The sequence below is a fragment of the Pholis gunnellus genome (assembly GCF_910591455.1).
Source record: "Pholis gunnellus genome assembly, chromosome: 19".
Taxonomy (NCBI): domain Eukaryota; kingdom Metazoa; phylum Chordata; class Actinopteri; order Perciformes; family Pholidae; genus Pholis; species Pholis gunnellus.
Window position 1 is genome coordinate 17822362 of NC_136546.1, and position 126442 is coordinate 17948803.

A 126442-nucleotide genomic window follows, 5' to 3' on the forward strand; every position below is an offset into this window, starting at 1 on the left:
TTCTATCAAATGTAATCAAACTGATGTTGACCTGAGCTTTGTCACTGTATTGTATTTACAGATGTACACACATACAGATACACCATTAGAGGAGCAGATGCAGTTTCCTTGTTGTACCAAACACATGTTAAATAAACTGAGCATGAAGCACGTCCGTCGTCATTTTCTCCCTCGTTGACTACATCAGAACATAATGGAAAACAGCAAGAGAGCGTTACAGTGATTGACATTTCTTCTAAATTGACCCCTCGCTAAGCCCCGCCCCCCCCCCCCCCCCCCCCCCCCCCCCCCCCCGCTGCTACTCCGTCAAGCTGTCAGAGCTATGTTACCATGGAGCCACCCTGTCACTGAATAAAAATCATCTAATTTTGGGAAAAATGAAAAAGCAATTTCAGACAGAAGGGTGTGTGTGTGTGTGTGTGTGTGTGTGTGTGTGAAGGATACAGGATGTCAGACTGATTCAGCAGTGAGAAACAGGTTACAAAGATAAAAGATAGAAACTAAAGCTACAGATCACAGTGTAAAAGTCAACCACCACATCATCTGATGATTGAAATGGAAGAAAATGAAATTAGGAACACTGTTCCTGTACAGCCGGGTAGATCTTTATTCACCGTTACAATCATTACAAATGCATACCTTCAGTAGCTAGCATAGCATAGAAGTGCTAATGCTAGTTAATGATGTGCTAACGTACGCTGATAATGTTAGCTCCACAGGTTTTTACGTAGAAACGTAACGTTTTAGAAAAGTTTATCTCCTTCCAGCCTCTAGGAGTAAAGAGTACGACCACTACACGGTGTTTAACCATCACGAGCTCCAAATCCTCAAATAAAGCCTGAAGAACAGAGCTCTGACGTTTAAAAAGTCATCAGCAGAATCTCAGATTCACAGCACATTTATGTCAGATGAGATCATTTGTGAAATCTGTCGATACGGTCTGTGATGCTTTAGGAAATATTGTATTTTTGCCATTGATGCTTTGCTCTTCATAGACATAGCTGCATGTTAGTGATCTCGCAATTGTAAAAACGTGTGAGTTGGTTACTTGTAGGATTCAAGCGATTAGATTAGACTTATAAACCTTTCTAAAATAAAATCATCTTGTTTTTTAAAACAATAACAGCTCCGCCCGACAGTATTATAGTGGTAGTTTCCTATTCATCATCGTATGTCATACGCTTAAATACTTATAGCAATGAAGCAAATATAATTTGGGATGATGAAAATGTATACCGCTCTCCTAAAATAAAGCTTAGTGCTAAATTAATCAGGCCCAGCTAACAGACAGCCTGCATGCTACACACATTACATTATTAATACAGATCGCGTCATTACAACAGAACATATTGGAGGGAGCAATCACCTCTCAGCCCCGTTACAGCTTCCAGCTTGGCATGAGCGAGCGTGCAGCAGCAGCGGCAGCAGCCATGCAATCTACTTATCAATGAGCGATGTCTGGCTGTCGATCGGCCAAAGCTGCACATCGGTCTCGTATGAAAGATACGGTGAAACTATGGGACTCTTGCTTTCATCATTCATCGCGAGTCCAATAAAATGTCTGTCGTTTCCAGCTCACGATGCAACTCGTTTGCAACGTCGAACACTTTGAATGACTGAGTGGGCAAAGAGGCAAAAATAAGAGCCGGATGGATATCTGAGCCAAATATTATACGGCAGGAAAATCCGAAGCATTCCTCATCTCCTTGAGTCGTTTTTTGGTTTACATAACTTGTCATGGAGGCTTACAGGCAGGATGAAGCCATATGTTTCATACACATTATGCATGCACTAATCAATTACTTTAATGCAGACTAAGTTATAAATATGCAATAATGAACCAGATGCTGTGGAAACAAGAAACTCATATAAAAAGAGGCCGCCTGTGTTATCCAAACTTCTGGGAACGGATCCTTGTGATCAATTGCTACTAGATGGTAGCCAGCTGTGCTGTTAGACAAACAGGGATTGAATAAAAACAAACCCCGAGAAAAATAAATGTGTGTATCGCTGCAGAGACCAATAGCAGCGAGCAACCCCCCCAAAAAACTCACCAGTTCAGCATCAATAACGTTCAGTGGGAGAAGCTCATGTCTTGGCCTGCAGAGACAAAAAAGGACATGCGGTAAGAAGGGGAGAGAATTTCATGATTCCAGAGGCCTGTATCTGGACTTATTTGGACGAGGTCTAAAGCGCTGCCATACAGTAGGAAGAGACGAAAACCACACAGAGAGACGAGCACATACCACGTCCCGCTATACTCTCCTGCCAAGAAAAACATAAAGTAAATCACAATATCGACAAACAGCTTCACAGCAGCCTTCAACAATGAGGGCAGACATGTCGGGGGGCTGTGATTCAACATGTTTTTGACGTACTACCAAACACTTCGCCTGTCAGTTGGTGTGCCAGGCTGCTTCGTCTGTTGGCCTATCAATCCATCTGGCTGGCTCGCAGATCTCTCTGTGTGAGGGCTTCAAACATACGCGAGGGTGACGGACAGCTTCGTCAAGAATGCTGTGATAAAAACCTGATAGTCCCCGTCAAAACAGAAAAGGGATGAAAGGACAGCCGAGCTAATCGAGACCAGAGCCTCCTAGTTATGGAGAAGAAACAGAGGGAAATAAATGAGAGGAAACCAGCCAGCCGTCAGAAAAGGAACAAGCAAATCGAGATGTACAGTAAATTGGCAGGCAGAGCGATGGACTCCAACAAAGCCCCTCTGAGTGCAAACCTTTAACTGCCGAGCAATTCAATGTGAAAGCATACAAAGAGACAACAAGAGATCTTTCTCACTTCATTACTGTTTGAACCAAACCCTACAGCTACAATCAGCCTCCCCGTAGAAACACAAGCCTCCCAAAAGACAACACTGGGCAATGTGTGCCTGAGACAGTTCATAGCCAAATCCACCCAATACTGCATCAATGGCTGCAACACACTCACATGTGTAACACTGTAATAAACTTTCCTCCATCTCAAATCACACGATGTCATTTAATCCAAGATTCAAAAATCCATTTTTGTCGTTAGCCTCTCAGTGACTCAAAGCAAAGATAGTGTTATTCTTTCTGGCTAAATGCACTGAGGTATCGAAGAAAATAATGCAATTTCCCTTCAAGCTCTCCAATTCTGAGCAGTAAATTAAATCCCACTGCCACTGCCTGCATTGCACAGAGTACACGTACAGGCTGTACACTTTAAGCCAGACGCACCAGGATGATTTCACTCCGCTTGGAGCAGAACAGCAGCCACGCAAAACGTTCAAAGTATCAGCAATACCAAAACAACAATCATTTTAAAATGTAATCATTTTCCAGCGTGATACTGCCTCTAATCATTAACACGAATACTAACGGGTGATAATCATGATCATAATACAGTATTAGGTTAAAAAGTACCGGGATTATCATTAAAGCTCTAATAATGCAGCTATCCTATTACCAAAAAAACGTGCAACAGGAAGGCACTGTACTGTGCAGTGCCTCCTGAAAATAACCAAATAATTCTATCAAAGGCACTGAAAACTAAGTGGAGCACAAATGTAACACTTACGTCATCCGGTCCCAAAAACAAATGTAACAATAAAACACCTGCACACCCCTCGGTTTAGCCTTTAAGCTTCTTAGGTCACCGCTCTTCATCAAAATGCTTCACAGTCCATGTTTAAGCCTCAGGTAAGGGATTGTTATTTTTGAGAGGGAGGGTAATGTTTGCTCCTGTAATCACTAGTGAAACGTTTAAGCGGCAGTCAATAAGCCAGAGACGAATTTGTTTCTCTTCACATAATAGTTGTGATCTTTCATGAGCAGCGGCAGACACAGGTTTGAAGGAGAGGTGGGGGGGGACAACCTTCAGTCATTTTTACAATAATGACTCCCTCTGTGGTGCCTGACTAAAAGCCTTGTGAGATTAGATATGGAGGCCAAACAACATTAAAATGAACTGTAACACACCGGTGCGACATTTTACAAGAACAAAACCGGGTTCCTCTGCAAATATGGCTCATAATATATCAGAAGACACACCAGGTCGGTGTGAAGCAGCTCGTTAAGGCACCATCTACTGTACGCACGTTCATTAATTCATTTTAAAAGCAGACAAGTCGACCGAAACCTTGAACAAAATAAAACATGAAGGGCTATTTGCAGAGTAAATAAACTGAGTTACCTGCAGGTTATAACAAATAACCCTCTCTACCTTTTGGGTGCGTGTGATAAAACTGTTTTTTATAAATAGACATCTGCTTTCTGACTCTTAAACTAAGCAACGCTGTCATTTGTACAGTTTTTTATTTTTTTACAAGCATGTCTTCCGCTTAATAAAAAGGAACGGGAAGTCCCAAAAACAATAAACTGATATTGATTTAACAGAGAAACAAAGTCATGATATCAACGGTGAAATGCAATATTCAACCTCTTTCTCACCAATTAATTTGATGCAAATAGACTGAAAACAAATCAAATCTCATACTTTTAACATCCCACTGCTTATTTGTCAAACATTGATATTACCTTAAAGATGGACTTGTATGAATACAATGAACACAGTGAATCATGCATACATGGCAGCTGCAGCTCCCAGATTCACTGCCTGCACGACTACCAGCAGCAGTCTTTGAATGCACCAGTTGTAACAGATTTAATTAAACATTACAGTAAGATTATTTTGCAGGCCAATAGGGTGTGCACGCTACATGTGCAGCAAGCCATAATGCACGCACCATTTGTGTCAATAAAAAGACATTTGTCCGTTGACTTTTTATGGCCACGGTGCAGTTGTGGGCACCGTGGCTGTCATCTCGGCCGGGGCTGGCTGTCTGATCTGTCCCGCTACAGCTAGCTCCACCGGCTAACCCTCCCAGCCCGCTGGAAACACCAGTAACCCCGCTGCGTTTCACAGTCTCTGTTGTGTCGTATTTACCTGGAAGAGAAAGCCGCAGCGACGTGCGAAACGCGAGAGTACATTCGATATCAAATCGCTAAAGGGTCCATTGTAATGCGTCTGGCTAGCTAGCTAGCAATTAAGCTACTGTCCCCAGCTGTGTGTGTGTGTGAGAGATAGAGAGAGAGGGAGACAGAGAGGGAGAGAGGGAGAGAGAGAGAGAGGGGGGCATTGAGAGGATGTCTGAATGATGAGAGCCGGATTTGGAGAGTGAGCCTCTGCAAGAGCTAGCGTGATGGAGTTTAAATAATAAAAAGAAAAAGGGTCCCGTCTCAACACTGCATCCGTGCAGCAGCAAAAACAAACCAATTCTATTCAACAGCGTGCAGCCCACCGTTTAAACTCTGAATATTACGTTATCAGCTGTATGAGAGAGACATTTGCAGAAGGTCTTACGTGATGTCGGTGCTGGAGACGGGGACAGGGTTTAATCCGACGGGGCGGAAAAGAAATGATGCTTTTGCAGGATCCGGGGTTTTCCTCTCAGTGTCTCTTGTCTGTGTGTCTTCCAGCTGCTGCTGCTGCTGCTGCTCTGTCCCGTGTCTCCCTTCTTCCGACTGTCTGCTCTGTTTGTCTCCCTCCCGCTGCCGGAGTGTCCCGGTGCTCTTGTACCACTCGCCCTCCAGTGGAGAATGAACGGCCCTGGTGGTAAACTCTGATTAGGAAGCCCTCTTCAGCTGCTGCAAGCGCATCCCTCCTCCCCCTCCTCCTCCTCCTCCTCCTCTCCCCACACCACCACCACCACCACCACCAAACGTGCCTGCGCGTACGCGTTTGCGTGCGTGTATGTGCGCTATAATGAGTGAATGAGTGTGCGTTGACAGAGTGAGTCATCCAGCAGAACCAGACCCAGCTCCTCCCTGCTTCTCTAACAGCTGACTACCGAAGCCGCCATGCGTTGATCGGGACAAACACCGCCTCCCCCTCCGCCTCCCTTTATAACCGCTTCTCTGTTTTGTTTCTTTGGCGATTACTGTGTGTCTGACTCTCAGCAGTGACTTCATGTCACTTTATTTTATTTCTATCTATGGCATCACCTCATGTATATTAGTCTCCTTATTGTAGTAATGTAGCAGTGGGATCATCAATCACAACATGTTAATCTGAGTCGGAATAAAGTCGGTTATAAGAGGGTAAAGTTGGAAGATTTTTCTATATATATATTTTTAGAATATTATTATTATTATTGACATATGACTTTTGCTTTGATATATTTTTGTGTAAATCAGCAACAGGATGGACACATTAAATACAATACATAATACCACACATATACACTCACCTACATACATACAGTGGGCTATATACATGCCAAGTCGCCCCACAGATGCTTCCAAACACTCTCTATAGCCGGGTTTCTCACACATGTGACCTGCTTTCTTCTAATGCAGTTTTATAATTTTCAACACATTTTCAGCCTCTATATTGTCCTCTTATTCTCTTCCACCAGCATCATTATCCAGTCTACAAAGACTGTGGGTTGACATTGAAGTCTCTATTTCAAGTTAAATAATGGACCATGACGAGACTTGACATGTGACAAATACGATGGCAAACAAAACAAACAAAAAAGGACTGGAGAGGAAAAAAAAGATGAAGACAATGGACCTACTGAGGAGCTGTTTGATGATTGAACACAAGAAGGTCACGGAAAAGCAAAGAAAATAAAAGACAATAAAGTGATGTTTGAATGACAGTAATTAAAAAACATTCCACAAACACAGATTAAGCTAGAATTGAATTCTATTCAATGACAAATCAAAATTCCCCACTTATTATTTACACCGTTTTCATTGACATAAGACTTTTGCTTTAAAATATTTTGGTGTAAATCAGCAACAGGATGGACACATTAAATATAACTGCCAAGTGTTAAAGTGGCAAGAAAGTGCACTATGGGAAGCTATAGTAAAGTAAAAATATATCTTTATCAGTGGAAAGAAATGGTGACGCATTTTCCTTTCAAGGCTATTGCAGCGTTTTAGTGTTGCTCATCTATAAAATTGTGGGACTTAAAAAGAATGGTCAAAACCGATGCAGCAGAGGCAGAGATATCCTAAATTTCCCATTAGGCATTAGAACCTCGTGTCAGGTCGAAGCATACATATTTCAAATTATACTCCTAGTTTGTAGCACCGGCGTTGTGTTAAAAAAATCGTTTTTTCTTCCTCCAGAGCCAGGGAAGAAATGATACAACTAAGTAGTACCCCCCATGACGAGTAAATTGTGTTTATTTGTAAAATGGATGGACCCCTGCAACCACTACCTTATTAATGTATTGTTTTGCAATCCCTGTGCCACAGAATACGATAGTAGACTATCCATCCATCCATTAAATTTAACCGCTTATCTTTGACAGGGTCACGGGGGCGCTGGAGCCGATCCCAGCTGACAATAGAAGGAAAATCCCTCTGATACAGTGCGTGCTCTTGCATTTCTGTGCTTATGAAGATTGTCTGGAAAAGATGTGGCGAACGAATGGCGAGGACAGAAAGGGACACTGTGCTTTCCCTCATCCCTCGAAAGAGGACATTTTTCAGTTTCAGGACATGGTTTTAAAGATCATGTTTGAATAACAATCAGAAGGATTAGATTAGGACATTTAGGGCAAAGTGGAAGGGGCTAGGATTGAAGGCCAAGGACTGAAAGTAGTCAGTGAAGCTCATTTCAAGTAGTACTACAGCATGTTTGTCAATGTCTCCATGCATTTGTGCGTCTATCTGTGTATGTGTGTGTCTGCATAGTGTACCTTCCAAGCAGCACCCCGGGGTCCTCTCCTCTTCTTCTGTCCTGGTGTGTCTCATTAAAGCCCAGTTACTGGACACCTCCTCCTCCTCCTCTTCTTCCTCCTCTTCCCCAGCAGCAGATGGACAGACGCAGGGTGGTAATATTCCTGGGAGTTTGTTTATATAACCCTGGGAATGTTATTAAAAAATCGCTCTCCTTCTATCTTGAACTCAGGGTTAATTAGCTCACTTCCTAGTTGCCGGTATGCATGGAGGCCTCTGAATGGTCACAGAGGTTGTTATGGGCGACCGGGCTTGTCTTATCTCCTGTGTTGCCTTTTGGGATTCGGCTGAGGAGCTGAGACTGAGAAGGACACAGTGTTTATGTAGTCTGGAAAACAGACACACACACACACACACACCACCAACATATGCACTACACACAGCTGAAAAAAATTCCACTCTAAAGCACACGAAGGCGAGCTGTGGGGGCATAGTTTCCAACACTCACACAACGTGTAACAAGCTTTGTGTGAAAATGTGTTGGAGATTAAAAAACGTGTGATCACTGGGCATGCTCAAAGCAAAACAATGGCAGCAGACATACTTGCAGGGATTTTTTTTCCCCCTCCAAAATAAAGTGATTAATTTGACTTTTTTAGGCACAAGATGTATAATACAAACACGCCCACATGCTGTATATTCTCACTTGTTTAGTTATGACACAAATAGTCACGCATTGCCAGACAAAAAGTCCACACTGTGTTGAACATGTGAATGATATCAAGGCAAATTTGCATTACACTATTATGTTGTGGAATAATTACTAACAACCCTGATCTAGTGCTCCCTTACTTAAAGGTGCAGGTGTGAAGGATTGGGCGGCATCTAGTGGCGAGGTTGCAGATTGCAACCAACTGAAACTTCTCCCGTGTGCCGAGTGTGTAGGCTGACGCAAAATTGCGAAAAACGCTGAATGTAGATATAAACGGCTAATTCTAAGGTAATGGAAACGCGACTATTCCTGTGAGGAAAGAATACGTATTGATATGATATTCCATCTCTGCCAATAGATCCTGATGCTCCACACTGTTCCTTTAAAGCGTTGACCAGTGATTCAGTCATGGAAATGTTTGATTTCATGTTCCTCTAGGGTTATTTCAAAGAAACTGTTTCCTAGGAGATGATAGGAAGTAGGTCGTCGAGGCTTGCCCCCGCTTCCCTGAGTGTGACATACATACCGTACATATACACTCACCGGCATACATACAGTACATACTGTTCATGCCAAGTCGCCCCACAGATGCTGCCAAACACACTCTCTATAGCCGTGTTTCTCACACATGTGACCTGCTTTCGTCTAATGTAATTTTATAATTTCTCTATGTTGTCCTCTTATTCTCTTCCACCAGCATCATTATCCAGTCTTCACTGCGTTACAAAGACTGTGGGTTGACATTGAAGTCTCTGTTTCAAGTAAAATAATAAACCATGAGGAGACAATGACATGTGACAAATACGACGGCAAACAAAAATGCAAATGAAGAACTAGAGAAAATGATTGAATAAAACAAGGTGACGGAAAAAGCTGAGAAAATCATGAGATGTATGAATGACAGTAAAAACATACCATAAACACAGACGTAAAAGGTTAAAAGCTGTAAAAATGAAAAATGAAAACACAATTCTATTCAATAACAAATCAAAAGACACACAATTCCACTCCAGAAAAGTACAATAATAGCCACATTTATTTTAATTACAGGCAAATTCCCTTTACACTATATCTTTTTTTTTTTTAATCAACTTCATGTTTTATCCTTTATGTCATACATACATTTACATTTCCAGAGTGCATGGGGGGGGGGGGGGGGGGGGCTTTTAAATAAAGTGGTTCAAGACTAAAAAGAAGGAGGTCTTCGCATTTCTTATGAGACGCATGTCAAATACTGCTCATCACAAGCATGACTCAGTAGTGGTACTGTACTTTAAAAGTGCACACGGCCTATTCAATATCAGACAGCTTCATATTATATAATATGATGGCAATTTAAACAATGATGCATTTCACACATTCAACATCAAACAAGGCAAACCTATTCAAAGGCACAGGACTCTCACATCAATATCGTCTTTTTAAAAAGTAGTTTGTACTTAAATGTCAGGTAATCCTTCACATTCAACTTTTTTTTTTTTTTCTTTTTTCAGCTGAAATATGATTTGATATCAAAGGACCCGTGAGTTAAATGGCACTGGACAGTTAGGGAAGTTAAAAACACTTCCTCTTGGTTACTGAATGGGCACAGTTTCTGACATAAAGAGGAAATAGTGGAGTTACTCATTAGATCAACGCTGGTGCTTCACAGATACAAACGTTTGGGCGTCTGTTTGAACACAACTGAACTATTTCCACCGCTTCAAACTACAGCGACCAACTGCGGGCGAACGTTGTGAGAATAACGCCAGCGGGCGAAACAACTGCTGTAGCCTACTTCCTGTGATCCTCGGGCATCTGCTCTGTTTACTGAGGAACTGAACACACATTCCACTGTAGGTACACAACGAACCAGTTAAGAGGAAGGTTCGCTTCTATAAAACTACAGCAGGATCCTCTTCTTCTGTTTAAATATCTGATTGTTTTAGTTCACGGCGAGGAAGGCGAGGAAGGCCTCTCATGCCCGAGGCGCCAAATACCTCCGCTTTGTCACGACCCCTCAGCGTCTGATACCAACGCACAAGGCGCCCTTTGGCGTCTGTATGAGGGCTTTCTAGTAACTGCAATGTAACCCCACGCTCCGGGAGTAAGATAACGTAGTATAAAGACCGATAAAAACACGCACAGGGGGGACGGGAGGAAGGCGGATTAGTCAAACAAACACTTTCAACCAGGAGATTGGTGTTCGAGACGTTGTTTTAAGTGACGTTAGTGACGTGTTTTCCGTACTTATGTTGCACTGTTTAGTTATTTCAAGCCCGACCATGATGTCTTTCCTCAACCTAACTAAAGTGGTTTCGTTGAGGTCGGTATGTGATGAGTTGCGATGAGAACGTGTTTGTTAACTCGAGTCAGCTTCTGTTGGATCTATGAGAAGGGTGTGTTGTAACTTATTTTAGTGCCGTCCAGCGAACGTCAGTGATGTATCACGCCACACTGGGTCCACACTGTTTTTGCAGGTTTAGTTTAAATGTTTCCGAGAAAATAGATTTACATTTAATACACATCTCTGCTACAGAGCTACTGTAACGTTTACAGTTGTTCAAATACATGCAGATACTGTACAACACGCTTTCTCTTCACTTCCTCACCCACAAACAACGCAAACTTGTTAAAAACTAGCCAAACTAAAAAAAAAAAATTAAAAAAAGAATGACACTGCATAATATTACCATGCCAAATATCATAAAAAAACAAATCATGGTTAAAAAAAGTGATGGGTTTTAAAGTAAAATAGCAGCAACACATAGGCTTTAGTTCTGTGAGAACAAAATCGAGAACCAGCAAGCTACCAGGGCCTCTGGGTTAAAGTAAGAGAGTTACGTAGTTACATCGGGAGTGCAAATAAGTGAGGGGGGATCTAAATCTTATAAAGATGGAAGCTTTAAAGGCTGAATATGCAGTGGTTTCTTTACAGTACAAGTTGACTCCACTTCTATGACAATGTCCACTGTGAATAAATTCAAATCCTTGGCACCACACACCTCACTAACCACCACTACCGTCAATATCATGAGAATAAAAAATAATTAAAAAAAAGAAAACTACTCCCTCTGTGCAATAGTTCAAGTAAGTTATTTCCTGCAAATAGTTAGTGCTTTGTAACACATCCTGTGGCCGTACCGAAAGAGACGACAACATAACGGTAACATATAAATACACAAAAAAGTTACTATTTACATGAAACGGTTTTTCCGGACAAGACTGCAGTCTACGCAGAGAGGACCTCTACTCACCAGTTCAGGCTCAGATTTGATCTAATCCTCCCATTGGTTAAAATTAGGACCAAAGTCGGGGCAGTCTCATCCTAGAGCTGTGGTCACAAACACATCCACCAATCAGTGTCCCAGTGTGAAGCAAAGCGCCGAGGGTTGAATCTCTAAAGGGGCGTGTCGTAGACTCGCTCCGACGAGCCCTCCTCTGTGTCGTCCTCCGAGTGCGTCGCCTTGTGGTTGAGCTTCTCCGTCGTCGAGGAGGCGACGAGGTTTCCATGGACCCCGTCGTCGCTAAGCTTGGCCTTGCTGCTGTCCTGAACAAACTCCTGGATCTCCACGGGTAGCCGGCGAAATTTGTCCTGGTACTCCTGGTCCAGATCGCTCTGTAGCTGCGGAGGACAAAACACGTCAGCCACGAGTTATTACACAAACCCAACCATGAGATCAAAGCTGTCATTTGAAATGTGTTAAATACATTTAATGATGTTCAAGAAGACAGAAAACAGAGCAGATTGTGTCCATATGATCACACACCTAACGTTTCAGTCTGCTGGTCACATTAGCTGAGGACCGGAACACCAAATCCCTGCGGTGGCTGTGAAAGGTTAACAAGCTGCAGTACTGCCAATGTTCCCTTGAGCAAGACTTTTAACTGTCACCTATTTCAGTTGAGCTGCTCAACAGCCAAAAGTAGAAGATAGTGGTTGTACTGGGAAGCACACGGTGCTATTTATCTTTTAATTAAAATAATTTAGGCTCAATTTGTCCCCGACAGTTAGAAAGTATTGTGACAACACTAATATAAAGCCAGATCACTTGACCTTTCCAGTGCACATAACAGCTAAAAAAGCAGATTTGAAAGTTAAACAGCTCATTTCACTTATTTGCATCAACTCCTCTGCAGGCAAAGTAGTTCTCAGAGGATAATAACGTGAACAACCAGCCATGGAAAGCGCTCAGTAACCACCACCTGTCATGGACCTGTTGAAGCCGGGGACATCAGCTACAATCAGGCGGCTTTTATTGCAAGAAAAGTAACAAATATGTTTTCCATTTACAAGATATGCATATGCTAATTGTCTGTCTTCCTCGACAACATTGTTTTTAGCTAAATAGTTTCTGCTTGCAGCTACTTCACCAAGCAACCATAACCTGACTAGATAGACACACATACAGATGGAGGGAGCTAGATGGAGATACAGATTTAAATGCCATGCTAGCATGAATAAAAACGAATAGCTGCCTGGAATTCAGAAGAGCACTACTGGTATTAGAAAACCCACACGGTACCTTTAAGCAACAATTAGACATATCGAATCTAAACAATCTTAAATCATAAGGACTCCCTGCATATATAACAGTTACACAAAAGAGAACCATGAGTCTCATAATAACTCCTGTCATTTAAAATTATGCCCTTTTCAGCTTTTTCAGGTCACTCATCATGACCATATGGAAATTCACCACAATCAACTTATTGTGAGTGTCGCAATAACATCCTACATCGTCCCGTCCCTGTTAACAAAAGCATTCATTTTGAGCTGTGTTTCTTGCCAACAAACGTTAGACCAATATTCACTTTCCTTTTAGCGGATGTTCACCAGCTAGTTGCTAACTTTGTCTGTTTGCTGATTGATGCTAGGGTAGCATACAGTGCTGCTTATCAGAGCGTTTCAGCTGAAAACAGCTGGCTGCTGTGTCTGGAAGTGACGCTGACGAGGAGGGTGAAGCAAGCTGTTGGTTTGGTTGTTGTGAGCCATGAAACCAAAACAGTGAGCTGAGAGACGCTAAAAAAGGAACCGGAGAAAGCGAAATGCATAATATTTTTCCCTATGAGTAACATCTTCCACATTACATGAAGTCACGTGACCCATTGTCCATATAAAAATATTGCTTAGGGAACAAGAACTCCAACACAGTGCACATTGTTTTGCATGTGCTACGGAACAGTTCATCCTGTAAATTACTCCCATGACTGTTAGTTAAAGATTATTTGCATAGGAATTTGGCTTTATTCCATGACTTACAATAATAAATACACCATAATAAGGTCCTTCAGGTACCTCAGGTAGACAAGGATCCTCCCTGCATCCGTGCGGATATGAATACACTCCCCTCCCCTCACTGAGAAATAGAAAGGAGGACCTATTTTCTCCCAGGCATAGACGCCTCCAATGATTACAGATGACAAGATTGTATTCATTTCATTGTAAGCCAATAATTGCTGTAATGCCGATTTCTCTGTTTAACTACTCGGCTGGCTCCCACGGGAGAGCAGTAATTAAAAGAAAAGCCGGTAAGATGAATGGTGTCAGAGTTTCGCAGCTCAATACAGTCGCGTCAGCATTACGAGAGATCGAAAAATACCCGCGAGTTCTGGGAGGACTTTTCTGGGATCCATATTTCATCTTAGAGGCCTTTGTCATTCCAATAAGGGCCCACTTCAGACTCACACCCAACATCCAACTCAGAAGTAAACAAATCATAATAGAAAATGGATCACGGAGGAAAAGACAGGGTTGGATTATCGATGCTGTAAACTCCGGCACGAACGTCAGATAGAGAAAGCTACTAAACTCAAATTCTCATCTACACCCAGCCTCAGATCAATACAGCGGAAGCCTGGAATCGTCCTCGAAATATTCACGAGAACACTCAACAATGAGAGAGAGAGAGAGGAGAGGAGATGGAATGAAGGTCAAGGACTGTCCTCCCGCTCTTAGTCTACTTTCTAATGTTCTGCCCTCTCCACTTCACTTCATGAGATGGCACATCCAATTCGTTTAGGAGTGCTGCTTTGCAAAATGAGAAAACTTGATTGTTACAAAGTACTTGCCTTCACAGCATTTGAATGCAGTGCTGTACTGTGAATTAGATTGATGTTAAACCCTGTGGATTATGTGTGTGTCGATGAGTGTGGGCTGGGTATCCATCGCTCATGTCTGGCATCCAACGTTTGCTCAAAATCAGGATTTTAAAAATGTAACGTTTGTTAATGTTTATACTGTTGACCTGAGCAGTTTGGCATATTTTGCTAAATAGAATAAAACACAAAATAAAGCTTTTAAAAAAGTGTTGTTTTTAGTATATCATGCAGAAAACCTCAGTTAACAGAAGACCTCCCCTAATTAGAGCAGATCTTTATAGAGACTTCAGCCCAAATGGAAAAGGTTGTGAGCAGAATTGCATGCTGAAGTTCACTGATGTGCCTCGTCTGAGTCTGTGTCTGTCAGTAGCTGACTTCTAATTTTAGCAAAGCATTTTCACCTCGTACAATACATATCTACGTGAACATTCACACACAGATAACTCCACAGGGTCCTTCTTCCATTTTGTCTTACCACTCTTACTTGTCTCTAAACTAAAATCTCAGCATTAAACCGTAACTATATTCTCAAGAATGAAAAGTGTGTGTGCATCGACAAGTGAAAATGCCAAACTTTGAGAGAACTCATGGCTACTGACTGTCTTTGTGGGAAATGAAGGAGCTCTTGACTGGAGTCTTCCTCATGCTTTGAGTGGTTACAGCAGAGCCTGATAACGCCCCCACAAACACAGCATCTTAAGGTCACCTTATCTAGAACAAGTCTCTCTCTCTCTCTCTCTGCCTTTCTTTCTTCCCTTCTTTCTCTCATTCTGTCTTTCTTTCTTTCTTTCTCACTCTCTCTGTGGGTCTCACGGAGCGGACATCCAGCACATCACAACCAGATGGCTAAAGATGCACCACAGCTCGTCTCTCTCTCTCTCTCCCAGCTCTGCAGTGCGCATGACCTACTTAGGGGTGGTACAGTCTGCACACCGTGTGTGTGTGTGTGTGTGTGTGTGTGTGTGTGTGTGTGTGAGTGTGTACATGCGGAGCTTGTCTCTACCCTGCCTGCTGAGGCACAAACACCCTCTGATTAAAGCTGTCATCTTTCTCCCATCCGATGACACCCTGGCACATGTGAAGGAGGTGGGAGTGAGATGGAGGGGGCAGGATGAGTCTAAGGGGCACCAGGAAGATCTCAGACGTTCGCATGTGTCTATCTGCATGTAATCAACGGCTCTGAGGCGAACACCGACGGTCCTCTGTTAGAACTTTGGTGCTGAGCGATGAGGACGGCCCTTTACTTTCACCGAGGGGACGGCTGGAGTTATACCAGAAATCTCAAGGAATTAGAGAACAACCAGGGAGGACTTCCCCTAATTTATGACTTTATGATCTTCAACTTCCATCTGACATCTTAAGAGTTTGGCAGTGAGGAGATTGGAATACAGGAAAGCCTCAAGATTTGAAACTGTAATAAGGTTAACTGTGACGCTTTAACACGAGCCAACTAACTGGCAGAAAATAATAGTTGTTTAGAAAGTGAACAGCACCCAACACACAAAAGCAACGGTAGAAATCGAACATTTGCTCATTTATTCAGTGTGTTGCATGCATACAGTATATACATGTGTGTGTGTGTGTGTGTGTGTGTGTGTGTGGTCCAGTTTCTGTTTGGACTCCAACCAGCAGTGGTTATCCAGCCAGCTTTTAAATCTGTCCTTCATCTCTGAAGACCTGTCATCTGTCAACAAACCACACACACACACACACACACACACGCACACAAAACACACACACTTCTGTCTTTCTTAAAATACAGCATTCAGTGACCTTCTTCACCAGCTGTCCTCGTTTTGAGAAGCTATCAAGGGAAGCAGAGAGGGCCTCCAAAGAGCCAAATTAATTCTTTGCTTTGAGTCGTGACATAACGCCTGCTGCAGCGCCACAAAAAAAAAGCTTTCAACCGGCAACGGCTTCAGTGTGCGGCTACATTAGCTCTGCCTCGACGTGCAGTCACATTAAGGAGGTCTAAGGGAAAGGTGCTTTTCTGTCTTTGATACGCATGTTTTATCCGGCTGCTGCTCCTGCTCCTACTCCTGACCTTCAGATACACTGCGTATCCAAACACAGCCCAATTAGGCTAAAACCAAGATCCCATGTCCAAGAGATGAGACAGGGTCACCACCCTGTCAGCACCACATGCTTTTTGAAGAAAAAGGAGCTTCGCCGTGCTATGCATGCAAGATGTGTGTGTGTGTGTGAGAGAGAGAGCTGCAAGGAAAGGAAACGCCATTCCTTCATTTACATTCTTTCCACTGTATTGGTCATAACTATGAAACTGAACTGCGGCAGCCCAATGCAAGAGGAAGAGCGACACAGGTAATGAAAGAGAGACGCAAGAGTAGCTACAATCCCTAAACTATTACTCTTTCTGTGTGTGCGTGTGTGTGTGTGTGTGTGTCAGAGCCCTTTCCTGACTCCTCTCAAATAAATCATCCTTTGCTTTGCAGGAGTTTTTCTTTGATTCCTCACTTAAGATTCAGGAATTTAGAAAAGAAACACTCCTGCATACCTCCACAATGCATGTAGAGTAATGAGTGTTTCCCTTAAAAGGATCGGTTCGAAAGGGAAGGCCGGCTGTGAAATGTGTCGGTGGCGTCTTGATATTTGTATGTGGATGACAACTGAAAGATGCTACATGTTGCATTTGTATGTCATTGTGAATTAATATATAATTACGTGTGGACAAATAGGAGTGATTGGTAGTGTTTAAAGTGAGCTTTTTTTCATTTAAACCTGTTAATTGACTTTTTCTTTACCACTTGGGGGCAGTGGAAAAGGCTGAAAACGCAAGATTGACATATTATGACTTCATCATGTCCTGCAGACACAAAACAACATTAGTATTAATTTGGAGACATGTTTCTGGCAACCTGATGCGTTTATGTCCAATATTCTCGATCTTTTTAAGCTCTGTTTTGGTTTCCACTGGCTCCTGATGGAAATATCTGGCCTTCAGCTGCTAAATGCTCCACTATGTTCACCAGCTGGTAGCTAACTTTGTCTGTCTGTTGTCGGTTTTAGGCGAGCTCTTTTGCAAAAACATTAACCTGGTGCTCCTGTAAACGAGGTTGATGAGAGCACAGTAAAGAGAACAGTACAGGGCTGCTGTAGAGAGGAACTCAAATGCCTCCAACAAACTTTGCGATAAAGTCCAACTTACAGTACGTAGCCCAATATGTACCAGCTGTGCTTCAACACATTTATCTGCAACACTCTTCTCTTTGTCATTTTTCTGGCCTCACCTCTTATAAAAGGCTCAAGCGATAAACCTCAAATGCATCCTATGGAGGGGACAGTTTCCAGGGAATGTTCTGTAGACAGCGGATAACCCTGGAGAGCTTCTTTAGCACGTGTGGGCAATACATAACGATCACTCGAGCACTGATCTAAAACCGCAGCTAGCACAATAGAACAGAAGAGTAACCAAGCGTGCGACATGTACGCGCACTCACACATACAAGATGGATTTTACTTCACTACCTCTGGTTTGTACTCAGTGTTCCCTGTGGGTATCGTGTGTGTGTGTGTGTGTGTGTGTGCGCGCGCGTGTGTGTATGGGCACAAGTACATTATTGATGCAAACCCACCAGGCAGAGATGATGCAGATCAAAGTGTGTGATGAGGGAACATAGTGGGAACATAGTGGCCACCCTTACATCACCCAGTGAGAGGGTGAGACATAGAGAGTGACAGAGGGAGAGAGAGAGAGAGAGAAAGAGAGAGAGAGAGACACACACCTCAGTCCTCCACGTCACCCCCAACCTGTTTGCTCGCCCTCTCTTCATCCCTCCCTCCTCTTCCTGCTGCTTTCTTCCACCTCCAGTGACCATCCCTGGGATTGCGTCACGAGCACTCAGTTCCAAATTAACAGATTGCAGAGAGTCATGAAGGATAGAGGAGCAGAGGAGGGTATGGGCGGTGGGGATGGGGGGGGGACGACGAGTCGGGGACCCGAGTTTCCATGACGACTGCACAGGACTCCTGCTTGTCGAACAAACGAGCCTGTGTGTGTGTGTGTGTGTGTGGTTCAGTGTGTTGGTTCAAGGCTTGCACAGTGGGGAGACACCATCAGATTTATTTTCCCTTATTATCCAAGTAAGGAAGAATCAGGAAGTCTCCCACGTAATAACGTGCAATTACACCACACACACACACACACACACACAGACACACACACACACCAACGCACACTGCTGTGAAACATATGGCCTTATCACTATTTAATATTCTCTTTCACAGCCAAAAATAGTGTGTGTGAGGGGATGACTACTACAGAGGAATTACAATATGGCCCGGTAAGCCTTTAGTCTGGAGGCTGAGACGGAGTCCTTGTCGCTAGACGTCTGTCTTATCCGTCCCTTTTTTGGCTCAAAGAACGTGGGATCTGACCACATTTGGGATGGTTGGAGAAAAAAAAAGCCCAAACAGGTCGGATGTAAAAAGCTTAATAAAGTCAAACCAAAATAGCTCCTGAAAAGTCAAATTGAATGTAATAAATGGTTATGTTATGAGAAGATTTCAAACAGCCCTTATTCTAATCAAGCTGAGTGAACGATCTCAATGACTGGCTTTTCCAATTGATAGAAAGATATTAGCTTTATCCAGCCGGTAAAACATGTTTATTTCTGCGGTAAAGGTCTATGGAGATTGACTGGCGTTTGAAGCCGGCCTCGAGTGGCACAGGAGGTCGCCGCTTGGAAGGAACAGCATTGGTCTCCTGGTGGGCGTTCTGATTGGATGATTAGCACGACAGTGACACCTGAGCGCTCATGCTGGAAGTGACAACAAACCTCTCCACGTCTTTTTTTTTCTTTTTTATTATGTGATCCTCCAACCATCACAAGCTAGGGACTTTAAAATCTTACTAACAAAAGTCCGAGCTAGTTCTTTAGGTTGGTATAACACATGCACATGTACACACACACACACACACACACACACCTCTACCACTGTAATAGGCTGCTCAGCTCTCAGGGTCTCCACCAGGGATAGTTATAGCTGTCCATTAGTGGCTGCTCTGAGCCCAATGGAGAAACTGGGTCAGAACTGTGTGAGAGAAGTATGTTGTATCCTCCTCTCTCTGATCCATGAAGACTAACGCACACACCAAACGTAGGAACTCACAACAAAAGTATTTTAATATTAGCCCCCACCCTGGCTATTTATGCCCCCATTGGAGCGCTGTACATCCTGTTTTTCAGCCCATAATGCTTTCTATGTTTACATGTGAGTTGTTGTTTACGTTCATGCCACGTACTGAATGACCGATAGAGAGCTGGGTTCAACAACCCTTTGCCTCAAATAGAATTGTGAGGAGTTTCGACCATGCTGAATGGACTGCATTCACAAAGAGAGCCAAGTGATTCACAAGGGTTCATATTCATCACACTCACACACACACACACAGATGGTATCGGAGCCGCCACGCAATGTCAATGACCGGCTCAGTGGGAGCAGTTTTGGGTTCAGCGTTCTGCTCAAGGACATTTCCAAATGCTAATAGGCAGAGCTGGAAAACAGACTTAACTCGGCTGTATGTGACCAACATGTACGCAGAGAGCTGAGCTCCTGTTAGCTGACTCTCCAAAAGCTATATCGACTGACCTGACTGGGACATGTTACGAGGGGCATATTGTATTGATGACCTAATGATATTGGTTATGATATTGATGCACTTCACAGTGTTGATAGCAGCTAAGTTAGAGACACATTGGATGTGAATCAATAGGTAAATCTGTCAATTAGTAAGTCAACGTCTTTTCGGCTGCCTTTAGGGCATTCTGGGAGGAGAATCTGACGAGGTTAAAGATTAAAAAACAACTGAAACATAAACCATGACTAGCTGGTAAGGATAGTCATGGCCTTTGTATTCTACAGTAAGAAAACTGTTGACAACAGACACCCCAAGGAGTCGCAGTGATTACATCCTGGTTTCCTTCTTTCCTGAAAGTTTATTTAACATTGTTCCATCACAGGATTTCACTTTAATACTATTTAAAGGGATTTTTTGAAGTGGGTTTGTATGAGGTGCTTATCCAAACTCAGTGTATTACCTACACAGTCGGGGGCGGTCGGCACGCCCCAAGTTTGAAGAAAAAAGGAAGAAGTATCAGCACGCTGTCGACAGGTGGCAACAGCAAAACAAATCATTGTCAATTTAAGTTTCCACTATATTCTGAATATTTCACTGGTTTACTTTGCAGTCAGACTGCTCTATCTGATGGGGAACTGAAGCCGTTATCTATGCTCTTCTCAAAGCCACAAGACTTCTTTGACAAAAACAGCAATTTGACCTTGTAGAACACGGACGTTGCTGGTCTACAGCTGCCTTGATCGGTTAGTTTGTTTGTGTTATTGGGTGACTTTGGTGAATCCGAATGGACCCTTTAAAAAGGCAAAGAAAAAACATCTTGAAGGTTAAAGTAAAATAAAAATCCAAATGATCTCTTTAAGCACAAAATCCCACACAGAAGTGTTATCGCAGCATTGTGGGTAGCTTCCTGAATTTTGTAACGAACATAACCCTGGGCACTCTCAGCTGGCTGTCTCCAGAGTCGTGTTCTCTGACATCTCTTGCATATTTTGCATATAAATGAGAGTCTTTGCATGAGCACACATTTTGCAGAGATGGTTGATTACTATTTAATAGCCTTTCCTCGGGGGAATTCAATTTGCCAATGTCCGCATGTCAATTTAGAGAAGTGATTGCGACAACGGTTGAGTGATGGATAATCAGTTACAATTTTGTGGGAAATGACGGTGGCCGACATCTGATTGGAGGAGAGAACGGCAGCGTCTCTTCCTCTCGTCTGAGGTAAATCCACGCTGATTAGACCCTGATGGCAATCTTTCACACGGCTCATCTCACTTTAAAATCATTGCGATTCTGCTGTTATTGACAAGAATGCTCTTGTAACCAACCAAGAGATGATGAAAGTCCCCACAGGATCACATTACAATGGGTCAGCATGTTAGTCTCACTATTTGGTTCCTCCATATTGAATGCGAGGCGTTGGGCTGGCGGTCTGCACTGCACCTCCCACACTCAACAACAAGTGGTCTGAGATGGAAACAAGGAGCCGTCACTTTGAGAGTGAGCGGTTAGGGGGGGGCTGTCTCCAACAGAACACTTCCGATTCATGTCTTTAATAAAAAGAACTTATGGTTAGTGTGCGCTATGCAAGAGTAAAACATAACGAGGGGATCACACCGGAGCAGAGGTAATCGTGATTAGGCTGGCAGTGTGTTGCAATAAGATTAGTCCCGCATTAGATCATTGAGAGGAGAAAAAATGACTGTTACTGTCTTTGTGTTTAGTAGATGTACTAGTACCACATGAGATTATATTAGCGCTATGACTGTGACACACTACATGTCCATAATTAGAATAATGGTAACATATTACAAGTGAGACAACTATGCATGCTGATAAAGAGTCCAACATTGTGTTACAGCAGTGCCTGAGACATGTATGCTTTCAACAGAACAAACTTTATTTGATATACCTTATTGGTAACCCAAAATGGTGATGTTCTTTCCCTCTGGTTCTTCCTCAAGGACACATCCACACGTGGGATCAAATACGAGCCCTCCGACTGGGGTGTGATCTCACTATTTCCCAGGCCAATCTGCTGTCCCTGTTATATTGTGACGCTGCCATGCTGTGCAGATTACACCCACACTTACAGCCACGCCGTATTTGGCGTTCTTGCAGGAAAAAATCCATAATGCATTTGCAAAGATTCATAACAGTATTCGGCATTGTGGTAATAATGCTGGTCAGGTCTCAGCTGTTACGGAGATGCAATGCGCAGTCACTTGTTGCCAGTCAGCGTCCCAGGTGTGTAGAAGCTTGCATATTAATACGCCGCCGCACTGATGCTATATTAATACCGGGATGCAACGATGGGCTTACCATGCTCCTCAGCTGCACAGTCGTCCTACAATGACAGTCACAATGACAACGTTGGGGAACTGCGCAACTCATAAAAGGAAAAGCAGTCATGCTAAAACTCCCAGCAGAGAGGCAGGATGGTATTACATCCTGCGTCCAGGAAACACATTACAGCCAACCAACCAACTGATGCAGCCACAGCAAGAGAGCTCCAGCTTACACGGTAATTAACCAGTTTTCACTAATATACCACCAAACTACTCTTTCACATAGCGATACTGTTTCTACTGAATGCCACCACGTACAGTTCAGCAGGTATATTTAAACATGTATTCTGATGTTTAAGTGGGAAAAAAACTTTCTTTGATTTTGGAGGTCATCTTGTTGTTTTGCTCAAATGTACCAGAGCCATGTCTCACTAAACCTGGGCCAGGTCGCCCCCCAGTGGTGTGAATCCATAGAGCATAGATCATTTGGTTCCAGGACAATTTAGATTTAACCAAAGTAATGTTTCTAGTCGCAGCTTATGAAACATCCATGTTGTCTGTTGTTCTAAAGAGCAAAACACTGTCCCAAGATCTGTGTCAAATCCATGTATTCATTCTGCACCAACCGACCACATAAAAGGTCTTCACATGTTTAAATTCTTGTAATTTTTTTAAATGTCGGCTGCTGGATTGCCATTTGTAGCCACACCAGTTAAAGGGCAACTAATTCACGCAGGTTATTGGTCTGTGACAGTCCAAACATATTAGTAAACATGAACCACTCTCAAGATCTCAAAACTTTGAGTGGGAAAAAAAACGACAGCCGATTAATCGGCCGATACTAAAGTGGGCGACGTGCTGTTCTGTGGCTTTGGTAAGTCAATTAAAGAAACAGTTACTTTTACTCCCTGTGTGTTTTTAGAGATAACTTTCGAGGGGAGAAATAAACTCAAAATCAGATATGACATGAAAACCACTTGCTGCAAAAGCAGCTGTTAACCAGGACCTCAAAGGGTTAGCCCACGTTTTCTAACCTTATCCCAAGAGAGAATCATGCTATGAAGGTTTTATGACGCGTTTATGGCTGGAGCACACTGAGCACCAGCGCTCCCCTTCACTCCTGGTCTCAGAGCACGAGTGCCTTTTAAAGGTTTTTCAGATTATTATCAGGTGTTAATCACAGAACGCAGATGTTTTAGTCTGAGACTTACTTCTCTGGTTTCTGGCTTTGAGAGGCAGTTCGTCGTGTTCACAAATACTGATTGAACTTTCACAGCCCATATGAATAATATATTGGAATTCTTAATTTAGGTGGTGTTGCCCTTTACATTTCTTTTTTTTTTTTCTCTCTCTCTCTCTTTTGCACATGCAAAGGATTCAAAGACATGCTGGGCCGAGCACCCTGGACGCCCTGACGGTAGATCCTGCCATGCAACGGACCTTAAAAACTTAAAAAATGTGCTATGGTGAGAAAGTGATGGAATCAAAGAAACATATCAAGAGCGTACAGCATCAACAAACACATCAGAAATAAAGAGTTATTTCACATTTGAGTTTGCTTTAAGATTTCTTTTAAATAAATGTCTTACCTTTGGCCTTTCGTCCAAGATTTGCTGGCGGATATCCTTGTGCTTCTCCAGTAGTCTCTCCTGTCTTTTACTCTGAGCGTCTTCCAACTACACACACACACACACACACACACACACACACACACACACACACACACACACACACACACACACACACACACACACACACACAGATACTATCAGGTCTTGGCATATCACCGATAACATATTGCCATGCCCACAGATATTTAGTATTGTAGGCAGAGGTGTATCATGGAATACACATTTGAATTATTATATTACCAGCATATTATATGTCAATGATCATTATGGACTACACATCTCCTCTCTTACCCGTTTGATGTACTGCACCACCTCGTTGACAAACGATCTGTTGATCTCCAATTTCTCTCTGAGGGGGAGAATTTTCATCACCATTAAAACCAAGCAACTCGATCTTTAGTGTTTAGTGACATCTAGTGGTCATACACATATAACAACCTTTCAACAACTGTTGGTTATTAACGTTGAAAACCAGATACTTACTCCTCTGTCACATTCTTGTCTTTAGATTTAGCTTCATTGATCTTCTCTTGCCTTTTCTTGTCCATTTTCTTCTTGATATCCTTCTTTTCTCTGCAGATGGAGAGACGGAGAAAGAGGACGATGTAGAGAATGAAAACGTAGGAGAAAACGTTGCGTTTGTGTGAATGTGTGTGTGTGTGCACGCTGTATGCTGAGCACGGTCTTACTTCTCACAGATGTCTCTGAGCTTTTTAAGCTGAGCACTCTGGCACTCTTCTGCTATAGTGGTCAGCTTCTCAACCAGCTGGAAAAAAGAGAGACAAAGAGGGAATCATAAAGAACGAAGCAGAGTCAAGAACTGCCCCCTTTAAGTCGACTAATCGGCCGTTTTGGTCTTAGTTGACTAAGATTTCTTTAGATGATTAGTCGTTCTTTTTGCTTTTTATCATCAGGATAATAACACAATCTCCGTTAGGCTTGTTGTCTTTTGCTTGAATAAACCTTTCGGACACCTCAGCTGTGCTCACTGTGCAGGTGTGCTGGAGCAGAAGACATTCATTTTTCCACACCATACAACAGAACATGTGCACAGGCAGCAGCAGGATGGCTGTTATATCCTACAGGGGGGTGGCCTGGAGTTTACAGCAGCAGTAACTCATTCATATTAACTCATTCATTAGTTTAGTCATTAGTCTGTGAACGCCTTCGGACAGCAGGAGACAGTCAGCGCTTCATCCCGTCTAACACAAGTCAGGGCAAGTTTGTTTATCCCACTGCTACAATATGGACTTGTCTATATAAGTATATGTTTATGAATGTCAAAACAGTGACATTTGAGCAACATTTGAATGCTATTGCCTATTCATTGTTTTTAAACCAAGTATTTCCGCATAGTTGCAGATAAAGATCAGAAAAATAAACTGTTTTCTCTCCTGCTTGGCGCACACATGGGGAGGCACACGCCTGTATTAAAGGGGCGGCTTAGCAGCAATCTAACAGCACCATCATTTACATTTATATAACCACAAACAAACAAAACCCCAATAGAAGCTCTGACTGCCAAACATTTACATGTGGTACAGCCGTACTAACTGGTGTTATGAAATCTGTGAAAAGGCTTATAAGGATAAAAGTGAACTTTAAGTCCTTCATCCATATAATGTATATGCAGTATATACCTAACATTAACGAAGAAAATACTTTATGGGGCTTTGGGGATCAGCAACTTTTGGATATGATATGAAAAATAAGAGATACATCTTATTGTCTATTCTCCAAAATATCCTAATTATTAGGCCATTTTGCTACTAATTGCAAACGTAGTTGTTAAGGCCCTAAACTGAATTGGAGCTTTACATGTGGATGCAAATAGTAAATAAAATAAATTGTATATTGTCAGTAGTGCCAGTAAAAGAGGACACTAGAATCAGGTGCAAAGATATGAAATCTCTTGAAAGAGAAGGGAAAACAGGCAGTACGAGACAGATTTGTTGCACTGCTGTTACTCACCATTTGCTCCCCCGTCCCACATCTACAAACTCTACGTGACTGTGTGTGGCAACGTGTGTTTTTGCGCGTACCTGCTTGATGTGTTCTCGCTTTTGGTACTTTTCGCTGTAGTACTGTTCCTGGCGAAGCGTGAGGAGCTGTTGCTGCTGCTGCTCCTTCAGCTCTGCAAGCCTCTGGCTGTACTCCTGATCCAGCTCACACAGCTCCTGGTCCAGGGCCGACAGAGAGTGCTCGGACCGGCTAGAGACGCACACGGCCACACACACACACAAACAGAACATCTGCAAGATTAAGATAACAGCTCCACTTTCAGTAGAGTGGTCCTAAATCCTTCTATAACTGGGAATGTAAACTCATGTTTCTGATATGCACCTTTATATAAAATAAAACGTCTTTTATACCGTCTGACGTCAGTCCAGACATCAGGAGGAGCACTTATCTTCTACCTTGAAGTAACTTGGTTGAAATGTGTTATCTGTCTTATGCAGTGGCCCCTCTGCGGTCGGACTGTAATCTTTGCTGTGGGTTCTGATTCGTGAGTATGTGATGGAGTCCTAAGGGTCCTGAACGAGTCCCCGAGGCTCAGAGGAAACCTTATCCGCTCTTTCTAATTCTACACATAGCTCAGCCTTTTCTTTTCTTCCTGAAGAGGGCGATGCCTTGCCCACAGCGGATTTTTAGTCTGTATTCAAAGTGAAGGATGTTTTGTGTATTTCTGTAGATGGAGAAAGAAAGGAATAAAGAAGGAAAGGACGGAAGGAAAATGAATTCACCATGATATATACTAAGTGTTGTGTTTGTTATTTAATTTAAATGTCATTCCACTTTCCCTGAACTTGCCTCATATATTATTGCTTCAGACAGCAATTTACTTCATTTCCCAGAATTACTTTCAAACATCCCCAGGCTGCAGCCTCTGGGGCTGAAGCGTGAAGGCAATGTGGAAGTGCCTTAAACTTACATTCTTTCTCTGGTTGTAGAAAATAAGTCTGGTTGTATAGAAGTCTATGAGAAAATGACTCTACTTCTCACTTGATTTATTACCTCAGTAAACATTGTAAACAAGAGTTTATGGTCTCAATCACTAGTTTAAAGTATTTTTCAAAACAGCATTCATTTAGTAAATTATGGTCTATTTAGAGTCAAATAGACCTTAAAGCAGGGTACGCTTTAGGGCGGGGCTACCTCGTGATTGACAGGTCGCTACCACGGCGTTGTCCGGTCTGGGAGTTGTCTGTCTGTTTTGACTTCATAAAGTTAACTGTAATATTTTGGTCGCCTATCGTGTCACTTCTGAAAATGTCTATTGCTAACAAAAGCCAAAAGCAAATAGCCTCTTTGTTCTTCGTGGTGTTGATGTGTATTTGGGGGGATTTTTCTTTAAAGATAGAATGATCAAAAGGGAAATAAAGAGGTGAAGAGGTAAACCAATAGCAGGACAGTTTAGAAGAGGAGAAGAGGAGGGCTACCTACCTTTTCTTACCATCTCGTTTGTGGCTCTTCTGCAGGGCAGAGCGCCGCCGCTGATGCTGGCTCTGGAGCTCGGCCACGCGGGCTGTGTGCTCCTTGATCAGCTCGCTGGTCTTGCGGTGGTGCTTCCGAACCAGCTCCTTCATCTCCTTGTACTGCTTCCTCTGCTCTCGGACGAAGCCCTTCTGCTGCTTCAGCTCCTCCACTGTCTGAGCCTCGAATTCTAAAGGCAACGAAGGAGGGCGACAAAAGTGAGCGAGAGAAAGGGTTGTTAAAAACAAGTTAAACTGGCAAATGCAAATCATAAATTAATGAAATTGTGGACATGCAGAACATAAGCAGCAGAGATTATCAGCAGTTTTAGAAGTTGCATTGGAGTGATGAATATAACAACAACATCGTCACATTATACCGAGAGAACGTAATAAGCACTATGCAACACATATGACAACATATTGTTAATTTGTTGTTGTGAATCTTTAAAATTACAATTCATTTGCACGATACGAACTTATTGAGCTATTAAAATGATTTTTATGGTTATGAATGCTCTTAATTATTAACTCCAAAAAGTACTTTTGTCATGCAAACTTGACAGCAATAAAATGTTCTGTGATAAATCATGAACACATCTGCAGGGATGGTTCACTCCACAGAAAGCCAATGGGATTTTGGCATAAAATATGCTCCGTGGTAAACACAAGTTAATGATTCTTAAGTGTTTTGTTCAGCAAGATAATCTTCACAAATGAACAACAAGTAAAAAGCAAATGTTAGGCTATAAACAAACTACACCACGGTCACATGGGCGTGAGTATGGACACAACAGGGCTGCAAAGGCAGAATAGTCTGTGATGACGTTTTGTAATCTCATTGAGCAACTTGTTAGCAACCGCCTTTTTAAGACACTTAAGAACAAAACAACATCTCCTAAACTTGTGTTAACCACAGACGTTATTTCAGGCATTTAACCCTAACTCCATTCAAAAAACACCCTGACTTTGAGACAACGGAACCAGAAGTGCAGAAATGCCGAGTCATTTCCAGGTTTTAGGACTCATTCCTGCAGCTCTCTATAGTCACAGATATACGAGTCAATGCTCGAGGGTGAAGTTTGAAAACCAAACCTTACCAGTGAGGACACTGTGAATGATGTCTTCAGTCTTCACTGATGGTTTCAATGAGCCTGGTTACCAAAGACAAGTTCACATGTTGAGTTTCACATATATTAAGAGTAGAACGGTGTTTATCCCCCCAAAAAATACAAAGTTAGAGCCAAACCACATGAGCTATAGGTAAACAAAAAAAAGAAAAACTACATAATGTATCACCTCATAGGATAATATATTAACAATATATTTGAAGTTTCAACATAATTTACATTGTACTTCAGGTGACATTTCATCTATTGAGGGGTTCATACGGTACCTGCAGACTGGGGCTGGTGTCCGACCAGCGAAGGGGGCTTCGGGGCGATGATGGGCGTGTGGCTCAGTCCGTTCTCTGCAGGCAACGTCACCCTCTGGTCCACCTTAGATTCGGAGGGGGCATCACTTCCTGCCTCCACCTGTCCGTCACATGAAAGATTCAACACGCGGATAAATCCAGTCAACACATCGCCACATAACCGCCGTAAAATGAACAGCAACATATATACCTCGTCAGTGTTTATCAGAGACACACACACACACAATCAAACATTGCATAATTTGTCACAAACACCCACAACAAATTCCCTGAATATCTCCTCCGTCTTTGTCACAGAGCCATCAAGAGCCTGCTATAAAGTGTAAAATACATTCACTCCTCGAGCGGGGATTTCTGTTTTCGGAAGTCTCTTGTCGTACCTGTCTCCTGCAGGATAGTTTGTAGATATAGCTTTGGTAACCCACTCTCAACATTGCAGATTTTAATTTCCCTTAGGCTCCGCTGAATCTCGCAGTATAAACTCTTATCTCTGAAGCGTGAACGCAATTATAAATAATCTTTGTTCTAGTCACACTGGCCCAGGTCCTCTCCCTTCTTCTTCCTCCACTCGCTCTACTCTAAATTCATCTCTGCACACTGTGCTCTGCCTTTCCACGCTCGACCACTTTTGGTGACTGTTGCCATGGTCCCAGCATGAAACAGCGCCCCGCGGGCCATCCTCGCGGGTAATCATATCATCTGGCAAATCAGATAAAAGAAGCCCTTCAGGACCAACCCCCCCCCCCACCAGTCCCCTCTCGTTATAACCCGAGATAACCCCGTGTCCTGCCTTGCCTCTCAAATATCACCCTTCTGTCTGCTCCCTGTTGCACTGCGCCTACATTCATCATCGGCTACCTGTGCTCTTCCTCAAGTGCTTTCAAAATGACGCCATGAACAAAGATTGCTGCCACTTCACTGTCAGTGCAGCACTTTACAAGGTTGCCGTCGTCCTGCTAGTGTTGTAGTGTTGACGGCTCATTAGTGTGACGTGTTTTGCAGTGTAATCTCTCCTGAGATATGCCACTTGGAACAAAGCTTTGTGTAAAGCAGCCGGGACTTGAGCTGCTCGGCATTTAGGTGACGTTCAAACTGAAGCCTGTGATAAAAGTTAAAGGTCGCTGCCAACTGTAGTTGAAAGTCATATAGTTGGATAATTTCCAAAAACACAGCCTCAAGAAACGATGTGAATCACGTCCCATCACTTCAGTTAGTCATTGGTTAGTCAGTAGTTTTGAGATTCCTAGTGCTTGGCGGTGTTGTAGTCAAGACTGAGACAAAGTCATGACTGAGACCAGACCAGTACCGGTCCCACACATCAAGACATGTCTTGATAAAATAATCAAAAGGCCTGCAAAGGTGAATTGTATATGTGTGGGAATTTTCCTTTTGTTTTCTAACAGCAATCACAGTAGTGATGTTACCAAATGTTACTAAGTCAGGCAATGCATAGGCAGTTTAGTTGGTCCTGAGACCGAAACAAGACCAAGTGAAAATGTGTTTGAAATCTCCACAGGGTACGTTTAACATCGATGCTAAGCTTAAGTCAGGGTTAGACCTACAACCTCACGGTTACTGACCTATGTCCGTATGCCCAATATGATGTCTAGAGGATTTAGTGGGTTTGTGAATAGGGGAGCAAAGTAAAGGTTGTGCTGGAGTAACCATGTTACAGTCTTATCAGCTATCGTGTCTACTAATTTAGCTTTTCCACAGATTTGTGGAAAACGGTGTTGATTTTTGACATCTAGCATCTAGACTCGTCACTCCCCGTTAAGCAAACACGATAAAGCACACCAGCACACAATGAAACCCCCGAACAGCCTGCGGGTGGACGCTGGGAGGGACTTGATGAAATGCAGCAACCATCCTGCTACAGCTGCTGTGGCTGCAGCGCAGTTTATCGTGGAGCGACTGGGAGTGAAAAATGGCCCAAACAAGAGTTATCTCTGGGGATCTGTGCTGGAAACAAGCTGTGTTTTTAAAGTGTGGTGAAATTTAAAATTGTGTTTCTTTCTAAATTGCATCTTAATAGGGTTTTACTGAAGAAAGGAACTCCACTCTGTCTTCATCTTCTCATTCTCTCCACCATATGGTTTCATTTGTAAACCAGTTAGGTCCTGATGATGAGGCGAGTGGCCAGCTGGCTGAGGGGGCCGCTCATCTCAATCAGCGACTGATCGGTGGCACAAAGCTCTCCACACATAAAAACAAACAAATAAGAGCACACACACATGAGCTATCCAGCATATGTGATGGAGAGAAGCGCACACACACACACACACACACACACCTCTTTGTCACCCTCCTCCTCTCCTCCCTCCTCCAGGGTGAGAGCAGCCAGCTGATTGGCTCTCTGCTCCATCAGGTTGACATAGCGGATGGGATTGGATAAAGCTTCGATGACATCTGAGGAACAGGAAGAGAACAGATCAACTTTTTTGTAACACCGAACATGAACTTTTGTTATTTTTTTATATGTTCACCTGACTTACCTGCAAATGTGTCCGGGACGTAGTCCTTCACTTCCACATACACGAACAGAGTCGGCAAAGTCAGGGACTGGTTCTTCTCGTTCCTCAGACTGATGTAGTGATAGCCTGCAGTCAGATTAAGGGTCATAAATAACAGTAACAGAGCAGCATCCAACTCACCAAATCCTCTGCTAACATTGAAACATGTCACTGTTCTGATGGTGTATTTCAAAGATTGAAAGGCTTGTATGACTTTTCATTTTTCCTCTATTCTTAACCCGTCTAAGAAAAGTGGAACAGGTCATCAAGTTAAACTGTCGAAACAAGTTGAAAGAACACTTTGTCACCTGGACGGATGGCTGACACAGGAATGATGCGGTGGCCGATGAACTTCCCTCCTTCTTCAAACACAGCTATCCTTAGCGAAGCCAGCGTGGGCAGAACAACCTGAGGAGAATGTATAGAATGCACTCATTAGTACCTCAAAACGAAATATCTGATTCAGTTCCTCACAGAAAGGTTCAGGCTTCAGAACATACAACGATTACAAATGTGAGTCTGTATTTGTATTTGCCGTCAAACGTGTTACCGAGCTACTGAGAACGGAGTCTGACCTTCTTGAAGACAATGGCCTCTTCTTCCCACACGGGGTTGATGGCGTTGCCTTGAGATGTCTTGGTCTTAAACGCTTTCCTCTTGGTGTCCACCGGTAAGCCGAACATGTCGATCTCCACGTACGTGCCTACTTTCTTATCCGACAGGAACTGGCCCGAGATGATCTGGAGTGACCGAGCGGGAAACACAAAGTAAAAGAGAGAGAGAGAATAAGGATCAGACACAGAGAGAGAGAGAGAGAGAGAGAGAGAGAGAGCTTTACAGACACAAAAAAACCCAACACACACACACACACACACCTTTACAGAGAGTGTGTTGGCCACGATCCCGTCCACTGTGCTCTCAGTGAAAGGGTCAAAGTGTTTGTCCGGCCGCCTCATAAACTCTGGTTTGAGTCTGAAGCCACATTTCCCATTGTATTCGTACATGCCCAGGTTCAGCTGCATGGACAGATCTGTGGAGTGAGGACAGAATCACAAAAGTTGATTTGGGTGAGTCAACAACACTGAAATAAAACTTTAAATCGCATTATTTATTATCATCTGTCTCATCAATTTATCGTGCATTGAAATAATGAAGGTAAACGTGTGAGGGAATAAAGGATTTTACACGATTAAACTCACCGATGGTTTGGAAGTTGAGAGCCACCAGCTGACAGCCGGCGTTCCAGAAGAGTTGAGGGTTGTAGTTGGATGAATCCACTCGGGTGCCTTTAGGGTAGATCCTGCTCAGCTGCACTTTGTTGTACCTGAACACAGCTGGTTGAGGAAAATGCTGCACGACCTGCGTTAGAAAGCACAGCTGGTACTGTTACTACTACTAACTACTAATTACTTCCGAATAGTCAACTATTTTTCGACTGACGATCTCTCAATAGAATCGTCGCAGTGATGTGAAAATGTGGTAGTGAAACTGCATGGATGTTTCAAATTGAACAGAAGGGGATCAATCAAAGAAGAAGCAAAAAAAGACTTAACCAATCAGATTTGACAGTGTAAATTATTTTTCTTCTTCTGCTTCTACTTGTATTACAACTGTAAAACTAGAATTACGAACACTTTCCTGTTAGGAACGCTCTAATTCATCATTACCCTCAACCATTAAACCCACCACTGTTATGTCATCTGCGTCTCTTTAGGTATGCAGATGACATGGAAATGTTCGAGGGTAATGAAGAATTAGAGCGTTCCTACATTAATCTCATCAGCAATCTATTAACGTGGTGTCACGAGAGAGTTTTCGCAGGACCGAGGAACTCGTTGTCAAATATAAGGGTTGGCAACCAACTGAGGACCCAGCTGTAGAGAGAGAAGGTAGTTTTATATATTTAGAAATGATTTGAGACACCAACCTAAATCTTAATAATGAACACACATTTTTAAGAAACTAAGTAGCTTTGACGTGAGCGAAGAAGTCCTGAGAACAACACATGCGGGTGCAGAAATGTAGGCTCGGAGCAAAAGCAAGCTCACAAAAATAGTTAACCCTGCCAGCAAGACTATACGGAGACAGCTGGTGGAGCTCGACACTAACAGTATATTTGATTAATGAATTTTAAAAAACTTTACATTATCTGTCACCTTACTAAACAAATGGCAAACTAATTGTTAGCATTTTAGCACTTTCATCCCAGCCCTTCGGCACACTTATTACTCATTTATATATTTTTTTATAAATCTCAGGTATTCTAACTCTTGGCAGAGAGTTTGTTAGTGTACGTATGCCTGTGAAGCCAAAGACAAATTTCTCTGCATGTGGACAGTAAAGATGTCTTTTCGGACAAGATGAACTATATGAGTGAAGTGATGAAGCGCAGACTGACATAAGGAATACAATAAGAAGTAATGCAGTACCGTGCACTGCAGAATTCAAACGTGAACGCAGATAACATTCAAACATTGCGAGTATATGTAGTAGCGCAAACCACTGCTTCAGTAAAACCCAGAAGGATACTCCACAAACTCCACAGGAGATTTGGTCAGCTGCTCCAAAGCTTTGGTCTCCACAAAGGACGACATCTGGTAGCTGCGATTGATCTCTGTGGGCAGAGATTGAAGACTTCGTTTCTACGGCGCTGACGTGGTGGAGTTGCCATTTATGTTTCAAAAGGTTGTTTTCCAATATTACTAACAAAGATATTAAGCATGTTCATTTTGCAAACACACGTCTTCAGCTGAGTCTCACATACTTTTGGAAGCCTCGAAGCTGTTGAACTTGACTGGCTGGATGTAGGTGACCAGGTTGGACATCTCCTCTGTGGCAAACGCCTCGCTGCCTGCTGTTCCCTGCACATGAAAAAAACACACAAATATCTAAATGCAAAGCAGCACAATGTTTTAACAAAAGGTTTGGTTATAATGCTTGACAACAATGAAGAAGGGTGTTTCATGTGCTTCTCAAAAACTCAAACTCTCCCATACCATTGTGAAGGGTTCTCGCTTTCACAATTTGTTATTCCTTAAAGTCTCCTTGTAACCTTTAACAAGACATGGAGAACCTTTCTAGATGGTTCCCATGCTTATAAACTTGTGAAAAAATGCAATTAAGAGATTTAAAAAGAGCCCCTATGATTCAAGACTTTGGAGACACATTAGCAGAAATAAAATGCATTACCAAATGTGTACACTAGAGGGCAGCCTCAGCGCATGGGAGGCAAGTTACTGCACACTGAGCTGTAAATCTGCATTATAACTAGTATTTGAACTGACTGCTGAGTGTCACTTTCAAAATACGCACCTCATCCATTGAGCCCTTCTTACAGTCGTCATCATCATCATCCTCATCCTCACTCTCTGCCTCCACCTCACCTGAAACACGAGTCACAAATATGGCCATAGATCAGACACGATAAATAAAGCAATACATACTCAAAGCAAACAATGTTGGACAGACTATTGAGCAAGTCTTCCTTCTGGGATCAGTCGCCTCCATTACATCTACAGCAAGAACACGAACGCATTTTACACGGGCTGGCGCCAAGCCACCGAGCTCAGGGTGACTGAGGAAATTAATTTCAATATTCAATATATTTTGGTTGAGCTGACCCATCCCCCTGCGCATACATAATGAGAGATCTACCAGCTAATCTGAGGTCCCACCGACTGAGGAAATTAATTTTAGCAGAGTAATGGGCCGAACCGACCCACGGCGTCTCTATGAGAGCTCTGCTACAGCTCTCCTGCAGAATCTGAGGTCATGTACTATGTGTGACTCACCGATAGACTTTCTGCCCTGCGGCCTCAGGCTGAGCTCGGCGCACTCCGACTGCTGCGAGGAATCTGCCATCTCCTCTTTGGTTGAGCCTGTGCGGAAGAAACAGAGTCAAACGGCAACAAACACGCACCCTACAACCCTATAGGTCAAACTAAAGCCCCTGATAGCGTTTAGTCTAATGTCACGCAGCACAGTGTGTCATGTGACCCGTGTATGCTGTAATTAATTATAATGAATTACTGTACTTGAATGGTAATTATACAACATGCTTAATAACCAGGAAACATCAAAAGACTGTAAATGAACAAGCGAATGCCCTCCACACTTTTCAAAATTCTATTTATTTTATTAACTTCTAATAAAATCTATTAAAACAATGATCTGTTATTAGCCAGCCGACACAATTCAGATGAGAGGAGGAGAGAGGAGTTCATAAAAACGCTGATACACTCACACGTCCTTCATACTGAAATACCTCACATCATTAAAGTTCAGTGCATTAATAACACAGAACGCTTGTGCTAACACTTGTGCTGCTTATTAACTTACACCAGGGGGCAGTGTGGGTCAGAGTAACAATGACGCTTGCGGCTCAGCTCCCCCCCAAAAAACTAAAGGTGATTTACAACTGCATGAATCAATACTGGGAAATATATAATACAAAAGAAGAAGCATGCATGTACTAACACACACACACACACACACACACACACACACACACACACACACACACACACACAGACACACACTGAAAGGACACATATGAAGTGTAGCCAACAACAATGCAGACATGAACGATTAAGGGAAACTAAAACCAGAGAGCAGCTGCAAAAATATATAGAAATCCATAAATTGAAATGTATAAAAGTTCAACTGGACACTGCTGGCTGGTGTTTAAGACGCCCCAGTGAATGCGGCTGACAGGCAATGTATGCAGCAGCCAATAATACCGTCAGCTGATGGAGAGGGCCATGAAAATGATGAATGATAAACAATAGCAGTGTTTCGCTCCAGCGGTTCGGTTTCTGGACGGGATAGAGGTGCTGGCCCGTATTACGGATGAACCCAGACGGTCAGGCTGCTTTTTTTTTTTACATCTGAAACACCATAACTCAACGGCCCCTGTGAGGCTTGATGGCTCCGTTTGTGGGACTGCGATTGTGCGCGTGCTGTACCTGCGCTGGGGGAGGAGGGCTCACACACACTGGAGGAATCGCTGTAGGTGTTGGAAACCTGCTCCGACAGCTTCTTCTTGGTGCTTCCGTCCGTCTTGTGGTGTTTCTTCTTGTTCTTCACCAGGATCTTGCCCATCAGCTCCATCGGGCTCGGAAGAGGGACGCCGGACTCCAGCTGGTCGGGGGGGGCAGAAAGCGGCGGACACAGAGAGGTCATTCAAAATGATAATATGCTCATCTAAATAAAGAAAGACAGAGGGAGTTCATAGGGATACAATAAAGCTTTGTATGTTTGTATGATCTGGATGGAGGGGCGAGGAAATGTGGGGTTTGTTTTGGTGACAATCGCTCAACGCAAGACAAATTGTGATACAAACGAGGATTGCTCCATTACAGCCCTATATTAGAACAGTTTGGAGACAAATTAGCTAATTACAGGAAGGAAATACTACAGTTGTTTACTGGAATGACTCATTCACAATGTAAATTCATGGCAATTAAAAAAAATATCTCATTCTGCTGAGCAGAGCTTGTTAGTGACCGCGAGGATTGACCCCGAGCGTTACAAACTCTGTTGATGTAACAGCTCCAAAGTTTACACTTTCAACACTAAAACCAGCTTCTTCGGCGGGAAACTGAGCGTTAAACCCAAACATTCGCCCTCTCAAGGGAGCTGGCAAGAAGTAGGAAGATCTCTGATTTATTTATTCACTTCTTTTGGATCACAGTGTTTAGAGATATTAATAATGCATTATGTGATGTTGCATACACACACACACACACACCAGTTCACAGCCAACGGAGTTTACAACTTATCAGCTGTGAACAAAACTAAAAATGTTTTACTTCTCAGTGATCAAACTTAAGCCACTTTCCCAGCAGCCACACACGTCCATCTGCACCTTTCTACTGCGGTGGTTGGAAAGTGATAAAAAAAAATGAAGATAGACGTCCTGTTTGTCTTGGCTTCACTCAAACAGTTCCACTTAAATGGAACCGGTTCAACGCTGGATGTGGCACGTAATCCTGGCTGCACAGCGCTAAACCTGTTTGACTGAACTACAATTTACTTGGATGGATTCAATTAAGCCCCCCAAAGCCCCAGACGTCTTTTCTGCTCAGCTGTACAAAGGGAGCGAACAGAGGGCATCAATAGAGCAGTTTAATCAAGTACTGCACTTCAGAGTATTTTCTACTTTATTTTATGTCAGTCCACTACATTTATCTCACAGCTTTTCTAGATTTGTGTATTCAGATTTTGCAAAGATCAATTTAAACATAATTATGTCATAAATGCAGTAGTTAATTGTTTCCAACTACGGCAGTAAAAGTCACAATGATTTAATAATAAAATATATAATGATATAACGCTCACAGGAGTCATTTTCTGCTAAATTAGTACTTTTACTTTTGATACTACAATTACATCATAATTCTGTATTCCCCTGAAGTTTCATTTTAAATGCAGAACTTTTACTTGTAAACAGGTATTTTTATATTGAGGCCAATAATGCCTATTTATTTACAAGTAATAGTACTTTTATGTAACAGATCTTAATTCTTCTTTCAATTCGACAATGTGTTTCAGCTGTCTGTGCATCCTCTGATTAATAATAATTAATAATAAGGATTGCCTGGAGCGAGTAAAATGCAACGCCGGGCTTGTAAATCTAGCAACTCCAGTGGTGAAAAAAGAATTAAACACATAATTTCTTTCGGAGTTGATGAGTTGAGCATTTCAATTATCCTGTAAACAGGAGTTTAATTGGGTGGCGTGAGAGAATGTGGGCAAAACTAAAGATTCATTTACTTAAATAAAGATTAAACATGGCAATTAACTTTAGTCTTTGCTGTTATTTGATAACCTGGCAAGTAAAAATTGAGATTGAGAAAGTGAAAACCAACATTATTGTTGAACCCTGTAAGTATTGTTAATCTTCTTGTTTGAATAAGTACATGCTATAATGCAAGTAGAAGACTGCAGCCTTTAATTAAAGGTATATCATCCTAAATGTGTGGAAAGTTGTTGTCCTGCTAGCTACGCTAGCTCCAGCATCTCCTGCTTCCTCCACATTGTCCTCAATCCCGCCTGCTTTCTGCGTGCGAGTACATCTCGTCTTGCCAGTTCTGGTACGTCTGCGGCTTAAAACTAAGCCTCAACAAAACTGAATGAAATTGCAAGACTAATAGCTTTATCTCTGAACATATTTCATATCAGTTTTGGCAATACTGCTTCCATCAACATAATGAATGCAGTGATGGTGATGAGATTCATATAGCAAACGAGAAAACATGTTCACGGTGAATCCAATTTTTAAGTCATTTCAGCATTTCTTTTATTTTTGGAAAAGAGCACTGTTCTCAGTTTAATTGAAAAAAAACAAACAAACAGTCTCTCCTATTCACTACGAATGACAGTTTTGTGGAGAGCAGATAAATGGCGGGAGAGTGAATTTCTCAGAAAACTGTAATCCTCTTTATTCTCACCTACGGCTAAGCCGAAACCAATCGAGCTATATTACCCTATCTGCCCCCGTGGACTAACGGAGCTGATATCCCATTCGATACGCTGAACACACGCCTGTCTCAATGCCAGAGGGGAGTGGTTGTCATTGCACTCACCTTTCCCAGTTATTACATGCTCAGTGGTAGAACTCTGATTCCTCAACAGCACTTTCTCTCTCTCTCTCTCTGACTCTCCCTGGTGTCTGTCTCCTCATATCGCTCTCCTTCTTTCCTCAGCCACTCCATTCGAAAGGCTCCCCCCCCCCCAGATAATACTTCAATGTCAAATCCAGTCAGAATGCTGCTGGGATCTTAAGCTGCTCCACGGTGTTATATCAACAGGGACAAGGCATCCCGGGCGAGTAACGTGCAAAAGGGGGGGGGGGTATGTTTAAAGCAACACACGTGTGTGCAAAATTGTCCGTGTGCCGCGTTTTCATGCGTGCTTCTGCAAGATGAGAGTGAGCGCGCTCGAGAGTTTGTGCGACAAGTGTTCTAACATTTGCCTCGCTAAAAAGTGCCTGCGTCATTACACACAAAGACGCCTGTGGGAAGAGTTTTGGCCACAAAGAGACAAAGCAAGCTTTTGACTGGTAGCCATGGCAACAGAGGAGAGACAGATAGGTGGCTGCCAAGAAAAGCCGCGTTAGGATTACGGCGTAAAACACTTCCATTCCATCCTGCACGGCTGTCGTCTGCGGTCTCTCCCGTGATAACAGGCAGGGGAGTAAAAATGACTGCAGGGGTGACGAGCTAAAAGTTGGCTTCCATGGCACGTAAATAGCCACAGGTATGTGTGTGTGTGTGTGACTGAAAGTGAGAATGAAAACTGGAGAGAGAGAGAGAGAGAGAGAGGGAGAGAGAGAGACAACTTGTAGCGTGCCAGCAGTGACAGAACGAGGAAAGACGGCAGCAACACATTGTGCCAGGTGCTGGAGGACATGTCGATATGTTGCTGTCTGTGAGACAGATGCAGAGGGAGAGAGAGAGAGGACACAAATAAAGGGAGAGAGCAGTAGCATGCGAGCAAATGAATGAACATATATGTCGAGGCTCCTGAATGTGCACGTGTGTATGTGTAGCATGCCGGCCAGCAGTGTTCAAGGACACGTCTTTCGGTGCACTCATCTGTGTGATAACATCCGGTGAATATATCCTCACTGCTGGCCGTGTCGCATGCATCCGTGTGTGCGTGTAAGAGGGAGAGAGAGAGGGAGAGAGAGAGAGAGGGAGAGAGAGAGAGAGAGAGAGAGACCCCGCAAGTGTGGATGTATGTGTGAGCAAATGTGTGTTGGAGCATCTTATGTACTTACAGAATATTTCTCCAGGGGTTCAGTCAGTAGTGCGTCTCCGAATATTGACCGGCAGTACTCTGCCATCTTAGCCTGCTGCTTCGGTCTGGGAGTCATCACAGACGGAAACAAACAAACACACACACACACACACACACACACACACACACACACACACAAACACACACACACCATCATGGTTTGTCTACTGAATAACAAAGCACACTGGATGTTACTCCTAAGAAGCCCCTTTGGAGCCATTAGAGGACAGAACAACCAATGAGAGCTTTCTCCCCAAAAAGATGTTTACACAGCTGATGCACACAAAATGGCTGATCGGGGCCTGTCGACGTCGACCCATCCAATGACAGACAGCGCTGGTCAATAAGGTCGACGCTCTCCCTGTGTACTTACGAGTCCACGTGGTTCTCAAAAGACAGGATGATGGGGAAGGGCGAGGTCTTGAAGGCGCATTCTGATATAGCCTCGATCACCTCCTAAAAAAACACAAACAGAAGAAGAAGAAGAATTGATAATATATCTATAAAGCATGTGGAATACACACACTCCTCAGGGCAGAGTGTTGTTATTGTTATTTGAGTAATGTAATGCGCATCAAAAACAATGAATGTCGCTGTTAGTTTATGTGATAATATGATGTGGAGAAAATAAAGCGTTTGTAAAACTCTCCTGAGCTCGTATAGCAGCCAGAATCACATCCTTTTACAGTGATGTGGTTTCCTTTTTATTTCGTAGAATGGCTTTCCCCCCAGAGGACACGCCCCAAACCTTTTGACATCAATAACGACAGAAGACAGCAAGAGTGATAAGATAGCGTTGCACAAAATGAACGACACTCCTCCTTCCTCCAAATGCAACATGTTATCTGGCTGCGTGGTGCGTCGAGGCTGCTGATGCCGGAGGAATCACACGGCCGTGCGTCTCACTGTGTTTCTGGTTAATAACGTGAGAGGAAATCCGGTTCAGTTTATCGCAAAATTTCGATGTGCTCAGTCATTCACGTACAGGCAAAACTTCAGCGTGGATATGTTTAGGGAAGCCGAGCCGTGAAGCGGCGTCACCGCTCGACTCCAGTGGAGACAGCTCAACATCTGATATCGGGTTTCTAAGCCACTGATTGTCTAAGTCAATTACACCGTCATTAACAACGGTGTCAGTTCAGTTAATGCATTCATTTCCATTCGCTCCGTCTCCTCCAATAAAAATCTTTTGACTGTGACTCAGCCCTCTCCATCTGTAGCTCTCTTCCATCGTCTGGGTCTCAGAAGTCTTTTTGCATTTTCACTCTCAGGGTAATCCCATTAAGCTAGTTCTACTTCTTTTGTTACTCTCATTAGAGCATCAATCAATCCACCCACCTCGTTCTTTCTTTTCCCTCCTCACACCTCCTCTGCCCTTAGAGTTTCACACCTTCCCCCCCGCTGTGAATGCATTTTTCTCTCTTTGTCTTCTCATCTCCTGGGACTTCTATTAAGCGCCCCTCGGCACTTTGTTTTAGGGCCCTTCAGTGAGTCCCTGTCCTTTACTATTTGCCATCTGCTGGAAACATGACCCACTTTTGGTTCATCCCAATTTGTATCCAGCTTTGCTTTCCCCCATTCTCACTTTCATCTTCAGTGTCTGCCTCTGAACCGGTCTGCTCTTCTGTTTTTGAAACTAGTTATTCGCATTCACAGATGCTTGCATGTAATCCAGCGCTATGCTATCTTACCGATAACTCTTTTTACATCGTGTCAGAGCTGTGTTAAGTTACTGCTCATGCAAACGGAACACTTCCTACTGCTTCAACAAGCGAAACACGGGTCGGCTTGTTTTAGTGAAGCAGTCACATCAAATGCCATGTGTTTGTCACAGCAGCTAATAAACGTCAACGTGTTTCATTTTCAGCATGTTTTATTTTTGTCAGCTGGGAAAGTCGGCCCCCAATAACAGATGTTTCTCGCTAAAATAATAATAATTACAATATAAATCATTTTTTATGCTGGTAAAAATGCTCTTTAAATATGTAACTATTAATTATTTATCATGAACTGAGCGCGGCAGGCAGACTGACACTTTGTGCAGCAAGTCAGTGTGGCACGAATGAGTTAAGAAGAAAATAGGGAGGCAGAAACAAAAAGGCATTTCAATTAAGTAAACTTAACAACACGACATAGAAGGTGGGCCTGTGGCTCGATCACCATTAAGCTTACGTTTTGGCCACCTTTGAGGGGGAAAGTTTGGGCAGCCCTGCTGGAAGCGGTTACAGATAATAACATTTTCATTTTGGCACAGGAGTAATAGAACAAGAAGGAACAGCCGCTTCAGCTGTTAGACGAAGAGTTGCAGGTGACGGGCTTCACTCTGCCGTGCTGTTACGGGGGAAACTATTTGCCCCGCCTGCAGCATGAAATCAGATCCCTGTTGCAATTATTAATGGTTGATTATTATTATTAAAACAATGTGAGTTTGTTTGGCTGCTCTGTAAACGGATACATCACTGCTGTAATATTTAACTGCACTTGCTGTTATGGTGTCAACAAATAAATAGGATTACAATTTCAATACAGAAAGTTAACCATCTACAGTATAAAGATGCCATGTTTGAAGATGCAGATGTTCACATTGGTGGCTGCCAACACACTTGTATGTAACCTTAAAGTGTGCACTACGAGGAAAGATCATTTATATAAAATGTAATAAAGATGCAGCCTATTTTAATTCTAAAATATCTAAAACCACAAATGAAGTAAAACACAGAAAGCTGTGGGTGTGGGCCCAACACACATATGAATCAGTATTAAAGGCAGGAAGTGGATCATGTGTACAACATGTGGATTACACCATCCGTCCAGGAGGTCTGTTTACCCAGAAGCCCCCTCTCCATCTGTAGCGAAAGACATTAAAATGCGCAGATCGATCCGCTCTCCTTGTGTTACCTTGAAGGAGATTTCAGTTGTCATGGTGAAGCCGTGAGTGATGACCGGCTCTTCTTCTGTGGTGCGACCCTTCCAGCAGTCCAGTTCAATGCAGCGGCACCCGGACAGGAGGACCTGCTTGTACATCTCGACTGAAGAGTTCCCTGCGAGCTGGCCGGCTGCACTCCGCACGCAAGCGAGCAAAACACACATAAAACACAGCACTTCAGGTAAATGTTTATCAATCCCTAAAGAACCAGGACGCCCCCCCCCCCCACATACACATACACACACACCTTTCAAGAGCTCATTAACCGCATCACCTGCTAGCATACAGTAGAATAATACAACTGGAATTATCTGAAGCAGGCAATTCTCATCGTCACCCTGTCACCATTAGCGAAGCAATTATCTCTTCACATTAGCAGCAGGCTCTTCCTGCAACACGGCTGGGACTTCGTCAAAGTGAGAGGCAGATCTGTGTTCTCGCTTCATTTGGCATTTTTCATTCCTTTCCTACATTTTCCCCTCTCACTCCTTCTTTCTCTTCTTTGAAAAGACAACCTTGTCCAACACTTTCTTTACTAAATGAGGTCACGTGTTGTTCACTGCATAACACATTGCTTTAAGTTAGCAGGATGGAAATAACATCAGCACAAGCTGCTGTCTGATTATGTTGTGGGGATCTTTATTATAAAGTTGTACATAAACGTTGCAAGGACAGAAATGGATTCTGCATTGCCGTATGATAATAATAACACAATTTCCCCATCAAAATACATAATGAAAAACTGTGTTTGTGAGGCGAGAATCAAGGACCTGTTGTTTGTTTTTCTCATTTCTTCATTTCGCGGGCCATGAGTCCGCCCGGTTACAAAAATTCAATTTCTTTCCCCCTCGCTGTAGAAATTTGATCCACTTGAAAGATTCAATGCTCTCCAGTTCCCCTCAGAATAGATTTGAATAGATGAATTCTAATATCCATTGAGGGGAAAATGGCCTCTGCATAGAGCCTGCCATGCTTGTGCACTGCCGGGAGCCAGTTACTGTGACTACCAAGTCTAAAGAAATATTTAACTCATGAATATCAATGAATTGAGTATCATGGCATGACTTGATTGGATAACCTCTAGAGGGGTAACACAAGAAAAGGGGGCCTGATGTGCACAGGCGCGTTTGATTGACTGACCTGCGAGGCGTGAAGTCGGGTATTCACTTAAGAAACCAAAATGATGTTTCTAACTGAACAAGTGATCCGTCCACGTGTAGAAGAATAAATGATGCACGAGTGCAATCAGTCAGTGAAAATGGAGATGAGTGTATGTGAGCGTACCTGTGAGGTATGTGTTGTGTGAGGAGTTGATGAAATAGTGGGGGAGGGGAAGGGTCATGTCTTCGCTCTGGTCCAGCTTCTCAGGGGGCATGATGCTGTTCTCCTCCCCGTTCAGGTACCTGGCAAAGCCTTCCACCGAGATCTGACCTGCACGAAGAAAACACAGCACACGAGAGTCAAAATGATGGAGTCCAGACTCCTCTAAATCCTGTAACTAAGGGGTTAAAGGATAAGTCTCATGATATTCTTTGTGTTTCTTATTGATAATAAAAACACCAAAAGCATAAATCATCTAGCCTTCTATTAAATTGGATATTTGTGATCTGTTTTACATTTCTTTCTTTTTATGAATCTTTACACCTTCTGGAGGAATGAATGGGGATGGGGCCAGAGACCGGCTTTGGAAGTCGTAAGTGTATTGACAGACACACTAACACGTTGTTAGTTTTGATCTTTTCATTGAATTTGTTGGCAACACTAATCATATAGAATATTGCCAGCATTAATATTTACACTATACGACCAAAATATGCTGCATGGCATATGGTGGTGCACAACTTTGTGCCATTTTTAAAGGATGGAAAGAAGATTTTCCCTTTGAAATAAAACAAAAATATTATTTTTGAGTGTTTGTGTGTACACATTATACTGCGTACACATACTGCAGGTATATTTAAATGAGCAGTCGGAAGACTGTTTTTCAAGGTTACATTACAATAACGTTCATAAACACTAATTAATATTGAGATTGCATTAGTGGTTTAATTTAGCCGGAACCCTAATTCGCTGTTTGCCGAAAGCCTTTGTGGTTAATCCTTAAAGCCTGCACCTCAGTGTTTCAGTTTCCTACATTCTACTGTGGGTGTACACTGTCAGTTATTAGCCTTCATTAGAAATATTAAAGTCTAGGTGGATAAATGCATAATAAATCTCCTGTTTTCACAGTTCACATTACAAACCGGATCTTCTAAATTTCAGGCTCCACTAAGCTTTCTGCCCATAATTCAGTCGTACAGTACAGGGATCTGAAAACTGCTCTTGACGTTGTTATTCTTCTTGTTCTGACTGTACGTCAAGGTCACTCAAGTTAAGCATGTTGCCTTTATCATCACTGAGCTCATGTCTCCTCTCAACGTGCTTGAGAAAGCAAATAACGCTGAATAAATAAGTAATAAGCAGCAGAAGAAGCGCTCCAGTCATCCAGAAACGAGATAACAAAATTTCCATAGACATTACCATACACGTCACACACACCACACCTGCATGGATTACATTTTGTACAACACATAGCAAGCGCTCAAAGCGAAACCAAAACATTCCTCCACACACACACACACACACACACACACACACACACACACACACACACACACACACACACACACACTTGAGCTAAATATGCTAAGTGATGCAAGCTCGACGGGTGCAGCAGGTCCCTCCGGACGCTTTATGCTAATTAATGCGGTGCCGCCCTCTGCAGAGTTGCTGGACTAATTAACGCTGGCTGCTGTCTTTAACATGTGAGACCAGTCGCACTGAGCGTCTTAACTCCCCGCTGGCTGCCGGGACATCCCGACCACCAGGCGGAGGCTTAACCTCTGTACCGCTCGCACTCACACAGACACAGAGTTTTCAACAGTTACCAAGACATTTGTCGGGCCAATCAGGGAAAATAGGTGTTAACATGGCTGGGATTAAAGGTGCGCTTGAGCGGGAACCTACAGGTTATTCTAACGGTGGAGATTGTTCTCCTCTTGTTTCCTATAACTTCACTTCCTGCCTTTGTGTGTTTTTTACCGCCACTGTGGTTGCTTGCCCCGCCCCTGATTGAATCCAATTTAATCACCGACACCTCCCAGCGTATTTAAACCCTGTGTTCCCCCGTGTCTGTGCCAGTTCCTCTTCGTGCTCTCCTTGTGTTATGCTCCTGGTTTTTGACATCTTATCCTGTGTCTTGGTTGTGCATTTGAGTCCTGTTTTTCCCCTGTGGTTCACCAGTCGTAACACCTACATTATCAGCGTTGCGTGTATATACTGCGTCCGGTAGCTACTATAAATTGTGCTACATTTTTGTCTTAATCAGTTGTCTTGTTACAGGAGCACTTATGGCATATGACAAAATGCACACATCAACATCAGAGAAGGAAGCACGGAGAAGTGCACCAGCCGGACCAAACGCCACTGAAAGTGGAGTCGACGGCCCAGGAGAGGAGGAGGGGAAGCTAAGCTAGCCCAGCTAGGACCAAAGGCTACTCCACTACCCAGCCTGCTCCTGGCTATCTGATGTCCGGTTGCAGGAAAATATGACAGATGAAATAAGACTTCAGGCGAACCCAGCAAAGGGAGGACGGTAACTGTTTGTGCCCACATCTTTACAGAAACCCGGCTCCATTGAGGCATCCCGTATCAAGCTGCACTTAACAGGCAGACGGCAGGACGGAGTGCAAGAGTTTTTACATCGATGATGATTGGTGCTCAAACATATTCAAAGTTGCCATGTCATCTGTGCAGATAATTGGTTTGTTGCTGCTGTTTGCATTTTTCCTGATGCAAATAAAAGAAATGCACGACTGTTTTTGTTTTGTTTTGTGTTTTTGAATGGGCTAAAACGGCATTTTGTTGTGAATGCCTGTGTTGCATGATGACAATTAATGATCATTGAAACCTTTACACGAGAGTTTGTTTCTTTGTCCATAGTAGGTAGTTGTTTGCTGCTATATTAATGCACTGAATCCCTTATATTACACGTTAAATGATAACCTGTCAGACTAAAATGGAAGCAGACTGACAAAGGGCCTCCTCTCTGCAATCAGGGAAGATAAACATAATGATAAGCCACCATCCACTCTTGCAGGCGTCTCGTTTCATTTTGCATTTCCATCTGCATTCAAACAATGACGGAACGTTTGAGCGAGCACAGACTAAAGCGGTGAAAGACAATGATGGTGCGCTAAAGTGACGAACGGAAGGTTTAATATTCACAAAATCAAAGCTGGAAAGGGATAATAAGATAATAAGTGCAACAAATCAAAGCGAGTAGAGAAGAAAAACAAGTTTTTTTTTCCAATTCCTCGTGCTAAATCACACGTAAGGTAAAGGAACCCAATCCATTATCTCTGTGATCTACGAGCACATGCTTAGTATGCACAGGGTGTATTTCTATATGCAAGAGTGTCCTTGAAGAGAGGAAAAAGTGTGCGCGAGTGTTCGCGAAGGTAGCATGTGGAGCCCTGGACCCCTCTGCAGAGCAGATGGCAGCACTTCCTCCGGCTAAATAAATACTTCACACGGGGAAATCTGTCACTGGGACAGGGAAGGGCACGCTTCCAGAGAGCCTGGGACAGGCTGAACTCACAACATCACAGTACGAGCACATCGCTGTGATCAGAGTCAAACGCCCGAATGTCCAACGGGATATTTCAATGCGGTTAAAAGAATGATTTGATCTAATTTAGGCACCCGTGATTAATTGTTGTCCCACTTTAAAACAAGGTAAAGTAGGTACTTTAGGAGGAGAGACTATTAATGCACTCATGCTCTGCTTAAGCCAGTTCAGGGTCAATTTAGTTTCAGCGTAATCAGTAATAAAATGTGCAAATGTGATCGGCATAATAATGATCCACTGAACAGGTCTTTAGATAAACAGCCTCTCTTGGCACCAACGATTAGCATTTTTTAATTTGAAAGCAGAACCTCCATTTAATAATAGCCTCCAGATTATTTGTTTGCTCTCCAAATATTTCGTAAATATATATTAAAACATTTATTAACTACAGACCTGCAGCGTAGTGACAAAGGTTTTTCATGAACAGCTTGTATGCGGGTAAATAATCCAACGATGCTACTATAGAGATAGAGCAGTGCGAACATTTTACAGATCAAGTGGCACAATGTGTATTGATCGGCTGGACACAAATATCATGTAATCAATAAGTCCTATTTATTTAAATGTTTGAGCACACAGATCTAATCTTTCGATAAGAACAACATTAATACGAGAGGTCCTGACTACAACTCTTTAGGACCGTTTTTTGGTGCTTTCTAGGCCATGAAGGGGGGAATAAACTGACACTGGGTAAGTATAAACTAATCAAATACACATAGATTATTTTGTTTCCATTATTTTCAAAATGGTTCGGCTTTACAAAATGGAAAAAGAAACACCCCGATGATTTGCTCGAGACAGACTGTGGTCACCCACTTTGTTTTCCAGCAGAGATCACATTTGAATTGGCACACAGCCGACCTCGGTGCCGGATATCTGGAGTGAGATGTTCTCCAGTTTTGGCAGCGTGACACAGCGCACAACGTGTCCAGGAGTGTTGGATACTCTGCGCTCATCCATCTTAGTTTGTTAGTGAATTATTCCAGGGCACTGGTTGACGCTCCAACACGTGCATCCTTACTTTCACTATCATTGTTTTGATGTTAAGTTTTAACACGTAGACAGACGACACTACCTGCAGACGCGACACATGCAAACGGGGGCCAACATGATTCAACAGTTTAACAACACATACACAGAATAAATCAAATACACAAACACCAAAAGTTGCCAAACTCCTACTGGTTGCCTGGCAACTGCTCCCGGCCGCAAAATAGTTACACCCCCCCCCACGACCGGAAGATTGAAGTACAGCTTAAACTAAAGAGATATAACGTGTTCGTTTTAGAGCTTTAGAGGTGCCAGTAGGCGAGCTTTGTTACTACCTCTGGACAGAGCGAGGCTGGCTGTTTCCACCTGTCTCCAGTCTTTATGCTAAGCTAAGCTAAGCTAACTGGCTGTAGTTTTTTGAGAGCGGTATCAAACTTCTCCTCTAACTCCTAAAACTACAGTTTGGCTTTAAGTTGCAGTGCACGGAGCTCTCTCGGTCACCAAGGCTGCTCTTATTGCCCTCTTACTGCCCTCGACCAAAGAAATTCTGAGTTGACCAACATTCATTCTGACTAATTGATTAGTCAATTTAATCACACCAAAGCACCAAGGGGGCAGCCCCTCTTAGTCTTCCACCAATCAAATCATTGGTCTGTGCGCATTTTATGAATCTAATATGTTGTTGTTTTTTTTGCCAAGATTTGTGAATTACACTATGAACAAAACAGGAGCAGTCAAGAGGAAGATGTATACGACTCCCTAACAGACGTGTTAACACACATGAATCTACACATTTGAGTACAACAGTGCCAATTAGGTTCTCTGCTGCACTCCGTTTGTCACTTGCTCTTTTCTTCAAGTTCTCATGAAGCACACACACACACCAGCATCTCTCTCTCTCTCCCTCCCTCCCTCCCTCTCTCTCTCTCTCTCTCTCTCTCTCTCTTCTGTTTTCACTCTTTTCACACACCCTCTCTTTCCACTCAAGGATTCCACTCTTGTAATACTTTTCTTGTCACTCAAATGGCAGGGAATATCCTCTGTTAAGCTTGACTGTGTTTGGAGTGGGTTAAACATTTTGGTGTGTGTGCGTGTGTGTGTTATTTACAGACTTCTAACATTCCGTTCCTTGGCACCCCGCTACGTCCTCTCTCTCTTTCTGAGGGCTTGGGACACCAGGCAGCAGCATTGCTATGGAAACACCCCTGCCAGATTCATTGTTGGTGGGGCCTGGAGTACGAGGTCAGCGGTAGGGTCGGAAGAGGTTTTGTATATCTAGGTCAAATGTCTTAACATGTCTTAACCTATTCATGAAGTGTAAATAGTGTGTGTTTATGTGTTCGTTGTGTTTGTGTTCTTGTGTTCGTACTGACAGTATCTGAGCCACTGACCATTCTGCGCCAGCGGAGCGTTGTGTTCATACTTGTCCACCAGCACCTGGACCTGTTCTGGTTTCAGAGGAGGGTAGAGTATCTCATTGAGACGAGGGTCTCGCTGTTTGTTGTTGATGAACTCTGTCATCTGCTCCACACTGAGGTACGGACGACTCTTAGCCCCCCTGCGAAGAGAGCAGAGGATAAGCAAAAAGGGAGCAAACAGGGGGGGGAGCACAAGAACAGAATTCAAAAATAGAAATACGAGAAAGTGTAACGAGGAGAAGATGATGGGGGGGGGGGGGGGCGGTAATTAAAGCAGCAAAGAGATCTGGAGAGGGAAAGCAACAGAAGCGCAAAGGAGCAGAGGATTAAATCTTGTGTCGAGTAAATTATGAGATTTGATTAAAACGCCTTTCATATCTCAGCCTGTTCCACTAAATTATAATCTCCATATCCTCCTGGCTCCCATGCCATCTCACTTAACTGAGATTAAAACATAGATTCATGAGTTGGAGTAGGCTTGGCCTGCTGCCTCAGCCGATGGTCTGAGTCCCTCGGGGGCCATCGGTTGCAGCACGGCGCGAGGGGGCCACACCGCCAGGCTCAGCCGGGGCCATTACAACACGGTTCTCTACTAATCAACCGCTCGCGACGACTCTTAACGGTTAAAAACAGGTTGCCCTATGAAGGATGGCAGCCATTGTCACGCTGCTGGTCTGAAACGAGCAACAGATGGCTGTGAAAAAAACAATATTAAATGAATCACTCTCACATTGTTTCGGGTTTTTCAAATAACCTTTTGTCTAAACTAAAGAATTAATGCATTCTTTTGAGGCTGAAAAAGATGATTACTTCCTGACATACTTTTAAAAAAATTGTTAAACTTATTTTTATTAGTTTTCTTTCTATTACTCAAAGAATGCCCTCCCTCCCGCATGCCCGACAGACCTTTTTTTTAAAGGCAAATGCAACTGAGGGAAACATTCTTACACGTCAGAGAAGATGTGGTCCAGCTCGGACCGGGGACAGATGTTGGCCAGGAACATGTTGTAGACCTCTGGAGTGAAGTCCTCCTGGGGGATGGAGTCGTTCTGCAGCAGACAAACAGCAACATGGTCACATACGTACACGGCCTACGCATACACAAACATACTGTACTCACACATCACGGGGCAGAAGCTGTCCTCATGGATAGAATCTATAGCATCGGTAAATTCAGAATCGATCCACTAGTACTGCTACAATTCTATTTTCAATGTAGTGTTAGACCATCACAGGTTGTGCGTATAGGCAGCTGTGACGTTTGCACACAATGGGCCTCATGCAGGAAGATTCTCTTAAGTCTCTTTTACTTTTCTGTGGCTTGGGTGCAAGGATTCAAAGTTGGATGATGGAGCTGCAAGGATGGATCTTTCTATGTGCACAAGTCAAGACATGTCTTTCATCCTATGGGATGTTCTACAGCTGACCCAAACCTTAAAGTCTCCCTCTGGCAGCCATTAAACGCTTATAAACTTCAAAATGCAAATAACTTTGGCCAGGGCTCCCGACATGGAGCTATCAGAGCCAACGGGTCTGATAAAGATACGGTGCAACTCAGCAGCAGGCGACAGCATTGTGCCAGCAAGAAGCAGAGCAGAACCAAATACTGAAAGAGATGAGGAAGGATGCACAGAGGGAGAGAGAGGGAGGGGGGGATAGATGGAGGTCAAGCCCTGCCAAAACTCGAGTCATTCTGAAGGCCTCGGTGCGAGCTCCCTTGTGCGTGTGCTTTTCCCTGAGAGTGTGTGTGTGTGTGTGTGTTTGAGGGATTAACAGCACTACCGTTTAGCTGTAATTAACTTGCGCGTTGCAACAACAGCAAATCCCACCAGACCGTCGTACGGCAACACGTTCTTACCTCCTGCTCTCTCTCCCTCTGCTAATTACTGTACGTATAGCTTGTTCTGTGTGTGTGTGTGTGTGTGTGTGTGTGTGTGTGTGTGTGTGTGTTTCTAATTATCGTGTGTGTATGTATTCATTCTGTTTGTATTCTGGAACCATTCATTACAGCTATGGTGCATCTGCTCTACTGTACGTGCATATGTTTCAGCACCGCATTAAACAGGCATCTTCACACATGTAAACATGCAAATTGCTACTGCTGGAATGTGGAGATTGTTGGCTGTGTGGTGGGGCTGTTTAGACCCCTATGCGTGGCGGGGGCAGCTACTCTCTAGTGATATTGGTGAGAAGTAAAGATAAAACAGCTTTTGTCGTCTCTATTGCTCCCACTGGGTCTATTTGTTCCATTACAACCAAGGATAAATCGGTTCTGAGTGGGAAGTCATGCGGACATCCAGAAAATTAGGCTCCAAACAAATGAGCGAAGCATCAATCGGCGGCTGTTTCGGGAGAAGAAAGAATGAGCTGAATGGTGAGAGGACAGCCTGACGGATGGATGGAGAGGATGAAAGAGCTTGGAGGCTGAGATAAGAGGCAGAGACAGAGGGACGGACAGGAGCCGGTTCAGAGTCATGAGAGGGAGAGATATTCAGTATTTTGGTGTCGTACTCTGACAGAAGGAAGGTTACAGTTTTCCAGGGCCGTCTCCACTCGCTTCCTGTCTGCTGAGAACATCCGGAAGATACTGCGGGGGGACACAAAAAACACACCCGCATGAGTAATCACAGAAAATGCCACACAGACAGCGGAGTTTTCACTCTGATCCTCTGTGTCATACTGGCGAATTCATCGCAAGTTCTGTTGCAGCAAACAGTGAAAAAGATGGAAGGAAAAACAATAAACTAATTAGGAGACAATACAACCGCAAACGTGCAGGGAAAATGACATAAAAAGACAAAGGAAACGCCAAGATGAAAAATAAAACTGTAATATATGCAGAATGCAAAAATAATCGAAATAGAGACAATGTGGGGGAAAACTAAACCAATTCAGTTTAATACAACAGCCCTGCAATAAATGCTTTATTCATGAATGTTTTTGTTATATTCACCCTGTTTTTTTGGAGAGCTGCTGCGTCTCTTTTCTGTGTATTTTGGAGGCTGTAGTTTCTGGTGGTTTCTATTTCATTATACCAAGAGGTGTTTCTATTATATTTACACATACGCTGTAAAGAGTGTACAGTTGCATTTAATGAACTTGTTCTATTGTAAATGGGACAATGAGAAGAACACGCTGATGTGAATACTGCTGTTCACACTGTCTCAACTCCAGATGGCAAAACCATATGTACATCAAAAGTGACGATGTTTGCAATCCTTTATAAAAAGACGATATCAGCCCAGACATGTTTGCAAAGATGAGCACATAAATGTATATTGTGGTCATCGCTTCATATTATTATCGTTACATTGACATTGCAATGACCATTATCATTGTCGTTATCACATTTCTTAGACAGTCCTTATGACTCCACACATCCCATCTCTCCAGTCGCAAAACTACGCTTTTGTCTTGTGTAAATAAACATAACACATACGGATAAGATGTTTCCACAACACAGAAGTGTGTGTGTGTGTGTGTGTGATTGCGAGCCTGTGAAAACATCTCATCATTTCAGTTGTGACACTGTGTATTTTTTAGATATCCCACTGTGTTTTTGATTTTTTTCTATTTATCTTTGGAGATACACGGTTTTCTCTGGACATGCCTCGTCCGTCATTCTGAGTTCAGAGGGAGACTTAAATGAGGTGTACTGCGATGAACGACTGGCTATTTGGCTATCTGGCTATTTGGGTCTGTGTCCGTTGGCCGCAGCCTGTTTTAATTAGATGCAGAGGTATTCCTGTGCAGACCCATGAGAGCGTACTGTAAGCTCAGTGGGAGAGCAGAGTCAAGCTGACATTAGTCAAGCTGACACGTCCTCCCAGCTAGAGGTTAATTCCCTAAACGGCAAGGAGTGCCTCTCTGCGTTGACACCCACTGTTTTACTCTGCGGCTCTGAACGAGGTTATCGCAGGAGTTCACTGTTACTGCCTGAAAAGCTCAACTTGACTAATGGAGACGGAGAGAGCTGGATTTTCAATGAGCCGACGACAAAACTCCCAGATAAGTGAAATTCATGAAAGGAAATTCTCCCACACTTTGGCAGTTTTGAGCTGAAGTTAGTGACAGATATAAATGGGGTTTTCTAAGGGCATCCTACACACACACACACACACACACACGCACACACACACACACACACACACGCACAAACCATAAGTGTGGACTCTTTAAATGTAGAAAAAGCAACAACAGAAGACATAATGGAGCGAATTTTTACTGCAGAGCTGAAGAAGAAAAAGCTGGTGTTGTTACGACAGAATGCAGAGGTAACATATTTCAATAAAAGCAAACATATACACAGAGAATGTGTGTCTACTGAAGCGTGTACATAACCATAGTAATGAGAAAAGGCAGAGGAAGCTACGCATTGATTCAAAAGAGCGGAGAGGCGGCTGGGGAGAGGAGGATGAGTCAGAGAGACTTACTTCTTGACGGGGATTCGCCCCTCAGGGTTGAGCTGCAGCTTCAGCCGAGTGTATCTGCATTGGACAAAAGCACAAACACACCTCACACAACATGAAATCAACAATTTGTCTGTGTGTGAGTAATGTATTTGCTCAGACATTTAATTCATGTGTGTGTGTGTATGTGCTTGCTTGAGCTCACATGTGTGACATACACAGACATTCGTCATGTCTGTCTGCGAGCGAGTGCATGCCAATTCGCTCGTGTCTCCGCAACGCCGAAGCGAGCGACGGGCCTGCATGTGAACGGTTCTCTGAGCACGCCATGAATATTCGGGCTGTGTTTACGTGACATGTTTCGATCGGCTAATGCCTGGAAGTCTGGCATTGGCAGCACAGAGCCGTGCGGCAGCAACACACGGGCAGCGCAGCCTGGGCTATAAATAGCTTCGCTGCAACAGGAGCCGTCATTACAGGCTGGGCTTTAAGTGGCTGCTGGCTAATAATTAATATCCATTACAGTGTCCACTTCATAGGGCAGGCCGGGTGCCACGGGCAAAGTCACCGATGACTGTAATGGTTAACGGGGACAAAACTGGGTTTGAAAAAAATGTTGTCAGGGAAAAGGCAAGTTGACAATATTTGATCACTAAAGCGAGGAAAGAAGGGGGCAGTGTGTTTCTTGATGCCCTCATCACCTTACAACTCCCTGTATTATTCATTAAGACAGGAAAACAGATCTCTTGCATCTGTCTCTGTTTTGCTCACCACTTCTTCTTTCCCTGTCTTTCTCACTTTCTCTCTCCTCACTACTAGGTAATGCTGAGCCAAGGCGAGGTCACTTTTAATTCACCTGCAGTTACACACAAAAGACCTGTTTCTGAACGGCCACTTAATCTTTGCAATGGGATGAAATGCTAAGCATAAAACGACAAAGCACAGACAGGTAAAGTGCTCTTGCCTAGTCACAGGTCATCCCATCGTTAAGCATGCCGTTCTAACACTAAGGCAACCTTTTATCCAAGGAGTGGCCTCAGACGTACGCCATTGATCTCAAAAGAACATCTTGCAGCAAGCAGCCACTGTTTTATTTCCTGTTGCTGGGAACATTGCCCGTGCACCTACACCCCAACATCAGTGGAGATGATGCTGTAGTAGTGGATGCTGTAGTAGTGGTATGACACAGAACTCATTGGTAAGCGAGCGGTGCACAACAACAACTGCTGCTGCTGCGAGCAACCAGCGTGACTGCGAAACCTGCTCTGTTCAGTTCTATTCATCTCTCTGTGTACTTTTGGTCGATGGCAACTTTTATTGTCTCATAAGTCAATTAGACTCCTCAGGGGTGCGAGTTAGTGGCTTCTGTTTACTGATAAACATCAAGACGGCTGGGAGTTGTCACCGAGCACAGCATACGGCATATTCTCTCAATGCAACGCGGCAGATTCATTTTTCTTTGGTTCGCTCGGTCACTCAGCGCTCGCATAAATCAGCTGTGAGCCATAGGTCAGCGTGGGTGTTCCAATTGGATCAATGCGAGCGCGGAGCTGTTGGCCGTTAGACTCGGTTATTGCACTGGATCACAGGTGGTGTGAGGTCGATTGATGACAACTGTCTCACTGGACAAAGAGCCACTGATGAGGGCTCGGGGTGATTTATGAAAGAGTCTGGAGCCAAAGGAACGGTGACTCCTCTTTAACATGTTGACTCCACCTCAATTTCAGGTCAGCGACTCGGCCTCTTTAAGGATCTGTCATCATGTCATCAATGCAGGAGGAATATAGGCTTCCTTATGAAGGCACACTCACGCACGCACACGCTGTCTCACGCTCACTCCTGCACTGAGAAGCCGAGTCGGGTTCACGAACTTATACATATTACCAGCTGTTTTATTTATCCTCCTTCGTCCTTCCTGTCTGTTTTCTCTCTCCATTGATGTGAGGTGAAATGACCTTTATAAACTCAAACCCCCAGGCGGCCTTGTGGGAGCTGTGAAAAGCAACCTCCTGTGTGTGTGTGTGTGTGTGTGTGTGTGAGTGCAGTGCAGCCCACCTTGGTCTGTGCATGAAGGTGTCTGTGTGTTAGCTGCAGGGTTTGTGATGTTCTATTGCATGCTCTGCGCAGCTATGTGCGTGTTATAAATATGTTCTTGCTTGCATTTGTAAGTTAACGTAAGTATTGTATTGTTTCTTTTACACAAGCCTCATATGCTGATGTGACACTTGTGGTGACTGACATTTTTTGTTTTGTTTCTAGCAGACTGAATTTTCACATTATTCTCGGAGGTTTACATTGTTTGTGTGCTTGTGAGTGCGGATGACCTACGTTTTCTCCAGGCAGTCCTCTCTGGACATGTTCTGTACCAAGAGGTTGGATGCCAGGTTGAACAGCTCCTCCGCCCATTCCTGCAGTAACAAAGAAACACACACACACACACATACAGAGTCAAGTGCAAACCAAAGTGCTGAGAGGTTGGAATGTGGTGGTCTGATAGTACTGTTGGGAATAAGTGAAGACGTTAGTTCGCTCATGTGGATATGCTGATAACGTCCACTTGGATTCGGAAACACGCTGTTGCTCGTTTAAAGGAAACATTTCCATAAATGGAACACTCGGCTTATGAATTGTTTTGTTGTTGTTCTTGTGCAGAATATTTACCTTCGCCGTCTCCTCCTGGAAGGCCATGAAGTTCAGGTAGGTGATGTTGACCATGTCGGGGCCGCTCACCACCGTCAGCATCCTGTTCTCCATCTTCCCCGCCAGCGTGCTAATGTCCAGCTGCTCGCGCAGCTTGGCCTCCTGAACAACGACACACAAACGAGACACAACAAGCGCGTTATTGACCAAGATCAAAACGATGAAAGTCAGCAAGTAAAAGTTTCATTTTGTCAAAAATGTCACAACAGCTTCGACAGTAAACCAGCCCAGCTTTACAACAATGGAATACAGTTCAGCTGAACCTGCATCCAAAACCTGGCAGCACAAACAAAAAAAGGCAAATGACATGAAACAGACAAGGTACGCTTTGTTTCAAGGAAGTGAGTGTCATGGGTTTGCAGTTTAATGTTGCTTCACAAGAAGCCCTCTGAATGCACTGAACTGAAAGCGAGACCTGCCAGCATTTGGGAGTTCGCACCTTGTCTGCCAGCTGATTTATGTGATTAATGAGAGGTCAGCTGTCTGAGGCCGGGCGAGGTGAGGAGCGAGGTGAGGCGCTGCAGCCCCAGTAGATTTTGCAGTCTATGAAGGCAGCAAACAAGGTGCAGCGCTATGATAGGAGACATTTCAAGTGTAAGCTAATTAAAGGAGGCTGGAGGTTTGTACTGATGCTAAAGGAACGACACCGGTGAGCTTTCTGGTAGAATATTTAGACTTTTTCAAAGCACAGAACGGCACTAAATATCTGCAGGGGATTTATGGGGATATTTACTATAAATGACCCCAGTACAACTCTACAAATCCTGAGAGATTAGTGGTTTTCAAACATTGCTTTCAAGCTTGTTTTCAGTTTGGAAAACATCCTCCCATTTATATTATAAAATTCACAGTTTGACTGTGGAACACGGCACCAGGAAGAGCAGCCAATGCACGGCGAAGCAGGTATAATCAGTGGATTCACATAACTTAGGAGGATCCCACGAGGATGCTGTGTTCGAGTACTGCAAATTCATTAGAGGATATTATCTTCACCGCGAGCGAAGCACTTTTCATATTGAATACAACTTTAATTCCAGGTAACTGTCTTCATCAAATAAACTCAGCAGGTTAAATGAAACAGACGGTGAAACAGAATTTGCATTCAGCGAAGGTAACTCCCTGAGGAAAACCAAACCAAACAAATTTGAGCAAATACACATTGAAGCAGCTCATCTTTTGGCGCGATTGGTGTAAAAAAAAAAAACTAGCCTCTGAGGCGCAAGAGAGGAATAACAATGATCTGTTTCTCTCCTTTGCGGCCCAGTGCGCAAGCAGCATACAAAACGGGTTTCTTCCGGCTTAATTAACACAACAAAAAAAGCCCTGGAAAGGATTTTGCAGTGAAAGCAAATGAGCTCCCACTAATTTAACCAATCAAACAAAGAGCATTGTGTCCTGTGTCACGCTGATAAATGTCCTCTACACGTCCCTCACGCCCTCCAATCAAATTGTGCGGCTTAGTGGCGCCCGTTATTATCACGCTGAACTTATCTGAGGCAATGCATTTTTCCCCCGAGTGAAGAATCTCTCCCCTCTGGCAAATAGAATGGCAGCATGGAGAGCTACTTTAAAAGAAATATGCCTTACTATAATTTCCAGAAGAGAAGAAGACACAACTCAAATCGCAAAAATGACTCCCAGTGTTTTGGGATTGACGCGTATAAGGTTGGAGTTGCGAGACGCTGGGCTTGACCACCAATCAATTGCACCAAAGTGCTGATTTGAACGGGGATCCATCAGCGTCCATTTACGTAATCTGAATGCCACCAGCCCCATCAATCAAAGCGTAAAAAAGCCACTTTCAATTTGCTAACACACACACACAATGCCCGAGAAACCTTTGAGGGAGGCTTTGGCATGCTGCCGAAGATGAAAGGCTTCTGAGAAGAGACGAGACGACAGCGAGATGCATATTTCATTCATTACAGAGCTTGAACGTCAATATGATTTGGTACTGCCTTGACATTACATGTAGCCATTAGCCGAACATACAGCTCATCTCCTTCTACGCAGCCAGCGCAGGGAGCTGCAGGCGGTCACAGCACATAAACCGGAGAAACATCGGCAGTTATGATGGAGGAAAAGAGCTGATGTTAGGGGGGGGTGGACCCTGCTGGACAGGATGAGGAGGAGGAGGAGGAGAAATGAAAAGGAAAAGAAGCAAAGCCATGAAAAGAGAAGAACGGGAGAGATGAGAGGAGTGGGCTCGGCCATGTGAGTGAAATGCAATTTGTGCTGGTGCATTGTGGGAGCCGTTGGGAGGCATGCCTGAGGACCCAGTCACCACAAAGATGGGAGATTTAGAGCCAAGCAGCCTAAAAGTTGGATGTGATTTGGGATGACGGCGTGGTTGGAGCAAGAGGACACTTCACAGTCTTTGACCACTCGTGTGAACGGCTGCTGTCGTCTGAGCGTGCGTGTGTTCATTCAGGCATACGTGGCGCACGTTAGCAGCTGCAGTGTGTCGGGCGCCGGAGCTCCTCGCAGTCACTTAGCATTCAGGTGAAGCTGCAGCCCGTCGAAATGCACAGAGCTCCTCTTCCTGCCTCAAGTGTGTCACAAGGCCCCACCTGTCATCAGCCGTGCACTCAAACCACACTCACGTTGGGCGCAAGGGAAAAGGATTCAGATTGGCAAAGGCGGGCCGGGCCGCGCCTCAGGTCGTTAAACCTGCAGCACAGCACATGTCTAAACTCAAACGCACGCCAGCTGGGACGCACACGGTCACAAATGCACGGTAGGAATACATCAAGATGCACACATGTATGAATGATGGTGTGTGTGTGGGCATAAACACACACAGAGGGACATCACATCAAAGGAAATGTCAATATGAATGATTGATGTTGGCCCAACTACCCACACACATGCCACTCAACACTTTAACGTGCTGCACCACTGATGTGATGCCAGGAATGAAAAACCTGAGCCGACCCCAACAACAGATTCACTTTAAAGAGAAGACAACGCTTCACAAAGGAAGAAGTGTTTTTTTTGTGAAGCGTTTCCTTAAATAAATATGCTGGTGGCGACAAGTTGAAATAATTGATTAGACGTCAAGGACAGCTGCTTTAATAAGTGAACGGTGCCTCGTTTAAGGCTGGTGTACAAATCGATGTCCCAGATACTGCAGAAGAACTCCCCCCCCCCCCCCCCCCCGTAATGTGCCAACTCTCGCAAGACGTACAGTTCACAGACTAGTGTGTTATAAAAAAGATAAGAAAAGAAAAAGCCATCTTGGTTGGCATCTTGAGGATGGCTGCACTCTCGCTGACCCTGCCAGGCTGTGCAGTTTGTAGCAGTTCACGCTACATTTTCTTTTAAAGCATCTGCACTTGTGAAATGAAGCACAGAGCTTCATCTTCACGGGGTTTGAGATTTTTGGGACTCAAATATTAAATATTGTACGATTTATATAAGCAACATTTAGCAATTGGAGCCTGATGTAAACAGTCAGATACTATCATCATCTGCTGCGCGTCACCTCATGTGACCTCGCACTTTTACTCGCTCCTCATGAATTGCTAATCCCTTCATCCAACAAAACACCCAATTATGGCCGTCTCGACCCCAGAGAACCGCAGGTAGAGATAAACATAACCTCTGGAGGGCTTGAAAGCTACAAAACGACTTTACATCAGTATTCAAAGGAGGGCATGTTAACGCATGGAGCTGTGACACTGCAGAGCAGCACCGCGGGTTACGAGCGGGGCTTTCTCCTGCCGGTGGCTCGCCTTGTTAACTAACAGAGCGGCAAGACGCTGCTGGTGGGTCCAGAAAAGAGCCTCGGGCATTTGGAAGGAAATTATGGGATATCAAGCCGGGGGGGGGGGGGGTGATGTGCTCATTCTGCCACACATATACTGTGCAGACGGGTGTTTTCTCATTTTTACGCACCCGTGTGTGGGCATAGATTTGTAGTGGTGGCTGGATTTAGTCAATTACCTTTATGTCATTTTACTGTTGCGTGAAGGGGTTTGTTCAAGTGTGTTTTGTGTGTGTTTGTGCGCGCCTATTTGCCGTTACATGCGCTTTCTTCTTTAGAAGCCAGTATGAGTCACAGAGTCTATACGGAGCATTTCACCCTCAGCAGAGCTAATCCTAAAACGACTCCCTCTCCAGTCGTTTATTTAAGAGGGTCACGCTGCATCTGCAGAGCATGTTTTAAACATTAGCCACATCGTAACCGACACACACAGAAGGAATTGAAACACTGATTCCATTAGAAGAAAGACGGCCAAGCGCAAATGAGCCTTCCTCATCATCCGCACGCATGCACACGCACGGTCACCGGAATGTAGACATCCTATTCTACAACATACGGATTACCTTGAGTTGCAGTCTCAGTAAACACACACAGGCACTGTGTCTGTGAATATATTTACCCTGCAGATGATGCGCTGCACTGTACATGGAGATATCAGTGACGGTGTCTGCCTTCTCTCCAATATAATGAGAAATCATGGCCGGGTCACTCAAGATGATCCACAGTTTCATGTAAGAACCGTGGTAGAAAGAGAATTGTTAAGAAAAATATGTATTTTGTTGTGAAATCTTGTGAAAGGTCTCAGCATGGTGTGATTATGTACTGTGTATATAACAAATATTTGTTCCTTACACATCTTTGATCAGATCCTCTGTATAGTCCTCTTTGTATCTACAGAAGTTGGTAAAAGAGCTTTTATGTTTCAGGCTCCGTCGGATGGGAATCGATGACCTTTAAATATCTTTTAAAGTGTTTTGTTTGCTCATCTTACCACCGACTGTCAATGTGTTCAGTAATGAAGCTCTAGTGTAAGTCCAGTAAAGAAGACTATACTCTTGCATGCCTTGGCCCGTAGTGTATTTCTCATACGTCTACCATTCACTCCTCACGCATGCTCGCTCATAGTCTCCTTTAGGGCTGCAACTAACGATTGTTTTAATAATCGTCGAATCTGTTGATTTTGTTCGATTAATCGATGAACCGGATAAAAAAAACAAAAAAGCATTCATTTCCAACCCTTTATTCAAAAACAGAACTGAGTGCAAATTCACAGAGCAAAAGATCTTCAGAAAGTGCACAAACAGGTTGCTCAAACATCCCTGAGCTGTTAAAGTAATAATTAAAAAAAAAAAATGGACTAATATCAGGAGTGGGGTTCAGCGGGTTACCCACGCCTCTCGGGCGAAGGGTAGAAACACGCTGTGTAATGAAATTCGTTGCCAACTCTTTTAATAATCGATTTTATCGATTCGTTGTTGCAGCCCTAATCTCCTTGCTGTCATTGCTCAGGGCTGTCAATCAAGATATCAGCTGTTTAGATCAGCTGGTCTCTTCTATCCAATCGACAGCCTGTCATCGTGCTGCTGTCTCTCTTTAAATACGATTGTATCTCTACCTTCAGTACGTCCGTGCTGCTGTTACGCACCCCTCCACCTCCCCTTCACCGCCCGATCTTTGCAGGTTCATCAACTCATGCGTTTGGTTATCTGTTGTTGGTTGTGTTGAATAACATCGAGTCTGATATCGTTCAGCTTTTCATTTGTTTAGTGAGTCCTTGAAAAGCAAATGATGCATCTCACAGAGTTTATTCCAAAGTAACACATTTCTTCATGTACTGTACATTACATCAAATACATATTTTAAAAAAAGAATTCTCCAGAACGGTCAACAAGCAGATACAAAGATTCAGTGTGTGTTAAACCCTGCAGAAGCTGTATGCAAAGACACACAAACAGAAACATACAAACAAAGAAGCCAACAACTTTAGTTCTAAGAAGAAGAAGAAGAAAAAAATGTTACACTTCCCACCCTCACAGTGGGAAGCTACAGCAAGGAGCATCTCTGCTACAGGGGGACACCATGTAGTTCAGCTTTAAAGCTTTTCTGCTGATCAAACGGCCTGTTTGATTCTGCCTCGGCAGCAGCAGCCTTTCATTTAAAGGATGGCAGAGCTGTCTGCTCCCATTACAGCTCTGCAGTTTTATATTTTTTAAAACTTCCTCAGCTTGGAAGCCGCCTCGCAAATCTTTTTCCAGCTCCAGGTTGAAACTCGGCCAGGGCCACAGTGCAGTGTGTACAGACAGAGGATGAGCCGCGGATGAAGCTCTCACAAACAGCTGCATTGTAAACAAGATCAGAGAGCGCGAATGAGAACAGAAGACGGGAGGTGCGCGGGAGGAAGGAGTCTTTGATTCTGGGGCTTCCTATCCCCATCCTGCTCTCATCTGTAAAGCTCTTTGTCTCTGCTCCTGTTTCATTATTCTCCTCCGCGGTCATAATTCATTTGAGCACTCAAGTGTCAGTGGATGCCGACCGCCACAGTTTCATGAGGCGGAGAATTGCCCACAAGGCCAGGAGTAAAAGGTCAGCGCTTCATCAGTCAGCTGTCAGGTTATGCGTCACTGACTATGGAAGTGTGCACACATTTGGAGTTGTGTGTGTGTTTGTGTGTGTGTGTGTGTGTGTGTGTGTGTGTGCCCCTCGCTGTCGAAAGCCAAAAAATACCTTCTCAAAAATGGGAAAACGGTTGGCTAGTGGTTGAGTGTGCCAAAAGGATGCTGATTACTTAAAAAAGATATTCATTTTCCTTTAAGCCATCTGGCTCACTTGGCTGTAATGCATATGTATTGGCAACTGTCCACCAATGAGGCATCAGTAAACACAGTTTGTGAGTTCAAGGACACAGGATGGCCAGTTAGGCCGTGCACAAGTGCCAAAGAAGATGTTAAACCTCCTCCTTTAAAACTCTCTCTTTAAACGGCATGGGTTTGATTGAGGGGTTTAATATTTAAGAAGGGAAATAGAGTAAAGAACTCACAACCTGATTGAAGCAAAAGCTTAAGATCATCATTATCTCTCCGCTGAAACGCCAGCAGCGATGTGTCGTTGGCGCTCACGCATCGAGGCACAGGTTGAGAAAATGAGTGGGAGGTGGTTGGAAGCTCACGTGGAACTTAAAAAATCCCTCGTTCCAGCTCTTCAAGAGGGGCATTTCATTAACCTCCGAAGCAGTGACACATGAAGCGATAAGAGAGGTGGACGGAGAGGGCACGGAGAGCAGATATCACGCCATTTCCAAAATGTCAGCACGTCGGCAAGAACTTGTGTTGACAGGCGCTCAAGTTTTCTCGACTTGGGGGAAGTGGCCGAGCATTCACACCCGATGCTGATCGTCCCATGATGCCCAGTGGAACTGAACTGAGCATTACACACTTTTAGGGGAAAGTGAAAAACGTCATATTTCCTGAATATCACATTTGTATCATGAATAATCTAACCGCAGACTGCAGGAACTTATTACAGATCCGACCTCATTCTACCGCCCGGCCAGACTTCTGTCAAACCTTCACTACGCCTGCAGGGCAGCTGGACTCCAAACCCTCCGGGCAAAGACGTGTTCGAAAGAAATTGAAGGGGAGCGAGGTGTGTTTGATGCATCATTCCAGAAACTTTCACAATTTCATAGAACTACTCCTAATTCCACCCGGCGCACTGAACTAAAACTATTTATTGGATTTTCATGCCCGGAGCAGCAGCCAATCTGTATTTTGCACAAATGTGACGTCATGCATACTTGCTGACGACAGTAAATACAGTTTTTTTTTCGTTGGGCTCAAAACAGATTTTGAGGGAGCCTGATAGGAAGTCAAAAGTCCCCCCCGCCCACTATCAGTGTTTAAGTGGAGTAAAGCTGCTGTTGACAGCTGTGGCTGCAGCCCGGGCCAGAAAATGGCAGAAACTCCTAATTTAGTCCGTGCGCCAAACTCTTGACATCTCATGCAGGCTGCTGTGTCGCTGAGGAGAAAACACATTCTTCTGGAAGCAAGAGGAATGCCCGACAGTATTTGTCTGCAAATCACATCCCTCTCCGTAACTAAACCGTCTGACTTAACGGTCACCCGACAGAAACTGTCACAGAGAATCGGCCTCACTACGTTTCCTCCGCCACATTTATTTCAATAACTCATCTCCTGAGCTGAAATAAGTGTGTGTGTCTGCTTTTTACACCTCATACAAGAAATTGCACTTCATAACTGCTGCAATATAAATTCATTCATCTGTACCACTTCTCTTTTCAAATAACCTGTGATATTAAAGCATGCTAAACTCACGTTTTGTTATTGTATTTCACGCTCAACGTGACCGCAATCTTTCCAAAAAACAAATAACAAAAGCGTCTCTATTGACTGCACATGATGACCGCAGGGCTTTGAAGAGAATAATGCTCCAAAAACTGGGAGGAATTTGGACAATCTTGCTGAGAAATCGGTTTTGCAGCGGCACCAAGAAGCATGAGGATTTACTAGAGTCCTGATTATACGACACACACGTTACAGCTGGAATAATTCTTACAGGCCAAATAAACTACATTTTCATCTCATAAATTACAGATATCAATGAAAACGATAACAGGGACGGCACAGAAGTTGTTGGGGTTGGGGGGAGGGGGGTGAATATATTTCATTTGACAAAAAACAATATATTCATGGAAATCTAAACAAAATGGCAGTGGACAACAGCCGCTGCCAAATTTGAAACAAGGCTGTTATATCATTTATTACAGCCACTGAATGAGCCACCTGACACAGAGAGCATCGCTGTGCCTCCAAATCCCATTTTGTATTTGTTTGTTTAAAGATACAAGGACTGTTCAAGGACTTCTCGTATTTTTCTGTTGGATAAATGCTGTTATTTTGTGTATGGACTGGTTCATGTGTATCGGCCTTTAAAAGGTGCGACGTGTAACATGTAGCCACCCGCCCCAAAGGAATAGGAGGCAGCATTTCACCTCTACTACTGGGTCCATACAATAACCTGTGCAACAACAGCAACATCTGGCGGGCAACCACATCTCCCATAAACCTAAACTGTACACTCAACTTTCGTTTTTTGAAGGAACTACAGCTGGCGTTACGGTGACTCACTATCGCCTCGCCAGGAACAAGTGGCATTACAAGAAACTCTTTTACCGGATGTTGTGGCTGTAGATATCTCTGCAGCACAATACATGAACACTCTTTGTTCTTTTACATTCTTTGGATAATGTTAATTCATCTTTTGAATAAAATAAAAACAAAAATTCTGGCCAGATTTTACACATTGCACCTTTAAAGACACAGACGATGCTTTGCAAATATGCAGAAGAGGAGCAGAGCCGCAGAGTTTAAATGTATTATTTATCTTGAAGAATAAATCACACATGGAAAGGATGAAATTAAGTATAAATACAAGATGAGGGAGAAAATAAATGTTCTTATGTTTCATATCTGATCATATCTGATACCATAAGCCTGTATAAAACAGTACTTGTTGCTCAATGAAAGCAGGTTTCAATCCTGCTTTTCTTGTCTCAATAACTAAAAAGTCCTGAGGACAAAATGTGTTGCGTAGTTGTCAAGCCATATGATGGGTACAGACCCAGAAAGTGGCAGCCATAAAGACAATGGATGTTTTGCACTAAACTTCAAGGAGGAGGTTTGTCAGTGAGGTAATCTCTCTGAATACTTCATCATGAAATAGGTTCTTTAACGGCTTAGTCTTCACGTGCACATTCACACCCAATCATAACAACACCTGGACGAGACACCGGAGAATACAAGATAATACTGCCATTAACGGCCCAAAACAGACTTTTGTAGCAGATGCCGGAGTGACAGAGGGAATAAGAGACCTGTAGGGAAGCAGACTGCCAGAATGGATTAGGAGGGAACATAAAAGCTTGGAGGGCAGGACATAAGGATAATTATACAGAGGAGACTAACCGTATCGCTGTCACAGAGAGTCCTTTTGCACCTCAATTCCTGGGAATGTAACCTGCATAATAATCTGCTACAAGGGCACGCATCCCGTATTCAGTGGTAAAATGAGGTTGTAAATCTTACATGTGTTCGTACACTTGTGCACTCATGGGTACTCGCGGAGCTCTTAAGAGCGGGTCGGTGTCAGAGGGAGAGATAGTCGGACGGAGTGAGAGAGAGGAAACAAAGAAAAAGAGGCGAGAGGACGATTCACGCTGCGTGCGAGTCATTGTGAGGGAACAAACGGTGAGACAGAAAGATGGGGCAAGGGGGCAGGTTTGATGAGGTGGAAGCACTCTACCTGGCATGCGCTCTTCCTCTCGCTGGCTGAGCTCACATTGGTCAGACAGGAAGGCAGAGGCACAGACAGGAGGCAGCCGACCTCAGATACACCGCACGAACTCCAGCAGGAGAAAAAATAATCAACCGCTGTGACTCACCAGCTCGGCAATTCTCATTACAGCGAACCGCCCAAACAAAACCGGGAAGTCGGTGGCGCACAAGTCAAATAGCCGAGCTGGAAATCGACTCGAACGCGTGGCTCACTTGGATGAAGAATTTAGTAAAGCATGAGAAGTGTGTAATAAGATGATAGACTGCCAAAAAACGAAGCTGAAAAGGCAATTGTCAGGAAGAGTAAAAATGGGCTCACCGGTTTTGGAGAGCTTTTGAGTGTAGCTACTGCCAATTAAGAGAACATTCAACCAGCTAAATGAATTAGATAGAAAGGGAAGTAAACCTGGTTAAGTTAAACACAATCTCAAACCAAGGCCATTCAATCAAACACATGAAAAACTGTAAAAAGAAAACTCTTATGAGAGAATAAATGAGTCCAAAGGTGTCAAAAACAAGGTGGAAGGAGCTTATGATAAAATGCCCCATTTGATACCATGTCATTTGAAAAACAAAGACAAAGTTTTGTTCCCACTGTTACTTCGAAAGTACTTCTTCCATCTCAGCGTGCCCCAGGTATTCTGGTCATTACTTCCACCCACACTCTGTGACTCATTCGCCTCAATTTGTGAGGTGGATGAACCCCATTGTGTTCAGGCTGTCCATCAAGTGGCAGTCTTTCAAGGGTGGCACTAAAAACAGCTCCCGGGTGCCAGATACTGGCAGGTACATAACTACAGTAATTATCCTGTAGTCATTCCAAAGCTCTAATTCAGTGCGGGCAGACTTCTGGAAATGTAGAGAGAAAACGCTAAAAGCAAGTGGTGCACAGTGTACATGTACATGCACGCATGGAGGCGACACAGGCATGTGCACTGGCATCTAAGGAGGCACAGATGCATAACCGCCCACACGAAGATTTTTAATCATGCGTAGTGCAAAAATAAACACGGAGCAGAAACGGTCACGGGACCGGTGGAACCAGCATCCTGGAGCTACAGACACTGAACTTACACCTGCTGTATTCTCCAAGTGACCCCGAACCACAGACTGTTTATAAGAAGGGGACGCAGTCATCGTGACGTCACCCGTTTTGAAGCCTCGAGTTAGGCGATTTTGCCGTCGCCATTACTGTAGTTACCACATTTGGAATGTGGACATACTGTATATACGTCTCTGGTATCAACAGAGACCTGTCAATCACAGTGAGCCCGCCCTAAAGCATAATCCACTTTATGGTCTGTTTGACTCTAAATGGACCATCATTTACTAAATGAACATCATGCTGTTTTGAAGAAGACTTGAAACTAGAGATTGAGACCATAAACCCATGTTTACAATGTTTACTGAGGTAATAAATCAAGAGAGAAGTAGAGTCATTTTCTCATAGACTTCTATACAATTGGACTTCTTTTTGCAACCGGAGGAGTCGCCCCCTGCTGGTCAGTAGAGAGAATGCCCTGATTTCTTACTTCCACGAGGAGGAAGGATACTAAGAAGGGATCAATAATAAAGTAGTATTAGAAGTTGTGTAAACACGTGCTTAAGGTTTACAAATCCACCGTAGATAATTCCCCTGATTTGGAACTCTGAATTTCACATTTGCAAATGTTATTGCTACAACGGTGGATTGTATTTCCAGCTAGCAGCAAAATCCTGGTACACAACTTTTCACATTAATAAAAGTGACAAAAATAAAAACATCCCAACACCCCAAGAATCCAAACCATCTAAAAAATAAGTTGGTGCCGACAAGCTTCTTTCATGAAGTGCACTTTTATGTCTTCCCCTGATTCCTCAAAGCAGCCTAAAAAGACTCGCAGTATATCAGGCCATGTGTTTGGAAAAGAGGACCATTTCCAGCCTTCGGTCCTCCCTCTGGCACCCTACTCGGGCCCTCTATGGAGCCTGGAGACCCGCGGAGGGAGGCCCCCGCAGGGGAAAATGTCCACAATGGGGTCCGGGAGTAAATAATTTATACAATTCCCTGTTGGCACAGTGCAGCCTCCGGGGCTGTAGATGCTCTACCACTACTGCTGCTGTAAGGAAGCAGCATATGTCCTCTCCCTCTAGCTGTTTCCACATTCTTGCCATCTTTTACTTACACCCCCCCCCCCCCCTTCCTTCCTCACAAAACACTCCAATATGCTGGGCTCCTTGCTGCGTAGAGGACACTAAGCAGACTCCAGCCCCAATGACATCTTTAGTAATTCCGACCAGAACCAATCGGGTTTATTGGGGGACATTCCTGCAGGACGGAGGGGGGGGGGGGGGCTGTGCAGCATCAGATGTAGCCGCCATGCTGTGTAAAGTAATAGTGAAGCTGAGGAGAAGGGGCTGTGCTTCGTCTTTCTGCTGATGGAGACATACGCAGAGACCTGGCTTTATTCGTCCCAGAGACGCAGGCTAATATGAATGACGCACGCAGCAGTTGTGCAATAATGTGCGTGGCCTGTAATTCATAGAAAGTGTACCGGCCTCTCATACAAGGCTACAGAGACACAAAATGTATCGCCAGCGTCCTGCAGGAAATGAACCGATGCATCATCAGCATTTCTTGTTTATACATTGACTAATAGTTAGTCAGAGTCAGTCAGACAGGGTAATGATATGAGCTCTACGGGACATAACGTGGCAGCTGTAAACTGCAGGAAATCAAACAAATAGGAAATAAGGATATCACGTTTCTTGCCCTGACTATTAAAAAGCTATTTATATCTGATAAATTACTGACATTATACAAGTGAGAAATTTAACACAGCATGCCTCTTCTCAGGTTGAACGTGATGTTACGGGAGGGATTTAAATCAGATCTTTCAGATTTGAGTGAACGGCTCAAAAGTGGGGTGGCTTAGCAGAATTAACTCGGTTTCGTTACTCTCTTAACTTTTAGTTTCTTTTAACTTGTCTTTTTTCTGTGTTTTCTGTCTGTAACTATGTGTTTCTGATGCTGCTGCCTGTCTTGGCCAGGTCTCCCTTGAAAAAGAGATTTTTAATCTCAATGGGACTCTCCTGGTTAAATAAAGGTTTGAATGAAGATGCAGGGCTGTGCTGAGATGTGCAGTAGAAGAGGACTGTTGGCCTCCACCCACGCTTCCCCCACCCCCATTGTTAGATCAGGAGGACGAGGGAGAAATGAATGAATTAGACCTCAACCTCATTCTTTGGAAATGAAAACCATTTTTTGTTTAAATTTGAACTTGAAACATGTCTTTTTTTTTATTTCACCGTGTCTTTTAAAGCATCTCAATACTCAAACTTGAAGAATATCCTAAAGTGGCTTCACAAAATCAATGTTACACTCTTGAGGCATTCATGCCATTAAAGTGACTCTCATAGGACAAATCCATAATCTACAGCATTGTGCTTTCAAGGCAGATCTTGAGGGAAACAGAATGTTCCTCACTTCAAAGCTCATTATTTCTTTTCTGTGAAATCGCAGCAGGACTATTTCATGAGAGCACCTTATGTCAGGCGGTGTGTGCTTCAGACAGCAAGGTCTGCTGGGTCATTCAGGGCTTCATAAAAAATGTAAAGAAAAAGTCTGAGGAAACAGTTGTTTAGCGCCACGCTCTCATGCCAGTTCACACACTGGTCCCGCCCATGGAGAGCAAAATGTACTGGCCGACACGATTCTGTGCATAAACAGCCCTAATTGGGCCTCCAAACCCCTCTGCAAACATCTGACGATCCTTGGTAAGCATCGTGCAGGGATAATTGTGATCTATCCTCTGTTTGTAATCATCGTTTAGCCTTTTGCCATCATTAACATCGCCGTGACACAGAGAGCCTGCTGTCCCAACATCCCCAGACCATCTGCCGGCCCAGGCCATGCCAGCCACCAACCGACTGGCCACCTACCACCCTCGCAATAACGCCCCATTTGGTATGGCATCTGTGTGCTCCAGCGATCTGCCAACAAAGGATTATGGAATGTTCAAACAAGCGCTTGGATATTTAAAGATATTCAAAAGGCCGTGTGATCCTCTGCTCGAGCTAATGCACCGAGCTGAGAGTGATCTTGGGGGGGAGAGACACCCCATTTCAAGATGCCACGGTGTTAATGACACAGGTGATGGGAGAAAATCAGCACCCCCATGCGGGACTACAAACCATATCTGATTGGCTTTGATTCGGTGAGACCGATCTCTGATAAAAAGATGATTTTAAGTTCACGGCTGTTTAACAGACACCTATCTCACCTACAAGCCTAATTAGACAGTCTCGGTCTCTAATGGCAGTGCAGGAGATGCGTCTAGACAAAATGCCTGCCTGCTAACAAGACAGACAATCCAAAACAGCTGATTATCAGATTTTGGATTGTCAGATATTATTTTTTTTTTCTTCTTTTCTTTTCTGTATGAGACGGAAAGAGAGAGAAGCATTTAAAATCCTCAGCTCTCACTAGAGTCGCTCTCCTTGTTTCTTGGCCGTCCTTCAGGTGTAGAAACAGAACAAATTAGGAAATACAGGCTAGAAAAGGGTTTGATATAATCAATGTGTTTGTCAATCCTCTTATTCACTCCAAAAACATCACAATTGACAGCCGCAACAAACACACAGCACACAGCCTTAACCGTATCAAGAAACATGAAACAAACTATGTGGTAACAGTGGATCAATCCTTCTAGGATATCATCCTAACCCCCAAATATGAAGTGTTTACTGTCATAACCGACATAATCTCAGTGCCTTTTCCACAACATTGTCAGAATACAGTACCATGCCGAGTCAAAACACGTCGGACAAATCAAATCAGACATGCCTCCTCTTGCACGCGCCTTTCCGCCCAGAAGTAGAGCATGTGAAAACTGTCATCACGCTTGGTGGACATCATTACAAACTGCCTCAGAAGACTGAGAGTGCATACATCAATGTCATGACTTTATAAATATCATCAATATACACGGAACAAAATCGGCAGAGGGAGACTGCACTCATGACTTTACTGGCAGAGGCCATTATATCCTACGAAGGCTTAATGCCCGCCAGTTGCTCTATATAGTACAGCCTCCTACAGCGTAGTACAGAATGTAACAACAACACTTTGGGAAGCAAAGCTTGGAGGAATGTTTCAATAATTGCAGTACGATACACAACGGGGTGACATAATTGCACCTGTTTTAACTCTTAAGATATTTCTGAATCAAGTGTGTTTTTGTTGGAGCTAATTGAAGGGTCTGCTTTAATATTAAATGTTAACAAAAGATATTCTTTCAAAAGGCTGGTATAATGATATGTGTAAGAGTAAAAAGAGGAAATTGCTGGGCTTATTCTACTGACATCATCATTTACACTTGCTTTTAAATGAATAGGATTTATTAAACTGCACGAGGCTACAATACGTGTTGAGTAGACATGTTTTTCCTGAGAGCATCTCTGGTAAGTGTTACACTTGTGAAACAGAGCCTGCAGTCTGTCAACTACAAAAACCATGCGGTGTCCAGAATGGAAGTGGCCAAACAAATGGCTCCAACAAATGTAATACAACTTCCTGTGCAAAACAAATGCACAAAAAGTGAAATCATTCAAGAAGAAGAAAGACCCGAAGTCTCCCAAGTGATTGGAGCCAAACTCAGTTTGTCCCGTCGTCATTTAACGGAGAAAAACAAGTGAGGGTGAAGAAAAAAAAATGTGGCTTCCATCTCCATTTGCTCCGGCTCTTTGGAGAGGAAATAGTTTGTGAGAGCTTTGTGGTCTCTGGAGCAGCCACATTAAGAATCAGCCATTTTCTTTACTGACCCTCCTGAGATTTACTATCGAAAACCAATTAAGGATTCGGCGGGCGAGTGTGCTTGGAAGGGATCTTTAGAGGGAGGGAGAAAGGTCACCTGTCTTTTTTATGTCTCGGCAACGAAAAGGTCCCTTAAATACACACGTTTATACCTACAGCTACAAAGAACACATCTCATGGGCGCTATACGTCCCCCCACCGGTCTCACCTATGTGATTAATGGTGTGAGGAGCTGACTAGTGTGACCGAGGCGGCAATCAACACAATTCCCAAGAGCTGCTTTCTCATCTCGTCCATCCTTAAATCATCCGTTCACCGCATATCCGTTATGAGTAGATGGATGATAACAGTATGGCGGGGAAACTTGGACGAGATACTGATCAACCCAATTAAATCCGAACAAATTAGAGAGGAAAGGGGAGAAACCTCCTTCTGCCTGCCGGCTTGTCTGGATGTTTATTAACTATCCAATTGCAGAGTCAGGTTTCAAAAATGAGATATCTACAGCTCGAAAAACTATCAATGATTGTTAACGCTGCTTCATTAGCATTCCTGATCATCAGCAAAGATTATATTTTCCAATTAAAGTTATGAGTCATTTGAGACGTTTGCTCCCAAAATCGTCAACTTTTAAAAGGTGCAATCATTTCTCTAAAAATCTTTCGAGAAAATTAACATTAAAATGGTCCTGAAGCTGTTTCAGCGGGGCTTCATATCCCCCAGACCGTCTAACAACTTACTATTTCGTGAACATTTAAAAGGTCCACAGAAAAACAAGCAAGCGTCACATTTTGCTGGGTTTGAATCGAGAGCAGATGCTGCCATAGACTGTGTTTTGGAGAAGTTTTGATTCTCACTGAAACTGAATCAAGTGTTCAGTCGAGCAGAAAAAAAACAACTTGTGAGTTTTTAAAACTCTCGTCTCTCAATCACTTTGACAATCACTCGTCTGGAACCGCTGACAGATCTCAGCAAACGCTGCTCCAATTACTGCAGTTAAACAAACTCCCTAGACTGACGGAGACATATCAGCCAAAACAGACTGGATAGAAGAGAAGAGGTGTGAACGTTTCTGGGCGAGAGGGGACTTCATTAGTGGCTCATGCGATTGCTCCTATATGCTCTCCTGTCAAACGTAAAGTTACCGTGTGTCAGGGAGCCTCTCCTGCCCTTGTTAGCTCTATCTTCGTCCTCTCCTCCTTATGGTTTCCACAGCAACAGACCCATCAGACTGGTCATAACCCCTCATATTTCATGCTCATCAGCAAGGTGGGCGATGTATGTTGGTGTGCATGTGTGTGTGTGTGTGTGTGTGTGCGCCAGTGCGGGGGCCCCTGAATGTCTCTACTGGAAAGTTAATTCCATTCTTCGTCCAGAGATAATTTCCTGATGTACAGACGCTATTTGAGAAGACTGATATCACTTACGCCTCATTTCAAGCTAAAAACCAACAAACCAATCAGGGCCTCTAAATAAGAATCGTGTCGTCAAATATCTGCATATCTAAGTAATTATTGGGATCCCTATTGATGGCTGAAAAGAGCAACCAGTCCCATATATTCACACTGATTGATTGTTCTGCATTGAAGAACAGCTAAATCCAGACAGAGACCAGTCGATAGTAGCGCCGCTAAGAGCCACTGATTGTAGGCTTAAGTCACCTGGCGGTGGCAGGCTAAACGAGCTACAGTCAAGATTCATGGCTGCTAGTCAGATCGATCTGATACTTGTATTTAGTAAATGTACCTTTTTATCTTGCCACCGGCGACAATATGCCACCTGCACAGTAAACACAGTTAACCTTAAAGCCACTGAGGGTGCATGAAACCTAGTTAGAAGGCTAGCACAGAGATAGTTAGCGGATAAATATTTAAAGATTAGCCAAAAGCAAAGATATAGTGGAGTACTGTCTACCTGAGCAGAGAATGAAGTCGTTTTTCCTCCTGTTTGTGTTGTTATCTGAGTTTCTCCTTAGCGCTGTTAGCACCGTTAGCTATGAGCCGCGGCTCAGCTGTTGCCATGATGAGAGCCGCTGTCAATCTTGTATTATGCCCCCATAACTAAAAATAGTAGATACACATTTGAAATATTTAATTAAAAGTGATGGATAAATAGTTCAAATAGCTAGCTAAAAAAAAGACATTAACTGTTTAAATACGGTTTCTGTCAATCCAATGGACTGTAAATATAAGAAGCGAAAGTAGTGACCATGATCTCACCCATTGGTTCGTAAACTACCGTTTTGCAGCCGTCGCCATCTTGTTTTTCTTTGCAACCAGACCAATCAGACTTATTTTTACAATAAGAGGATGGCTATTAGAAATAATGTAAATTTAAAGCACAAACTGATTTAACATTTTCTTATTGTATGAAAAATGGGGTTCCATGTTTACACCGATTTGTCTTTACCAGCTTAAATGCAGACAGACTTATTTGATCAGGTCCAGTTTCACTTGGTAGACCCTCGCTGCGTTTATACCTTTATATTTGTATATAAACATTACATTGTTGTTCTTTTTTAGATAACTCAATTGCAATACTTCTGCCATTGTTTAGTTATATACTGCTTCTGTTTTTGTCTTCCTCTCCTGTTGCCATGTGTCTGAATTGCTTTGTGATTCAATGAGACTTTGTGATTCCATCTAACCAATAGTCTTCTGTTTGAATTTCTTTGATACAATGTGCAGCGCACAGAGTTGACTTCACCAAATTCAATAACAGAACTCTGTGAACGTCCTATATTATTGGATGTAACAGCTTGTTTGTGACGCTAAGGGTGAACAATGATTCTTATTTGTTTTGGCTGAAACATAAAGCAGACTTAACTCCCATGTCGTTGTTTTTAGTTCTTATCATTACCAAGCTAAAAATAATACAAAAGAAGAAGGAAGAATAAGCTTTTCCTGAGTAAATTGTTGAGACATTCCAGATCATTGGAGATCTACTGAAGGAACTTTACCTGCACAGGTGCGCCATTGTGCTATACCTCTGGCCTTTTCACCAAGATAGCCATCTCCGGACGCGCTTGGGTAACTCTCCCCTTTGCGACACAGGCCGCTCTGTTCATCACAGTCTCTATTTCATCTGTTCATTCATTCAGTCATTATTTTCCTCAGTCATCCTCATCCAGCAGCTCCGGTCTCACGTTAGCTGGGAACGGGAAGCCGTTTCTGAGGCAGCCCAAAGAGAGAGACGGAGCATCGCCTTCAATTCCTCCATGAGCGGTAATGAGACGGCCAGCTTCACACTGGGGGAATTCATCTGTGTGCGGGGATAACCTAAGTAATTGACTAAAGAATCAAACCCAAACCCATCAGGGTCCATCATGCTTACCTTCTCTTTGCTTCTTTTTGGTTTTCTCTCTCTGCTGCGCCTTTTTTCAATCCCTGCAGCTGCTGCTGCTCGCCTGGAGGTTACATCGATGCGTGACGCTGATCAATTGCTTGTCTGTGACTGATGACAAATGGTGCTGCAGTTTCTTTTATAAAAATCAATGAGTCCATATACCCGTTTACTTTAATCACCTCTTACTGCGATCTGCCATTTGCCCTGCGGCTAATCCCCCTGATGAAAACCCTAGTTAGGAGCAACGGGATTGGTATCCAATCTCTTCTGCACATATTGGCGCTGACTGAATTGACTGAATTGCCTGATTGACTAAAAATAGAGCGAGAGAGAGGATAGTGCAGCAACCTACGAGTCTAAAAAGTGAAGCAAAAGTGCCTTAAGCTTGCCTTCTTTCTAATGGCCATCAGGGGGCGACGCCTCTGGTTGTAAAACAGGTCAGATTGCATGGAAGTCTATGAGAAAATGACTCTACTTCTCTCTTGATTTATTACCATCAGGAAACATTGTCATGACTTTATGGTCTCAACTGCTAGTTGCAATACTACTTCAATACAGCATGATGTTCATTTAGTAAATGATGGTCCCATTTAGAGTCAAATATACCATAAAGCAGGGGATGCTTTATGGCCCTTTCACAGTGTGTTTTCAGTCCATGAAAGTTTACTGTAACCGTTTTGGTCGCCTTAAAATGTTTTATTCAGAGTTCGGTTGCAAAAAAACAAGATGGCGACAGCCAAAATGCCGAACTCGTGGCTTCGAAACGGTGACTACATCTCACACACGGTGATGGCATGTTTATTTCAGTGATCGCCATGAGACAGAGTGCCATGAGTATGATGCTGTGTGCTTGCTTGCTTGTTGTGTGTGTGTATGAGTGAGTGAGTCTAAAATGGGAGTGTGTGGGAGTTCTCTCTCCAGACCCTGTCAACTGACAGACAGTTCAGTCATGCCTCTGTGCACTGAAATGTCTCTGAGCCCGCTGGGGAGGAAAGACGAGCCACACTTCCATTCATTTACATTTACCACATACAAATAGCTCCTTTTTTTCCCCATTCAATTATTGTCTTTATTTATTCTGTTCCACCCCATGAGCGTCTTTTATGAAAATAAACTATAAAAGTGTCACATTCATCTTCAGCATAGACATTTCATAAAGTCTTGATCGCTTTTTAGCTTTGAAATAGAAGAAAATAGCGAACATAAGTCATGTCATTGTCATAACTATGGTTGGTAATACACTTTTCTGTTTTTTGTCACAGACTTAAATGTGTATTTCTTTGAGCAAAATTCACCTTTCAAATCTGAATCCTATCTTGTTAAAAATGCCCATGATACCCCCTCCTATTCATGGTTATTCATTCATATGTTTTTATGAAATACCTTGACATCAATATTACGATCAAAATGTATTGTTGACGATTATTGTTTTTTATCTCCAAAATTAGATCTTTGATAAATAACCAGCAGTGTGTTGATATAATGACTATAAGTGGGTAAAAAGGCAAATAATAAGACAGCCAGAACAGTCTGGTAGGTTCAGAAAGCGACATCAGTTTACTGTTATGCATATAGAACATTTCCGCTCTGCTCTACTGGAGTACAAAAGCCAGAGATATTATGCCTTCAATCTCTTTGTCTCTCGAAACACACACACACACACACACACACACACACACACACACACACACACACACACACACACACACACACACACACACACACACACACACACACACTCTGTGTCTCTCAGCCTCTCTGACAAAGGCCTTGGTGGAGACTCATTATCATTGATTGTCCTCCCACAGTTTCCTTTTACATTCAGCTGCTCATCTCTCAAACCATCAGTGCTCGTTTTGCCCAATTGCCATTCTTAAGGATTTGATCATTAATATGCTACCAAACCCTAATGGTCTCAAGTCCACTATTTCAACACACTGCTACGTGACACTAATCTACGGCCAATCAGTGAGAGGAAGACGTGCTGCCAAACATCCGTCGGAGTAAATCTCATAGCACTGATCCCTGCATGTCAGCCAGTAAGCAGGGATCAAGTGCTTTTTCTCTTTGACTACATGGCGACTGCGTAGCTGTGCAGCAGGTGAGACCGAGGTTTAAATTGCTTTTGAGACGATGTTTTTTTGCATATATATTACTCATGCACACATCGGCGTTGAAACACAGTGAAAATAACACCTCTACGTAGCACAGGTATTATCATGCTCCACACACACACACACACACACACACAAATAAAGCACTGGCTCTGTGATAAGCCGATACGCGGCTCAACTGGACTTGCTATAAATGTAGCGTAACGCAATGTACAATATGCCACCAGCGGCAGATGCACCTGCATACTCATCAGAGCGGTTATGAAGCTATGTTTGGAGCTTTTATTGCTTCCAAAGGAATCTCCCCTGCCGCTGTAATGCAAACCAGAAATTAAAGCTAAGGCGGGGTGTTGAGGAACGGTTCACATATCAGCAGAGGTCGTACATCTTGACCAGCTGCAGACACTTCCTTTGAGAGCGTACAGCGTTCGTCACAAGTCGACTGGTCACTGAATTCATGTTGCATAGTATTTTCCATGCTTTCTCAGCTATTCATCTTGTCATACGGGAGCGTAGCTGTGTTCATTGGTCAGACAAAGGCCCCTTGCCCCACTGTTACATCGATAAACTCGAAGGGCTGTGATTGTTGCAGCCGGAGCGCACACTGTGACCCCCATCCTTCATCGATACACACCGGACAGCATAGATGATGGAAATAAGCACTGCCACAGCGAGAGGCTTCGTGCCGCTCAACAAAAAAGAAAAAAAGCCTTCCTCGCTTGTACTATGACATTTAAAGAAGCTGTTAATATTTATTTATTTTCACATTTGTTGCAGCTGTAAGTGACGATCTGGGTCTTTTTTTTCTGATTTGTAACTAAAGAAAAGAATAACTTGATGGTGCCTGAACAGTTTTGTGTTTACTGTCTGAACTATGTAATCGTCTCTGTAAACTCTGTCACAACACAGCAGCCCTGAATGTGCATTGGATACGCGGGGCACATCTAAACCCCACAGTAGCTCGCTGTGCACTCGGAGGAGGTGTTTAGCACTTACTGCTGCGGGGAGACGGAGCTTTAGCCGACTTTGTTGGCCAGACAGGGCGGTGGTGATAATGGCCTGCTGGCCTCTCCCAGATCCTGTTACACTGCTGGGGACACACAAGCTGCTCTGCATTTAGCAGCAGTCCTCTCTGCTGCGAGCTTAAGACTGCAACAGAGCTGGCGGCCCCTTCTTCTCACCTCACAATGAAAGTCTGAAGGAACAGATACCTCTGGAGGACATTAATATCGTAGCCTTGATTCTGCTGCCAACCTCACTTCATTCATTACATTTGTATTCACTTTCAAGACAACAAGGAACGAGGAAAGCCAAATAAGAATACATTTTTTTCAAATCAAGAGCTGCTGTTGAAGTTAAGCACCTATAGGATAAATTGTCCATCTTTTAGAATCCTGTAGCAGCAGGATTGTGGTTTGTTTTTGGAGATTTCAATGTGTTTCTTTGCTGATAACACCCCCTTTGTTAACTATCCCCTATGAAAACAGCCCAGAAATCCGTTTGTTCCCCTCTCAGTTGATTTTGATTCATTAAACCTCCAACAGCCACCATGCCTTTGTGTGCGTGAAATCCACCAATACTGCGACCAGAAAATGCTATTTTGAGGACAGCCCCTCTGTGTCTGTGCGTGAGCATGCAAGAGTCTATACAGCCATTTCTGCTACACTCAGTCAGTCAGCAGTGCCTCAGCCTGATTCTATGCATCATGGGATGGATGAGCTACGTGATGCACGCATCATGCCCTCTATTCTCTGCGTTGAATATGGCAAATCTGCTAAAACTATTTGGGTCTATATGAAGTGGATGAATATTAGCGCTGTGCTTTGCTCACTGGACCCAAGGGTGTGTGGTTTATTTCTGGATCCATCCGTCACACAAAGGTTGTCATTCTGACATGCGGCCAATCGAATCAGCCTGAGCTGTGATGGGGTGGACACATGCTAATTAGCATCATCATCGTGAGCACAGTAGAACAAAGGCCACTGGTATCGTGCTCCGTTGTTCTACTCGGCATGTGTGTGTGTGTTCAGTACGTACATCACAGCAATGTGCAAGTGGTAAGTGAGCGTTCGTCTCCATCGAATGTATTTGTGTTTAGTGCGTGTGTGTGTCTGTCTGTCTTGACAGTGGAAATGTATGAATCACAACTGAGGAGCAGGCGCCCGTGGGCAGGGTGGCATAAGTTCATCAGAGGACAGACATGCCGCCCACACGCTGTGACGAGCCGATGAACACAGCAGCGGGATCAGAAAACTTAACGGGGTTCAGACAGAAATTCCGATATGGCGCTCAAAGACAATATGAAGTAACTTGAGCCGTAGTGGAAACAAGCCAAAAGAGCCTTTCCATCCGGAGTCCATTTCCAGTCTGTTGAGGATGATTGCATCGGAGCCTGACAACATTGGGCTTAGACGCGGGACTCTTGAGTGGCACAATAAAAGCACTTCTGAAGCTTTTTACCGTCATGTCATCACGAGTTCCACATCTCGTCTCGTCGAGTGTGTTGGTTTCCAGCAATTTGTATGAATGACTGAGCGCTGCCAAGGCAGCTCTTGAGCGAGAGAGGAGAAGAGTGGTACGGGCTTCAAAGAGGAGAGAGCATATCCATGTAAAATCAACAGACGCAACAACGAGACGGTAAAACACCAGAGCTGTATGTGCAGTGTGACTTGAAAACTATTACATTTAAACGTGAAATATTGACTGGAAAAATATTTTCCTCTTTCAATCTGCGTTCCTACCTTCCTATTGGAAGGAAGCATCTTTAACTTGGGTGGATTCAAATTTGTTTAAAATGTTTGAATTTGAGCTTGGCAATAATTCCATATGGTTCTTATCATCTCTCAATGGAATAATATTGTGAGTAATCATATATCGAGATATCGTGATACACAATTACGTCATCTTAATTGATTGAATAAAAAACCACGTGGTAACTTCATACGGACTATTTATTTATTGACCTCCTAGAAAACATGCTATGTCGTGATATAGAAATGAAATTATTATTATTATTATTCAGATTTCTGTACTTGTCTAAATCAGTATTTTGTGTTCTGCATAACCAACACCATCATTTAAAAAGCTTTTTGTTTGACTCGTGGAAAGAAATGATCTTTCAGCTTTTGTGCATTTCTCTGAGGCTGAAGTTAACAGCACAGTGATCGTTGAAAAAAACAAAAACCTTCACCGTTCGGGCAAGATCCTTAAAACGTGTGAAGGAGAAATACTTGAGAAGCAAGCCTTGAAAAGCAATGTCCACTTACAGCGAGTGCTGTCTGGTATTATCTGTGCTTCTCGCGTGACGTCTTCCTTTGAACATCTCTGTGTCCTTCCTCTCATCCTTCTGCAGACCTTACATAAAATCCTCCCCTTGCTTTTCCCTCTCCTCTCTCTGCTCATCCCCACAGTCTCTCCATCCCTCTCCCCCTCCCTCTCCCCTTTCCTCTCCTCTTTCCTCTCCTCATCCCATCAACTCTTCAGACAATGTGTCTCACTGGTGCTCCCATTACAATGCCCAGGGTGCATCACCGCTCCATCACCCAGTAATGGATTTCCAATGCTTCGACCATCTTACCTGTCACGTGGCCATGTCTTCTCCCTGGGTAGCATCACTCTGTAAGCTGTTTAGAAATGCATGAATCCTCTCTGTGTTATTGTACTCATTCCATCATTACTCACTCCCCCGACAGAGCAGCAGTGCGCGACCCCCACTCGCACTGAGTCTAAACGATGAAGACTGCCGCTGCTATGTAACAGCAGCTCATCACAAGACTAAATATCTCCAACAGATATGTGGAATTTTGTCATTAATAAGCAGGTATGTATGAAGAGAAAGTGGAAAAGAATGCAGGTTATTGTTCTAATCATTGCTTGGCAAGTAGGGAAATTAAAAGCGAGAACAGATTTTGGCTTTGTTACGGCACCAGAATGTGCCAAATTCATTTGACAGTTTGCAGCGTGCCAGATTAAAAAAGAAATATGTGTACAAATTCTTCTCTCATCGCTCACAATCAAAAACCTTTTAATTAGCTGTGAAATAGCAATTTGGAAACCATCCATGTACTGTGTGGGTTTGAATTCAAATCATGTTTGTCAAACTTAATTGTCATTTGAGCTTCACTACCTCGCTTTTGTCTTCACATCGCTGTCTGAGAACTGTATAAAATGCATGCAGATGAATTGTGAACACCATCCATGGAGCCGCACACGACACATATCAACCACAAGTCATATCCATGCAGAATATGAAGATCTGAAGGTTGTATGAAAGACAACTACACTAACTCCACCTCCCATACAAACAACTACACCCATGTGTGAACATACAAGTCTCAACCAATACAACCACCTCAAACAATTTCAATCCTGTCTGGAACCGAGTTCACGGCTAGATGGATGCAGACAGTTCGTGGTCGGGCTCACACCCACTCATGGCTTTCATTTCTGTGCAAAAATAAACACTTACAAAGCATATCATCGCTCAAACAAAGCCCTCCTCTGTCTTCTCGGTACACAGCTCATTGCGTTTCCAGAGCCTCAAGGGACCAAAACAGGAACAATATTGAAACTATTGTTCTTCATTGAATACAAAATATTGCGTAGAAGAACCAGATTCACTATCTCGCAGTAGTATCTCTCCGCTAACCAGTAAGGTTCACTTTATCATTTTATCTGATCGGAAATTTCGATTCTAAGCATATGAATTATTGAGTTATGGCCAAAAATGTGTTTTTTGACCACCAAATTCTAATCAGTTCATCCTTTGTGCTAAATTTGAAGACATTCCATAGAGCTTGCATTCACGCAAATGTGACGGCACAGAGACAGAAACATATTCAAGTACTCTGGGCTGGGCAAGCAAATAACTTCCGTTCATTGCAGGCTTACCTTTGGCGTTTTGGTGCACTTTCCATTTCTGGCATCTTTTATGTACGCTATATCCAGTAGATCCGTATCCTGTTCAAAAAAAAAAGAAAAACAGCTAATTCAGTATCAATGCCAACCAATTCAAAGGTTTCACAGGCAGTTTGGGACACAAAGACATTCAGAGCCCAAGGGAGCTGTTTGGGATCCAGGCTGGAGGAAAACATTCTAGCAACCCTGTGTGTGTGTGTGTGTGTGTGTGTGTGTGTGTGTGTGTGTGTGTGTGTGTGTGTGTGTGTGTGTGTGTGTGTGTGTGTGTGTGTGTGTGTGTGTGTGGTTTGACTGATGACCCAGCAAAATGAGCACACACAGGTTCTGGATCTGAATTTCCTCATGAATTCATACACACGAGGCTGGTGAGACGTGCCAGAAACCAAAGAAAAAAGCGCAGGTTGGGTTTCGTGACAAACAATATGCTCAGCTGCAGCACGCCGCTGGAATCTCTGTTGGCTGGTCGGCTGCAAAACGCTCCACACATAGACAATGCTCTGCTGCTCTGCCATAGCACCGTGCCACCGCTTGGATGCAGTCGGCTGTGAGACTGGTGGTCAACTGGTAAAGACACATAAGATGGGACCCTAATGACGACAGCCTTGAAAACACCATCATTTAACCAAGAAAGGGAAGTATTCAGCATTTTCAGTCAGTGGAAACCATGGCTCCACCTCTGATTCATTATTGATTTGCATTGTGGAAAGCCGTGTCAGAGCTTCTTGTTCCATCTTACAGCTCCAATATTTGCGCCGAAGTGATGCAGAGGAGAAGTTGGAACAAATTCAAAATAAGAGACACAACATGTGACTCAGAACAACTTCCTGCTAGTGATCTGAACTTATCTCCCCTCCTGTCTGCCAAGTTCAGGAAAGGCAACCTGTAGACACATCACGGATATGCATCCATGAACTCCTCCGTCTGTCTGTGCATCCACCAATCCACGGACCAACTGTTTCATGCTTAAGTTCCTTAAAGAGCCAGTAACGTAGTCAGCGGTAAATACACATAAAAATCTATCCTGCAGAAGACCAAGTAGCTGTGTTGCTAGCTAAACCTAGAGTTGCTTCTTGCGAAGACGGATGTTTATTTTGAAAAGACCATATGCATGTAATGACACGTGTTGCTGGACTTTCTTTGGAAAACACACAAGTATTTTTTCTTCGTAAATAATAAGTATCATACGAACTGTTGTACGAGGATACGTTGATGGCATATTTAAGCCAAGGAATCAGAACGCCAAATAGAGCAGCATTTCTAGACGCAAACTCTTGGTAAATAGAGGTCGTTAAAGAAATGTGGCCACTTTGCTGCGGTAGATGCACAGCCACTGTCTGTCTCCATAAACTGGAAGCGGCGGGAATTAAAGCACTCTAAATGGCTGCAATCCACGAGGACAAGTTATTCCTTTTCTGCGGTGCATAGCATCAATTAGGATGTCCCTGTTTGCACAGAGAGAGCCTTTGAGTCAAAGGTTAACGTCATCAGGTCTGCGAATGCGAATGCCTTTGAAGTCTCTCTGGAGAGACGGGGCTCCACATGGGGGCCCGGGTGGAACAGAGGGGCTACAGGAAGCCGCTCGCTGATGGGATCCTTTTTAGTGCCCTCCAGCCATGCATGGTTAACACGGCTCTAGGCTGGTTCAGCGTCATTGTTTAACCTATAGAGCCGGCCCATTAAAGGTAAAGCAAACTGCCTGTTTGGGTGACAAGCTGCTTACACAGTGTGCGACTAAAGACGATACACGTGTAGCGATTACTGTGACATCCAAAAGGCACGTGTCAGCGTTTGGGTGCGCAGGCTTGCTCGTTGTGCAGAAGTACACTAAAGTTGATGCCAGTTTTTATTAATACTGTCTTGGATTTATATGTGCAGACACTGGACAGTTAGTCAATTAAAAGTTCTTTCAGTCAGGCAGTCCAGCCCTTATTTCTCCTGTTCCACTGACACCTGTTCTCTATCTGTTCATTTCTTTATTTATCACCCTGCATCTTGCGCCACCTTTCCCTTATTTCCCTCCCTCCCTCTCTCTGGGCATTTCTGTGTGCATCATAACAGCGAGCAGGGATCCAAAGCCTATTAGGATCCACGGCACGTCCAGGAAACAAGCAGGGCCAGCAGGAGAGAAAGTACCGAAAATTAATGAACATGCTTAACATACGCTGGCCCCGGGCTCTGTTTTCTGTGCCTGATTGTCTCTACCTGCTGTGTAGCCGCTGTTCACGCAACATCTGCAACATGCTGTCTTTCTTTTCAAATTAAACCCATTCCTTTTTCCGAGTAGCAAGTAAGGAGGGCGGTGTTTGTATAAAACTTTGCAGGAAATTCATCATTGATCTGTGTGAGTCATTTTGTTGTCAAATACGCCTCTGCTTCAGGCTCTACATCTAATACAAATAGACCATGTTCCTTGTGTTGGACTACTCTTTGTTTTCCTTTCATTTGAAAACAAAACTTGACTCGAGGCTAACTGGGAAAAGGTCTGTACCAAGGTGCTTTGAATAAAACAGTCCTCACTGCGTATCGACGACGGAGCTTGCAGAGGAGGGAGGGAGGTGCCCGGTGTGAGAAGCAAGGGAGAGGGCCAGGGAAACATGGAATGGGAAGGAGAGACGGGGAAAAGGATAAGTGGAAGTGGGGGAGACTGAAAGCCACAGGTTGGCTTGCTCATTTACCAACAGCATGCCTGACAGCCTCCGGGTTCAAAATGGATGTGCACTCCACAGGGCACAGGGCCTCTGCTGAGCAACGGAGACAAGAAGCAAAGAAAGTGAAGGCAGGAACAGGGGGGGGGGGGGGGGGGGGGGGGGGGGGGGTGGACACGCACAGGGGGAGATGTTTTGAGCCCGGACTGTTATGTATGGTGTGCCATGGAAGGGTCACATTGTCAAGAGTGTTCTGTAATAATAACACAAAAAAAATGATGTTCTACTTTACCTATTTGAATAAAAGAAGAAGAAGAAGGAAAGAGATCAAACAAATCATCAATCCACCAACAAGCTTTTTAATGGTTAATTCCATTGCGTCACGTTTCATCTACAGCAATGCATGTTAATGTCTGGAGTCCCGTTTGCTGGCCAGTCAGATGTGGTTTGCTTACAGGACTGCTGACAAGCTGCTGGTTTGTGTCATGAGGTCACACAGACTGTACTGGTATAACATGTCAGGGTGGCCCCTCACCCCTCCGTGCCATCTCACGGACCAAAATAAGCTCTCATATATACAGCATGTATGCCAGGACTCTTTGGGAGCCTCGGCTCCGTGATGCACAGCTATGTGAGACTATTGCATAATGAATTACACTGCTGCATTCTTTATATTAAGAGTTTTCAAAGGCCCACTGACTCAGGGTCAGAGGACTCTGGGCACGGACGAGTCAACCTAATCATGTTCATGCGGAACAAAACACACTAAACAGGCGCTGTGCCCGTCCCTGTGAGTGGCCCTCCAGCGACTCTCAGCTGCCAGGAAAACACGTCCCGTTACGAGGGAAAATGGTTCGCGGAGAGCTGTGCTTGAACTCGGGTTGAGAGCCGCATCCGCTCTGCCGCTCCCGTCCTCATGGTTCCTGTGGAGCGACTCTAACAGCCCCACTGTGATTAAGTTACAAACCTGAAAGAGGCTGACTAAAGAGATGCAAAGAGATGCAAACATTCAGACAAAACAAGGGAAAAGCGTGTATGTAGGAGGAGAATGACTGTGGGGACATTTTGTTTACACATTCCTGCACACATATGTGTGTAAAGACGTTGCACTGAGGTTCTGATTGACCGCCTCCTGTCCTATCAGTAGTCTAAGATGACGTAGTATCTCACAGGAGGCCCTATGACGTCGTAAATCATTTATTTTCTCCTTGGAGTAAATGCTTTAATATGTGCTATGAAGTGGAGAATGACAGCAGAAGTGGGAGAGAAATGAGGTATGGCATGCGACAAAAGCCTTGAGCCAAATTGGAGAGTCTGCCATTGCCATGAGGCCGCCCAAGGGCCTATTTCAATCGAGCAACTAATTCACTCTGTTTTTCATCCGTCCACTCAGTTCCATGTCTCCAGTTTTTCTCTCTTCCCTCTCCTCCTCTGCAACATCATAAAAATGCAATGAAATCTTCAAAAACCAATCAAAGCTCTGTCATAAGCAACCGACGAGGGACAGTTTCTCATCACAGGCCACCTCGGATTAAACACGGCAATAGAAACAGCTTGCAGGCATTGGGTAGGGTTCTTTACAACATGTGAATACCAACACTTGTTTTCTCTGGTGTGTCTTAGTATGTGCACATCAAACTTTGTTTCTTTGGTTTAATTATTCTACGCAGTTTCTTCTGCAGGCGTGTTGGACACTTTGAAAACAGTTCCCACAGCTCCACCATAAAATTGTCTTAAAACAGGAGCGTCCGTTCCTGCCAGTCTTTCACCCGCTGTCGCCAACCTTGTCATCGCGGTAAAAGGCCTTCACTGTAACCTTCACCGCTGCAAAATCTGGGCTTTCAAAAGGGTAAAGTCCTCTTTTGACAAATGTGGTGTGCGGATGCAGAGATCTCAGACAGGCATCCCTATCACCAGCCACAATGTGGGAGCAACACTGTCGCTTGTCTCAAAGTTTGAGACATGCTTGACTCCAGTTTCATCTGCCCCCAATTTTACTCTGACATTTAAAAGATGTGAATGCAGTTGGGAGATTTGTGACATGAGTGAAAGTGAAAAGACTTTCGCACTTTAGCACTCTAAAGCATTAAATACGGGTTGCCGTCGGGGCTGCAACTGACGCTTGTTTCCGCTGTCTGTTCTCAATAGAGATTAGTCACCCATTATTGTATTATAATTATTCGTATCATCATAGAAAGAGTGACTTCTTTTGTAGTCCTGAGTGTGTCACTTGTGTTCTCCATCCACTTGTCACCTTTAGCGGGGGGGGGGGGGGGGCAGTCACCCCTCGTCCACACACGACTTTCCAGACTCGACCCAAAGAACGTTTATATTGAAACTCAGGACTTCCTTTTGCAGGCTCACCTTTTAAAGGTACATTCATAGGGAGGTTTTGGTGCAACCAGTAATTTCTTTATTTTGTCTTGTGTGTTGAACTAATGCTGTTCAGCAGTCCCATTACTTTGTGGTAAAATTGCATGTCTACCCTCCTGGACACCAACTACAGCGCAGACTGCTGAGCCGAGCTTTCGCGGGCTTAATGCAGGTTATTTAAACGCTAGCAGGTAATGTGGTGAGGATAATACGCAAGCAAGCTAGAGAGATTAAAGGCTTTGATTTCAGAATGTATTTCCCTCGCAGCTTAAAAGATCTTTAAGTTATGTGTCGAGTCAGAATCAGGATAACACTCAAAGTAAGTTTAATTTCGTTATGGATTTAGATTCACAGATTCCACCATAACCTCATTGTCAAGTCACAACGCACATAAAACATGAATCTCCTCATGTGCCTTTTTCAGTGGGTTGAATGAGGACAGTTAGAAATACATGCAGAGTTAAGTCATACAAATTTGAATTCAGTCATAGCTATGCATGTAATCACTTTGAGTCTCATGGTCACACAGATGGGGAGAGGACGCAGAGATTAGAGGTCAGAGGGGAGGAGGGAAGAAAGGAAGAAGAGGCGGCAAGGACGGTGTGAGGGAGAATCGGTTATGTGGGGAAAAAACAGTGAGGCCGAGCCGTGGAGGAGCGTGGCGGCGGCTGATAGTGGCTATCAGCCGCCGCCACGCTCCAGAAAACAACCAACGCGGGAGATAACGGCCGCAGGAAGCTTTGTTCTATACATCACCGCGCACATTCACACATCAGGTAAAGCACACTCTCACAAACATAACTCTATAGGCGTACACACTCAAACTTGTGCACGCACACAACTCCCAACTCCTCTCTATCATCAATTTGCAGTGTCTGCCCTGTTCAACCATCATAAACACTCGGGGGACTGAGAGCGATGATGTGACCGGCTCTTCGGCTCACGCTGGTCACAAATTTTTCCCTCGGAGCATGCGAGTCCAATCAAATGTTGGACACACGCGTGCGGACACACACATGCATGCACGGTTGACGGATGGAGCCCGGTGAGGAGGACACTGCGGGGAGTGTACTCCTCGCTGATAGATGGCACAACGTGGGATGACAGAGAAAGCAAAGCCGCTTCCCTCATCTGTCCATCATCATCTGATGTTCTCTCTCACTCCTGTCTTTGTTGTTGCTTCTGGCTGGATTGTTTTCTGCTTCCCCCTTTTCCTCGCTCACTCCAGTCCTCTCTTGTACGTCCCTGCCTCCGCCGTCTTGGACATGTGCCGATCCGTCTCACTCCGTCTCAGCTGTCCCTCTCCATGGACATCTGCCTCCTCCGCTCCTCCTCATCCTCATCCCGCCCTCCCTCCACGCTCACCGACTGTCTTCTTGACAGCAGCTCTCGTGTTGACGGATGACAGTTTACATCTTGTCTTGTCTGATCCCCCTCCGACACGCGCATGCTAACGCACCACCCTCAGCGCTTCCGCCCCTTCCTCCTCCACACCATTTTCAGTCCGTGTGGCTTCCCTGAGGCACATTGTGGACAGCTCATAGCTGCTGCAGAGGAACATCTGAGATTTCCTTCAGGGTCCTGGTGCCATTTAAACACACTTGAAGGAATGCAAAAACATACTATACACAAACATCTGCAATAAATCCCCAGAAAGGATCAATTAAGGTAATTAAAGGCCAGACAGGACACAAACACTACAGACTATGATTCACTTGTAAACACGTACAACTTTTCAATGTCACATATTGTTTTTATTCCAATGAATCCTCATATAACGGTTCCTATAATATCTTATTTTTCGTGCGTTTTCCTACGAAAGTCCGGCAACACGTGTTGACTTCCACTCTTTACATGTAATAAGTATTTTCAAAATTTCAAAATTTCAAAAACTTCCATCTTCACAGGGAACCACTCAGTTGTTGTCTGACCCATCCACCTCCACTCCCACCCGCCCCGCGTGGGGTTTTTGCAGTGTTTTTACTTCCTGGTTTATGATTACGTGGGATAATTTTTTGTAGGTTTAAGTTTTATTCAAGTATAAAAAATACCTTTTGTCTGTGCAACATGTCACTATATTCTTCTTCTTTCTGAATATAAACCTCACCATGTCTTTGCGGGTAATACAAATCAAATTCTAGGCATTTAAGCAACAACATCATGTCTCTGTTTTCAGATCTACGGGCTGAAAGTGATCAGCGCGTCTGTGTGTGTGTGTGCTTGTGAAGAGGTTCTCTATACTGTAGGTCCTTTGAGAACCACTGCCAGTGGCAGATACAGTGCAGCTCCGGCTCACATCTTTCCCATCACCTCATTTAGACACCTCCTAAGTGCAATCCATGGGCCCTTTGAAGTCAGGACAAATCGGACGGCTAAGAGGAATGCCTTTTTTTTTCTTACTTTCTCTCTGCAGGCAAAGCTCTCTGTCTCCCCGTGTCTCTTCTCCTCCAACATCCTTCCTCGGACTCCCTCTGGTTATCCTTCCTCCTCCCTCCACACGTCTCTTCTGTCTCTAACTAGAGCAGTTTGCTCAGTAAGTGAACAGTAAATACAGGAAAAGGAGGGAGAGGACAGGAAACTGGCGTAAGTATGAAACTAATAACTTTAATAAATACGGTTTACCTAAACAGCAGTGACAGTGACAAGCTAAGTACTTTCACTGATGAATGATGATTCATATGGTTAAAACGTAAGAGTATATGGATTGCAATTGACATGGTCGCAGGTTCTCATTTGTCATTTTTGACAAGGGAAGGTTTCACTTAGTGTGGTGCCAGAGCGTAGAGGACAGCAGGGACACGGACATGTGAAAGTGACTGATCCTCATATATTTTAGTCTGGTTTCGAACATCCAACTAACATTTCTAACTGGTTTTGTGAACATAAATGAAGTGAAACCAAACGCACAGCTCAGTGCAACGTTGGCGGCATGAGAAGAGGATCAGCTGGACGGAACCTCGCAATGGAAGGCTTTCAGGGTATGGTAATTAGCCACAAAAGATTTTTCACACACGCTACCGTCATCTGTCTGAGGAGGTGATTGCCAACTGGTCGAGCCAAACATCTCTGCTTCCCACTGTCAGTCAAACTGCGTTTTACTTCAACTGCAGTAATGGCAGCATCCCGAGAGAGCAACGGCACATGAATCAGCCTCTACTATTAGCCGATGTATCCGTCAGCTTCTGCTCTAAAGTGCTTTTTTTTTTTTAAATCGTCTTCCATGTCAAAGAAACCACACGCAATCATGTGTGTTAGTCAACAGGTCCTGAAATCACGGATGCACAGACAATACGGGTGTCAGCAGAGCCCAACGAGGCTGCGGAGAGAGAAGCTGTGTAAAAGGTTTCACTGCCCCCCTGGTTCCAACTTGACTGCTAATGTACCGATGAAGACTAATTCTCCATGTCCCTCTCTTCTAATGGGCGAGGTGTTGCCTCTTCCTCTCCCTCCTGTCATGTAACTCTCTCGAGGAAGGCTCTCGGAGAGGAGCTGGTATCTTATGGCAGGCTGCTGCTGCCCATCCGAGCTGTTTAAAATGTGATACCTTCTTGTCTTTCCGCCGAATTGAAATGACTTTATTGGGGAAAGAAAAGGCGACTGACCCACATTTGTGACACACTTAGTTGTTCGAGCGGAAAATGGAGCAGCGGGAGGAAGAGAGGAGTCTGAGGGGAAATTCGAGGATGGACAAAAGAATGATTGCTGAGCAGAAAACTTTCGAAATTCACCCCGACGCTCTGTTTACCCGTCAAAGCAGATTGAGGTGACAGGTGACGTCTGCACTGTAAAGATTCGCACAATGCTGTGATAGTGGAACATATTTAGTCTTTCACAGAGGGTTGTGGTTCAAAGTGGAACAGCTTTCTGTTGAGGCAAGGGTCCTTTCTTGCACTTGATTTGGTTTTGACAGGATTTCTTTGTTTGTTTCTTTTCTAACTTTTATTTAGTTTGAACGTGTGTCTGTATAGAGATGTTAATCATCTACACTTAGAGCTGTAATGAGTTCATCGCCGTAAAGCTTTCTGGAATCCATCTTAAAATGAAAAGCAGCAGGACGGCATGAAAACACAGAAGCCCCCTAGCTGGCGGGAATGATGTCCCTTTTAAATGATCACGATTACGCCGTGTCTCAGTGATCAACAAAGTTGAGAGTGAACACAAGATATGCAGCTTGTAAACGATGAACAAGACAAGTCTTTGCTCTCTGTGATTATCTTTACTCACTATCCTATTGACCACTCTGTGTCTCTCTTTGAAATGGGAGTTAAAAACCTCTTCTTACCAGTCGGCCATTTCAGCGATTGGTCATTCCTTTCATCCGCAGGAAGCACTGGAAATTGCTCGAAAGCAAAAAATGCCTCTAATTGCCTTATTAGCATTAGCAAATGGGACTTGAGTGAGAGCTATACACTGCCCTCATTTCTCCAGCAAAATGAATTAAATAAAATGCATCGAGGGGCTTTTACTGAATATGGAAAAAACCAGCTTGAAACATCAGGGGGGGCGAGGGAAGAGAGAGACAGAAGGGAGAAGGGGAAAGAAAGACAAATGACACCTCGTTATATATTAATAGGGCTAATGAATTAATGCAGAGTGCCCATGTGCAGTGTTATGAGAATGAATGAGCATGATACATAGTTATTAAATCCGCTGTGGGAAAAGAAAAGAGTGAGGCTCATCATGTTGATCTACACTCTAACCTTCAGACATTAAAGCCATGTGTGATGTTTCTATTAGCATCCTGCAACTCGCGGGCTTCTAGAAGTCTCTTAGTTCAACAATCTACACACGGACAGGGAAGCAGGAATCTCCCCCTGTGGTAGTATTGATATCAACAGGGAGATAAGCCATATAACTGCCTCATCTCTCCATATTTTGGTACTGTATAAATATGCTTTAAATGACAAAGATGACAGTTTTATAACAAATTAAATACCTGTTTATTGTTAAATGCGGAACACAGATGAATGGCGGGTTGCTCTGATATGGAATATCTGCAGAAGTGAAAATGTCATCACAAGGTAGAGTCCTTGCTGTGGATGATGGGGAGGCTGAAAGAGGACAGACCGGCTCGTCTACGTGTATTCATTCCTCCTCCACTGTTGCAGTCATTCACCACTTTTAGCCGACATGACGTTTGGTTCCTGGCTGAGTAAAAAGTGACAGCGATGAGCGCAGCAATTTACCCAAAGCGGAATATTTTTTTAACTCTCCCCGTCGAGAAAACAACGAAATGTGCAGCGCTCAGCGCAGAATAGACGCCTCACGTCTCATCTCATAGTGACGGTTGCTTTCCATCTGCTCCGGTAGGCTTGTCAATAGAGCGGCATCGCGATGTCGTGGTTATTGCAAAAGTCCTAGAAAGAAAGTAACATGACAAAAACAAGCAGTCTTGATAAAGCCGCCTCCAAATCAAGCAAACATGGTGCATGTGTGTCCTTGTGGACTTTCAGGTACAAACATTTTATTTCATTTGACTCTCAAATAATAAATCATATTTTCTATCTCAAGCATCACATGGTTGAATTATATATATAGATAGCTGGATTTAGAGACCAAACAAATTGAACTATATTTGGTAGAAATGAATAAATCTGGTTGACAGGTTAGTGGTGTTAGCGACACGTTTAACAGTCACTCACCTCTGCAGGTCTAATAGTATGAAATGACATGTTATATGTGACCTGACGTATCTGCTTTATGTGCTCTTGGTGTCTACTGTGTGTGCTCACAATGTGATAGTTGTTAATCACCTTTTATTAAGGATATGGTTATGTGACTGCTAATTTTTTAACCTTCCCACCGTCAGCAGAAGAAAAATAGCCATTTTGCCAAGGTTGGCACTGCACGAAAGAGCAATAACGCTTAGTATTCTCCCTCTTCATGCATTCGCCATCAAAGCGAACTTCACCTTTTGTCAATTTTACATCATTCCTCAGAGGAGAAAGGAATCATGTAAGACGTGCAATTTTGTCTGCAGCACTCTTTTAATTTCAGTTCTCACCTCTCTGTTCTCAGGGACGGCGGAGATGAAAGAGAGGAGAAAGAGAATGGTGGAGATTCATCACCGGATGAACTTCTGAACCACACTGAACAGTCAAAGAAGAAAAACTCTACGTGAATTAAACTGCTGTGAGGTATATTCTCTCTCTAGCGTGCCTCTGAATCAAGGTGCGCGTGTGAACATGTTTGTTTAAATGAGTGCTTGTCTCTTAAACCTGGGATTGGATACAATAAGGAAAAGTCAAGAGTGTTTATTTGGTTTCAGCTGACAAAGCTTTCAGGAACGCCGTTTGGCCACACGTTTTGAAGATTTCATTCTAGTCCCTCAATTTGACAACCAAAACCTCTGTGGCATTCTGTATTTGGAGTTTAAATGAGTCGGATTGAGGATTGTCAGGTACAGTAATGTGTATTTCTTTATTCTGCAGCGGGCTAAGCTTCCCCGTCAAAGCCCGGGATGAGACAGGAAGGAAGTGTGTTCTCTTATTGAGCGCTTGTCTGCAGTGGGACTTCAAAGTCTTTTGGCTGAATGCCTTTATTTGAAAGGGCTCCCTGAGGAAAAAGCAGCCACCTGGCTTGGTGCAGCGATGGCAGTCAAATCACAGCAGCGGGGGGCTTTTTGAGTACTTTGTAGCATCAACAAAAACAAGCTGCACGGATTGGATTGTCATGGCAACTGGGCCGGGTTTCGCATTTGAAGTGGAAGGACGGGAACGGAAGAAGAAAGACGAAGAAGAGAGTCAGTCGGCGTCTCTGTTTACCAGTTGACTCGGGAAACGTGGTCCTCACAAATGTTGAATGTCAGTTTTACCAGAAGCATCGGTGTTTAAATGTCTCACCTATAAATTCTCTCCTGTAATCGATATCACATCATTAAAACTGGCAGCGCAGAGATTGAATTCATGCCTTCTGACCTGTGACGGTAGCACTTTATCTTACTCTGTGAAAGAGATCTATAACGTACTGTGACCGACTGTAAACTCTTGAGTTCTGACCCCACAATCCAAAGGTCGGGTCATCCCACTGCAACATGCAGCTCTCCGCTGATCTCCACATTTCATTGGCTGTGCCCATAACAGTCGATGTCCAGCCACCATCTAACTGGGAAACACTTGTGTGAAATCATTCGCAATAGAGTTAATAATGAACAGGAGAAAGCAATGGCGCCACGGGGGGAAGTCAGAGTTCCCGCAATATAAGACATTAAGAGGCAAGGACAAGTTTAATGCTTGTTGTGGTCGGTCCAACTCTGACATGATTCGTTTGTGCACTACAAGCAGCATTTACTGGTTCAGCTTGGTGGCACTGCCAGACCGGTGCAGAGAAGAAGAAGAAGAAAAAAAACAACAAGCATAAACAAGCTGACGCTGACTGATTCAACTGTGTGCTGTGATGCAGAACTCAACCAACAGCTCAGAGCTGTCGCAGCCATGCAAATATCTAACTGACAGCTCCAGCAGCAGCCTGGCCTCCGCTGCACATTTAAATCTATTCAAATCATGGCTGTGTCACAATGACAAGTCCACAGTCCAGCGAAATGCCCGGGGGCCTGTTAAGCTACAGAGCCCTACTTCTGGCATTTCATGGTAAAGCTTCACGTTTTGCTCGGCTTATCTACTGCCGGCCACGGAACCACTCCCAGTTGCCGAGGAAGAGGATGATGCAAGTGAACAATATGAATGTTATAGTTGCTTGGTATCAGAAAAAGCAATCTGGCGGGCACTTGGCAAAAGGTGATCTATTAATGAGCTTTTAACAACAGTTGCTTCGGACTGTCATCTCATCGAGACAATAAAAATGACTGCCGTGAAATAGGGGCGGCTACCCTCAAGAGCACGCCGTCTTATTATTATTCCACCGAAACCAATAAACGCACCGGGCGGGCAATAATGACGAGGTAATCAGCGCGTCCACAGAGAGTAATGACAAGAGTGCAGCAAAGAAAGGCAGACACCAGCACACAGACGAGACGGAGACGGAACCGAACAAAAAACAGAGTGAGTGAGAGTGAAGCAGACCTTTCAGTCTATTGAGCAGAGATGAAGTCAATTTACCGGCATCACCGCTAACCATATACATCTCAGTGCTCCGCATCACAATTTCATTAAGCCCTTTCTTTGAAAGGCCGCCTTACGCTTGATATAGGAGAGGTTTTATTTCTTTCTTGACAATGTTCAAGTGAGTAGAATAAGACAGCTGAAGAGCAAAGGCAGTGTCACTCTTTGAGGCCTCCTCATTCGAGGTACGTCTCCGCTTTCTTTTTACTCGTGTGACTGCGTGCAATCACCTCCGTCATACAAATGCTGTGGGCACTCAATGCCAAGCGGCATTCTGTGTGAACTGTGTCAAATAAAATGATTCAACGTTGTAGAAATCGCTTTTTGAATAAGCCGCCTAGAAATAGGCCGGCATGAATGTTATAAATACCTGCACCCATGAGACCATGAGAAGCTTAATCATCCTCTTCGCTCTGCCGTCATATTTTAAACTGCTCAGTCACACGGAGCTCACTGCTGATTGGGCCAACATGTGCTGTTGTGTCTGTTGGCGGTACGTTCTACTGGAACTGAATCTAACAATACGTATTTTATATGATTAATTTAGTTATGAAGTCATTACATCATCAATGTCTAATATAAATAATTAGATTTACTGGAGTACTTTTAATTTCTCTAATAGTCTTATTTCCTTCAGTCACATTTACAACAGTGGGGCATCAAAATGTACAATATAAATCCAGAATATTGAGCTGATCATATATGTTGTGCTAGTTTACAGGCTGTGCCTTCCAATTACAAACTCAAGAGGCATTTTCTTTTACCCCACTTTCTTAGCAGGTTTACTCTTCATGGGCATTTATAACAGTGATAGGAGAATACTACAATCATACCAGCGTTATACTTTGAACACCGGTCTGAGTCGGTTATCATTTAGTTATCATCGGTTGCGTTTTTGAACTTCAACCCTCTTACAGTGCGTTTTCAGTTCAGGAAATTGTAACCTTCTTGGTTCTGCTTCTGCTTGTACTTATGGTTGCACAACAAAAAAAAATGGTGTCCACTTCTTAAATTACAGTCTATGGTTTAGAGGTGTTGGTTGTTGCACTGCACTGTTCCTGTCAGTGTATTTATGCACAAAAAAAAAGGAAATTTAACCGCTGGCCCCAACAAGTTTTCTGGCTGAAACCCTGTAACACTGAAGGAGTACGTACAGAGAGAGGACAACATAAATAAATAAAAAAACGTCTCGACATATAATGAACATCAATGCAAGATTACGTTTTTGCAGAAGCTCTGAATCACTACAGATTGTGACTGACTGTGGGATGTGAGTCTTATCCTTCAGTTGCTGCTGCCTATAACCTCAGTTTCGAGCCATGTGATTGTTTAGCTTATCACTTGAATCCAGGGTGTCTGAGCTGGCCAGCCAGAGCCGCTGCCATCACTCAGTCGCCTCCGTTACCCTGGCAGACTCAGCGGAGGCGCTGAGATTCACACTGAACAGCGTTGGCAACGACTGAGCCCTTTAATCAGCCAAAAAAAACCCTCCTCTTTCCGGATCTGTGGTTTTGTGTGCGGACTGCAGTTGTTCGGGAGAGGAAATGAACAGAACCGTGTGTCCCTCCTCCCCCCTCAGCGTTACTCTGTGTGTGCGTGGCTGCTGGAGCGTGTATTCTTCTACCCGTAGACCAGCGCGGAGGAAAAGTAGTCCTATCGGAATTCAAAGAGAAAAACAAGACCAACTCAAGCGCAAACAAAGCCTTCTGAAGTCACCCAGGAACTGCTAATCCAAAAGAGTTTGGCAACGCTTTTCTTCTTTTTAACACTTTTCTGCTTTTCACTCTCAGCTCTGATAAAGACTGATTCACTCCACCACCGCCACAAGTCCACACATACACGGGCCACTGTTCTCTCTACATGGAGGCTCTGTCCCGCGATGCAGATCGACGGTTTACATTCTCGTGTTTTCGGTCGGGGTGTTCTGAGACAAGATGTTGTTGGATGGAACGATGGAAAAATAAAGTCATCTTTGTTTTACACTTTGTTGTAGGAAACATTTGCGGTTCCCAAGCAAGAGTGGCTAACTTAACTGTCATAATAGTTAAGTGCTGCATGTGACAACGCTGACAAAAATCAATAAATAACATCCATAAAGACTCAGTACAGCTACATCTACTGCCAATGCCCTGCCCTGACCTTTCGCTGTAAGCTTTAACTACTCAGGATTGATTGCAAAGCCTAGCCCTGTCTGTGTGGCTGATAAAGTATCTACTGTAGGGAATGGTACTGTATGAACACCTTATCTTCACAGTTTTACCCAACGTGGAAAGATTTGCTTCAACTTTATTGGGGACAAACTTCAGCAAAAAGCATGAGATTGTCAGAGAACTTAGATGACAGCGTTTATGGGAGCAGTACTGTGTGAGAGTGACTGTAAGTATAACGTGCTACTGTAATTACCATCTTGCATGTTATATCAAAAGCTGGTTTGAAGATGTAAAATAGAAAATGCCATGTGGTGCGACAAGTTGATTTTAGTACAGATAATGAATCAATCAAAATGACAATCGGCAGCGCCGCGTGTGTCAGCGACTGATCGGGTCCAATCTTTCAGCAAGTTCAGCAATAGAAATTAAAAATTGTGCACCGTGGCTTGTACTGCTCCCAGCAGTGCTAGTTAACCAACGATTGCTCCAGAGCTCATCAGAAGTCTGCAGACTCCCTCTGTGACCCGAATGTTGTCCATCATTTGGATGCAACCCGACAGCAAGTTCTGTCAAGTCAAAATGAAACAAGACTTTGCCAGCGTGTGTGACAGCAGTGCAGCTCTTGACCGAGTCGGCTGTGACTTGCAGTTATAAAACAGTGCTGCTATGAAGAAAAAGAACTGAAATGACGGGTGCACCTGCAGACTGATCATTTTTCCAGACGAACGAACTGCACACACAGTGAAACTTGAGTAACTTCCACTGTAGTAATGTCACTGTATAAAAATGAGCCGCAAATGCTGTAATTATGGACTGATGGAATTATGAATTCTTAAATTATAATAGTTTATCAGTGACAAGTTTCCAAACCCATCATTCTAGGACCCACTTATTACTGTAGGTGTGTTGCTATTTTTAACAACGGTAGAGCAATTTTACATCACAATAGGTCCAATGTCCTAAAAGCCAATCAAAAATGAAATGTCAGCCTAAAATGATGTCACAAAAATGCTAATGTGGCATTAAAGTGACTCGTTACAGCTTTCTAGCAAAGCAAAAAAACGGTCTATTGCTACAATAAGTCAACTGATACCAGAACACAGCTGACAAAGGGGACGTGACATAAGTCCTTATCTTCATCGTGATCATCGTCCTCTTCTTGTCTCTCTCTCTCTCTTTCTGTCCGTCTTCCTCTGTCTCTGTTTCTCACCGTTGGTTCAGATGAAATAGAGCCTCTACGTGCCACGCTATAACTTGGCAGAGGTCACATTTCACTTTCAGGAGATTGGCTGCAGATTTATGGCCCGTCTCTCACCACTACATAGTGCTGACGGAGGTGGACGTGCAGCAGCCTCGGTAATCACAGAAAATTGCTGCGTTGGGGGAAACCGATGTGTGGAATTCGCTACGACAGAGCGGAGAGAAGAGTGTGTGTGTATGTGTGTGTGTGTGTGTGTGCTTGGTTTAAGATAATCCTAAATACAGCCTTACTCATGCTCTGGATTATTTCAATTCAGAAATGCCCCACACACGCCAGATGCGGTGCCAGGTGAACTGTCTTTCACCTCCAAACATCATTCAATGCCATATGCTGAGTGCTTGTCCGGCGAATGTCCCGAAATTGGCACACTGCTGAAACATAAATCTCCCGAGAGAAATCATTTCACCTTTTGTTATAACCACAGCCTGCACACACACACACACACACACAGAAGGAAACAATGATATCAGTTTCAAAGCGCCAACATTTTCCAGAATAAGAGCGGGGGCCGAAAAAAGGAGAATGTGACATTTCCAAGGTGTGCGCTGTCGCATGGCAACCATGGCAAGTAAACCAAAGGACTGGTAATTTGACTGAGTCAGTCCACCTCTCGGTGTGGAAACGGCTCCTCCCCCTTGAAAGCAGGCTGAACCAACCGGAGCAAAAATTATTTTTAAACCTGCGAAAGATGCACCTGTTCCTGGTTGGAACGTTGCAGGAATGCTGGTATGCCGGTGTAGGTGCCCACACGTGTGACTGTGTGTGGGTGAATGGGCGCGTTGTTTATGTGCGTGTTGGTGGGTTACTTGAAGCGCGACATATACATGTATGTAAATGTGGTCAAATGAGCTGGGTCTGAATACCTCAGGCGGATCTCTAGTTACCATGGTGCCGTGACTGCTATATGTAAAGTAGTGAACCCGTAGTGGAGGGTGGAAATGGTGACTTGGTGATCAAGTAACTCAGAGGCCAAATATTTCTGCCTCAGTTCTGAGCAAATTCTTTGTGAGTAGAAGCCAAACAGCTGTTCCTCTGAAAATAGAAGCTGTGCAAATTTGCTAATCCGTCACCAGCACAGTTTGACAAAAGCCATGTAATTGCCCATTACAAAGTCACTGTTGCAAAGCTCCAAAAGGAAGTGTTATTGCAAAAAGAATCCCAAGGAAGTATATTCAAGTTCCCTGTTCTTACGTGTGTGCTGTACCTTTCCTCAAATAAGGGTGATTTAACAGCTGCAGCAAAGGTGTCAACTTTTGCTTACGTCACAGTGATTCTCCATTGTACGTATTGACCTCCCCTCCAACATTTATGACACTTTGGTTAATGTATTTCTAAAGTTGGAACATGTTGACCAAAAAGGTCACAGCGTGGTATTCATTTACAACCGAGTTTGAACAAGTTTCTGCTTTGCTACTGATGTAATTGTTACTGATGTTGTCATGGTCACCATCATTGTTATCAAAAGCAGCATCGTCGCTGTCAGGCCCTTCATCAGATTTATTGTTGCTGTCAGGTTTTCTATCTGAGAGGGTGTTTGTACGCTATGTGTGTGTGTGTGTGTGTGTGTGTGTGTGTGTGTGTGTGTGTGTGTGTCTTTGAAGGTGAAGGAGAGAGCATGCCGAGACACAAAAAAGTCAGCCAAATGGACTCTGACGCAAACACATACAAACACGGGAGAGTTATGACTGCAGGAGTTTACATAGCAATGGAGACAGAGCTCACAGAGTAATCCACACAGTTTGCACCTGTTTTCATCCTCAGAGGAAAAGGGAGCGATTGCGCAATACCCTTCAACTATATCAGGCCACATCGACTATCTTGAGCAGCGTTGCTCAAACTCCTGTCTTGGAAAACGTCCACTAGTAGAAGGAGGGAAGCGAAAAATGAAATTCGGCTTATCTCTGAATCCAGGGTGTCTTAGCTCGTCTCCTGGGCTTCCCCAGAATACTATGTGTTTGAAGTTGAGGCCGCGTTGCCAGCACGACTTACTGTGACTGCAACAAAAGGCATCAACATGAAACTAGAGGAATGAGTCTTGAGTCATCAGTTAAAAGGCCAGTGTGGGGAAGAAAAGGCGAAGAACAACGCGGCTAAACAAGATTTGACATCACAAGCTGTCAAAACTAAACTTTGCCTTTCTGACCTTAAAACATGGCTGGACTCCACAGCTGGATCAGAAAAATGACTTTGGGATTAGCATAAATGTCCTTCCATCACCCTTCCCCTCTCTCTGTCTCAGTGTTTCAGTCACACACGCCAACACACTGTGTGTTGTCTCAAGTCTGTTTGTTTTCTAAAAAAACAAATCCTTATGGAATTAGCAACACTAAGCTAATTCTACTGCCGCCCCCCCTCAACAATGACAGACAGCTAATGTTAGACAATGCCGATTAATGCTAAAAGCTTAGCTCTTGGCTAATGTTAGCTGAAGCCACATCTGGCCATAGAACAGTAATGTTAGCCTCAGCTTACTGTTGTTTGTGCAGCCTCACGTTTCATGAAGTTCAGTTGTTTTTTAACTGTATGTTGTAAGTGTTGCCATTGCCCACAGCTTAGTCTTTATGTTTGAATGTGATAGTCCATTGTTCCTTCTTTTGTCTGTCTGCACCTTTCCCTCCCGCTCGCATTAATGTGACTGTAACTTTGTTCAGAGAATATCCATTGGCAGAAAAAAAGAAAAGATGATTTGCTGCACTTTTGTAACCAACCTTTTTTAATCTTTGGGCTCATTAAATCATACCGCGTCAAAAGGTCATTGGCATCAAAGTCAAGATCGAGTTGCAAGTCAAATCAAAAGTAATCAGATTCATGACTTAGTCTGACTAGAGTGCAAACCAAATGACTCAAGTCCTCAAGGATACCCACCATTAATAGCCTTAAGATTGTATTTTAGACAGCATGAGTCAATTAATTAATTTAAACACAATTATATGTATTAATTAGAAAATTTCGCAAGAAATTTTGACAGTGTGGCTTCTACTGCCCGAAGACGTCGCAATATATAGCTACACAGGCCGATGTTACCGATAGTATCGTTGCGGTTCGATCGAGATATCGCTTCTCTCTTTTCTGCATTTAAGATCCATAATCTTGAATTTAATCTTGTATAACGGTTTCAATTTCCTGTACATGTGAGTTTTCCACACACCAAGCCGGATCAAGTGCTGTCTGTCTGCAACAGGCAGTTAAATATATTGTCCACCGTTAATGGTGTTAGCCTTGGAGCTAGTTTTCTTGTGTGTATTGAGAGGGACCCCTAGTCATGGTCATTACTTTATAACAATGAACAACCCACAACTAACGCTCTTTAACAGAGCAAATCACAATGACACAACAGTCTGTGACACAAACAATTTGTAACACTAATAATTTTACATTTATAAAATTACACCACCGAACTGCATGCTGGGTACAGCTCACTCGCCTGCTAGCAAAACAGTCTGCTAACAGCTGGGAGAGGCTCCGTCGCTCCAGTAAAGTTTTTCACATGATCTGCTCTTCAACTCATCATTCCTCTCATGTATTCATATCGGAGCAATAGGAGCTATGGTTATGGGGGTTTGAGAGGTGTTTCCCTGCTTTTTCTCCATGAACAGGCTGCAGGCGCACAGGTGATTCTGATTGAGCTAATTAGTGAACGGAGACTCACAGACACACATGACTTAACAGCATTCCAACAACTAGAAAATGCATTTCCTGCTGAAAATGCGTTGGAATGCTGAAAGCTGAAAATAATTGTGAAAACATTGCTGAAAATAGATATCCAATTAAAAAAAAATTGCAAAAAGCTTAATAATTCAAAAAGTTTAAAGATTACAAATTGCTGAAAATACAGAAATGGGAGACTACCTGTCTGAAAAATGTTGAAGTCCGAAAGCATTTAAACTGCTGAAAACCATTCTAGTTGACAGAGAGAGAGAGAGAGAGAGAGAGAGAGAGAGATAGACTGAGTGAATGAGTGTGAGAGAGTGAGAAAAAGACAGGCAGACAGACAGTTAGATGGACTGAGTGAGTGTGAGAGAGAGACAGGCAGGAAGGCAGGCAGGCAGACAGACAGTTAGATGGACTGAGTGAGTGTGAGAGAGAGACAGGCAGGCAGACAGACAGACAGTTAGATGGACTGAGTGAGTGTGAGAGAGAGACAGACAGGCAGACAGACAGTTAGATGGACTGAGTGAGTGTGAGAGAGAGAATGAAAAATGAGAATGAGAATGTTTATAATGATGATATTGTAAACACTGCTATATATTTGTAAACACTGCTATGTATTCGTAAACACATTTAGTGAAGCTTAAACCATATGCTATGTGCAGTAATCATAATATGTCTCTAAGTGTAAGTCACAGAGTGAGGCTGCAGTGATTCTCACCTACGCAGAGGCCCATCGTTAACTGACCAATAACAGAAACCAGGTACTCCCGGTCTTGCCACTGCTTGGTACAAAATAACAGTTTCAACAAAGAAGCAGTTAAGCGACCTTGGCCTCAGAACGCACTCTCAAACACACACACACACACACACTGATCTGACTCATCGCTGGAGCGGCTATCCGGGTGCCGGTAGGGACGGACGTCCTGTGCACCAATGAGGCTCTCAGAAAGTTTAAACCAAGAGCCGCCTCCAACAATAGTCAACCAATCACAAAAATGCCCTTAAGGACTATATAGTTTTGTGCCCCCCCTTGGGGAGCGCCTTTTTCTTTGCTGTCACAGATAGTTTTGATTTAGGTCCGAGCTCGTATCGATCTGCTGCGTCAGAATACTCCTGTTATGAATACACTTTGTTTGATTTTAAGTATTTTGAGTTCAGTCTTGTCTGTGTCCTCTTTCAATAACAATAACAATAGTTGAAATACTTAACAGCATTCCAACAATAAAGAGAAACAGGATAACAATACTTGGAATGCTTAAAAGCATTCCAACAATTACGCCCGCAGGATTACAGTCAGTGTGCTTTGGCACAGGCAGTTTTACTGCCTTTGTGCCACAAAGCCACAGTGAATTAATTGTTTGGAGCTGGTTGACATGAATTTGTGATAAGAATTATTTGATAAAAGACATATAATAATATGATAAAACATTATAGTAAGTCAGGCAGTGATTTTAATGTATTTATAATGACTAGATGAACTGAGTCAGTACAGTACTGTAGTCTACCTGATCCATTAGCCAGTGTGTTTCATTACAGTAAAAAACAGCATCTTCTACAATGTTTATAATGATGATATTGTAAACACTGCTATATATTGGTAAACACTGCTATGTATTCGTAAACACATTTAGTGAAGCTTAAACTATATGCTATGTGCAGTAATCATAATATGTCTCTAAGTGTAAGTCACAGAGTGAGGCTGCAGTGATTCTCACCCACGCAGAGGCCCATTGTTAACTGACCAATAACAGAAACCAGGTACTCCTGGTCTTGCCACTGCTTGGTACAAAATAACAGTTTCAACAAAGAAGCAGTTAAGCGACCTTGGCCTCAGAACGCACTCTCAAACACACACACACACACACACTGATCTGACTCATCGCTGGAGCGGCTATCCGGGTGCCGGTAGGGACGGACGTCCTGTGCACCAATGAGGCTCTCAGAAAGTTTAAACCAAGAGCCGCCTCCAACAATAGTCAACCAATCACAAAAATGCCCTTAAGGACTATATAGTTTTGAGCCCCCCCTTGGGGAGCGCCTTTTTCTTTGCTGTCACAGATAGTTTTGATTTAGGTCCGAGCTCGAATCGATCTGCTGCGTCAGAATACTCCTGTTATGAATAAACACTTTGTTTGATTTTAAGTCTATTGAGTTCAGTCTAGTCTGTGTCCTCTTTCACTAACAAATTTGGTAGCAGAGGTCGATGGTTTTGTAAATTTCGTGAGTAGATTAGTGAAACGACAACAGACTCCGGACTTCAGCCGAATCTCCAGACCGGAGTCGGCACTGCCCAGCCCGCCGTCGAGCCATTCTTCTCACCTTACGGACCTGATCAAACAGCGCTGTACTCAATAAAAGGTAAGCAGGTGAGGAGAAGCGCAACAAACTTTTGAAGGATTTGAAAGTTGAAGAATTATTTGAAGTATTTGAAAATATTCTCCATAGAAACCCATGCAAAAAAAAAGTTGCAAAAAGCTTAATAATTCAAAAAGTTTAAAGATTAGAAATATGAAAAGTCATATCACTCCTCTCCTGAAAGAGCTGAACATTTTAACCTTTTGGACCCTAAGCCTTTTTTTAGGCCTTTTCTCGAAAATTGTAACCCATACAAAAGAGACTACAATTCTGTAACTAGAAGGTCTATTTTAAAAATGTTTAAATATTGTGTATATGTTACTGGTTAATAGTAGCTGAACACAGCAAACAGGGAAAATTCCGAAGTTCGTCTGAAGAAAAAGCACTACTAAATTAATTGCAAAAACATTGCTGAAAATAGATATCCAATTCCAAAGAAATTGCAAAAAGCTTAATAATTCAAAAAGTTTAAAGATTACAAATTGCTGAAAATACAGAAATGGGAGACTACCTGTCTGAAAAATGTTGTAGCCTGAAAGCATTTAAACTGCACTGCTGAAAACCCTTCTAGTTCTACTGCCTTTGTGCCACAAAGCCACACTGAACTAAGGTTTTTAACTCTCAAGTATGAGTCCTGGTTCAAAGCCTTTAGAAGAAGGTAAAACAAAAAAATACAGTCAAAAGTAAAAACTGGACCCATCAGTGAGAACATGTGTTTGAAAGCGTGCGCAGCGGGCACAGAGTACAGTTCTGCTGTGCTTCTGAAGAATCCGAGGAATGCTTTCACTCTGCAGGCCACCAGGCATCAGGAGTCTCGAACAAACACACGCATAACGTCTGGACGCAGCTTCACAGCTTGTTTAAATTGGTCTGCTGAGCAGATGTGCAATACCGTCAAGAGCGGGAACACGAGACAGGACGTCTTTTTAAACATACAAACGCACTTTTGAGTCGACTGTGGCACAGAGGAATGACGCAAGAGCCTTTCTTTATGCCCAAATAAGAGTTTTGTCAGTGCAGTGCTTGTTATCAATTTGAGTTATTATGTGTGCGGCTGGACCGCGCTGAATGCGGAGAGACAGAGCAGACATCCAACCAGGCATGCAAACTCATCAGGGGTGAAGAAGGTGACAAGGATGCGTGCTGTGTGGCGATCGTTTCCATCCCTGGCAAAGGCACCAATTTATGAATAAAAAATAAAACATTTCCCCTTCATAATGTATGCTACTAGTGATTAAGGAGTCTTATTTGTTCAAATACTTTGAAAAAACACTGAACAAACACTGAACACAATCACAAAAGGCTACAGGTCACAAGACGCTATAAGACTGAAGAGCATGGTTAATGAATAACATGAGGGTCGATGGGGATTGACTCGCTTTTGGACCCGGCCTCAAGGAGCCATTTGAGGAACCTAGGCTTCATTTTTCAGCAGCGGAGGTCGCCGCTTGATTTGCGCTCGCCATAAGTGTGACTGACTCGCGTGCCACTCGGGCTTGTTGTGCTGACCTCAGCATATGTTGCTAACAGCGTGCGGCTAGTAAGGTCGAAACTTGCGTTTCTGCGGAAAGGTGACAAGTTTGCATGCCGGACCGAAGACATCCCTTCTTTTTCCACATATTCATTTACAGTAGGTTGCAAACATAACGGGATCCTTTCTAGCGGCAACACGTGTCTATGTGTACAACGGTAAAGTCTCGGTCAGCACTTCTGTGCGTGCTCTGGTAGGGCTGCAGTGAAATATCCTGATCTAGGAAAACATAAAATCAATGGTAGCTATTAATTAGTCTACCTCTGACTGCCTTTGCTGATACAGACAAACACAATGAGAACAGGAACACGATCCGAACCATCCAGCTGTTGCATGTAAACAGAGGCGCTGGACAGGCAGACTTGTACTGAAGCTGTCCGTACAATAACACAGAGTAAACAACAACTTGACCAAAACTGGAACCGCCTCTACAAGTTGTGCTCACACATTCAAGGTTAAACTGAGAGGAAGTCACGTGATTGACGTGGTTACAGAGCCTGATAGCATCTGGTATCTTGAATTTCACATCCTTGTTCCCGGTAAGTACGAAAGTCTTTGACATAACTGGGCAGGAAAAGAAAAAGCACAATGCTCTATGGAATATTCTCACAGGTGTCGAGTTAAGCACTGCAGGTGCAGCAGTTCAGATTTCGGTGTTTTTTTTCCAGCGCTGCTCTTTAAAACTGAGAACCTCCCTACCTGGTGTGCTACTAAGATCATGAATGAAAGCTGGGTCAGTGTAACCAAGCACACATTCAAAAAACGGCAAGCTAAGTGGAAGACGCTCGAACTCTGAACCGTAAACCAGCGCAGAATTGGAATGGTGTTGCCATGGTTATGAGTGATGGTGCGATGACAATACTGTGGTACGTGATGAAGCTGGACAGTTTCAAGCAACTGTCTGTGAGCAAATGCTGTGGTGATATAGCAGCTCTACGAGCATGAAGCACTGTAACATTTATTACAATTCTCCGACAGCTGACCCACATTGTGAAGCAAGATTATATATTGTATCTATCGTATTTGTTTCTAAACTAGTGCTTTCCCCTCGCCAATCATCAGGCGGACACCAAAGCTTCTTATAATAGAATTGAGTCCGGGCTTTACTTCCTTCTCCACCCACTAAGGAAAAACACAAACTTCCTCATTCATTCACCGCTTTGAGCACACGTGCTAATTTGATGTTTAACATTTCAAAACTGAGACGTAAAAAAAGAAAAAAGAAATTGCTTCTGTCATAAGTTTCTGGGCTTAAAGGAGTATAAACTGTTGTGTGGCGTCTTGCTGCGTTTTTTACGCTTTAAATTTGGGCTTCTTGGTTTGACTTTCATCTTTGAGTTCAAAAGTTAAGACTCTAAAAAAGAGGTTCAGGTGAGCTTGACGGTTGCAAGCTTCAAAGCCAAAAAACAGTTGAGTTAGTGTGCAGTGAGTCTCACCTTGTTCTGGTCGGTCCAATACAAGAAGTAACCTTTGGGGTCGACTGTTAGAGTCACCGGGGTCACAGTTGTAGAATCCTGGAGAAAAACAAAGAAAAAGACATCTGGAGTCAATGTGTGTGTGTGTGTGTATGTGTGTGTCTGAGTCGGTGTTTTTACAACAGTGCATGCTTACAAGAGTGCAGAAAATTCTCTGTGTAAGCCAATTAATTGTAATACAACATGCATACCAGAATCTGAAATGAAAAAGTTAAAAGTGCTATTTCTGTTGCAAAAAAAAAAAAAAACACACGATAATTTACTTGGAGCCAGGTGTGTGTGTGTGTGTGTGTGTGTGTGTGTGTGTGTGTGTGTGTGTGTGTGTGTGTGTGTGTGTGTGTGTTAATTTGAGACACCTGAAATCCTGAACTACAGGTCGTTTCACACCTGATGTTCCCATTTTCCCCTTCTAGTAGCAGACAAATGCTTTCCCACAGCTCCCACACACAGACGGCACCAAGCCTCTCACACACACACACACACACACACACACACACACACACACATGCACAGTTTGACCCTGAGGCACACATGGCAATGCCAGATATTATTGGAGGCTTCTATAAAAAGAAAGAGCCTTTGCTTTTGTGTGTGTGTGTGTGTGTGTGTGTGTGTGTGTGTGTGTGTGTGTGTCCACAGCAGCCATGGTTCAGCACAACAGGAGCATATTGTCCTCCTCAATCAGCCACGGCAGTGAGATCAGAGAGATGAAAACCGCATTTGCCGCACAGAGCAAGAAAATCTTCAAAGTGTGTCTTTATGGGGCTTCTAATGATGTCCCTTTCGCAGCATTGGGAGAGGGAGCTAATGGTCTATCTGGGTGTGACCCTGTGTGACTTGCAGTGTAGGATATCATAAAAGGGTTGAGCTGGGAGCTATATGCAGCGGAGGAGTCCGTGTGGAGGTGCAGCAGACTTATTAGTGCTCTGAAATCACTTCCGGCTCCCAGATAGACCAACGCTGACACACGGCCCTTTGTGAACCCACGGAGAAATAGCCAAAAAGTGGAGAAAGAGAAAGAAATGGAAGCGAGCGAGCGGAGAGTCAACAAGCGACTCTTTGGATGTTGGAGCGACATCGGGAGAGTTTTGCGACAGGGACGTTCGCTATGACAACCCATCACTCACACAAATCTATTAGGAGACTCGAGAGGAATCGTTTTGGTTCCGTTCACATGATGGCACAATCTCCGCAGGCTAGACTGAACGACAAAAGAGTCACCTCGTACCACTGAACGCACGCGGCATACTCACACACCGTACTTACAGGAAGAAAGAAAAATTCAAAAAGCCTCATGCTCGTAGTTCTCAGATAAGGGACTCAAACCAACTGCAGCACCACATCTCTGATCTCTCACTCCAGTTACAATCCATTTCTTCAATTTAGCTTTGACACATTAATATCGCTTTCCCAGCCTCCAAGACATCACGTATTCGTGGGAAACGTTATAAAATGATAATGAGTTGGATCGTCTTCCGTGGGGAAGATGTGGCAATTGATGGATCGTCTGTGATGTCAGAGAGAAATGGTTTGAGAGCGCTGGGAATCTGCCTAATGATGTGAGAGAAGTCATTTTCACCAGCTTCTTTTCGTAATGTCCTAGCTCTCCATGGCCACCACCACAAAGCGCATTAAGCCATTATGGACTCTCAGCTAAGATCTCTCATGGGTCTGCACATTCACGAAAAACACATGTACTTATAACACTGTGGATTACAGTTGGGAGCGATTTGCTGAGATTACCACCTTCCGGAGTGGTGAAGCTCATGCTTTTTATTGTCATCCGACTATATCGAGGATTTGTCATTAATGGGAAGACATTAGACGGCAGCGGCCTGCTTTTTTGCTGAATTAAGATGAGATTAGTCACTGGCTTGCGAAAGTACAAACACCCTGAGGGAACCGATCCCAGGCAGGAGACGCTGCGTATCCTTGAAGGGAAGAGTTTGTACCATTAGCTATCACCTGAGGGGGTGTCTAAGAGGGGAGATTTGAGCGCAGCAGATTCAGGCTTTTTATGCTAATGACATATTCTACTACTTTTAAGGGATATTAGGCTCCCCTGTGGAGCCCGATAATATCCCATTCAATACGCAGTAGACCGAAATGGCCTCATACAAACATAAGCTTACAAGAACTCTCTGTTTACATGGACCCAGCATCATCCTTCACATCTTTCCAGTCGCTGTCAGTGATCTGTCAGACAGAAGGTGTTTTTCCTAAAAGCTTTGGATGTCCACCTATCCTCTTCTCTTTCTTACGAGCAAGCGGCATTAGACACTCAATGGTGCAAAATGTGCCATTTGAACTGACTGACGAATAATACCATCAGAGATAAACCGATGCCGATATCGTGTACCGGTCCGATACTGACTCAAATAGCTGCATTGGGTATCAGTGACAACATGCCGAGCTGGTATCCAATACCATTTTATAGATAAAGTACATTCAGTGCATTTATATCTGTATATTTATGTGCTTACTTTGTTTTACAAGGTTCGGAGAGCAATGTTTAAGTCGACCCTGGTGTTGCCTTGTTAATTAGTAGCTTATTAATTAAACACTGGTATAGAATCGGTACTCTGTATCGCTACCAGCATCGGGACTGAAAGAGTCGTATCGGTGCATTCCTAAATACAATCCATGCAGTGTTTTGAACGCGCCAACCAGACATTTTCATGAGCCACAGCAGCAGCCAGCTGTCTGCAAGTGGCAGCGTCTGTGTGAGGGAGTTTAGGGAGGTCTGGGACTTCGAAGGATCTCACAAACATTTCGAGAGGTTTTCTGATTGCTCCTCTATTCTGTTTCAACAGCCAGCGAGCAGGCAGCGTGTGCTGGAGTCTGCAGCGCTTCAGACAGACTGCTCATGAAAACTCACGGCTGCTGACAGTACAGCATGCCCCCCCCCCCCCCCCCCCCCCCCCCCCCCACGCCATTACACAGTAAACAAACTGCAACACATTGTCTGCCTCAAGATATTATCTGGCAGTGAGATAAAAAATCTATAATTTTTACTGAAACAAACACAACAAACATTCCCTCTGCTCATACGCATTCAAATGCTGGAATTGCTTGTATAATTTTCTGTCGGGAGAGGTTAGAGTGGAGAACGAACAACCACGGCCCGAGATAAGAAGAAAGTATTTAATTCAATCCTTTTCTCACTGACGATGTATTATAGCTTTATCCCTCGCGGTCCTCCTCTGTGATTCTTTCCATGAAATGATAAGGGGAGAGGAAAGAGGCAGGAAGGAGTGCATAGGAAAGTATCTGTGCACACGTCTGTGTTCGACGGTGTGTGTTTTCACAGGAAAGGCCTGGTGGGCATTTGGTTCTGGACACGGGCCCATGTGCACAAATTTACGGTACACAAACATGGCTGTTAGGGGAAACAGACCCACACCCCCCTCCCTCACAACATACCAACCAGAGAGCTGAAGGGCCGAGCACTCACTGGTAATTACTACTGAAGTACTCAAGTTCTCTTATCCGCGCATAAGATTGATGATTGACAGAGTGGTAGGTCTGCAAGTGTGCATAATTTCCTCTCTGCCATCTGCACTGACCACATTCACACTCTTATAACACGCACTCACTGGTGCCATCTGTGCTGCGCTTGCATCACCTGAGCTCTGTGAATAAGGACTATTTCACTGTGTGTGTTGTCAAGATTAACTCGTGAAGCTATATTTCAAAATGTCACGCAACGAACAGCACGGCCTATTACCAACGCCTGAATGCCTACGCTGATCTCCAAGTGTGAGTTGCATCCAATGTGATCTTTTAATGAGATTTGATTCTCCTGTATACTTTCACACAAGACAAAAAAAAACAGCAGTTCCAGGCGGGCACGTCGCTTTGCATCCTCAGCGAGGGGAAAAACAGCAACCCGTCTCCCAGAATGAAAGCAATCAATGCTGTGCTCATATTCAAACGCGGGCACCATAATGAAGCGTAAAAGGTTTCGGAGAAACCAGAGGAATGCCATTCAAATGAGACGCTTCGGGAAAGGTGTGAACCAAATATCACAGAAAGTCATTTACACAATACAGAGAGCTATTATAGTGACAGCACAGGAGATTACAAATAAAACAACAGAACAAGCAATGAGGTCACTCTGTTGACAATTCAATTTGAAGTGCAACAGCTGGGGGTTCGTCCTGTGCACGCGGTTATTGGAGGGATGCGTTGTTTGTTGTTTGGGGAAGGTGCAGTGCGTCATAGCGGGTCCGTTAGAAGTCTACTACTGTTATGTTCTCGCCCACTACTCAACAGGAGCGTGCAATCAATTTGAATCAAGGTCATTTCACTACGTCTAGACAGCCGGTAGTACGGACGAACGACAACACAACAAAAAGAAGAAAAGCACGATCAAACTCTTGCCCGCTGGTTACTCTGACATCTGGTTGAGCCAATTAATTTCAGTTAATTGATTAAAAAAAACGGTTCCAGTGTGTGTGTGTGTGTGTGTGTGGGGGGGGGGGGGGGGGGGGGGGGGGGGGGTAATTCAAATATTTAACCTTATTTAATGAGCAGCGCGCGCGCATTCTCACACACAAGCACTGGCAAACACGCAACATCTCGCGCGCACGCACACACATTGTAAATTCTGGAAATGTAAACAAAGCACATGACAGTAGACACCGCTGCAATTCTTTATACCATTAACCGCTAAGACAAACGCAGGCAGCGCAGCGTCCTGACCATTAAATCCGCTGCTCACTGTTGCATGAGTATAGCATATACATTGTGTGATGCATTCCAGCGGTATATGCATGCAAAGAAAAGAAAAGGCTTGACTGCCGGCCTCTCTCGCCGTTACTTACATCATCCCATTTCATAAATTTGTTGCCCCTTCTGAGGCTCTCGGGCACGGACACTGGCTTGAGCTGCAGCGCGTGGACTCCAGGCTGTGCCCCTGCCATTGACTCGTCTGCTGTTCTCGACGCGCGGCAGGGCTAGAAATGAGTCACTACACTCTCTCCTACTCTTCTTTTGTTTTCTGTTCTTCTCCTTTTTTTTGGTAATCTGCTTAAAAGCAGGCTGACGGAAGCCCACTATGCTGCTGCCAGTATGTCATGCCCGCATTGGCGTCTCGGCTTTGGAGAGCTGTGTGGAGGCGGACGCAGGCGCAGCGGACCGGGGCCACTCACTGACTGAGCGACATGCGGCTAAAACATAGTCGAGGAGAGAAAGAGAAGGAGGGAGAGGAAGAGAGAGAGAGAAGGAGGGGGGCATCTGAATGAGTTACACGTCTGGTTTCTCATTGTACAAGTCAATGCAGGGACAGGATCGATGCTTGAAGTGATCTAGCGCCTCCGTGCGTCCGAGGCAAGATGATGACAATAAATTGGCCCCACAGCTTTGAGGCAGATGAGAAGGTGTGGAGAAAAAAACAACTTGTAAGTGTCAATATACTCAAAGCAGGTGCATGCAACAGTGATGTTTGGTTATTGTTGATTTGGGAGATTATTATTAATGCATTCTGTAAGATTGCGAGGTATTGTTTTTCTCCTTGGAAGATTATATAATGTTGTGTTTGGGTGCTGTTATTGAAATATCCTCACATGGAACTTGTGATCTGCTCTGTAGCATGAGAATAATCTCATTGTGATTTCACCTTTAGGTCACAAGTTTCCTGTGTTGAGATATTAAAGCTGATTCTGATATTTCTTTAGACTCAACAATAACTTTGACAGTTTTAGGCAAAAAAACAAAAGATTATAATAACATTTAGAGATTTCAACTCACATGAAATTGATAATTATGTGGATATAGCGGGGTTTTTTTTAAGCACGGATCTGACCTCGTCACTCCCCAAAAGGAAGCACCTAGCTTAGCACAGCACATAGATTCAGAGCCCACCTCAGGTGGAGGTGTTGGCTTTTGAAATGCTACATTTTTCAGAAGCGGTGGCAGCAAGTGACAGCATAGATTTCAGTCAAGCGGTGTGGCGGCAGGTGTGCAGCGGAGAAAAGAGCCAAACACTGACTGGCTACACCGCCATAATCAAAAGGGGTGCACTGATGTTGCAGTGAGAGGAGAATGTGAGTGTGGCAGCAGACTCGATTTCATTCAAATAAAATAAAGGGATTTCATATTTTTCCAACAGAAATGAATTCTTGTATTCTTTAAAAAAAAAAGGCTTTGAGATATTCAGGCAATGTGGGGAGATATTTACATAAAATATAATAGTAAAAAAGAATACATGCATGCAAGTCAAACATTTATTTTGAAAATGTGCAAGCACCACCATATTATTGTAAAATCATGGTTCCTGGCATCATGTAAATGCAATTTATCCATCGTCATCAGACGGCGAATAAGATGTATTATTCATAATTGCATATGGGCGGAAACAGGTGCTTCTTTAATTTAAGAAATCAGTCCAAACCCATCGGCTAGAATGGACACTGGTTTCTGCTTCAGCGCCCACACATGGCTGTGGGTCTTATTACTTCTTCATGACTAAACTTCTTCAAAGTTCTGCGAGTCAAGAGTGCGTCACCGCCGTTGGGACTTTTTTTTAGTTTAACTTTCTTATTAAATAAAACATAGAGCCCCCTCTGGGCTTTGTACCACCCACACTGTGTATTTCCAAAAAGGAGACTGCAGACTATTCGAGTCCTCCGAGCGGTTTTCTCTCTGTGTCCGTCTGTGGTCAGTCACCGGCCGGCCCTGACCGACACACATGTCAAACCCATCAAAGTCCGACTGGCACTTCTCATGTCAGACCTAACAGTAGTTGGTTTGAGTTTGCCTCTTGTCTTTAATGATTGATTAACAGTGACAGTTTGGGGATCAGGCCCTGAATAGAGTCATAGTCGGGTGGCAGCTCCGGAACGTGAGAGAGGGATACAAGAGTGTCTTAGAGAGAGAGAGAGAGAGAGAGAGAGAGAGAGAGAGAGAGAGAGAGAGAGAGAGAGAGAGAGAGAGAGAGAGGAAAGACACAATGGCATGGGAGGATAAATAACTTTCAAGACGGTATTTTCTGATGACAGAACTCCAAAGTAGAAGCATTTGTTTCAGTAAGAACAGAAAATGCACCAAATACTGTCATAACAATGCAGAGACAAATGCTTTTTTTGTACCGCAATTGTTATGCTCCATGCCTCAGACTTTCGTCATCCGTCTTATCAGCCCTGCGGTTCCAGCGAGCTGCAGAATCCGCCACAGCACTCTCGCATGAGAGACAAAGGCCTACAGTAAGGAAAAAGTAATTGGATTGTCGGTGTGTATAAAAGTACTTCGACCACAAATGTTCTATTGACTTCTTTCAGAGAAACACTGAGCTTTTCAAACGAGGGTGAGTCCAATTTCTCTCCTTTTTGTTGAAACAAATAAAACGTGGATGTTCCTATTGAAAACACAATCAGTTAGGAAGATTTTAGTCAGAGATAAGAATTAAGAAAGCACTAATAAACAATTAAGAAGACCCAAAACTACACACGCATCATAATTTGGGTTTTGCAAAGTTCTTGGACGAGTGTCAGCAGCAGCATATGGTGGAGAGGATCAATCTCATCTTTTGGAACCACTACTTGTCCTCTGGAGGCCGTGGGAGAGATCTATTTCACTTCCTAAACTGACTTTCTCCAGTTCAGGTGACTACAAATGCCAACCACATTTTCATTTTTGGCAACTAAAAAGCTGACGCCTGGTTGCCAGCCTGGCAATGGCTTTTAGAAGTTAGTGTTGAGCAGAACCTGCCTTAAATGGAGTATATATGTACACACACACACACACACATACAGGCCCTCTACACTGGTATTGGTGAGGAGGCGAGATGGGCGATTTGCTTTATGTGCAGTGACAAGAGAGAATGAACAGCAGCGCAGCAGCGTGACAGCGTTCCTACATGCACATGATGAGGAACAGGTGTTCTCAAATGACTCCCTGCTGGAGCTTTCATTATCAATATAAACTCAAGATCTCTCCTGAGTTGCACATTCAGCACTCTGAACTACGGGGCCAAAGCCCAATGCGTCGAACCTGCACGCCTTTCTGCCGAGTGTCAACATGTTTATTACTCGCATCATCCGGCTTTAGATGCCAAGACTGGCTTGCTATTTACAGGGTGTATCAATGACCAAATTACTAACTAACTAGCGCTCTAATATTAACATTACTTACTCAAATTGGGTTCATTTCTTCCTAATTTCAGCTCTATGTGAGAACAATGTAGTGTTGTTTTGCCTGCTGGGTCCGACAGAATACTGTGCACACGATGCATTTGGGAATGGCAAAGGGTCTGTTTAAGTTGAAGCTGGTACTGTCCTCTCTATGAACCCATACAGCATCCTGCAGTAGAAAGGCGGTGCATTAGCAGCATCTTTTGGACATCTGCCGCCAGTGCACTTTCAAGAACTATGAGAAATGTCCGTTATACAGTAAATAGCCTTTAAGCAAGGCACATGAACAGGCTTTGTTAGAAACAATTGTTCAAGGTTTTAAGATTTGAACCTAAATCATAAAAGTGAATGATTAAAATCCTATTTTGTGATTTATTTTCATGATGTGCATTTGAAATGTGTAGCAGGAAAAGCTTCCATCCCAGACAGAACTTTGTAGCACAAACTAAGGCACTAGGATAGGTTCATACAGTTAACATGTTCTATTATATTGCAATATCAATATCAGTTTTTTGGATAAATTCTTGTGGGAAATCAACTAAGAAACTTTTAAAAACCAGACAGGAAAGCCTTTTATTGGCATTTCTGTCGGATAAAATTTTAAACAAATCAGGTTGCTCCATCATATTGGTGCAAGAATAAATGATTGCCATAAGGTTGTCCTGCTCACTGATAAGCCAACTTGCCCACAATGGTCTAATGCACCATGTGATCAAAATGTTGACCCAACCTGATTTAAACCGTTACTGTCATAATGAATCATTCCTTATTTATAAATATCACAAAAAACACAACACTGAAAGACAAAAGACAGTTATTCCACAGTATATAATAGAAAAAAAAACATTTCCAATTCTCAAATGGAATAATCAATTTAACGATGGATTTAGATCAGGGGTGTCAAACATACGGCCCGCGGGCCGGATCCGGCCCGCCACGTCATTTTATGTGGCCCGCGAATCCGCCAGCAAAAAAAAAATGTTTTAAATCGCGCACAGCGGAGCTCCTTCCTGATCCGCGTGCGCACACCTCCACCAGCGCATGTGGCGGCAGCAGCAGCAGCAGCAGCCCCCCCCCCCCGCCGCCGACGAAGGAGCAGCAGCACCGCCCCCCCCCCCCCCCCCCCCCCGCCGACAACCGGCCCTTTGGGGGCAACCATGATGCTGATGCGGCCCCAGAGTAACAATGAGTTTGACACCCCTGATTTAGATGATTTACTTTGAACATATCAGAACACTTTTTACGATTTGTTCAATAACAAACATTGGAGTAACTCACTAAAAACCTTGTAAAAGGTCTTACGTGTCAGCCATAGATTCTGTAATCCCGGATACTGCTAAATTCACACTTAAGTGGTTATAATTTGACTATAATTGGAAGGTTTTATTGGTCAAAATGTAATTGTTTCCTGTGTGCTTTCTGGTGTGGTTTGAGAGACCCGACACTAGCGTGGCTGCAAATACCCGTCTAACAATTACTTGGACAGGAAGTGTCTACAGCCTCTGGTGCTCATTGACATCCTGAGCTGTGTGTCACCATATAAATTCTGCTTTGTGTATATAGCAGTGTGTTAATGTGTGAAAAATCAACATACTGTACGCCGGGCGCCAACTACAGGGATTAAAAACCTATGAAACCGAGTGGTTTCCACCATTTCCCTGATGCACCTGTGCAAAGGGAAAACACTCAGTAATTCATGGGCTTCCCTGCTAATTATGTGACTATAGTCTATTTACTTCTGTATTATGAAACCATCAGCCTTGGGATTCTAAATGGGTTCAGTTCAAAGAGTTCCTCTACCACTCATACTTATAAAATAGTGAGTAAGTACTGGCAGGCCTAACTACTACTTAGTGAATACGAGCTCTTCAAAGACACTGGGGATGTGGTTTCTTGCCTATAAAAAGACCAAAGCCAAACTGGGACTTTCAAGGCTTCTAATGGGACAGTGCATCAAGTTCACCAACAGAGAGTGCTGTGGCACAACTTTATGTTTCCCCTGGTGCCTCTGCTCTGCTTACGATTAAGAATAATCCTTCTCTCAAGGTTCAGGAACTTCATTGTCCATTCAATCCAAATTCCTGGTAACTAAAATAACACGGAACATGTGCAGTGAAAAACGATATGTTAAAAACTTAACAGCTTGCAGAGGGGGCCCCGGGCCTGTGGTTCAGGTCAAATTATGAGTTTAAAGCAAAACGCTGTGGCTCTTTTGCTCCCCGGCCCCGACTCTACTGACACAAAAATGTGTTTTTCTGACATTATTCACACCTGGAGAGTTGCAGCGACCTTGTGGGCGAGACAGGGGAGGCTTTAATATGTCTCATTCCTCGCTCCGTTTCTGTGTGTAACCAAACACTTCTACTACTTCTATTGTCTTATCTGAGATTGAAGGAGGGATGAAAAAAAAAAAACTGGCAGGTGTTCTTCCCCTCAGGCTACAGACTTCAGAAATGAGGAAAATAGAGGGTGGGAGTTGGAATGAAAGGGAATAGCATGCATGCATGTATACATGCACACACACACACACACACACACACACACACACACACATGCACAAGTATATACTTTGACACACATGTCTGAGTGTGTTGCAAGATCACACGGCCAGTGCTGTTACATGCAGTGTAAACATGTCTGAGGGTGTGTATTAAATACTCATTACAGAGGACTGGGTAAGCTCTGGGAGAGACTGGGAGAGAAAACAAACAAACCCCACAGGGTGGCTGAGAGGGGTGGTGAGGGGCCGAGGGAGGCCTCTCCCAGTGTAATTCAAGTTCAATAACTGACCCTTAACCTCACTCTAACTCAGGTTACACAGTTCTGGTGAGACAGATTATAGGCGCAGTTACCTCACAGCTGTGGACACTATACACCTCTACAGAAGCTTTACACACACACACACACACACACACGGTACCAAAAACAAAAAAAGGTCAGTTGGTAATGTCAACAATCAACTAAGTATTCTTGAATATCAAATGGCAACACGGATGACAGGTTCCCGATGCGGGCACCTTTTGGTATGATGTAAAGAAACTAGGACCACACAGAGCCCTTTCACAGCCAGGAAGTAGAAGACATCATTCACCTGCAGAGCTGCAGCTGGGCCAGTTTCACTCTGTCAGACAGAACTCATTACCTGCATGTCAAAATGATCGGGGGAGGAAAACACAGCCACTTCAAGTATACTGGTAATTGTGCAGTTTACACCCATGCAGATATGGAGAAACCATGTGACACGTCAAGAGTTTTCACCGGACTCATTCGTCTGCAGTAAAAGATCCCTCAGAGACCAGAATACAGGAGTTGGCTCTAACCATTAAAAAATGTATAAAAAAGTCAAAGACGGAGAGGATGAAGGAATTGCATTTTGTTTTGTTGGTGATGTTTTTGTGTCTTCTTCTGTTTATGTTTTGGCGGTAGGGTAGCCACACTGTTAGGCATGAGGTTGTCTGCATGGTAGCAGTTGTCATGTTGTTGTTTTATTTTCTTTAGCAAAGAAACTAAACACACTAAAGTCGTCATTAAATTCCACAGTATTTCTAAAAATAAAAAATAAAAACTCCCTCTTTTCTGTGTTTGCATTAATATCTACTAAAATATATCCACCCGCCACATGAATCCAGATTTTTTGCAACTTCCAGATGAGGCCAGTGGAAGGGCTTGCAGATGCCACGGTTGTGGCCTCGACCTAAAAATGGTTCACATCCCCATGCTGTGTTAGCATAACCACGGTCACATGTTTGAGGGAGAGACTAAAGTGAGGGAGAAAGAGAGAAGTATCTACTTTTTACGTTACAGTTCTGAACAATAACAACACATACGAGACAAACGAGACAGAAGCATCGAGATGAAATCGATTGCCGTTCCCTTTGACCACTTCCCTCCCAGTTGGGTGTTGCTTTGGGTAAGACACAGTCTCACCCCAGACATCTGTGCCTCCGGGCATCTTTTCCTCCTATTGTGTGGCGCAACAGTAGATGGGGCTGCAGGTCTGTAACACTAACAGGGGGGGAAAGAAATCTGGCTATTTAACCCAGTCCTTTCTTCAGAGTTTTCTTTTCTTTCCACCAGTCCCAGTGGACTCAATATTTATGTATTGGTAAAACCAACATGGAGCGGGGAGTTGACCAACATATCGAGTGTCAAGGTCTTGTCAGAAAGGCCGTAAATTTGCATCATTACAGCTCATCCTCTGGAGAGACGGCGGGGCTAATTCAAACCATCTACGCACAGCTGGGACAGACAAGTGGGCTCTCTTCTGGAGAGAATTAAAATGGGGAGAAAAATGTCTTATGTCTCTTCAGCCATTTATTATATCAGAGCCAGAGCTTGTCTGTACGGCATTTCCCCCTAATCATCTTTAGGATGATGTCCAATTGTCATTTCAAAACTGACATCTTAAGACAAAGCAAAAGGCATCATTGTGTCTAAATGAAAACCAGGATTTATAAGACTCCTGCACCTCCCACTGTGACTTTACCATTAAGTGTGTTTGTTATAAGTAGATCTGCCAATCAGCAATGCACAAAGGGTCTATTGTCCATGGCCCGCTATGGCACAGATCCAGAGAGGGCGTAAAACTCCTGTCTGCTCTGATAGCGATCTGTAGCTAAAGCCCTTCTTCCAATCCCTACACGCAGCGACTACCCAGTGCTGACTAAGATTAGGCCGCACTAAGATGCTGATCTAAGGTCAGTTTTGTGCCCCACAAATGGTTTTAAATGGAGGATTAGCAGGAGGTAAGCTGGTCATAGGTCTGTGCCTAAGGCCAGGTGCGGAGTTAGGGATCAGGCTTTGTGCTGTGGTGGAGCTTTTTCCCTTCAAGTGGGCCCAAATCCTTTCAAGAAAGAAAATGTTGATGTTTACATCCTAGCTGTGACCCCTTCTTGGCCTCTCCGCTCGAGCATTCCTGCCATAGCTGTGACATCTAGCTAAGCTTTAGGACACCAGGGGGATAGTGAAAACAACGCTTAATCACAGCCACAGGGCACCTCCATGATAACAAAGCAACCCCTTAACCCCTCTTTGTTTGTGTGGGTTCCTTAATGCATGTATGCATATATATATATATATGTGTGTGTGTGTGTGTGTGTGTGTGTTTCGTCGATGCTGTGCTCGGATTTCTTGGTCCAAAGGTGCCCTTTTTCTGAACAGAGGGTTTCCTGGTCCACGGCGCATTTATTCTGAATGAGTCACCTACTTAATTTCCTCCGAATCGGAGCTGGGCTTGGGCAGGAATCCTGTTCGGATAATCACACATAATGCCACACAGAACAGGCATATTTACTGTACACCTGGCGGGGGATTCCCAAAACATGTTTGTCTGAATATGCACCGAATGGAGCTGTCAAACACCATGACGCCCCAAAGGTCGTGCAACGGCCAGGATCGCAACAGGGCAACAGATTTAACACAGTATAGGATGTTGATCTGATGATTTTTTTCCAAATCCTGGTGAGTTTTGTTTCCGCATGCTCTTCCTCTGTCATAAAATAGTCATGCTACACTGGACATAGGTGAAATAAGTATAGCACAGGTTTAAGATCAACAAGAATATATAATCAATTTGAATCAATTACCTGGGTATGCGTTCAACAGACAGATTTTACCAACAATTACACAAGTTCCAGTCTATGTAATCTATTTGATGCACTCACATTCCCCCGTCAGTGTCATGGAGAAAGGAACCGTTTGGATCGCGCTTTCATTCGTGAGCTATAAAGCAGCGTAGTAAGTTTTGTTTTGCTGGTGGATGGCTCTGGCTGCGGACCGCTGAGCTCGAGGAGATAGGTCAACACAGGTCAACCAAGTCCAGCTAAACAAACAGGCGCTATCAAAGAGGAAATTTCCTGTCCAATCTGCAAATTTTCTCCTCTTCACAGTTAGTGTACATTCACCAGATGATCCCAAAGGAGCGGACGACGGGTGTGCGCAAGTGAGTGCAAGTACAAAGGGACTTTGTTGATTGGTCACCTTAACACATATGCCCCGGTTATCTCTAGATTAAACGTGACAGCGAAGAGCAGAAAGAATCAACAAAGTCAATTATTCACACTTCTCAGATTGTACATGAGAATACTCACTTGTAAACTATTCTCGTCCTCCAGAATTTCCCAGATTTTGGGATTTGCTTCGTCATATATATAACATTGTCTGCACATATACAAGAGTGGTATTATCGTTTCACGCTAACGTAGACCCAGCTAAAGGGCGGGTATGCGGGCTGTTTCACACAGCAATTAACCACCAGTGAGGGTTTGGCTGTAAAACCTTGCAACGTTTCAAATTGCTTCCCAGCCATAATTCCTCCATCCTCTTTGACTCAATTACCTGTCACCTCACCAGACAAAGGACACACTATGGAGGGCTATTTCTTATGCAGACATACGTGTACGTATACACATGCACTCCCACAAACACAGCCGCGCACACTTACACACACCCGAGGAACGATACAATAGTTCTTATGGTTGCTAGGCGCTGTTGTAATTTATGGCGGGATTGGGTTGCAGGCTTAGCGCCGCATCAGTGTCCTCGCGCCAGGTGATGAGCGTTGGCTGACAGGCCTTTAGCCCCTTCTCCTCTAACTGGTGGGGATATTCGGCATGATACATAGACTTCAGCACTGGCTGAATGTTTGGAATATAAACAAGCAAGAGAGGTTTTATAAGTAACTTAGCAGGTGATGTTTTTCTATTGGGGCTAGCACATTTCTTTCTGGACCCTTTTTTTGAAGTTTTTGAATAGAATTTAATATACATTTGTACGGAGAAAGCTGCCAAACAACCAGCATCGTGGTTGCCAACAATATCACATATTTTTTGAGACTGTCAAAACTTTGCTCTCAGGGTGCAGATATATATATATATATATATATGTATATTATTTTTTCTAGAAAACTTATTTTGCATGAAAATGTATCTTTTCTGTGCTTTCAATTACGCCACAGACCAAGCTTTTGTCAGACATTTGAAAGGAGTACAACTCGGGTCTCATCATAAATATTTTGGGGATTACACTGCTATTTATAATCCCTCTTTCTCTGACCCAAAACGTCCAACATAGCTTCCATCTTGTGTGTGTTGCGTTGCTATGTCTCTGCGTACAACAGTCACTTAAAGTACGAGAAATGTGCCTATGTCAATGTGTGTTCATGCTGTGTCAATGTGTGCGTGTATGGCGCATGTGTGCATCACTGAGTGGACCTCCCCCGCCACACTGCATAGATTTTTCATCACATGAAAGCCAACAGGGGGTGGTATGCATGCAGGGCGAGTCGCTTCCATCTGCCCCGTCCACTTAAATTAGTGGGGCCTCGCATCCAGCAGCATCTGGTTCCAATATGGAGCCAGGCGGAAGGGTGGGTGCCTCACTGTGCGGCGGAAAATACAGCCTACTGTACCTTTAAATAGCCCTCAGGAGGCTAGGGACGGATGCTGGCCCTATCGCCCTATCCCAAGATTCTTTGTATCTGGCCTAACACTTCTTCCCTTTGAAAGAGGACAAATGTACAATTAGGCAGGAATGCGTGCAATGCCGTGTTGCGAGCGTGTGTTTCGCAGAGCTGGCTCGAGCAAATGGCGGCTCGACTGGCGAGAGGTTACATGCCGTCAACCTCCCTCGCTGCTCCGCGGTGAGATGCACCGTCTGACCCTGGCCAGGCTGGGTTTCTCTGGTTCTGCTGGGCCGTGTTTGGGTTAGCCTCTTGTTGTTCTGGTTCTGCTGCAGTTCGCCAAGCCAGGTCTCTGTCAGCACTCCTCTGTGGCACAAGTCTGCAAAGATTCCTCCTCCTCCTCCTCTTCTTCTTTCCCTGGACGAGAGGCACTTCAGAGCTTACCCATAATTCAAAGGTTTCCATCTCAACCATAATTCACACTGCGCTCTACCCTAACTAAAGGGGCTGTCTGCAACTACGGTGATTGCATGTTTGTCAAACGAATTGTCAGTGCAGCGTGCTCAGTAAGAGGAATGGAGTAGGGCCAGAAACATGAAGAGATGACTCGCTCACACACTGGACCGCGTAACGATAGTTTCATGCTATAGTCATGTATGATCTGTAGGATGACATTAAAACACTGTCCTGATAAATCAATGCACACACTACAAAGTGTGCAAATGTGCAAAAATTGTTTGTTGCTACTTTACTCGTAACAGAAGTTACAGGATGCTGGTTGGGAAGGTAATGACACCACAGTGGAGGAGTGTAAAGCCAGTATATTGTTACGGTACAAGTCATGTGAAGAGAGACTCGACTAAATGTTTTGGGAATAAAGTTTCACAAAAAGCACCTAGAACTGTATGAATCAACAAAAGGATGATAGTCTATGTAGCTATCCTACGATGTACTTTGACTGAAAATATATTGACGGCACAAATCTCCTATTTCTGCTCAAAGTTCACTTTAACAATGATCAAGATTGCAAAAAAGACAAATCTGAAGTGACAAATATTACATGACTAACAGCACTATATCATAGTGAAATGACTAGAAGAGCATGGGGAGGGTGGGGGGGGAGAAAAAAGAATCTACGACACAGAAAGCCACAAATCGTTTAAGAGGCTCTCTGGAGGCCCTCCCTTGAATTTACCCGAGCACAGGGATTCTGTGTTTGCATTAGCCGTGAGGGAGGAGAACATGGAGTGAGAAACACAGTGCGATCAGATAAGACTGATGACAAGGCAGAGAGAATTGATGACAAACTTTTGACAGCTTTTGGCCCATGTCTTCAGAACCAGCCCGCCTGCTGAAATACAGATCGCAGTGTGCCTCTCACACACACACACACACACACACTGTCTGATACTCGGTGTAATGTGCGAGTGATTAGCTGGGTAAACCACAGTAAAGCACTACGGTGCCCATGTCAAGAGAAGAAACGCTATCTGAAATATCTGGATTTTTGTTTTTCAAAGTACTAGCAGATGTGAAATAGCACCTCCACGTATCATCACACACTCACTGCTATTGTTGCAAAATCCTCGCCCTTTGACCTTGCGTGTCGGGAGTGCACACATGCGCAGAGCAACAATCAAAGGGCATATCCAAAAAACAGCAGGAGGTTAAACTCTATCTTGTAGCTTCTCAACTATTGACTGATTGTCACTCACGCGTTCTACCTCTGCAAACAGTCCACCGGCCAAAGACAACCGCCACAAGTGCTAACCACCAGGTAATTTTATTAAGTTGTGACTTCCTCT

General features: G+C 43.7%; 2 protein-coding genes across 5 annotated transcripts in view; both read right to left on the bottom strand.

Moving 5' to 3' along the window:
• The window catches only part of plcb4b (phospholipase C, beta 4b), a 59854-nt gene extending 54297 nt beyond the window's left edge, over positions 1 to 5557 (bottom strand). For 3 of the 4 annotated variants that reach the window (XM_079180319.1, XM_079180320.1, XM_079180317.1), the window contains exons 1-2: positions 5341 to 5557; positions 2055 to 2100 (exon numbers count right to left, since the gene is read on the bottom strand). The gene's annotated coding sequence lies outside the window, so the exon portion shown is untranslated. Of the gene's footprint in view, positions 1 to 2054; positions 2101 to 3555; positions 3631 to 5340 lie in introns of those variants that run through there. The other variant, XM_079180318.1, reaches the window with a different exon arrangement.
• A 3981-nt stretch (positions 5558 to 9538) lies between these two features.
• On the bottom strand, positions 9539 to 114192 carry plcb1l (phospholipase C beta 1-like). Its single transcript, XM_079180849.1, is given in 33 exon segments — positions 9539 to 11989; positions 23943 to 24029; positions 24276 to 24333; positions 24468 to 24557; positions 24674 to 24750; positions 26027 to 26236; positions 27428 to 27648; positions 28558 to 28611; positions 28854 to 28992; positions 31186 to 31301; positions 31388 to 31492; positions 31714 to 31813; positions 31981 to 32145; positions 32281 to 32435; positions 32605 to 32729; positions 33935 to 34019; positions 34170 to 34266; positions 34718 to 34788; positions 35197 to 35283; positions 36370 to 36544; positions 40188 to 40272; positions 40581 to 40663; positions 43106 to 43263; positions 44418 to 44564; positions 50184 to 50350; positions 51159 to 51259; positions 52722 to 52797; positions 54644 to 54697; positions 56948 to 57027; positions 57281 to 57421; positions 83579 to 83647; positions 109068 to 109145; positions 113933 to 114192. Coding segments are annotated over 33 exon segments (3780 nt in total). The 5' UTR covers positions 114032 to 114192; the 3' UTR covers positions 9539 to 11764.
• Between the last annotated feature and the right edge of the window lie 12250 nt (positions 114193 to 126442).